A 144179-nucleotide genomic window follows, 5' to 3' on the forward strand; every position below is an offset into this window, starting at 1 on the left:
TTGCAAAGCCACAGCTAGGGAGCACTGTGGAGAGTAGGTGCTGCAGGAAGTAACACTAGCTCCCTTGGGTGGGTCAGTGTCCTGTGGTCCTCTGATTGGCCAACCACCCTATTTAACCCTGGTATGTTTAGGCAGCCATACAGAATTTGGCTGGTTGTGTCTCCAGACTTTGCCTTGTCTCTTCTCCGGTCTCTGATCCCAGCTGACTCTGACCTGGTACTATCTCTGATTTCCAGTCTCAGTCTCTGGCCTGACTCTGACCCTTATTTATGCCTCCTGATTCCAGCCTGGTACTCCCTCTGGTCTCTGACCTCAGCCTGACTCTGACCTTGACTCTTGCTTATTGAACTTGGCTCTTGCAATTCCTCCAACACCTGCTCAGTGACTACTGCCCCAGGCAGACCCCAGCCCAAATGTGACTGCTAGGCCAGAACGCCTATGCCCTGGTCCCCTCAGCTGCCTACCTCTAATTATACTGTATCAACCTCATATCTACTAAAGCAAGCATACATAAGCCCAATCCTATGTAGGGTTCTATTAGCATTGGCCTCCACACACATGAAACATCCAACTGAGAAAAATAAGGACTTGTCCACACAAACATTTAGTCTGTGGCAATCTGGGATATGAATCCACACTCACTAGCCTGCTACACACTAACTGTCCATGTGGACCCTGCTGGTGTGCATTAACAGTTCATTAGTGCACTTTGACCTAGTCCTTTTTCAAACTAAGTATTTATGTAGACGAGCCCTGAGACTATACAGATGCAGGGCGCAGTTCTAGTGGATCCTAATTCGCACCTAACAGCTCAGGCCCAACAGACAAGATAGATGGGGCAATGCCTAATTTGAGAATCCCACTGAGGCTTTGGCAAGAGATGAGGCATCTGGGCACTGGTCTGAGGCAGCAGTGCATGGGCCCAGTAGCAGAAACTTAGGTGCCTACAGGATTTATACAGCAAAAATGTAGGGGCTTAGGAAACTTAGGCAGTGGCTGAGCAGGGGTTTTGTGAATGCCAGGGCACCTAAATGTTGGGTTTAGGCACTTAAGTCCCTTCGTGAATCTGACCTATATGTATCATTAATGAAAACTGTCAAGTATGGATTTTGTTTTAAATGTTTTGTTTCAGTGAATTTGAATATACAAATTCAGAAAGTAAATATAAACCTTATGAATACATTTGAATAATAATTATTTAAAATTTGAATGAATATTTTGAAAAATTCACTATTTGCTCAGCTGCAACTGTTCATAACTGGAACTTCAGTTGTTTCCCCCCTCACTGTAGTAGTGTTAGCTGGGAGAAAATTGCTGTATTTTTTGTATCAAGAAATGGAAGTAGGGTTTGCAGCCATAGCTAAACATGTCTATCATGCAGAATAGCTCTTTAAGTAACTCTTAAATGCAGACCCTATGCACACATAAAATAAATTACATTGGTGAAAGTCTCCATTTATACACATAGAAGGATATCCTGCAAGTTTCTACCAGGAATTTTGCTTCACTGCAGTTCATGCTGCTTTCTCTTGTTTACCAAAGCATCTACATAATTTCAGTGCAGTTCTGAAGGGTATTAATAGACTGGCAGTTTTTAAACATACCTTATTATAATCAGCACAAACTATTAGTTGAATCTATTCAATAACATAACACTGACAGATGGAATGCAATGACCCTCAATAATAACTGATACACTCTCATTGTATAAAGTTATACTAAGACACGATTGTGTTGTCTTGAGTTATGACTTAGACTGATTGCAATATGGCATGCTTTTGCTTTTTCAAAAAATTAAGCTTACTGACATTGAGATAGTACAGGATCTAAATTGCACTCCAAAACTTTCAGTAATGAAAAACAAAGAGTAAATGGTACCTGTAGATGAATGAGAAAAAAAATGCTTAAATACTAATTTTATGTTGCTGAGTGTTTAGTGAGCAAGGATATAATTTCTATTAAAGTCATATCCCATCAAAGAGTCCAGATCCTCAGCTGGTACAAAATGACCAGTGGCTTCATTGACGGTAGTAGAGATAAGCATTTGACACCAGTTGAGGATCTGTCCAAGTGTGCCATACACCATCAGTGGGTGTACTGCAGTTTGAACAACTGTGTTGTAACAACAAAGAAAATGATAGCAATATCCAGTGTGCTCAGCATCAGGGTGATAAGAGAGATTACTATAAAATGGAATCTGTGCTGTCTGCGGGAAGAACTTCCACACTGGTCTCTACATTTGAACACAGTCATGAATATAGCTCTTAATCTATTAGGACAAATGAAGCAGATTACTGGATGAGCAGCTGATCTCTTTCCCCCTCATTCTTAGCAGCCCTGTAGAATGAAAGGTTTTCCTAAGCAGGGAATTCAGGTTTGAATACACAGTGGTGAAGATTGGGAGTTTCAACGAGCCAAAGTGTGGGATTTTCAGAAGAGCCTAAGTGAGTTAAAAACACAAGTCCCAATGACTTTTAATAGGACTCATGTTTTCAGTACTACTTAAAATCCCAGGCAGGCACCAAGATCTAATGTTTGTGTGCAGGGGACTTCACTGCATGAAAACTCTAATCTCTAACAACAACAAAGAGATAGTCCACTCCCCAAAGATTTTACAAGCTAAGTATAAGACAAGAGATAACTGAGGGATAGAGACAGATGGGTGCATGCAAGGAAATAATGAGACAATATTGCTCAGCACAATAGGACATGGTGTTAGCACACTAGCGGCCTCCCCGTTGACAAGTTTTTTGTAGGCATTGTGGCAAAGGAGAGTGTTAAGGAGGGATCTGAAGGAGGACAAGGTGTTACTTTTGCAGATGTTTATGAGGCGCTCCTCCCAAATGAGAGGGGCAGCCTGGGGGAAAAAGTACAAGGTTGCTTGTTTGAAAATTTTACAAGTGGGCAATGGAGGCTGGCATCGTGGGCCAGTTAAAGTTGGGAGTTGACATTTTGATAATGAATGAGAGATGATAGGCAGCTTATGTTTGATGTGAGAGAGAAGGGAGGGATGCAAAAAGGGGTGACATGGTGAAAGTGACAGGCTAGGAAAATGATCTTTGCAGCAGCATTCGGAATGAATATGAGTAGGGCAAGACTGCATTTGCCAAAGTAGGCTGTTGTAGTAATCAAGATGTGAGATGAGACCCTGGATGAGAGCTTTAACTGTGTGGATGGATAAGAAAGGCTCTATCTCCGAGATGTTATGCAGAAAGAATCTGCAAGACTAGGACATACCGTGGATGTGAAGACTTAGACAGAGGTCCAAGTCAAAGATGATGCCCAAGTTATGGGCCTGAGTGACAGGCAGGATGGTGGTATTGGCCACAGGGGTGGAGAAAGGAGGTAGTGTGGAGAGCTTGTGTGGGGTGGGGGGATTAAGAGCTTTATTTAGCCATGCTGGGCTTTAGCTGACAGCTAGATATCCACAAGGAGATGTCAGAGGCAAGCTGAGATTTTAGTTTGAACAGAGGAGACAGGTCTGCAAGAGAGGTAGATCTGTGAGGCATCAGTGTAGAGTGCTCCAAATCCCAGAGTATGGTAGGGCACTTGAAGTTATGCTGCGGTGGGAGCAAAGGCAGGAGCAGAACAGCTTCCTGCAGCTCCTCATAATATTTTGGCTTAGGTATAAGGCAACCCATGGGTGAGCTCCTTGAGGATTCCTGGAGGAATCAGCGATGTTGAGCCTGGTGGGAATATGAGCTGGAGTTGCAGTGCTAGGCAAGTTATTTTGCTAACTAATGAGAAATTTACAGAATCTCTACATCATTCTGAGGTAGCTAAAGAGAAGACAAAACTAACAGGTTTTCAGGGATGACTATTCACAGAGTCATAGATATTTAGGTCAGAAGGGACCATTATGATCATCTAGTCTGACCTCCTGCATAACGCAGGCCACAGAATTTCACCCACCACTCCTGCAAAAAACCTCACACCTATATCTGTGCTATTGAAGTCCTCAAATCGTAGTTTAAAGACTTCAAGGAGCGGAGAATCCTCCAGCAAGTGACCCGTGCCCCATGCTACAGAGGAAGGTGAAAAACCTCCAGGGCCTTTTCCAATCTGCCCTGGAGGAAAATTCCTTCCCGACCCCAGATATGGCGATCAGCTAAACCCTGAGCATATGGGCAAGATTCAGAAAATTCAGAAAATTACAAACTAAGTTATAAACTACAGAAAATTCTTTCCTGGGTAACTCAGATCCCACCCCATGTAATATCCCATCACAGGCCATTGGGCCTATTTACCATGAATATTTAATTACCAAAATCATGTTATCCCATCATACCATCTCCTCCATAAACTTATCAAGTTTAATCTTAAATCCAGATAGATCTTTTGCCCCCACTGCTTTCCTTGGAAGGCTATTCCAAAACTTCACTCCTCTGATGGTTGTTTTGGTGAGCATGTGTGTTAGAGATCTCTCACTCACACACATTCTAGGGAGTGCTGCAATTTCATTGCATGCTCTGTCTACATTTTTCAGACACACAGCTCTGAGTTAAAAACAACTGCAAGGTGCAGACTGCTGCAAACTCCATGCACACTGTACCGTGCCTTCGCATAAATATTCTCTCTTACCTCTGAAGTTTTCCTCATCTCCTACAACAGTGCTAGGGGTCAGACACACAAAGGTGCTGTCCCCTGATTGCAGCAAACACCGCCATGTGTTGTATGTTTGATGAATTAAAAGGATGCTGCCAACTTAATTACACTGTAACCCTTCAATAAAGGAAGGGCAGAGCTGATTAACTAGTGAATAATTGGGGTCTGATTGATGGCTTTTTCCCTCACTGCTAAAGGCTGTATATATAATTATTTTGCCTGTGGGCCTAATTTTGCCACTGTTAGCTTCCACTGTTGTCATCAGCTGTAATTTATGGATAGGGCCTGAAGCCTTAAAAAAGTCTAGAAAATGAAATAGCCCTGAATCCCCAGATGTGTCACCTGCAAATGGCCAGCAGGCAGCCTGTAACATCAACATTTGCAGCCATTTAGCAGCATTAACACCTCTTGCTTAGCTGGAAAATAATATTCTCATGTGTCAACAACTCTCATCATATAGATTTTTGTCTGACATGTAATAATGGTGCATCATCCCCATCAATGATTTAATATATGTTTCAAATGCAAGATCAATTTATTGTAACTGAAGAGAACATTCTTCTAGAGAGGCACTTAAAAAAAAAATCCTGGCAAAGGAAGACCAAAGTATCCTCACTGCAATTGGCAGGTTGACGACAGCATTAGTCAGTACAGTGCCAGCCAAATAACATTTGAAGACTAATGATTTTGTGAATTTAATTTTTTTTAAATGCAGCATCTTTTTCAATAATAATCTGAATAACTCTTTCAACTTTGAAATCTTCAGTAGGGGGAGAAAAAACAACGATCTAGCCGATCACTAGTAAGATACTACCTACTATGCTTAAACTCTGGGCCAGATTCCCCAGCTACATGAAATCAGCACCGCTCCATTTCAATTGCTGGAGCTGTGCTGTGAGGATCTCACCCTACATGTTATAATTTAAAATATGTTCTCATATTTTGACAGGAAAACATAAACTTGCCATCAATCCAGCAAAATAATTGCAAAAGTAGATCTGTTTTAAAGGATTGAATTAATTTAGTAGCAAAGAACAGAGATGCCCCAAATAAGAGAAGCAATATTGAGAATATAAACCATTCTGATTATAGCTGCTCTGCTGCCATCTGCTAAGGAATACTGCCTATTTTATATTCCAGGAAGAATTGTTTAATAAAGTAATAACAACTTAGATTCACATTTTTTGTAACTCATATTTAAACATTGCAGAGGGAAAGCTTCTAATTTATAAGCCCAGATATACAAATCCTATCTCTCAAATTTCTTTTGTTGTTTTGGCCTCACAGAGAGCTCCCTTGCCTATGAATCACATGAAGATTTGAAGAACCTTTCACTCAAAGCTCAGTAGTGTGCCAGTGGGCACTGGCCAGGAAAAAAAAGATTGATATTTGCCCTCTCTTCTTATCTGCACTTGATTTATAAGTCAGTGTGAGTATGCAAGAGAAATAAAGGCAAAGACCTTGATGCCTCCCTGTGGAGAATATGCACCATTTGGATTGAAGGCATGAAAGAGGAGAAATTAATGGTAAGCTGTTCATCTGTCACTACTGCCAGCCTGATGGTTTTGCAGCGAAGGAGAGGACTCGATGACATGCCCTCCAGTCAAGGGCATGACTGCCCGCTGTTCTCATATTATAAACACAGTGCTTTGGGTTTCTAAGGGATTTACATTTAAATTATACTGTACTTTGGGTAGGCAAATCTTTACACAAGTTTATTTTCTTGACGTATTAACATGCAGGATTTTGCTGGCTTTCTGTAGAAGAAAAAAAAAGTTAAGTCTCCCTATTTGATAAAAATGTGTAGCATACTCTTAAAATGTCTCCATAATTTAAAGCAGTGTGTTATAATGTAATGAGATTTAAACTTATATATGCATTGAAGAGTTAGGCACATGCATAAACTGATAAGCTTTAGTTATTCCACTCTGTGGCACACAGGAAAAGATTAAAAAGTTCAAAGTCTGAGCTGATTGTGTTTATTAAAAGTGGTCTATACCAACACTGCCTCTATCTATAGCGATGCTAGGCACACGACTGGTAGGATAAAAAAAAAAACCCACAACATTTTTACATTGTGCTAAAGAATGAGAAGAATGTACTTCCTGGTAAATGAAGAGCTTGATGTGGTTTGAAAGATCCTGTGCATTGACAGAAGAAATTAAAGCCCTGAACCAACAAAACAGTTAAGCATGTGCTTAAGTTTAAGCACAAGTAGGTCCATTGACTTCAATGAGACTAAGTGCACATGTAAAGTTAAGCATATGCTTAAATGTTGTGCTGGACTGGGGCCTCAACTATTACATTTTAATTGAGGTTTTATAATACTTACACATCTATTACTAATATTTAATAACGGAGGGTGCAGTAGGCACAAAGTATAAACCTGCCTTCAGCTTTGATTTTAAAAAAGAAAGTACATTTCTAGCTCTTCTGCTTGTGGAGAAAAGCTTGAAAATAGGATGCGAATGCACCCTAAAAGCTCAGAAACCAGTAGGCAAACAAAGAAAGAACCTCACCTTTATTTATTTGTTTGTTTTTAAATACCATGATTTTAAAGTTAATCTGGTGATTTTGGGGGCCTGACTCATGACTTTTGATCTGTCAACGTTGGCAGTACTGTAGTTCTATAGATTTCAATAAAACTCTTCCCATTAGTAAGCCCTACAATAAGCAGTGTTCGCTCTTAGTGTGTCACAGAGTTAACAATTTGCACACCACTGCTGCGAGGTATAGATCATTTCATAAACCCTGCAAAGATCATAGAATCATAGAATATCAGGGTTGGAAGGGACCTCAGGAGGTCATCTAGTCCAACCCCCTGCTCAAAGCAGGACCAATCCCCAATTAAATCATCCCAGCCAGGGCTTTGTCAAGCCTGACCTTAAAAACTTCTAAGGAAGGAGATTCTACCACCTACCTAGGTAACACATTCCAGTGTTTCACCACCCTCCTAGTGAAAAAGTTTTTCCTAATATCCAACCTAAACCTCCCCCACTGCAACTTGAGACCACTACTCCTTGTCCTGTCCTCTTCTACCACTGAGAATAGTCTAGAACCATCCTCTCTGGAACCACCTCTCAGGTAGTTGAAAGCAGCTATCAAATCCCCCCTCATTCTTCTCTTCTGCAGACTAAACAATCCCAGTTCCCTCAGCCTCTCCTAAGTCATGTGTTCCAGACCCCTAATCATTTTTGTTGCCCTTCGCTGGACTCTCTCCAATTTATCCACATCCTTCTTGTAGTGTGGGGCCCAAAACTGGACACAGTACTCCAGATGAGGCCTCACCAATGTCGAATAGAGGGGGACGATCACGTCCCTCGATCTGCTGGCTATGCCCCTACTTATACATCCCAAAATGGCATTGGCCTTCTTGGCAACAAGGACACACTGCTGACTCATATCCAGCTTCTCGTCCACTGTCACCCCAGGTCCTTTTCCGCAGAACTGCTGCCTAGCCATTCGGTCCCTAGTCTGTAGCTGTGCACTGGGTTCTTCCGTCCTAAGTGCAGGACCCTGCACTTATCCTTATTGAACCTCATCAGATTTCTTTTGGCCCAATCCTGCAATTTGTCTAGATCCCTCTGTAACCTATCCCTGCCCTCCAGCGTATCTACCACTCCTCCTAGTTTAGTATCATCCGCAAATTTGCTGAGAGTGCAATCCACACCATCCTCCAGATCATTTATGAAGATATTGAACAAAACCGGCCCCAGGACCGACCCCTGGGGCACTCCACTTGACACCGGCTGCCAACTAGACATGGAGCCATTGATCACTACCTGTTGAGCCCAACAATCTAGCCAACTTTCTACCCACCTTATAGTGCTTTCATCCAGCCCATACTTCTTTAACTTGCTGACAAGAATACTGTGGGAGACCGTGTCAAAAGCTTTGCTAAAGTCAAGAAACAATACATCCACTGCTTTCTCTTCATCCACAGAACCAGTAATCTCATCATAGAAGGCGATTAGATTAGTCAGGCATGACCGTCCCTTGGTGAATCCATGCTGACTGTTCCTGATCACTTTCCTCTCATGTAAGTGCTTCAGGATTGATTCTTTGAGGACCTGCTCCATGATCAACTGTTTGTTTGTTTGCTTAAACTGCTATTGCAAAGAAACAAACCCATCCCGAATTCTATCCCTATTCTTCTGCCCCCATAGCCACCAGATTCTGTTGTGCTGGGAACAGGCTGTGTAGGGGGCTGTGGGACCTGTCTTCTGTGAAGGCTTCAAACCCTCACTGCTGACCATGCTACAAAACCCCTTTCCCTCTGTACTATCATGGAGAAAATCATAGAGGAAGCTCAGTTACTGGACACAGCATTTCCATTGCCTCCTCACCTGCATGCACACTCTTCCAAAGAGAGTCTTCAGTGCACAAACTATGTCACTTAGCAACATTTGTACCGAACCATTTTGTTAAGAAGCTCTAGCATCCTCTGTGCTTTAGAGCAAGGACTTGATATTTGGCAGGGAAGATATGTTGGGGTCAGGACTGTGCCTTTTTCTGTTCCTGCAGAAAACCTGCCCAAATCTGGCTAGATTTAAAAACAGTTTGCACATGCTCAGTAGATACTTGTAGAGAAAATCTATGAAGATTCCACCTAAACTGAGGATGCTCCATCTCCTCACAGCTCCCATGTGCTGATCAGTGTGTGTATATGCCAGCCGCACAAAGTGAATTAGCGTGGTCCAGCCCAATACCTTATTTTACTACACTCTATCCAAACCCTAAACTGAAGACAGAATTTTTTCCTCATCAGCTTTCCTATGGTGCTTTCATCATAGCATCTTAGTTCTGTACAAAGATTAAAGAACTTAGTTTCACAACACCCCTCTGAGGTGAGGTGGAAGTGGTATCCCCATAGGGATATTATACACATGGGGAACTGAGGCACAGCGATTAAAGTCAGAACTGTCAAAAGTGCCAATAAATTTTGGGTGCCAAATTTGGGGTGCCGAGGATTTGATGTTTCACATTATAGCACTCTGTATGTTCAGACCAGACCTCCCATTGTCCTCAGCTGCAATTATGAGTAGAGCTGGGGGGAATTTTTTGGCTGAAACCTTGTTCACTGAAAGATGCAGATTCAGGCTGACCAAAATATTTCACAAATTTGTGTCAAATTTGTTACTTTGTTTCAGTTGAAAAAACCTGACAGCAACAAATGATTCAAAGAAACTGAAATATTTCATTCTGACGTTTTTGAAATGAATTGTTTTGACTTTTCTATTTGAAACTGCTTTTCATTTTGAATTTTACTTCAATTTTATTGAGGGGGAAATGATTTAAATGAAAACAAAAACTTCATTTTGCCAAAACAATTTTTTTTCTGTTTTGACCAGTGAACCAAAAGATCAGTTATTGGCAGAGCTCTAGTTGTGAATACTCAGCATTTTTTACAAATCAGATACCACGTGTCTCAAGCTGGGTACTAAGAAAGTGAGGTGCACACAGTGGGCACCTGTGAAAATGTTACGTGACTTGCCTAGCATCACGTAGGAATTCTGTGACAAAAGCAGGGAGAGAATCCAATTTTCCAGAATGGCAGTTAACTGCCTTAATCACAAGACTATCCTTGCTCTTCCTGAAGTCCCCTGCTCATTCACTCAGCTTGATGTCCCCCCCTGGATCCCTCGTTATTAACCTTTGACCTCACTCCTGAGCCTGTTTTCTCTTTTGTTGTCCCCAGAAATCAATAGTAACCTGGGCTCAATTTTTCTGCACTCTTAGCTGAGGCCGTGGGACTTACATCCACCTGCTCCAGTACTACTAATAGTACATACCTTCCAACTGCCTATGAGGCTACAGTCGTAACCATAGGCACCGGAATTAGAAGTGCAGGGGGGACTGCAGCACCCTCAGGTTTTACGTGGGGTCTCGGCTGCTGGCCCCAAACCCAGGGATCCCCCACCTGGGACTCTGCTCCTAGCCCCATGCCCACCCCCAGCTGTGGTCCCCAGCCTTGGCCCGCTTACCCCTGACTGAGTCCCGCCCCCCTTCTGGAGACACAGCCCTGCTCCCAGCCCCAGCTCTGGGGTGGGGCGGACAGGGGTAAGGAGGCTGGCTTTTAGCACCCCCACTATTGAAAGTGTTCCAGCACCACTGGTCGTAGCAATCAACAGCCTAATTAACTACACCTGATTCATTCCCAGAGCACAGTCTGTTCTGCACATTAAATGAGGCTGGGGTTCCCTAGAAAAAATACGATGTGATAATTTAATTAAAGACTGTATCATAATGCATACCCACAAGAGTTGGGTTGCACAAGTTGCACAAGCAACTTTAATTCTGGCATTTCCTAGCCTTTGAGTGCTTGAGTTTGCAACCTTAATGTGTAGAGTTTTGTTGGGGTTTGACTGTTGTTTTGGTGTAGGACTGTGTGTTATAAATGTATATATCAATATTATAGTAAATGCTGAGCCTTCCATTCACAGGGATTCTTCTGCCTGAAATAGCTGGTGAATTTGAGGCTACTGATGAGTCATAATCATAGAATATCAGGGTTGGAAGGGACCTCAACAGGTCATCTAGTCCAACCCCCTGCTCAAAGCAGGACCCATCCCCAACTAAATCATCCCAGCCAGGGCTTTGTCAAGCCTGACCTTAAAAACTTCTAAGGAAGGAGATTGCACCACCTCCCTAGGCAACGCATTCCAGTGTTTCACATAATGGCTATATATGACTTGTGAATTTACAACCCACAGTCCACCTGATTGGTGTGTATGTTAACAGGGTATTAATGGGTAGGGAGGGGAGAGTAAAACTGCTACTGGTATAGAGGGTGTTCATATATAGAGGGTGTTCATAAAACAGGAACACTGGATCAAATTCAAATTGGGTGAAAATGTGCACTTCCTCAAAGTTGAATGAAGTTGCTAGTATGAATTTAGCTCATTGGGAGTGAGCACAGATACTGATATTAGGTTTGATAACTAATTAGGGACTGTAACCCAAGAATCCCTCAATGCCAAAGGAGTTACAAGAATATCCTGATTCTGGAATGTACATTTTGGTTCACAAAAGAATGTCCTGTGAGGTCTTAAATGAAAGCTAGGATCATTAATATTATTGTGAAATGTATGTACTGATACTATTTAAGGAGCTATGTATGTACACTGAAAATATGTTCTTAGATTCTGTATCATAGCAGAGATGGAGAAACAGTTTTCCAGTCAGACAAAATATGTTTACACAATGGAAAATACTTTTTTACATATGAACTCAACTGAGATATGTGAAGTTGATAGGGAAGAGACAGGAAAACAAGTGATGTGAGGTTATACTGTCTGAGTACAGACAATGAACTTTGGAGATATAAGTAGAAGGCAAGGAAGACAAGTCCTTATCCTGCACGTAGGAAGTAAACAGGCAGTGCTTTTACGTTCATGAAAACAGGATCACAACCAGCTTTGGTGAAGATGCTGCCAAATCCTTTGGGTGAGATAAAGTTTATTAGACAGGAGGTTAGCCTCTTAAATTAAGTTTAATCTCTAGAAAGAGTGTTAGGATTTGTGTTATATGTAACCATTTGTTTCCATTATCCTTACTCACTATGTCTTGAATCTTTGATAATAAATGTATTTTTGTTTTCACTATAAATATATCTCAGTGCTGTGGTATTAAGCAAGGTGCTGATCCTGAGCTGACGTATACAAGCTGCTGTGTACACTGTTCCTTTGGGGACAGCAGAGTTGGTATTTCTGTGAGTGTTCAGTGAAGAACAGCTGGACATTACAGGGGGTACACCATGTTTCAAGGTGGGTCAGGGAGTGGGGGGCCCCTATTGCTAACCTGCAAGACACAGAGGCAAGTGCTTGGGTGGCTAACAGTCTGGTGTACCCCAAGAACCATCACAAGGACATTATTAAAAGCTATGTCCTGTTGATTTTTACCCTAAAGAGCTGTGGTGAACAGCTTTATTTCATGATCTAATTTGGCAATGTTACCTGTCCTTTCTGAAAAACCATCAATAAAAAATAAAATGTAAAACTGAAAAAGGAATGCATTCTCTACTATACTTTGTCAAAGGTAAAGCTTGGCTAATTATGGGAAATGTATATGTTAAATGAATACATTTTAAAACTGATCAGAAAATGTTTGGGGGTTTTTCCCCAAAGAAAATGTCGATTTTTCATTGAAAAAGAAAAAATGGAGAATTTTCATCTGAAAATTTAACATTTTTGGGGTTTGAGTTTTTGCATGTTTAGTCAAAAAGCTGAAATTTTCTGTGGAAAACAAAGTTTCTGTGGAAATTTTCATTTTGTAAAAAATCCAGTTGTCTGTCAAACACCAATTTAGACAGAAAATTTTCAACCAGCCCTAATATTGTATTTGAAACATTTCACAAAGTTCTTCCAATAAATTAATGACAATGTATTCACCTACATTCATAAGCAGGGATACATATAAAAGAATCATCAGATAATAGCTTGCTTATGTTTGGCAGTGAGCTCTGACTAGCATCATTTTCAGTCATTGTCACCAACTGACTGCATGTAGGAACCTGGGGGTTTATCATTACACCATCCAGTCTTAGAAGTATGTTTTAGACAAGATCTGCTCTACTTTCATATAGTTTAACCATCTACTTCAATGGGAGCAGGATTGTGCTTAAAATGTAACATTTCAGAGTTAATCACAAAAGGAATTGTTAATATTTTCTATAATTATTTTTCAATATCCGGATTGCATTGCATAATGTGTAGCTGCTTATTTTCATATCAGTTTACCTGGGCACTTGATAATTAAAACTTATTAAATAAATTCATTTTTATTTTTTTTATCTCCTAAATATGATTATAAATGACCTTTGATAAAGAGTTAACAGAGAATATGTCAGGAAACAGCTCAGAAAGAAAAGATTAAAAGTAAACAGTCTAGAGAGGTGTTTAATTTCAGTTTTCTTTGTGATATAAGAAATCTGTAAATTTTAAAGCCATCATGCCATAGTTACTTTTATCAGTAGGGCTCTTTTGTTTTGTTCTGCCACCTAATTCTTTTGATGACAATGAGTCCACAGTTTTCCAGTGACTGATTTCGATTTGCATGTTATTGTCAGTCTTTTATATTTTATCATATCTCCACTTTGTTTTTTATGCAGATCCTCACATCAAAACGCAAGGGCAGCTTCAGCTAAACAGCTGGCTGGATTTGCATGAAAATGGACTGCCCTTTTTCATTTGTTTGTTCTTTGGAAATTACAGTAGGTGAGTATCTGACTCAAATTTTCCAAACAAATAAAGATAAAACTTCACAGATATTAAACTGTGGAGCATTAAACTGTGTCATTTTACATATAAAAAGAAAAGGATTAGATAGTATTAGACTGTAGAGCTGACTAATGAGAAACAATGCAAGTGACTGAAAATGAAAGATACAAAAGAAACACAGCAACTTCTGAAAGTTGAAATATTTCCTTTTTTAAAATTCAAATGATAAATAATGGTATAAGTATTTTCCCCACAAACCTATAACATTTTCATCAGTAGAAAACCATAATCTAGTATAAGCAATCATATATTTAATGGCATTAAAATACCTTCCATGGTCATATGCTTACAGGACTGCCCCCCAAAGTTGGGTATCTACTTACTTCACACTCTGTTCTGTGGTATATCCAGAACCATGTGAAAATGTGACCAGAGGGAGATGACACTGAAATGCTACAAATGTTTTACACAGATATTCAGAAAGGGTGGACATAAAGGTATCTAGACATGGCCTGGGAATGGAATCTTTCATTTGTCATAAACCTGCACAGCCTTCCTATTTGCTTCTGGGTCTAATTCAAGGTGTGTTCACCTGACTTAAATCCTGGCAACTCACAGAGCACCTCTCTCCCTGTGTAAAGCCATGGCAGCTGAAGTCAGATGGAGTATTTGAACCAACACCAACAGGCTTAAATACCTGGGGTCACCAGCTGGGCATTCTTGATAGAGGGCTCTTGACTCTGAATTTACTTCCCCATTAGCCTGAAAGAGAAGGGATCTATTGGCCTTGCACCATGTCATAAAGGACCATTGTTATCTCAGGGGTTGTGTAGAAAGAGAAATAGTGCTTAAATAGAATATCTTCAGCTGGTGTGAATCAGCATATTTCCATTGTTGAGCTATGCAAATTTACACCAGTTGAGGACCTGGCATGTTATGTGGGTCTGATTAACAACAGAGCTCCTAAATTTTGCAGCATATGTTATTTGGATTCTATTTAAAAACATATTTTTTACATTGACCTCTTACAGTAGCTTCCTGTATAAATCCATGGACATAGACAACAGTAATTATAACTGCTGTGCTCTTAGTCTCAGCTATTGTGATGATCATTTAATATCTATTGTCATTCACTGGGAACCATCATTTTATTCCACTGTGTACAAACCATAGAGACATGGTCCCTGCCCCAAGAAACATGCAGTTCAGGGGTTAGATTATAGCTTTAACACCCACTGCAACGTTAAGCAGTGTCAGAGGTGTACAACACCAATGATGTGACCTAAGCATTCTTACTGCAGGGACCAGAAGGAAGACTGGGTGAGTGAATACAGTAATTCACCAGCTCTGGACCACCAAACATTTTTGAAGGGGGCAGAGCCATGGCCAAGTCTGTCTACTATAGCTCCTTCAACTCATTTTTAGCACTGAGATTCTATCAACCCCCTGTGCAGGTGCAGCCTAACCCCCATCTTGAGCATGCCCTGAAGAGCAGCCAGAATCTGGCTGTAGCTTAGGGTTGTAGAACAGCTTGGCTAATTGACACACCTAACAATGATCCCCTTTCAAAGTCACGTAGGCATCACTTTGTGCCTGTCTGCCTGTGAGCTGGGGGAAATAGCTGTGTTATATATTACTTTGCTTAGTTTGTTGAAAGAAGCGTATCAGTGAGGTTGGATATGGTATGGCTATTACAATAATATTTAGCAAATGCAAATGTCACAATCTAGTTTTTCCTCACAGTATGGCAAACTATTGATAAAAGAACGATCTCAATGAACCCTGGCCCTCTAAGCAGTTGGATTGCATTTGTTTATATGACAGTGTTTTGTTTTTTAAACCTGTCGTAATACTGAGAGGACATCTTAAATTTCAACCAAGAAAAACAAATGTGGCTCTTTTATGTAAATATTTTATGTCTCAGTAGGTTTTGTGTTAAACTCCTGTACAGAGTTGCTGTGTGTTATTGATAACATGGAACTGGACTTGGTGGATTTTAATGTCCTTTTTCATGTTTATAGGGAACATTTTGAAGCAGCAATTAAAATAATTAAGGAGGGTGAAGAAATCTTTAGCATGCAACAAAGATTTGTGCAGAATGTTAATTTCTGTCAAATAAGTGAATATATGCACAGATGCCTCCTGACAGAGGCTGTGATTTCTGAGTGCTTTGCATGCCAAATAACTTGTTTACCCCCTCAATGTTTGCCAAGTTTACTGTCAATTTACAAATAATTTCCATTTTGCTGTTTATTCTGCTGCCTTTTGATGGATATGTCTTCCAGACTTTTATCTTGCATGTAGACAAACTAATTAATATTTTCCCTTCAGGCAAATATTTTTTTCTTAGATCTAAATGTGGGTTAGATTCTTCTTCGTTTCCATATGCTTTGTTCTGTCAATCATTTCTGTTCTATGTTACTAAAAATGTACCTCAGTGGATGTCATTTCTCATGTTTTACATTTACAGATCCATTTCACCTACGTGTGTGTGTGTGTGTGTGTGTGTGTGTGTGTGTATTTAGAGAGATACAGACAGAGTCTGCATACTAAAGAAAAAATACCAATTTAAAATAAGATTAGATTTGGGATTTAAGCCTTTAAAATCTAGTATGTTCCGTCTTCCTATTTGCTACAGTGTCCTTAGCTTGACCTCATTGTTCCTAGACATTATTGTACATGTGGCACATAAGATGAACCACCGAGACGCGCTCATATAAGGTCTTATATACTTCAATATCTAGATACTTTTAAAGATATGTGAAAGATAAATTTTAAAAAATATTCAGGCAGTAAAACATAAATGTAGATTTAACTATAACACCCCCCACAGGTTATATAGGTTCCATGAAACCTTTAACAGACGGGAAGAGAATGTGATTTTTTTCAGTTGGTTGTTTTAGGTACTATACCTCTTTTATACAATAACCCTGTATATTAACTTCATGTCACTAAAAAAACCAAAACAAAACAAAAAAACCCACAAGTGTCAATTAGATAAATTGAGTCAAATAGTTAAGTGAGTAAATTTTCAAAACTTATTACAGTCATAGACATGTCTCTGCAAAATAACTTTGTTCCAAGCTACTCTATTTACAGAATGCTTGGAATTTCCTGTATCTGGAAGTATTCTAATTGTTACTCCATATACTGCAGTATGAAGAATATAAGTCTGGCCTAACTTCTTCAAAAGTTTTTGCAGGTTATGGTATGCTTTGTGGACAAGTCCTAAGATCCTTAGGTTTTATTTACCAGTTCTGTGTATGCTTATCTTTATCCATGAGTGTCTCATTGACTTTGCAGGATTGGGATGGTGGGAGTGAGACTTTGCAGGAATTGAGGCAAAACTCCCAAAGAAGTCAATGGGAGTTTTGCCAGAGTAAGAAATGAGCAAGGATCTCATTGTTTTGTCCATGACTCTCTTTTAATGTATCAATATCATTTTCTGTGTTTCTGCTGTATTTTTAGCACATTAACCTGTGGGGCAAAAGTGTTTAAAAATAAAATTAAATTCTATTAACCTCCCCAGCATCCCCAAATGTACAGAGAGTTGGAGTAATACCAATAAATAACTCCCTAACCTATCATTGTTGCACATACCTGAAGTGAAGTTGCGTCTTCTGAACCACCTTATTTACCAGTTAAGTACTTGACTGTCACTGTCAGCTAGATTTCTTTGGCAAAAGAGTGGCATTTTGAAAACTACCAATTCACTGTTTGCATAAGTTAACGAGGTCCTTCAGCAATGTTCAGTGATAGTGTAAACGCATCATACCGCAGTGCCACAAACTATAAATGGGATGTCCAGACAGGAAATCATCCACTATTAGAAATTTGCCATATACTGCAAGAAAAATAGTCCACTAATAAGCAGAAAATCCATTCCAAGCTGCTCCAGACTGATGGGTATCTTATACCTATAACAACGGTACAGATTGTTTAGAAGTGTTGTATAGAGCCTGTCAGTAATAACCAACAGTGGCATGATGAGAACTCAGAAAGGTGAGTTGAGGTAGCTCCTCACATATCCCTTGGTTCCCTCTGTTAAGGATTTGTGGACTCTCAGCTCTCTCCCTTTCATTTGTGTCTGTAAGGTTAGATAACGTTTGATGTACGGTAACTGCTGTGGACTTAAAGGGACACGTTTTTAAAATGTGGCCTTCGTTTTTGTGTGTACAACTTTGCATATTTTAGGCCTTTTTTCATTTGTGTGTGTAGTCGACAACATTTACATAAACCAAACTCATTAGGAGACATAGAACTTACACATGCAAAACCATCATAGAAACGTAGGGTTGGAAAGTACCTTGAGAAGTCAAGTCCAGCCCCATGCACTGTGGCAGGATGAAGTAAACCTAAACTATCCCTGACAAGTGTTTGACCAACTTGTTCTTAAAAGCCTCCAATGATGGGTATTCCACACCTCTGGAAGCCTATTTCAGAGCTTAACTACCCTTGTTATTAGAACATTTTTTCTAATATCTAACCTAAATCTCAGAAATATCTAACCTAAATCTGCAGATCAAGCCCATTACTTCTTCCTGCCCTCCGTGGACGTGGAGAACAATTGATCACAATCCTCTTAATAGCAGCCCTTAATATATCTGAAGACTGTTATGTCCCCTCTCAGTCTTCTTCTTTCAAGACTAAACATCCCAAGTTTTTTTAACCTTTCCTCAGAGGTCAAATTTTCTAAACCTTTTATCATTTTTGTTGCTATCTTCTGGACTCATTTTCCAATTTATCCATAGCTTTCCTAAAGCGTGGTGCCCAGAATTGGACACAGTACTACAACTGAGAACATAAGAATGGCCATACTGGGTCAGACCAAAGGTCCATCTAGTCCAGTATCCTGTCTTCTAACAATGGCCAATGCCAGGTGCCCCAAAGTGAATGAACAGAACAGGTAATCATCAAGTAATCCATCCCCTGTCACCCATTCCCATCCTCTGGCAAACAGAGGCTAGGGACATCATCCCTGCCCATCCTGGCTAATAGCCATTGATGGACCTGTCCTCCGTGAACTTATCTAATTCTTTTTTTGAACCCTGTTATAGTCTCGGCCTTTGCAACATCCTCTGGCAAACAACTCCACAAGTTGACTGTGCATTGTGTGAAGAAATACTTCCTTTTGTTTAGTATCAGAGGGGTAGCCGTGTTAGTCTGGATCTGTAAAAGCATCAAAGAGTCCTGTAAAAAGAAAAGGAGTACTTGTGGCACCTTAGAGACTAACCAATTTATTTGAGCATGAGCTTTCGTGAGCTACAGCTCACTTCCGAAGAAGTGAGCTGTAGCTCACGAAAGCTCATGCTCAAATAAATTGGTTAGTCTCTAAGGTGCCACAAGTACTCCTTTTCTTTTTGCGAATACAGACTAACACGGCTGTTACTCTGAAAAGAGTCCTGTGGCACCTTACAGACTAACAGACGTATTGGCACATAAGCTTTCATGGGTGAATACCCACTTCGTCGGATGTATGTATTACACAAAATACTACATGTATTCACCCACGAAAACTTATGCTCCAAAATGGCTGTTAGTCTATAAGGTGCCACAGGACTCTTTGTTCCTTTTGTTTGTTTTAAATTAGCTGCCTATTAATTTCATTTGGTGACCTCTAGTTCTTGTGTTATGAGACAGAATAAATAACACTTCCTTATTTACTTTCTCCACAGTCATGATTTTATAGAACTCTATCATATCCTCTCTTAGTCGTCTCTTTTCCAAGCTGAAAAGTCCCAATCTTATTAATCTCTCTTCATACAGAAGCTGTTCCATATCCCTAACGATTTTTGTTGCCCTTTTCTGAATCTTTTCCAATTCCAGTTCCAATTTCCTCACCAGTGTCAAGTAGATGTGACAATTACCTTCCATGTCTTATATAAGACACTCCTGTTAGTACACCGCAGAATGATATTAGCCTTTTTCATAGCTGCATCACATGGTTGACTCATACTCAATTTGTGATCTTCTATAACCACCAAGTGCTTTTCAACAGTACTACCACCTCGCCAGTTATTCTACCTTTTGTAGGTGTGCATTTGATTTTTTTCCCTTCCTAAGTAAAGTACTTAGCACTTGTTTTTACTGAATTTAATCTTGTTGAATTCAGACCATTCTCCAATTTGTCAAGGTTGTTTTGAATTCTAATTCTGTCCTCCAAAGTGCCTCCAGTCCCTCCCCCCCTTGGTGTCATGTGCAAATTTTATAAGCCTACTCTCCACTCCATTATCCAAGCTATTAATGAAAATATTGAATAGTACTGGACCCAGGAATGAACCCTGCATGACCCCACTAGATATCCCTCCCAGCTTGCACTGAACCATTCATGACTACTCTCTGAGTGATGTCTTTTACCCAGTTGTGCATCCACCTTAGAGTAATTTCATCTAGACCATATTTCCCTAGCTTACTTATGAGAATATCATGTAGGACTGTATCAAAAGCCTTACTAAAATCAAAATACAGCACATATAATGCTTCCCCGATCTCCTAGGCCAGTAATACTGCCAAAGAAGGAAATTAGGTTGGTTTGGTATGATTTGTTCTTGACAAATCCATACTGGCTAGTCCTTATAACCCTATTATTCTCCAGGTGCTCACAAATTGATTGTTTAATAATTGGTTCCAGTATCTATCTAGGTATCATTTAGGCTTACTGCTCTATAATTCCTAGATTCCTGTTTGTTCCCCCTTTTTAAAAAAAAGGTAGTATATTTGCCCTTCTCCAGTCTTCTGGAACCTTACCTGCCCTCCAGGAGATCATTTAAATGATTCTGAGATTGCTTCAGCTAGTTCCTTAAATACCCTAGTATGAATTTCATTGGGTCCTTCTGATTAAAGTTAAATGTATTTTCTAAATATTCTTTAAGCTGTTCTTTCCCTATTATGGCTTGCATTCTTTCCTCCTTGTTGTTAATATTAATTGTGTTGAGTTTCTGGTCACCATAAATGTTTTTAGTGAAGATTGAAACAAACACCTCAGCTTTCTTGATGCTATCAGTTATTAGCGCTCCTTCTCTGCTAAGTAGACGACTTGCACTTCCCTTCATCTTTCTCTTGCTCCTAATGTATTCAGAAAACCACTTCTTATCGCCTTTTATGTTCCTTGTTAGGTGTAACTCATTTTGTGCCTCAGCCTTTCTGAATTTTTCCTACATACTTGTGCTATTCTTTTGTATTCCTCCTTACCAATTTGTCCATGTTTCCCCTTAGTAGGATTTCTTTTTGATTTTTTCAGGTCATAAAAGAGCACCAGATGGAGCCATATTGCCTCTTATTATTCTTCCTATATTTCCATTGCATCCATCAGGATAGTTTAATATTATCTCCTTGAGAAACTGCCAGCTCTCCTGAACTCCTTTTTCTCTTAGATATTCTCCCCATGGGACCTTACCTGCCAGTTCTTTGAGATTGTTAAAGTCTGCTTTTTTGAAGTCCATTGTCCTTATTCTGCTTATTCTCACTCCTTCCTTTCCTTAGAACCGTGAAATCTATCACTTGCTAATCACTTTCACCCAAACTGCCTTCTACCTTCAGATTCACTACCAAATCCTCCTTGTTGGACAGAATCAAGTGTAAAATGGCTGTCCCTGAGTTACTTCCTCCACTTTCTGGAACAAAAAGTTGTCCCCAATACATTCCAAAAGCTTACTGAATATTTTGTGTTTGCCATATTGCTTTTCGAACAGATGTCTGGGTAGTTAAAGTCCCCCATTACTACTAGATCTTGTGTTTTGGATATTTTCGTTCTAGAAATGCCTCATCCACCCCCTGTTCCTGATTTGATGGTCTATAGTAGCCTCCTACCATGACATCAGTTCCGCCTTTTATCTTTGCCCAGAGATTCTCAAACGGTCTGCCTCCCACCTCCTTCGGAACCTCAGGACAAGCGTATATATTCTTGTTGTATAATGGAACACCTCATAGACTCATAGACTTTAAGGTTTGTCCTTCCCAAACAAGATATACCTCTCTATACCAATATTACAGTCGTGATGCTTATTCCATCAAGTCTATATAATGCCAATTAAGTCACCATTTTGTTTATGTACTAATACTTACAGGTCTTCCTGTTTATTCCTCATACTCCTTGCATTTGTGCATAGACATCTAAAATGTTGACCAGACTCCCCCACGGATTTCCCTCTCATTGATTCATAGATTCATAGATTCATAGATATTTAGGCCAGAAGGGACCATTATGATCATCTAGTCTGACCTCCTGCACAATGCAGGCCACAGAATTTCACCCACCACTCCTAAAAAAGACCTCACATCTATATCTGTGCTATTGAAGTCCCCAAATTGTAGTTTGAAGACCTCAAGGAGCAGAGAATCCTCCAGCAAGTGACCCGTGCCCCATGCTACAGAGGAAGGCGAAAAACCTCCAGGGCCTTCCAATCTGCCCTGGAGGAAAATTCCTTCCCGACCCCAAATATGGCGATCAGCTAAACCCTGAGCATATGGGCAAGATTCATCAGCCAGATACTACAGAAAATTCCTTCCCGGGTAACTTGGATCTTACCCCATCTAAAAACCCATCACAGGCCATTGGGCCTATTTACCATGAATATTTAATTACCAAAACCATGTTATCCCATCATACCATCTCCTCCATAAACTTATCGAGTTTAATCTTAAAGCAAGATAGATCTTTTGTCCCCACTACTTCCCTCGGAAGGCTATTCCAAAACTTCACTCCTCTGATGGTTAGAAACCTTCGTCTAATTTCTAATCTAAATTTCCTAGTGGCCAGTTTATATCCATTTGTTCTTGTGTCCACATTGGTACTGAGTTTAAATAATTCCTCTCCCTCTCTGGTATTTATCCCTCTGATATATTTATAGAGAGCAATCATATCTCCCCTCAACCTTCTTTTAGTTAGGCTAAACAAGCCAAGCTCCCTGAGTCTCCTTTCATAAGACAAGTTTTCCATTCCTCGGATCATCCTAGTAGCCCTTCTCTGTACCTGTTCCAGTTTGAATTCATCCTTCTTAAACATGGGAGACCAGAACTGCACACAGTATTCCAGGTGAGGTCTCACCAGTGCCTTATATAATGGTACTAAAACCTCCTTATCCCTACTGGAAATACCTCTCCTGATGCATCCCAAGATGACATTAGCTTTTTTCACAGCCATATCACATTGGCAGCTCATAGTCATCCTATGATCAACCAATACTCCAAGGTCCTTTTCCTCCTCCGTTACTTCTAGTTGATGCGTCCCTAGCTTATAACTAAAATTCTTGTTATTAATCCCTAAATGCATGACCTTACACTTCTCACTATTAAATTTCATCCTATTCCTATTACTCCAGTTTACAAGGTCATCCAGATCCTCCTGTAGGGTATCCCTGTCCTTCTCTAAATTAGCAATACCTCCCAGCTTTGTATCATCTGCAAACTTTATTAGCACATTCCCACTTTTTGTGCCCAGGTCAGTAATAAAAAGATTAAATAAGATTGGTCCCAAAACCGATCCTTGAGGAACTCCACTGGTAACCTCCCTCCAACTTGACAGTTCACCTTTCAGTAGGACCCGTTGTAGTCTCCCCTTTAACCAATTCCCTATCCACCTTTCAATTTTCCTATTGATGCCCATCTTATCCAATTTAACTAATAATTCCCCATGTGGCACAGTATCAAACGCCTTACTAAAATCTAAGTAAATTAGATCCACTGCGTTTCCTTTATCTAAAAAATCTGTTACTCTCTCAAAGAAGGAGATCAGGTTGGTTTGGCACGATCTACCTTTTGTAAAACCATGTTGTAATTTGTCCCATTTACCATTGACTTCAATGTCCTTAACTACCTTCTCCTTCAAAATTTTTTCCAAGACCTTGCATACTACAGATGTCAAACTAACAGGCCTATAATTACTTGGATCACTTTTTTTCCCTTTCTTAAAAATAGGAACTATGTTAGCAATTCTCCAATCATACGGTACAACCCCTGAGTTTACAGATTCATTAAAAATTCTTGCTAATGGGCTTGCAATTTCTTGTGCCAATTCTTTTAATATTCTTGGATGAAGATTATCTGGGCCCCCCGATTTAGTCCCATTAAGCTGTTTGAGTTTCGCTTCTACCTCAGATATGGTGATGTCTACCTCCATATCCTCATTCCCATTTATCATGCTACCATTATCCCTAAGATCCTCTTTAGTCTTATTAAAGACTGAGGCAAAGTATTTGTTTAGATATTGGGCCATGCCTAGATTATCCTTGACCTCCACTCCATCCTCAGTTTTTAGCGGTCCCACTTCTTCTTTCTTTGTTTTCTTCCTATTTATATGACTATAGAACCTTTTACTATTAGTTTTAATTCCCTTTGCAAGGTCCAACTCTACTTGACTTTTAGCCTGTCTCACTTTATCCCTACATATTCTGACCTCAATAAGGTAGCTTTCCTTACTGATCCCTCCCTTCTTCCACTCCCTATATGCTTTCTGCTTTTTCTTAATTACCTCTCTAAGATGCTTGCTCATCCAGCTTGGTCTACAACTCCTGCCTATGAATTTTTTCCCCTTTCTTGGGATGCAGGCTTCCGATAGCTTCTGCAGCTTTAATTTAAAATAATCCCAGGCCTCCTCTACCTTTAAACCCATAAATTCTTCAGTCCAATCCACTTCCCTAACTAATTTCCTTAATTTTTGAAAGTCAGCCCTTTTGAAATCAAAAACCCTAGTTGCAGATTTATTTTTGTTAATCCTTCCATTCAGTTTGAACTGAATTAGCTCATGATCACTTGAGCCAAGATTATCCCCTACAACCATTTCCTCTATGAGGTCCTCATTACTCACCAAGACCAAATCTAAAATGGCATCCCATTGATCATGGAAGTAATAGAAAATGTGCAAAAAAAATGCACACAACTGAGACTGGTTTGAAGCCCTTTGAACATATCCGTCACAGGGGGCTATTCTGGTTGTACTGGCAACTTACACCATGAGAAAACTGAGTCCAAAATGCTGATTTTTCTCTACACAGAGATATTATCTAAAAAAAACCCACACTATTTTTTTTCTAGCTGGAAAATGTCATGCTTTATAACAGAATGCAGGGTGCACCTGGTAAATCTGATGCTACTTATGGTATGGAGTCTGAATCCTTGATAGAGTTCTTCATCCAGCTGATTCTCCTGCAGGGGCAATCAAAGACCCGTGGGCATCCATTTTGGATATAAAGAAGTCCTCACAGACTGCAGGGACTTCCCACGTGAGATGTAGTCTTTTAATTATTTAACCAAATTATTTAACCATCAGCACTATATTTCTGTCCAAGATCAGTCATTAAACTTCATATTGGCAGGATTGTTTAATATGCTTCATACTCATATGTTTCTCATGGGTCAATATGAGTTCAATAACCTCCAGCCATATTGGCCCAGTAATATTTTTTATTCTGTATCAGTGGTAGCTATAGCCGCTTATATTACATCAGAGGATAAAACGCAAAATGGATATGTTAAGTCGATCACCTCAAGATGAACACATAGAATCATAGAATCATAGAATATCAGGGTTGGAAGGGACCCCAGAAGGTCATCTAGTCCAACCCCCTGCTCGAAGCAGGACCAATTCCCAGTTAAATCATCCCAGCCAGGGCTTTGTCAAGCCTGACCTTAAAAACCTCTAAGGAAGGAGATTCTACCACCTCCCTAGGTAACGCATTCCAGTGTTTCACCACCCTCCTAGTGAAAAAGTTTTTCCTAATATCCAACCTAAACCTCCCCCACTGCAACTTGAGACCATTACTCCTCGTTCTGTCATCTGCTACCATTGAGAACAGTCTAGAGCCATCCTCTTTGGAACCCCCTTTCAGGTAGTTGAAAGCAGCTATCAAATCCCCCCTCATTCTTCTCTTCTGCAGACTAAACAATCCCAGTTCCCTCAGCCTCTCCTCATAAGTCATGTGTTCCAGACCCCTAATCATTTTTGTTGCCCTTCGCTGGACTCTCTCCAATTTATCCACATCCTTCTTGTAGTGTGGGGCCCAAAACTGGACACAGTACTCCAGATGAGGCCTCACCAATGTCGAATAGAGGGGGACGATCACGTCCCTCGATCTGCTCGCTATGCCCCTACTTATACATCCCAAAATGCCATTGGCCTTCTTGGCAACAAGGGCACACTGCTGACTCATATCCAGCTTCTCATCCACTGTCACCCCTAGGTCCTTTTCCGCAGAACTGCTGCCTAACCATTCGGCCCCTAGTCTGTAGCGGTGCATTGGATTCTTCCGTCCTAAGTGCAGGACCCTGCACTTATCCTTATTGAACCTCATCAGATTTAATACATGACCTTATTGTAACCAAGAAGATCACTAGTTTGCAGAGTGAATGGTAATAACAAATTAATATCATTTACAGACCCACTTGGATGCTAAATCTGTAAATAAAACAGAGCTGCTTGGTGTGGAAAATGCTCTGATCCATTCCACTATATCTATTATACATAGCCCTGATCCAAAGCCAATTTAAGTCGACGGAAAGACTCCCTTTGGATCAGGCCCTAAAAGATCACTATGATGAGTACCTATTATTGAATAATTATGCCTATTATGAAGACACAGGTCAGCAGGACCAACATGGGATCGTGACGAGCTGAATTTCAAATGCTGCAACTTCTGGTATAACAGCATTCCCATCAGCATTTTCTTGAATAGTATCTTAGGTTTCATGTATGGTGGCATGAAGTGCAACTAAATATTTATCCCTGAAAACAAGGCCAAATATGTTTTAACGGTGCTGGAATTTACTTTTGCAGCTACTCACTTGTAGGCTGCCCACAAGGGATTAATTCTGGGCTGATTTACATCCCATTGAAATTACTGGGTCAAATGCATTCCTTCTCTAACTCCTCTTACGTCATTGATCTTACACCAGGTATGAATTAGACTCATTGATTTCGCAAGGTACAGTGCAACACAGTAAGGTCTATTGGTTATGAAGCAAGCAAACTCTTTCCCAGGTTGTAAACATGAACAACAGTGGTGTCTGGAACATATGTAAGAATCATTGGTCTCAAATAGAAGATACTAGTTCTTGAAGGATGGCATCATCAAAGACAAAAATAGCAACCCTTGAAAAGCCATTATTCAGCATGGTATTTTGAATGTCTTGGTGCCATGCAAAAACCAATAGGCATTGACTGGTTTTACAGAAGGTGTCAAAGTGCTGTTTGTCCACTGCCTGCCATCAATATTGCTCTAGCACCTTTCATTTCATTATGGAAACTAGGTCTAAACAAAACCGCAGTCTTTTTGGGGATGTTCACAAAGTTTTGATCACAGAAGCATGATATATTCGAGGCAGAGAACATATCTGTAGGTGCCCAGTTCTACTCAATTTATACTACTGTAACAGAAAGCATAATATGGTAAATACAGGTTTGTTTCATATACAGATCCAGCTTCATTGTCTTTCCCAGCTGCTTTTGCAGTTCTTTCTATCAGGTTGGTCGCCTGGCCTTCCTGCGGTATCCTCTGTCCTCTCTCATAATCCATCCTCTAAAAGAAAAGGAGTACTTGTAGCACCTTAGAGACTAACCAATTTATTTGAGCATGAGCTTTCGTGAGCTACAGCTCACTTCATCAGATGTATACCGTGGAAACTGCAGCAGACTTTATATACACACAGAGATCATGAAACAATACCTCCTCCTACCCCACTGTCCTGCTGGTAATAGCTTATCTAAAGTGATCATCAGGTGGGCCATTTCCAGCACAAATCCAGGTTTTCTCACCCTCCACCCCCCCACACAAATTCACTCTCCTGCTGGTGCTAGCCCATCCAAAGTGACAACTCTTTACATAATCAAGTCGGGCTATTTCCTGCATAAATCCAGGTTTAAACTTGGAGAGTGGTCAGTTTAGATGAGCTATTACCAGCAGGAGAGTGAGTTTGTGTGTGTATGGGGGTGGGGAGGATGTGAGAAAACCTGGATTTATGCAGGAAATAGCCCGACTTGATTATGTAAAGAGTTGTCACTTTGGATGGGCTAGCACCAGCAGGAGAGTGAATTTGTGTGGGGGGGTGGAGGGTGAGAAAACCTGGATTTGTGCTGGAAATGGCCCACCTGATGATCACTTTAGATAAGCTATTACCAGCAGGACAGTGGGGTGGGAGGAGGTATTGTTTCATGATCTCTGTGTGTATATAAAGTCTGCTGCAGTTTCCACGGTATACATCTGATGAAGTGAGTTGTAGCTCACGAAAGCTCATGCTCAAATAAATTGGTTAGTCTCTAAGGTGCTACAAGTACTCCTTTTCTTTTTGCGAATACAGACTAACACGGCTGTTACTCTGAAATCCATCCTCTGGAATTCTTTAATCCCTTCTGATGCCTTTTCCATCCCTCTAAAAAACTCTCCACCTTGTAAACCCATTGAAAGCTGCCAGGCCATCCAGCTGCTCGTAAGCATCCTCTGACAATCCGCAGCTCTTCTGACCCCCGCAATACTCTTTCCCTTTCCTCTACTTCAACTACCTCCTCAGCTCTTTTCCCCTTGCCCTATCCAACATTCCCCTGTCCCTGGTAGCCTTCTTCACCGCTCCTCAGAACCACTCACAGCTCCTGTTAAAGTCCATATAATGATCCCCAAAGGGATCTCAGACTTCAGATGCTGAAGCTAAAGTGCACCTTGTCTAATGCACTGTGGACTGTAAGAGATGAAACAGTTAGATGCTTTTGTTCCTTTGGCCCACTACTCAAATGCCAATCTGATAATTATGAACAATAAATTAAAATGTGTTTAGTATATATCATCGTATGGAAAAAATCTTATGGAAACATTAAGCAGCCTGTTATTCTAAAGCTCTTGTAAACACTGTTTTGTAGGAACAACCTATCTGAGATTATGTAAACTCAATATTGATATTAACAAGATATACTATGCTGTTCCCAGCTAACTGAGTGGAAAGTACATTTTAAATGACAAAGAATTTGCATTTTATGTGAGCCAGTTTTCTGATTTATATACTTTCTCTTAAGTCCTGTTTTTGTTCAACATTTCACAAAACTTTGTGCTTTCAAAATGTAATCAAATCTTGTCAGATTCTACCCACCCATGTTTGGCTGAATGGGAATATTAATATCAGCTATTGATATCTTTATGTTAAAATTTGATTTATTGAGCAAGCGGCACATAATCTGTGGGGGAAATACCTAGAGATAACACCTTGAGATGATTAATTGTGTTTACAATGCATTCCTGTAATTATTTACAAGAACATTTATGCATGAGTTGCTGCCCTGGTTCAAAAGAATAACTCATCAGATTGTCAAGCTTTCTGCTCTTGAGTATTCTAGTTAATTGCTATCTCTGCTAGTTGGGTCTCATAAAAACCTTCCTCCACAGAGCTGAAAGCAGAATTTCTAGATCTTAGTTCTACATGCAAAGATAACCCTGTTCATCAGTGGGAATGTCAGTTTCCCCATTCAAGAGGGAAAGCCAAAATATTTTTGGGAGCGTGAAACCTACAATAGATGGGTGTGATGTCACCAATGGAGCTTGCTGGTATCATCAGGTATAGCTTTTTTAATGGGCTAAAATGATAATGTACTAACAAACTCCATGTCAGGTACACTGCAGTTAATTTTATTGATATCAAATAACTGATCAGCCATGTGAATTTCCTACATTTAAAAAAGAATAAATAAATCCCCTCTTACATTAGTGTGTACTTTCGCATTGCATTTTCACTTGTAAGCTAGCTATCAAATGGAATGATAGTTTGGGGAATGTGTTCCTCACAACTATCTGTGTTTATTACCAAGCTAGTAATAATTGTATAATTCAACCTTTTGGAATTAAATTTTCCCTTACAGATTCTCACACATAGACATATGCACACACAATTGCACAACCTGGTGCATTTTTTTGTTTGTTTGTTCCGTTGCCAATTTTAAGATTTAGTTAGTTCATAACTGAGTTTACTGTAGTTACAGAAGTAATATCCTGCCAGGAAATAGTTGACAATGTTTAATAATTCCTGGGGTTATTTCTGTTCCAATCCACAATCATAATTTTACAAATGTTTCTGGTGGTATTTTGCAGTACAAATCCTTCTTTGCAATTTTTTTCTTCATGTTGACAGTATATTGGTCAGAATACAAGGGAAACCAACCTATTTGCTAGTTTAATTAAAGATGCCAATAAAATCCTTAAGGTTTGCCTGGGAAGGAGCAGATTTACTTGCTGCCTTTATGCACACTGTGGGATTTAACATTTTGAGAATTGCTTTGGTGATTTTTCCCAGGAGATAAAGGAATGGATTAAGTGAAGTAGTTTCTGACTATAATTGGTCTGGTTTAGACACTTAAAAATAACTTTAAGGAATAAGAAAACACAAAACAAGTTTTGAAGTAAGGATTTAACATTTTTTTCCCTGGCTGTGTTTATTTCAGCTTTGGTATCTCGTTGTGAACTGTCAAAGTGTGTTGTACACAAGGTAGTTTATATGTACTTTAGCTGCTCTGAACAGTGATCCAGGCGAAGAGGACAGATGTCTGACGGAGAAGAAACAAAAGGCCTAAATCTGAAAAAACAGTGGGGGAACAAGAAAGGGAGACAAGTGAAAAAAGGTTTTCAGTCTTTTGATGAGTTATTTGTTCTTTTCAAACAAACTAAGCCGCATGTGATTGTAAACTTTCCCAATATTTTTGACCACCCTTAATAAGCTGAGATATTCCAAAGAAAAGGCTCACACCACCTGTTGCTTAGGTGTTTCTGGCACAATACCTTTGTGGCTGGCACATTTATGCTGCTCCTTTTAGTTGGTAAATTCAATCAGTAATACACATGGGGGATTACAGAAAAGCTGTTCTGCGTATTTTCTAGTCAAACACATGGGATCTCTTTTTGCCTCTCTTTGTTTTAGGATATGATGGGCCAGCCAGTTGCGAGGAATTGCAGCCAAATGATTCATGTCATACTCATTTAACAAGACAAAGGTAGTTTTGGCACAGATCAAAACCATTAGTCGCCAAGACCAAATCTAACACCATAACCTCCTAACGCTGTCAGCTCTTATCATGCAGAGCTTATTGGGAGAAGCCATGAACAGGCATTATCTAATTCTTCATAAAAATGTAGCAGACATCTTAATAGCTCTGCCAGCTTCTGGCTAAAGAAGTTAAATCTTAACCATTAGTAAGGTGGCACATAGGTGCCTCAAAAGTTACCTCTGGGGGAAACTATAAAGACCAGAGAAGAAAGGAATTCTTACAAATAATTTTTGCTCAGAAATATATCCAGTAACATCACAAATGAAGTGTCATCAGCAATAATAAAAACTGGACTCCAATCAAATAAAATCTATCTATACACCTATATATACATCTAACATGAAACAGTAGCATATTGACAGACTTTTTATTTAAATTCTTTTTGTCTAGAAGAAGCGGGGCTAGGATGTTGGTTCCTCTGGGCCATAATTACAAAGGTATTCAGGCAGAATTCCCTAGTGGGAATTATAGAAGTGCCTAAGCAGGTTATGTGACTAAATCACATGGAAAATAAATGAGAGTGGGAGTTAGGTGTCTAAACTACTTAGACACTTTCATCAATCTCACTAGATGCCTATCTATAGCTTTGGGTGCCTAAATACTTCTGTGAATCTGGCCCTTTGTGTTTTCCACAGTCTCTTTAAGAAAGCTTCTGAATGGACAGAAAGGTAGCAAAGAGTAAAAGCAAGAATGATCAGTATTCAGATTCAGAACCATGATGATGTGTGGCAAACTTCCTTGCCTTCCAAACTCTGTCCTCTGACACCCCAGGACAATCACTTTTGACAATGAGATAGTGGTGCAGTAGTTTTCCAAATGGCATTTGAATTTTCAGGTGTCTGGATATGTAATAAGGAGAGTTGTGCACAGACAGGTAATTCAATTTCACAGGGGATTTAGATATTCTGCAGTTTTGTTTAGTTCCTCTGAGGAACAAAAAAAGAAAAAAATATAAAATTCTCCACAAAAGATAATGTAGCCTCTGCTCCAGGACAGTCTGTCTGGCAGTCCCAGAGCAATAGATCCTGGAAGCCTTGGGGTTCTCTGGGTTCAGGGGCAGTCCGCGTGGCTGCTGGCTGCCCTGGAGCTGCAGAACCTGGACTGCCGAGGAGTTGGGTAGGTGAGCTGTCAAGAAATCAGATAGGTTTCTAATGGAAACCTGCCTGGTAGGCAGGGTTCTATTGGAATGTTGATGAAATGGAGACATCTACACTAAACTTTCTGATTTCACTGAGCTGGCAAATTCTGACACAACAATGTTTCATCTGAATTTTTCCAACCAGCTCTGGTGGTAAGGCAAAAATTAAGTGGAATCATTCCCACGTACACCTAACAAAAAACCTAGACAAACTGATGCCCCAATAGAAAGACTTTTAGGATTTAAATGGACTTGTTCTCATTTATACCAGATTTGAATCTAACCCATAACCGTCCATTTTATTATTTATTTTAGTTGTGTAGTGTATATTTTTTATTTTATAAAAGTGCCTAGAGCATGTATATTAAACAAACACTTAAATAAATTAATCTGTGTAAGTAGTGATAACATTTTTAATATGAGATCCTCACAATTAGAAACATATTTAAGAAGACATGTTAAAAGGTCCTGAAATGTTCTTGAAGAAATGCCACATGTTGCTGGGGGCAATCATGAAACATTTCCATATAAAATACTGTGTAAACACATACAAAATATACATATATGCAAGCAGAGTGTTGAGTGTGTGAGTGATACAGTAGTGGGGATTATTGGCAAGTGTTAATATTATTGAACTTAAAGGTTATCTCTTGGCCTTGACTCTTGGATCTGATATAGAAATAGTGATATCTCGATCTCTATATCTCCAGAATAGTAAAAATGGATATGCAGTCTATACATTTCAAAGACTGTAGGGGTTATTTACATGCAGCACTTGATAATTATTTGCAGTAGAATTCCATTACTAGTTACAGCTGAACTGCTGGTTTAAAATATAACAATGTGAAATAAATATACATTTCCTTAATCATACTGTATTTATTCATTTCCATATAGAAAACTGAGGAGAAAAATTCAAAAATATGAAATTTGCAGTCAATATCAGTGCTATCTCATAAGAACATAAACATCTAATTTGTGTATGCATCTATCTACCAGATACCTCTTGTGTATTTGTCCATCTAATGTCTATAAATGTCTGTTTTTATAAGTATCTGTCTGTCTACCTAAGCATCTCTTACTAAAATGCCCCCATAAAATCTCCATGGACAGTACACAATATCATCAAAGATACAAGCCTATATAGATACAATTCTGGGGTAAAGTACTCTGTTTCTGGTTTGGAAATATGATAAAAGTCGGCCATTAATTGAGGGCCTGAACTAAAGTCCATTAAAGTTAATGGAAATACTCTCACTAAATTCATGGGCTTTGGATCAGGCTTTAAATGAAAAGTTGGACTAATCTCTCAAAATTAGAAGAAGCATGGCAAAACTGCACGGTCAAGAGAATAAACTGCCACACCAATAGAGATGGTTGATTTTTGTTGTTCAAAATGTCAATGGCTTTATTTCTAAAATTAATTTTTTGCATATTTTTTCTTAATGTATTTTGATTATTTTAGCAACAAACCAAATACTTTATGGTTTTTCTTTATTTTTTCCCTTTATCTTCCTTTGAACAGTAGAAGGGAGAGTGGAAAAAAAGGGAAAGAACAATTATCCATTTTGAGTTCTGTGTAAGGACAGAGGCGCTTACCATTTTCCAACCAGGTCTTAAAAACAGTAGCTGAACTCTGAAGTGACAAATCATTTTTGAAGCTTGATTCTGAATGGTTCTGAGCTATATGATGAAGTCATCTCTTACGTGAGTAGTTACAACGAAGTTATTCCAGTAATTGTATGAACAGAAAGAGTTAACTTATATAGAAGTCAAGGGCCTGACCCTGAGTGATGGTGAACACTTGCGATTCCCACTGGGAAATATGACTTTTAAGTAAATTGGAATAGGAGGTGCTCAAAACTTTACAGGATCAAACACTTGAACTCTCTATTCTGCATTTACTGGACCAAAGCATTTATAACCATTCTGGCAAGGGAGACTAGGTAGTGCTCTCATTCACTGGATCAGGCTTCCTCCTCTTGCATAGTAAAGTTATTTGAATCACAAGCAAAATATTTTTGATCTTAATCTAGCTAATAATGGACATTTGTCCACACCATACAACTACATCACCCTTTTCTCCCAAATAAGGTGAAGAATAAGTAAATTGTATCAAGCAAGCTTTCATGTTGCCTACTTGCATTATGTTCTCGCTGAGTGACATCAGGGTGTAACTTTCACTACAGATTCACAATCCAAAGTCCATTGATATCAGTGGAGAAACTCCCATTGTAAGGCCCCCCAGTCTAGAACCCCAGCCTGCCAGACAGCTGGCACCTCCAGGCTGCCATGCAGCAGCAGCCGTAACCAGCTTGTGCTCCACTGCTCATGACCCACTGTGGACACAGACTCTGAGAAATCCCGCCTCAAGGGGTTTGACAGGCAGCAGCCTTATGACTCCCTGTCCTACATAAATGCAAGGGGTGTTCCAGGAAATGTCCAGGCAACAGTGCAGATTTCCTGTAGCTGGCATAACCATTCCTGCTCTCGAACTCCTGGCTTTGACCTTGGCTTGATTTGAACTTCACTCCTCATCTGGACCCTGAAACCTGACTCACTCTGACCCTTGGCATCAACCCTGGCCTGGAACCTGACTATGAACTCCACTGCTACTCCCAGCCTCAGGGTTGACCCTGCTCTGAGCCTTGGTCCCGACCGTCCTTGTTAGAATCCTGACACCCATTGATTTCAAGGAGTTTTGGATTAGATCCCAAGTGCCTACATTTTTTGCGTGTGTCTGTGTGTGAAAAAGGAGGCTAGTGCTGGACAGGTCTGTACAGCATATACAAGATAAACTAGTGCTAATTCATATCTGATGAGCCGTGTGGTGTTCTCTCTTCACCCATTTGATGTATCTGTGCTGACTGCAAGATAGCCATTGGTATATACTGTACTGGGTATTTACACATGGGCTTGGCAGACATATAAACCCGGGGCTTAGAATCAAAAGGGTACTTCTGCAGTAGCGCTGTCAAAAACCATGGCCCTCAAGCTGTCTGCAGATTCCATAATATGAAAAACAGTCAGGAGAAATGAATCTATGTTGACAGTATTGTTTGATCTAAATTTCAAAGGGAAAATTGAAACCATGCTTGGGGTGCATGGAGGGTCTGTAAACAAAATTATCCACACCATGCCATCTTCCTCCAGATCCCCTCCTCTTGCTGCCATTTGAGATTATGAAGCAATGCAGTAAATTAGACGACTCAGTAAACGAGTTATCTAATTTAAAATATGAATGAGTTTCTTGAGGGGGAGGGGAGGGAGAACAATTGGAAATCAGGGACTGTGGCCACCCTATCTGTTGTCCAAAGTGGGAGTCCCAATATCACGCTAATCCTTGCTTGTAGGAAGCAGTAGAGGAGTGTGGCTTCTTTAAAGCTAATGGTCACAGTAAAGAGACAGAATAATTCTCTCTCTCTGATACAGCAGCCAAATACTTGCAGACTAACCACAATGTACAAGCACAGGAAGGCCATGTATTCTGTAAAGAGAAGAGGAGGAGGACAGCATATCTGTGATGCTCTACAGTTAGCATTTTACTTAGGGTGACCAGATAGCAAGTGTGAAAAATCGGGACGGGGGAGAGAGGTAATATGTTACAATGTAAGAAAAAGTTCTAAAAATCAGGACTGTCCCTATAAAACTGGGACATCTGGTCACCCTAATTTTACTAAATGTAGTGTGTGCTCAAATTCTGTTACTGGCATATGAAAAGACTGAGCATGCAAAAAGCTATGTGCAAATTTGGAGCCAGATTTTGAAAAAATGGCCCACTATGTATCATATACATCATTGTGCATATTGAAGCTGCCAGCCCCTTCCTTGGGAAAACCATCTCCAGAAGACAGCAGCAAATGAGAGCTTCCCCTTCACTCATATTCACTTAAATGAAGTATGAACTTCCAAAATTAAACTTTCTTCATTTCAGCAGGTGTGAATACCCAGTCATCCCAGCAAGGTGTTAACTTCCACAAGTTAAGCCTGGGAGCTGCTTCAGTGTGTACCCCCTTCCCTCCTCACAATCCTCTGGCTACAGCCCAGGTAATTTTGAAAGCCCTGTGTACTCTGCATATTTTTGAACCAGTGTAGGTACATCAATGCTATCTAATGCGTTACTTAATTTTAAAAAATGAATGTGTTCCTGGCCGGGGGTGGAGGGGAGAGAGAACAAGTGGAAACAAGAGACTGTTGCCACCCTAGCTGTTGTCCAAAGTGGAAGTGCCAAAATCATGCTGATACTTGCTTGTAAGAAGCAATAGAGGAGCTTGGTATGTAGCTACCCCAGCACAGCAAATTGCTATGGAAATGAGCTGCAGCAGTAAGATGGGGTTTGAACCAGCACAGCTTCCTTCAAGAAGTTTCAGGACAGGTCACGCCAGTGCAGTGTGTCTATGTTAAGTGTTTGCACCAGCTAACCACATTGATGTACTTACACCAGTGCAAATCTCCTTCATCTAGATGACCTCTAATTCACTCCACAGAGTATAAAGAGAAGTTGTCTTTAAACTGGTTCACCACATTTTTTTAAGTTTGCCCATTGTGGAAAAACCTGCAAATACCAGGCAAATAAATATAGTGGATTCACTTTCTGGTATATAAATGGAATTTTTTTTCAAGGAAACAAGCTCATTTGTTTGAATCAGCCACCTGCTATGTCTTGCCTTTGGGATGGGGAATGTCATTTATTGTATGTTTGTATGGCCCCCAACATAACAGGGCCCCAAACTGTCTGAGGCCTCCAGGTGCTACCACAGCAGTGGTGGGCAACCTGCGGCCCACGGGACACACGGGGTCCAGCAGGGTAATCTGCTGGCGGGCTACCAGACAGTTTGTTTACATTTGCACAGCCGCCCACAGCTCCCAGTGGCCATGGTTCACCGTTCCCGACAATGGGAGCAGTGGGAAGCAGTACGGGCTGGAGGGATGTGCTGGCCACCACTTCCCACAGCTCCCATTGTCCAGAAACGGCGAACCGCAGCCACTGGGAGCTGCAGGCAGCCATGCAAATGTAAACAAACTGTCTGGCGGTCTGCCAGCAGATTACCCTGACTGCCCACACGCAGCCTGTGGGCCACAGGTTGCCCACTACTGTACCACAGTATAAATTCAAAAAAAACCTGAAGTTTATGGCATGCTTTTGTAACCAATTAAAATTGCTAACCCAGTTTGTCAAATGATTCACTGCTACTTTTACACATCAGCTAAAGTGAGGACAGGCCTCTCCACATAACTTCAAACTAATGTACCTCAGTAGTAGGAGGGGCCTTGCTCATATGGATGTGAGGCCAGCATGCTCTATAAAGAGTAGAACGGCATGCAAATTGGAATTTCCACCCTCTAGAAAATTCCAGTATTTCAAAATTTGTTTCTGCCCCAAATTGGGATGAAAAGTTGAAGTATCAAAATTTTTCCCGGAATGTAAAGTTCAGAAAAATTTCCATCAGGAAATGTCAAAACATTTTGTTTTGGAACTCCTGAATCTAGACATTTTGTTTCACTGCCTTGAACTGAACCAAATGTTTTGTTTCAAGTCAGTTTGACAAACTGCCCAAGATGCCTCGCTATGTAGTCAGAGGGGACACCACAATGTATTACGGAGGATATCGTGTGATCCAGGAGCCTGGCCCGCGGGGGAGAATTGGGGCATGAATCACCTGACCTACAACCCCCATGGCAACATAAGCTGATGCAGTTTAATGTCAAAACAAAACACTTCATTTTGATTTTCCCAATGGGAAATTGGAAAATGTTGGTGACACTGATGTTTTTCCGCACAGAAAATTTTGGTTTTACGTAAACTGCGTTTTCCATTGAAAAAACATTTTCGTAGAAAATTCCCAACCAGCTCTTATAAAGAGCTCTAGAGCTCCTGAATGACAGCTCGTTGCTCTTTGGCAGAACATGTACTTGTGCTAAAACAGTTTATTAATAGCACCTCATCAAAATTAGCAACATTTAAATAACTAAAACTGACAAAGTTTTGTCAGCTCAAACAGCATGCATGAGAAAACATGCGGTTGATATTGTGACAGTTATTGAAAGGCTGCAATCAGTATCAATGGCAAAGGGATACAGTGATGTTCCTTGTGTTGCAATATGTCTAGTAATGTGAGGTTTCTGTATCATATTGACATGGAGAGAGAGGGGCGGGAAGAGCTGCCAGTGAACTTATCCTTCAGTGTCTCCAGCCATGAGTCCTTATCACCTGCCATCAATTCCCTTCACCTCCAATCTGCTAGTATTCTGTCCTCGGATCCCTAAAAAGCTATATTGACCAAACTGAGACTAAATATGTATGTTGGGTGTTTGTTTTTATATTCATTCCCCTAATGCTTTGTTCCATTTGTTAATGAAGAAAGTCAACTTATCACTGGTCACAAGCTCCCAAATGGAAGAAATCCAGTTGGACTCTGCAGAGTGATAACAGTTGCTGTATACCGGCAGTGACACTAAGTCCTGGGCTAAGAGTGGAAGAATTGTGTGATTTCCCCCTAGAGACAGGCAAGGGCAAGAGGCCTGACACCTGAGGGAGTGCAGTCAGATGGACCAAAAAGGGGAGTAGATGTGCTGCAAGCCCTGTAACCATGACAGCTTCCATAACGGTGAAATGCACCCCAGTGAAGAGGGCCTGCATATGAGTTAAATCCTTTAAGCCATCACTGTTGGTCATTAAGGAAGTATGATATCTTATGTGGACCCTCTCCACCCAAAATGAGGTGAAATCCTGGCCCCATTGAAGTCAATGGCAAAACTCCCATTGACTTCAGTGGGGCCAGGATTTCACCTTTTAACTTCAAATGGTGGAGAATCAAAGCTTCTGGTTGTTCATCTTATCACTGTGCCATCTTGTTGGTGCTGGGGAGTCTCTCTATATATTTTGTTTATGTTCAGCTGACATCAGCTGAGCACAACATACAGAAATTACAAAAACATGCTGTGTATCCAATAACTTCCTATAATTTTAAAGCCTATCTGGTCACCTTGGCTTTACAGATGACATTATCTGGCTTCAGCACAATGCACTCAGCTGTTTGAAACTCATTCCACGGGCCAAATGACTTATCTATCAGTACAGCAGAGATGAAATAGACATTACCTCCCTGTAAACACAACAAGAATAAAGAGATGTTTTAAGACTAATGGGAGGCTACTTTTGTTTTTTCACTGTACGCGAAGACTGTTGCACTTACAATATCACCAGTCTATATTTTTTTCATATTTATTGACTTGAGACTCTCCTATCTGTACTATCATTGAACTTAGTGAGACTACTTGCATGTATAATGTTATTGATGTGCCTAAGTGTTTGATAGATTGAGGCCATAGTGCAGACTGCAGCCAGCTGCTGCTGTCAGGGCCATTGACTCTGGTGGCTATCGTGGTTCTTGATGATAATTATAAAGATTATTAACTATCTATATTGCAGTAGCACCTAGAGGCCTCATTCAGGTCAGGGACCCATTGTGGTAGGCACTCTCTATATATAGTGAATTATAGTCCCTAACCCAATGCGACTATAATCCATAATCCAATCTATTACAAAATGGTAGTTAATTTTTCTACAGTAAGTCACCAGTGAAAACATTTCCGAAACTTTAAAAGTCTCATAAAGATGAATACACAGGCAAAGGGCCTTGTACTGCTCTCAATTCATGTGTAAACTCTCTTTGATATTTATTGAAGTTCCTCAACATATCAAATTACTTTCAACTACCTGAGAGGTGGTTCCATAGAGGATGGTTCTAGATTATTCTCAGTGGTAGAAGAGGACAGGACAAGGAGTAATGGTCTAAAGTTGCAGTGGGGGAGGTTTAGGTTGGATATTAGGAAAAACTTTTTCACTAGGAGGGTGGTGAAACACTGGAATGCGTTGCCTAGGGAGGTGATGGAATCTCCTTCCTTAGAAGTTTTTAAGGTCAGGCTTGACAAAGCCCTGGCTGGGATGATTTAATTGGGGATGGGTCCTGCTTTTGAGCAGGGGGTTGGACTAGATGACCTCCTGAGGTCCCTTCCAACCCTGATATTCTATGATTCTATGAAAGGCATATCATCTGGCCCTGTGTGGTGATTTCCGTTGTTGTTGTTTTATGGCAGGGCTGTATTGCTGTAAATCAAGGTCACAGCCTTCGAGTCATAAACACTAGAAAGCAATACATTGAACCACCCCTAGAGGCAACATTTTTAATTAGGTGCAAAGCAAAGCAGGAACCAGCCCACACAGAATTTAAGGCCAAAAGAGACCACTAGCTCATCTAGTCTGACTTCTTGGGTATCACAGGCCACTTCTCCACATGTTTGTGGTTACATGAACATATAAGTAAAATAAATTGCAAGAATTCCTGATTTTTTTGCCAGTCTAATGTGTAACACAATAGCTAACCTCAAGGAAGCCCCTACATTGAAAGGGAGAAAGAAGCACTATGGCAAAACACCAAGTTCCACAAGTGCTGCACTGACATAAAATGTCGGAGAACTAACCTAAATAACAGCTAGGCAAAATGAGTCATGAGCTATGAAAACATTCCCGAGGCTCCAACAATGAGAAGGAATTTTGGATGGGTAGCATGGCTCAGTCAAACAGTTAACCTTTGCCAGATCAATTTATTGCAGGTTAGACAAACACCTGTCAGGGGTAGTCTAGATCAGTGGTGGGCAACCTGCGGACTGCAGACCACTCACGACCCGTCACAGTAATCTACTGATGGGCCGCCAGACAGTTTGTTTACATTTGCACAGCTGCCTGGAGCTCCCAGTGGCCGCGATTTGCCAATCCCAGCCAATGGGACCTGCAGGAAGCGGCATGGGCCTATATAATACTTAGTTACATTGGTCTAGATAATACTTAGTTCTGCCATGAGTGCAGGGGACTGGACTAGATGACCTCTCGTGGTCCCTTACAGTTCCATGATTCCATTTTGGTGAGTCTCGGAATTGGCAGCAGAAAATACCCCTATGGAGAATCTTTGATTTTGAAATGCAAAGAACCATTTAGGCCTTGTTTACACTTGTTGCAGCGTGTGGGGTACGTATAGCTACATGCTGCAGTGAAAACCTGTGGTATGATGCTACATGCATCAGTGAAAGGCACATGGAGCTGCTGGAGCCTTTCCCCACTGCATCTCCCTGCCAGAGCCATTCCCTGCTGCCAGAGCCTTTCTCTGAAGGCAGCAGAACACTACATTGCTAAAAATAGCAGTGTAGACATGGGAGGTTCTGCTTGGGTATGTAGAGAGCTGTGTAGGGTATATACACTAAGGCTCTGAGATGTCTTTACTCACATAAGATGTGCCTCGCCCTCTGCACTGCTACTTATACCCATGCTAGTGGGGCCATGCAATGTATATACTCTACGCGGCTCCATAAGTGTAGACTTAGTCATGAAGTATGTATAGTGTAACAACATGGAGGAATGAACCTGGGGAGAGAAGGTGGTCCTGTGATTGAAGCACAAGATTGAGACACGTGAAATGTGTTCTATTACAGCTATACCACATCCGTGTGTGATCTTGGACCTGTCACTTCACCCTTCTAGGCCTCGTCTGTGAAGCTGGAACAATAAAAGAGGGATGTTGTGAGGCTTTACTCACTGATATTTGTAAGGTGCTTTGAGAAGTGCCATGTCTGTATTTAAATATCCTTTTATATTTGCTGAATATTAGTACCGACAATAGCAAAACAAAGTGCACTGACAGACCATGTCTTACATTCAAAGAGAATGGGGGTGATCATCTCAGTGAAGGTTAATTTAAATCTCCTCTCAGAGGGGAGTCAGAGCCCCTAAGATCTGATTTAGAAGCCTCAGACCTTGAGCCCATGGCATCCTTTAAACAGTCAATTATAAGAACTGTCAATATCTACACAATGAAAGAATTTAGAAAAACCCAGAATGAATTTTTTGAAGATCTTACTTACAAAAGGTCAGATTTAGAACATCCAAAGAGACTAAAGAGCGTGCAGTATTTTTAAGAAAAGGCGTCTTAGACACAAAGAACTTAGTGGTGTCAGAGACACCTTTTAAATCTCCAGTTAACATGAAAATGAATCTTTATCATTGTTCTCTTTGTGGCCTAATGGAATTTGAATATGCAGGTTAAGAGATGCACATGTGCTCTCTAACATTCAGCCCTAAGTGAGTAATGAATAGTTTGATTTTCAGAAGTAGATTTGTTAGTCCTATTAGGCAATTCAGACTAAAATCTTATCAGATTACAGTAGCAAAAAGGATAAAACCACATTAGAGAGACAAGGTGGTAAAGAATGAGACTGACACAGACTCTTGAAGGACTGGCTCTGCTTCTCTTGATGGAATTGCCCATTCCACTCACTGTAGTGCACATAGGAGGCATGAATAGGAAACATGGAATAGGTTTGGGGCATCCCTATGTCCTGACGATCCCAGATACCAGAATGGCCCTTTGGGGTCATATGCAGCAAGTACAACCAAGAACAGCCCTTAGGCTGCTTTAATTTGTACCACGAGGAATGACCTGGTGCTAATCAGCCCATGATCTTGGGAGCACAAATGTGGTTTAAGTTGCACTACGTTTTCTTTGATTAAATCTCAGGCTCTGTGTCTTAGACTTTCATAGAATCATAGAATCATAGAATATAAGGGTTGGAAGGGACCCCAGAAGGTCATCTAGTCCAACCCCCTGCTCGAAGCAGGACCAATTCCCAGTTAAATCATCCCAGCCAGGGCTTTGTCAAGCCTGACCTTAAAAACCTCTAAGGAAGGAGATTCTACCACCTCCCTAGGTAACGCATTCCAGTGTTTCACCACCCTCTTAGTGAAAAAGTTTTTCCTAATATCCAATCTAAACCTCCCCCACTGCAGCTTGAGACCATTACTCCTCGTTCTGTCCTCTTCTACCACTGAGAACAGTCTAGAGCCATCCTCTTTGGAACCCCCTTTCAGGTAGTTGAAAGCAGCTATCAAATCCCCCCTCATTCTTCTCTTCTGCAGGCTAAACAATCCCAGCTCCCTCAGCCTCTCCTCATAAGTCATGTGTTCCAGACCCCTAATCATTTTTGTTGCCCTTCGCTGGACTCTCTCCAATTTATCCACATCCTTCTTGAAGTGTGGGGCCCAAAACTGGACACAGTACTCCAGATGAGGCCTCACCAATGTCGAATAGAGGGGAACGATCACGTCCCTCGATCTGCTCGCTATGCCCCTACTTATACATCCCAAAATGCCATTGGACTTCTTGGCAACAAGGGCACACTGCTGACTCATATCCAGCTTCTCGTCCACTGTCACCCCTAGGTCCTTTTCCGCAGAACTGCTGCCTAGCCATTCGGTCCCTAGTCTGTAGCGGTGCATTGGATTCTTCCATCCTAAGTGTAGGACCCTGCACTTATCCTTATTGAACCTCATCAGATTTCTTTTGGCCCAATCCTCCAATTTGTCTAGGTCCTTCTGTATCCTATCCCTCCCCTCCAGCGTATCTACCACTCCTCCCAGTTTAGTATCATCCGCAAATTTGCTGAGAGTGCAATCCACACCATCCTCCAGATCATTTATGAAGATATTGAACAAAACCGGCCCCAGGACCGACCCTTGGGGCACTCCACTTGATACCGGCTGCCAACTAGACATGGAGCCATTGATCACTACCCGTTGAGCCCGACAATCTAGCCAGCTTTCTACCCACCTTATAGTGCATTCTTCCAGCCCATACTTCCTTAACTTGCTGACAAGAATACTGTGGGAGACCGTGTCAAAAGCTTTGCTAAAGTCAAGAAACAATACATCCACTGCTTTCCCTTCATCCACAGAACCAGTAATCTCATCATAAAAGGCGATTAGATTAGACTTTAGTCTCAACTCTGCCACAGAGTTCAGGTGTGAGCTCTACAAGTTATTTAGGTCAAGACACCTAAATCCATACTAGACACCTAAAGCAGTGGCTTGGTTTTTCAAAGGTGTTGGGCAATCAGACATCAGTATGTGCTGTTCGTGCCCAACAGCTTGAAAAATCAAGCTACTGATACGAATTCCTAAATACCAAATTAGATGCTTAATTTTGAACACCCACGTATCAATATTCTTTGCTTGTTTCCTCATTTCTAAAGTGGACTTGATAATGGGCCTATCTCATAGCAGTGGGTGATTTTCAATTCCTTAATATATGTACTGTGTTTTTAGGTGCTATAGAAGTGCAAATTATAATAATTATTGACAGTGGCTACACACCATGTTCTTTTTGTTTATGTAAAATAATTGTGTGTAGCAGTGATCCTTCCCGCCCCTCAGTCTGCCCTCTCTCCGTCTGGCTACTGTTTGGTTAACTAGCAAATACTAGCTGAGACACCTGTGTACCACATAAAGACAGCTGCATTGTATGTATGTGCCAGTGCTGATCTATCACATGATGTTGGTTAGGGTTACCTGAGCTGTGTAGGGGGACTCTATTGGAGACATAATCCATCACACAGTTAAAAGAACATTTATGTTCTTTTGAATTTATTCCTTTGACCTCATCTCCTTTTGTTTCCATATTATTTTTTTTCTGTCCCGCTGCAGCAGTGCTGCTGAGTGAAAATAAGAGACAGCTTGGTGCAGTCCAAAGTAATCAGTTTCATGTTAAGATACAGATGACCCGAAACTGATTTGTGTATGGTGTTGGGGTGTAGAGGGAGGTACCCAAGTGAGCTGTACACTAATTTCCCAGCAAAGGCTGGATTGCAATCTGTCTAGGATGGAACATAATAAATCCTGCATCTTGGCAGGGGGTTAGACCTTGCGGCCCCTACTAACCCTGTGTTTCTATGATTCTAGATCATCCAGTCTATCTTGCTAGGGCAAGTTTGTTTCCTCTTGAATATTTATTAGTGTTTTTAAAGTCTACTTTTAATTATTCTAGGTGATGAAACTTTCCTTACACTCCAAAAGATCTCACTTGTTGTGGAGTTTTTCCTTTTATTCACCAGACATTTTCCCTTATTGAATTTAATTCCATTATTTGTAATTTTATCTCATTTTTCTATCTTAAATCATTCCTCTCCCTTCTTTGTATTATATACAAGTGTTTCAAGTATTTGTAACATCTACTTTCATCACTTAGACAATTAATACATACTTAAGTAATTTGTTTTTTCCTCAAAAATCAATACTCCAGCCCCCAAATCATGTTTCTTGTTTCCTGGTAAGCTTCCTACAATTTCTCACTATTTGTCTGGTAATTAGATGTCTAGAACTAAACAATATATTCCAGGTGCTGTTTTATCAGACCTTTATAGAGAAGGATTATTTCCTCTCTACTTTGTGATATGATGCTTCTGTGTACGCAGCCAAAAATTGTTTTTGTCTTTTTTGTTGCCACATTTAATTGCTAATTTACCATGTGTGATTTATGAGCTTTCCTTTCTTTGACATTACTGCTTTCCAGTAATGTTCCAATGAATTCCTGGTAAGGAATGCCAGTGCATGAAGCAATCAAACCTATTTTCAAATATTTCTGGTGGGCATGTTGTAGAATTTTCTCTACATACACTACATGATATTGCTGTGCTCATCAATGTGTTTCTACTACCTTTACCCAGAACAGCCCACAAGTTGTTCACATCCCTGCAGCACACACAAAGAGGGAAATTTCCGAGTTGCCTAGCTCTGTGGCTCTTCCTTCAGCAGCACCTCTGTGCTGAACAAAGAAACAACACTTTAAAGGAGTGACCTCCTTCTATTACATGGCAAAAAAGAATAAATTTACCCTCCTACAGAGAGACAAGAATAGGTGATTTACAGGATACGCCTACTGGAGAGAATCAAGATGAGATTTTAATCTGTTGTATTGGCAAATAGCATAACTACTTTAAAAATATTATTTATGAACATCTGAACCCTCTGACCTTTAAGTGCCTTCTGGTTAGTATGCCAAATTATATCTTCCTGAAGTACCAACTCTTACTGTGGCCTCAACAGTGTGTGTACAGAACCAGAACATCACAGCTGCCCTCCTTTCCTGTGTTTCTTCTCTCGTCCAGGTCTGTTCTCTTCACTAGTCTTCAAACAAGTGTCCAGAGTATCAACAGACTGAGCTTTATAGCATTAACCTGAAAGCTGAAGAAATCTTATACCATAATATGAGTGGGACTATTTGCTGGTGCCTGATACAAAGCTCATTCAAATAAATGGGAGTCTATCCACTGACTTCAGTAAGTTTGGATCAGTATCTAAAAGAGCAAAGACTTGTTCCTAACAATGACACTTGAACCGGGATGTAAACCTATTAACCAAACTCTCTTGGTAATTTTATGTATAGTATCTAATTTATCAGTACACATAGTGCCTTGGTGCTTAAAGAAGATAACTTCATAACTGAAGACTCTATAAGGACAATGAATTATTGTTGTCATACCTAATACTTATTGTTAATGTGTGTTAAAATGCTATAAATGCAGCTAATTTATTTAATGTCAGTGCAAACACCTGGAGAAGTCCTATGAGTATTGGCTGTAATAGTCTGCCAAGAGAAACAAGCCTCCTGCCAGGTAAAAGAGAGATGGTGTCCTGAATGCAAGAAAAGGCACTAAGACCAAGTAGGGCATCTGGAGTGGAATGTGGTGAGGTGGGCTTAGAAGACACTTAGTGGTGGGAATGTGAGAGGCAGAAAGACTTTCATTTAATTCCACCTAACAAAAATCTGGCAAATCTCTAGCATTTAAAAAAAATCTAAATTGATGGTTTTTACTAATTTTACCAGTTATCTAATTCAAAATTTCCACCAGTTTTAGTTTTTCACATCAGAATCCAGATTGACAGGCAGAACCAGGATTTGAAGTTGAAGTTGTCTTGAAATACAGGAAACGTTATTTTCCCTGGGAAATAGCAAGTTGTCATCAATCAGCAAAACTACTTGCTGTGGATTGACTCAGCCATACAAGTTTGCAGTATAAGCCTTCAGATGGAACTGAGTGCTGTCTCAGGACAAGGGTCCAAATTGTAGGAACAGGGCTTAAACTGCCGATTTATGTCTTCTCTAATAAAATTTTTTCATCTGCTATGGACAGGATGAAATATTCCTTTTTATCTTATTTTTAATATGATTTAAATTCTATAAAGACAACAGGAATTTGCTGAAAGGTTACTTTTTTAAAAGTCTGATTAAAATGTGTTTGTTTAATCATCTTGATGTCTGTTCAAACAAGCATCAGCATGGTGACAAACATGATTATTCATAAACATTTTAGAGTTGTCTATTTCTGTTTTCCTTTTCTTCCAGTCAGGTTGGTTTGTTTGATATCCTGTATGGTTATTCTGTAAACTTTGGGTATTTCTACCTTTGCATATGGAGATTTGATTTTTCTATGTGTGATTTTGTTTTGGAAGTTGTCACTAAAAATTCCTATTTAAAAAAAACAAATTGCACCAATTTTATAATTGACTTTTATTTGAAGAAAATACCATTTCAAGTGTTTAAATATTAAAGTATCCAATAACAAGGAATTTCCCCTCAGGCATGACACAACCCTGCTGAAACAATTGTCTTTGGAAAATGAATTGACTTTAAAATAATATGAACTGTACTTACAAAATTGTCCTCTGTTCAGTAAGTCACTGTTTTCCAGTCTCACTGATCATTTTATTTAAAAGCCCATACAGAATTGACCAGGTGAACACTCATCACTAATTTTTGGGCCTGTCTCTCTTTTGGCTTCCCCGGGTTTGGATGAGGCCCCAAAACAATAAGATTGTTGCAGTCAATGTAAATACTACAGTTTTCCCTAATTGCCAACATCAGTTTTGTTTGGCTTGTTTGTAATTTGCAAAAGAACTTGTGAGACCAAAACTTCAAATCCTAGGCTATATATTACCCCACTACTGATGGTGTCAGATAAGAAATTATACAAATCCAAAGCTGTGGATGGTCAGCCATTCAGATACAGTACTTCTTCTGTTCCCCTCCCATTCCATGTTGTCTCTCTCTCTCTGCTCTACTCCATTGCATTCTGTTCTGTGTGTGGGTCCTGCCAGGTGAAGCTGACTCTGACACTAGTTGCTAGTTCACAAGAGACCTGGATTCCAGCAATAGGTGTGTGCAAAAAGTTTGCAGCTAATCTCTTTGCCACATGAAAATTGGCCTGGTTTCGGGTTCTGCTGCATACCTGAAATATAGCAGGAACAATGAAAAAAGTTTGCTAAAGGTTTGCAGACATTTAGCGAAAATGTGGGCTCATTTTCAAATAAACAAGGGCCTGAGTCTGAACAAAATTGGGCACCTCTATGGCTTTCCAGAATGCAGAATTCTATTGAATGCAGAATGTAATCAGATCCTCAAGTAATAAATAAAAGAATATATCAGCTGCAAGTCTGCAACAAATTTGTTTATTACAATTTCTTCAGCAGAGAGATTTACCTAGGAGAAAAACAACATAAGTGGCTATATTTTTCAGTCAAAAAAAATGTAGTCTCAGAATCTCTAAAAGTTCATAAGCATTGTAAGTTAGGTTGTAGTGTCAACTCTCACTGATGATTATGTATCCCAAAATCTCAAATTTTAAAAGGAGTGTAGTGTGTCATTGGTAAATGTGATTTTAATATATGATTAAGAGCAAAGTACTGTAACATATCTGGGCAAGTGTCTAATTAGACATCTGTTACGCAGTTTTGGACAATGCTTCAGCTAAACCAGCTGAGCTAGGTGTGACTGAATATCATGATGAGCAAACTATTAATTCTTCCAGCATAATTACTGAGGCAGATCTAAAGCCAAACATTGGGGATGGTCACATGTTTTTCTTGGTCAAAGAAGCCAGAAAGTAGGCTGTAGTGTGAAAGTTATACAAAGACTTAGGAAATACACATTGATTATTAACTGCATACTCTGGTCTTAATCAATACAGCTAATGGAGTTCTTGCATATCATTTCAAAATGATGATGAATGTTGTAAAATTAGATCTTTCGGACCTTGGTTCTTCTGTCTTAAAGATGCTATTTTGGTTCAAATCTTGGTGATGATTTTGTGAGAAAGTGGTTTTATGGTTAAAGGTATTTTCTGGAACATACAATGGATATATTGAGAGCTTCTTACCAATAAGATTTTATGAGTATACCCAAGATTTGGTTGTGTTGGAATAAGATGAATGTTGATGGATAAATATACCAGTACGCCATAGTTAAATAAAGGTCTAGATATAAAAGCACCTTCCTTATCTCTAGCTCACTAGATATGTATGGTATGTCAGTGTTCAGCAATTCTCTTCAGGAAGGAAGACGAGGGTTGGACTGTTGGATTTCTCATTGTATGGGCTAGATCATTACTAGCTCCATATGCCTGTGCAATGGGGTGGAGGGCACACTTTGTACAGGCTCCCTGTACCATGGGTTGAAGTGGGGAAGGGGAAGAAGACTGCAAAGCTGCTACTCTCCTGCCCTTGCACAGATGGGGGGCAGGGGAGGGCAACATAGTTGCACCAGTTACACCATGGGATGTGAGCTGCCCTGGGCACAGGCCCAGCACAATTTGCTTCCTCCCCACAGCAACAGGGAGATCAGGAGGAAGATAGATTCTGAATCAATCTGCTTCCCGTGCTGTGCTGGAGCAGGACATCAATGTTCTGCCCCAGCTCAAGTCAGATTGCAAAAGGACAACTGAGCCCTAATGGTTTAGCCTACAAAGGCTAAACTGGTGTCAATCTGGTCAAACCGGTTTTTATGCTACCTGCCGAATCCAAACATTATTTTCTTGATCTAATCAACTTGTTTTAGGATTTACTATGTGATTTTTTTTAACAGTAACAGTCTTTATCACACAAAAACACTTGATCTTTTCTGTGCTTGGCTTCCCCCCCACCCCCCCGTACTGGTATATTTTCAAACCAATCATTTTGTGGATTATTTTCTAACATTATAGCTTCCTCTTCCCCCCTTTCCCCCCCCCCCCAAAAAAAAGATGCCATTTACATTAGTTGGAGAACAGTGCTGCCTACAAGAATGTGAAAATAGATTTCATTTAATTAATGATCTGGAAACAGGGAGACATTACATAGTAAATGAGGTTTATATATGATAATGTTGGATTTGTCATGTAAAAGATTGCTTCTTTTCAGCTCTCTGAAAGGACTAAATTTTGCTTTTGTACAGCTTGTACAATGCTAATAAAAAGAGAACACTCTATGGAAAGTATAACAATAAATGAAATCTATAATTCTAATGAGCGGAAAGAGATGGTGTTGTTTTAATATAAACGTAGATTAGAACTAGAAAAAAGCTTTAAAAACCAAGGGGCTCAATCATGGCTTTCCCACAGGCTCCACATATAGGGCATTAGTTCAATAACTTACGCGGTATACATAGCATGCTAGCTAGTGCAGTCATGCTGGCTGTTGCATTTAGGGATGGAGCCAAGACTTCCCACATTTCTCACCTCCTATCTGCCCACTTCCATCCACATGTAATGAGGTCCAGCATAATTTATTTCCCCTACAGAGAGGCCCCTGAAAAAGCTGCTTCCCTCCTCCCATCCCGGCATAGGCAGCTACCACAGTATGGGTAGGTGGTGAGGGTGAAGAAGGCAGAGCTTTACACTTCCTTACTCCACTGTGCAAGAGTGCAGCATGGACCCTGGTCTGGCCTAGGGAAGGAAGAGATTGAGGGGAAATGGTCTGAATTATTTCACTGCAGAGGTATTGTATTTCTTTTTATTGTGACAATTAAAAATATGGAAAACAAATTTTAAAATTTGCTGTCTTTATCTTTATGTGTATCTAATCATGGTCAAATCTTGTGATTTTTAATCACAAATCTCCTAATATTTTGTTGTTTTTTTTCCTTAAAGCCCCTTTTTTTCCTTGTTGGATGCAAGAGATTGCATTTTTAAGCTCTTCTCTGCAACTAGGAGGGCTAGAAACTTTTTTTTTTAAAACCAAAGGTGAAATTCTTAGGCAATCTGAGTGTACCACAAAAACTCAGAAGCCAAATAAAAATAATCTAAAATGTATTTTTAAAAAGGTCTCATGATTTTTAAGTCAATACTGCTCTCTACCTACCTGGGTATTCTATGTCTCTCATCACCAGGGTATCTGAGTACATTCCAAAATTACAAAGAGTTCATGTAAATAGATATTAGTTCTATCTTCCTCTAAGCCTGTAGGCCCTGGACTTTTATTTTTTTATGTCCAGCATGGCTCCATCTACTGTCTGAGGACAATGATTGAAACAATATCAGTGTGATCCTGCCCCATGTGCAAGGTGGGACAGCAGGATTCTATAATAGACTGTATCAACAGCTGTGCAGAGCAGTATGAATATGGCTTTTGATACCCAAGAAGAAATCATGTACCGTGTACCAGCACTGTCCCTTTTCCTGAACCAAACCCTGATTTTATCTAGATGGAGTTTTAGGTGACCCTTGAGGAATTTCTCAGCCAGCTGAAAAGGCTAGATACAGGGTGGTGGTTGGAGAAATTTGTAGCATCAGGTATTGAAATTGGTAGTGTAACTGGACTATGACATGATTAGGAGGGTAGTAGATTTCCTTCCTCAGAAAAGGTATTATCTTAGTTAGTAGGGGTGCCAGTCCCAGGTGCCCTTGACTCTTTCACTGGTCAGGAATGATGGATCAGACTCACAGGGTATAACTTGGGTTTCCTGCAGTACTTCTAGGACTTCCTGTTGCGTGAAGGAAGGTATTTAGAGAATGAGGGTACCATATTCTTGGATTATCGATCTGTTGTGTTACTCCTGGTATTACAAGAGGATGTCTTGGATGCAGGTGATTTCTCTGAGGAGTAGGCTGATAGTTCTTCCCAGTAAGAGGTGTTGTGTTCTGGGACTGAGCAGGGGCATTCTGTGTTAACAAAGCAATTTATAGTCTAACGTAGCTCAGTGCGGTATGACCTGGTGGAAAAGAGGTGGGGTTTCTCTACTTTCTCCATGGCCACATACACAGGCAATTCCTGCCAGCCTATTTTTTGATGAACATAGAACTCTTTTGTTGCCATTTTCTTCTTATGACAATGATCTTCAATTCGCCAGGCATTTGTTTTCTATTGCATTTTATTTTGAGACATCTCTTGAGCTTTTTCGTCCCTTAGTGAAGGAATCCACACAGATGGGGGTATCTTTGATTACAAAGTAGAGTTTACAACCAGTAGAGCCACTGTGGATTTACCACTCCTTCATCTTCCTCCAATCAGAGTTTAGAAACAGTAGGTCTGAAGGAATTACAAGAACCTCATAGTGCAGTCAATGATGTAGAGCAGATAAAGAGGGAGAGCTCCCTCTCCTAGTAAAACCTACTAACACACAGGTACTGAGGCTGTGCTCTTTGGAAAGGATTTGCCCTTAGTGGAGGGAAGCACACAGTTCTTTATTCAATGCATTTATTTTTTCAAGAAGCAATTTCTGAGATGTGGCATCTCATGCCTGTTCTTAACCTACAGAACTATTCCCAGACAAAGAGAGGGTATCTTCCAGCTGTCTAGCTGCCTCTCATATTTGCAAATATATTTCTATCCAAGAAAAAAAAGAGCAATTAATACAGAACAATAAGGTTATTAAAGCAGACAATCATAGAAAAGGTAAAATGCCTTATCATTAGGAAAGGGTTTTATGTGTGTCAAATTAAAGCTTTGAAGCTCATATTATTAGTGGTTTTGACCTTAACAATTGCCACGTCTTTTCTGATGAATGTTGCTATCATGATTTTGTAATATTTTTAAAGTACCATGTTTTTAAAAGATTCTTAGCAAAATGATGTATTCCTTTAACAGATTATTCCAACCATACTTCAATTCGGAGCAATAATTTAAATATTTTTTCATGTTAAGTTCAAGGATCAAATCAAATGCACTTCAAGATTCAGAACAAGCCTGTTTTAATAGTCAGTCTTGATCTGCCCAGACTATTTATAATGGGTATAGTTTAGAGAGGTTTCTGTTGCCCTGCTAAATATATTTTGGTTTAGTACAAAGAAAATGCATTAATTTAACAGACTTACAGTATTCTGATCAATATTGTCAGATCAAATTTCCACTTTTGTGTGTGTGTGTGTGCTATAGAAATATATTCCTTTAACAACTTAAATTATTTATGGTGTATTAATTTAATTTAAAGTAACTTTGTTGTTTATATACAGTATGCTTCACTGTATAGCTGTGCTATAGTTTGGTCCATGAAAAATGGAAATGCATTCTTTATACGGGTTTATTTCATTGGGCTATAATATATTACTGTTTTATTAATCAATCAAGACAAGGATTTTCTCACTGGTAGAAAGTTCATTTCTTTAACTTTTCTAAACTGTATATGCACCTTTAAAAAATGTAATCTGCAGCTCACTCTGCAAACTCATTAACATATACCCATTTCTTTGCAAACTGTCACATATTCAGCTTTCCACTGCAGATTTACTGATGTAAATTCATCTTTTCACTGCATATTTGCCATCATAAAATTATTTCTCCTCTGCAGAGCTGGTATGTAGCCAGCTCACTGCACACTGGAATTCATTTTCCATTGTCTTCCATCTTGTGTAACTCATTTACACATGTGGCAGATGAGTACAAGGTGGGTGAAACAAAACTGACAAAAAACCCTTACTATTCTGATCTGTAGCATTCGACATCCCCTGTGAACTCTTTGGGCCTGATTCACCAATGTGTTTTTCAGCTTTATGCCAGTGTAACTCTAGAGTACAATGATATAAAACTGGAATAACAGCGGTGAACTGGGCCCTTGGTGTCCAGGTATAAATGACAAGTTGCAAGGCACTGAAGAATTAGATCCTCTGATTCCTGTCCTTTTCTCAGCAGACTCATTGGTACATATTCTATTCTCATCTATATTCTCTCTAGTTCTCTGCAGACTAGCTAATACATAATCAGATATGTACTCTCCACAGACTTTCTGATGTCCAACCAGTTCGCCATAGGTTTGCTGATTCATGATTTGTCAGTTCAATTGCCAGTGCGTATCCTGTTGTTGACCAAATTTTTAACACAAATTCATTTTGCAGCAGAGGCTCTGTCACATAACCATTAATTAGGTTTGGAAAAATAGAATAATAACTTATTTTTAATGAATTTTCTTCAACAGTACTCTGTGCACTAGCTTTTGAACAGGACTATATGCATGAGAACTTCAAAATTTTGATACCAAGCCATTTGAGTTCTCTCCCTGTGACCCATAATAGTTTAGCTTCCTGAGGACTCTAATACCTTGGTCTAATTTCAGTTTTTGGATTTAGTGTGTGGGTGCTGGGTGGTGTCAGTGACCTATGATATACAGGAGGTTAGAGTGGATGATCTGGTGATCACTCCTGACCTTAAATTCTGTTTATCTGATTCCCACATTATGAAATACATTTTGCAAAAATAAGAAACATTTTATTTTTGCTACTGTACATCTATGGCTAGGCTGATTTGCTTAAACTTTGATAAAATATTATTCTGGTAATGAGATAAGAAGGCTTTCCAAACCAAAAGGTGTTATCTTATAGTTAAAAAGCTCACAAATAAAAGTTGGAGTGGAAGCCAGGAGCCATGCTCCATTATACGGTTTTCTTCATCTTCGTAGATGATCAGTAGGAAATGGATTTGAGTGCCTTAAATTATTCCCCATCATTTACTGGTAATCTACCCAGCAGGTACTGTATGTACCCTAAGTGCTGATTTTTTTTAAAGCATAAGAGGGAGAGCAAAGGAACTTTTTATTCTAAGTCATTCTGTAATTTACACATTTTTGTATCAGCCCACTTACTAGTGCCATACATAAGTGTTTCCTCTGAACAGATTTAATTTTTAATTTTCCTGAATCAGTGTTAACCAGGAAAAAGGTAATTGTTGTCAAGAGTATTCAAACTGTCAGAATATCATTCAATCTAAAAGCTGTTAGAATCTGTGCAAAAGTAATTACTGAAACTCTATTCAACTGTAATAATAACCTGCCACTGATGACAGCAATTACTGGGAAAGTGTAATAGAAATCAAAGGCGCATTTTTCTCTGACAAGTACATTTCTAACTAAGGTTTACATTGGTTGAATAGTGTTGACAATGATGATGTGCTGTATCACTCTTAATCACGGTTGGCATGATGTTACAGTTTGAACTGTTCACTGTTAGAGGGAGACTAATTGCGTGTTTCATCTGACACTGTCCATGCTTTCTATACATAAGAATATATATTAGAGATGAGCAGAGCTCAAGTGTTGTGCTTCATTGCCTAGCTCACATCCTTTTTAAGTGTAAGATATAAGTACTTTTGTACTTAAAATAGAGGCTTCTAAATAGAGTTGGAATGAACCGAGGTGAGGTCAACTTTTAGTACTTTCAAAACACAGAGCTCTGGATAAGGTATAGCATGGGGGCAAAAGTCAGCCCATTTTACACATTCAGGCTAATGAAAGTCATCATCTGAAATGTCTTCATTTCTGATCAAATCAGCTTGAGAGGGTGGACCAGCGCTGAGAGGGAATGGGACTCAAAACCTGTGATCCTGACGTCGTCTTCCCGTGAGAGCTGAGTACCAGCGCTTCTCCTGAAGTACAATAAATAAGGGCCAGAACCTCCACTGGTGTAAATTAGCATAACTCCTTCGACTTTGATGGAGTTACATTGTTCTATGCTAGCTGAGGCTCTGTCCCTAAGTATCTAATTAAGTGAGCTAGAACAAGAAGGGTCTGAGCAGCCCTATCCCTGCAGCACTCACTCCTTCTTTAATGATTCCATCTCAGAGCTACTTGAGGAGTTTCCCCCACAATTTTCTTCCCGGTTTGAGCATTTGCTATAGTACTGCCTTGTAAAGGTGTCCCCTTAGATGTTCCTCATACAGGTCTCCCCATAAGGCTTCCTGTTCAGAAGGGAAGCTAATAAAAATTGTAGTTTGGGAGAGATCTGTGGGCAGTTGCCCAAAGGGTCAAATATGTTGGCCCTGTCCAATCGTTACCAAACATGACAAAATATCACATGGGAAGCTATTAACAACAAAATGAGCATATTAAAATTAGAGACTAAGGCAGTGAAAACTAACTAGAGCAGAACAATGCTAGCTTTAGGGGTTGCATACACAAAAGACGACATACACAGTTCTACAGCTAAGCCAACTGAAAAGATTTTTTGACTAAGATGATGGTCAAGTTCTCATGCAAGAAATTAAGTCCATTGACTACATGTGGAAGAAATGAAGACAATGATCAACTGGATAACATTGTGTAGTTAACGATGTTCCCAGTGTGAGAATTGTTTTGTCCTTGATACCTTCCTATACCTAATGGGATTTTATGTACATTATGCACATTATTACTGCATGACAGAGCCAGAACGCCTTACCCCCTGATTCTCAATGAAAACTCATTGTAGATGTGACCCAGGAGGAAAATAGATGAAAGCATGAGTAAACAATCCTTTTAATCCACAAAACTGGCCATATCCATTAAAGGCAGGCCAAACTACCTACAGAGAATTCATGCTCCATGAGCAGGGATTTCTGAAAGACCTACCGGTGCTACCATATTAAAACAAACCCACTGATATATTTGAGCATTCCTGAAATTCCATTTTCTCCTACAGTTTCATTTTTACCAAGAACCCTCTTCAGTGAATGAATGCCCTGCTATAGTGAAAAATCTCTGCACATCTTGGGTTAATTTTAATGGTCATCACACTGCTAAAAAAAACCCCACCAGCTATTTCACCCTCTAATCATAAATGCTGTCGCCCCTTCTCCCCAAATTCACAACTGCACCAAAGAAGAGTAAGATCTATATAACTGAAATGCATGGATACTGTACGCTCCACTTTCAATTCACCATGCCTCTGTTAGGGTGCTGCCACAACTGTCATCCTTACAGATGTGAAACCTGCCGCTGGGAGAGCAATCTGAATCCCTTTCAAATGCTGACTCTGCCCTGTGGTAACAGAAATGGAACCATCAAAGCAAATCTCTTTCCCGCCTCCTTTCCCGGGAAAAGCAGCTGGTCAGGGAACTGTGCACATACATTAAAACATCAAAAAAGGCAGCTTTAGGCCAACAGTTCTTGGATAAAAAAGATTAGATGCCAAAGTTAGCAGCTTAGTGGAGAGGGCAAAGGGATTAAAACAGGAGCTGAGAGAGGCTGAGCATTTGAGACAGACAGACAAAGACAGTACTGGCCCGTCCAAGGAGAACAGTGCCTGGGGCCCCCAAGCAATGCCTGCATGCACAGAGCAGTCAGACCAGCTCCATTCCAGCTGATAGCAATGGGCCATGCATGTCCCACAATGGCATTGAAAGGCCCCCCCATTTCAGGGGACAGGCTGATTGCTACAGAAATAGCATGGATACTGGCAGGTTGCTAAATCATATCGGACAGAGGAAAATGAGCCCTAAATTACATAGATTTCACTCTCTTGCCAAGGGATGTTGTGATGTCCAAATATATAACTGGGTTCAAAAAAGAACCAGAGAAGTTCATGGAGTATAGGTCCATCAATGGCTCTTAGCCAAGATGCTCAGGGACACACCCCTATGCTTCTGTCTCCCAGAAGCTGGGAGGGGCAGCTGGGGGGTCAATCACTCCAAAATTGCCCTGTGCTGTACACTGCCCCTGAAGCTTTGGTACTGGCTATTGTCAGAGCCAGAATATAGGGCTAGATGGACCACTGTCTGACCCAGTATGGCAGCTCTTAGGTCCTTAACCACCTTTCTCCTTGGTTCATCTTACTCATCACCAGAGCCTCCCCTGCCCCACGCTGGGAGGAGCTGGCTCTGATTTGCTCCATCAAGCTATCATGCTGCTTTTTGTTTAGCATACTTGAAGGTGTCACCTGGAATGGCTCATCACATCCACCTGGCATGCATTATTAACAAATCCTTGCTCTCTTATCATTCATTGAAGTCAAAAGTAGCTTTGCCTGGTTAAAGAGTGATTAAAAGGGGAAAGACGATTTGGCCCGTTTAAGTCACCCCCCATGGCACTGTGCATTCACATCAGTCTTTAGGAGTAAAACCCATTTCCTGCCCAGAACTGTTTACATTCTAAGGGAGACGAGACTAATAATCATAGGTCAAGATGTGGGGCCAAAGCTCAGGAAAGGGCAGACATGGAAATGGATGATGGGAAGGCTCCCTGGAAGAAGTGTAGTTTTAGGAGAGATTTGAAGACAGAGAAAAATAAATGCTTCAGCAGCAGAGCTAGTACTTGGTGATCCAGGGACTGATGGGCAGGACCAATTTGTAAATGTATCTGCAAATTAGTTGCCCCTTTGTGGATGGCAGCATGGGACAGAGGGGCTAGTATCTGTCATCAAGGAATATTGGCTAAGGAGCTATAAGTCACATTTCTAGTTACAAAGAGACATTGAATGGATCCCAGTTCTTCCACCATTGTCCTCTAAATCCCTGCCTACCTATATCTTCTCCTTGTTTCCTAGACTTCTCCAGGGTGAGTTGCCTTGGGCTGTGTTTCAATACACACACACACACGTGTGTGTAGCATCAGAACAAAGGAGGCGAGACAAGTAGATGGAGGTGCAGGAGATAGTGGTGAGATCTTTGCAACATCTTTTTGAGTGAAGATAGAAATTTGGCATATAGACTTTCATAGATGGCTGTGGAGGTGACACAGCTATTTGCACCTCAAATGTCTCCAATAAACATCTGTCTTTGAGGTCCTGGCTCTCTCACAAAGCAGTCAATTACACCTTCAGGCCCCCTTTTTGTTCTGTATTTAAATGATCAATTCTACAAGCAAGCCACAAATTCGCCATTTTAACTCAAAGGTCACATGGCCCCCCAGCTAAATGTCTTGTATTAAGAAAAAGGAAATGATGTTCTTTATGAAGGGGAGTTTGTCCATCAAAGGTAGCAAGCAAGAATGGGCCAGTGGCTAAGGAGCTAGCCTGGGACTTGGAAGAACTGGTGTCTATTCTCTGCTCTGCTACAGACTTTTTGCATGACCTTGGGCAAGTCACTTTGTGCCACAGTTCCTCATCTGTAAAATGGGAGTAGTGTTTCTCTACATCACTGGGGGGTTGTGTATATGTAAAGACTGTGAGGTGCTCAGACACTGTGGTACTGGAGGTTATATAAGTATGATAGATGATAGGAATAAAGGGATGATTAACCAACTCAAATTCCTATTATGCTGACTTGTCTTGCAGACTTCGTGGCTTTCTCCTAGGGGAATATATGATCATGATGGTTTCCTTTGACCTGAGCAGGCAAATGGGCTATTTTGCCATTCAGACCTATATCGCATGCATCCTGACTAGTTTTGTCCTGGGTTTCCTTCTGGATCAGAAGAGACCCCCCACACCAGTCATGACGTCTCTGGATAAGGCAGATGGTACTGTAGCTCCAGCACTTGTTGTCTCATTAGAGGTGTGTTTAGCTAGCCAGTGAGGGACATTTTCAAAAGCAACTAAGTGACTCAGCAGGCCTATTGAAAGTCAATGGGACTTAGACTACTGAGGCATATGGGCCAGATCCTCATAGGCATTTAGGCATCCAATTTCCACTGATTTCAATGGGAGTCAGGTGCTTAAATACCTTTGAGGATTTGGGTCTGTTTTTGAAAATGTTATCCAGTGTTTAGGATGCTAGGTCCTCTCACTTGCAATGATCTGCCCCCAAAACAAGAAAGAGCTGGGATTGCTGTTCTGCTTGAGGTGGCCAGTGGGAAATCTGCAGAGCATGGTGAGCCTCTGCACATTAGCCTGAGAGAAACCCTGGCATTTGTTCTCGACCAAGCCGCTGACAGTGTGATACATACACACTCTTGATGGGATGTGCTAGATTACTTTAGCAGGCTGTGCCTGTTGCATCACTCCACCAGCCATGGCCTTCCTGCCACATAGATGATTATGTATCTAACAGCAGCTTCCCAAGAGTGCAGTTCTAAGTGGTCCTATGGGTGGGAAGATCCTCTTTAGTGTACCGGGTAGAGCTGTACTTTTTAGCTGCTGGGGCCCTGCTCTGACACTGGGCTCTGATAAGAGGTTGAGGCACACATGAATGCAGGTGTGCATGCTCACACACACACAAGTGCGTGAGAACAGAAAGGTGAGAACCCTGTTCACTGTCTAGGTTTGCTCACCATGCTTCGTTGTCTGCTTAACATGATGATACTAAACTGGGAGGAGTGGTAGATACGCTGGAGGGCAGGAATAGGATACAGAGGGACCTAGACAAATTGGAGGATTGGGCCAAAAGAAATCTGATGAGGTTCAATAAGGATAAGTGCAGGGTCCTGCACTTAGAACGGAAGAACCCAATTCACAGCTACAGACTAGGGACCGAATGGCTAGGCAGCAGTTCTGCGGAAAAGGACCTAGGGGTGACAGAGGACGAGAAGCTGGATATGAGTCAGCAGTGTGCCCTTGTTGCCAAGAAGGCCAATGCCATTTTGGGATGTATAAGTAGGGGCATAGCGAGCAGATCGAGGGACGTGATCGTCCCCATCTATTCGACATTGGTGAGGCCTCATCTGGAGTACTGTGTCCAGTTTTGGGCCCCACACTACAAGAAGGATGTGGATAAATTGGAGAGAGTCCAGCGAAGGGCAACAAAAATGATTAGGGGTCTGGAACACATGACTTATGAGGAGAGGCTGAGGGAACTGGGATTGTTTAGTCTGCAGAAGAGAAGAATGAGGGGGGATTTGATAGCTGCTTTCAACTACCTGAGAGGTGGTTCCAGAGAGGATGGTTCTAGACTATTCTCAGTGGTAGAAGAGGACAGGACAAGGAGTAATGGTCTCAAGTTGCAGTGGGGGAGGTTTAGGTTGGATATTAGGAAAAACTTTTTCACTAGGAGGGTGGTGAAATACTGGAATGCGTTACCTAGGGAGGTGGTGGAATCTCCTTCCTTAGAAGTTTTTAAGGTCAGGCTTGACAAAGCCCTGGCTGGGATGATTTAATTGGGGATTGGTCCTGCTTTGAGCAGGGGGTTGGACTAGATGACCTCCTGAGGTCCCTTCCAACCCTGATATTCTATGATTCTATGAAGCATATTTTGACCCTTTTGTTATGATCCAGAGTGATCTCCATTTACTATCCCATAATATCTTCCCTAGATGGTGACTCTCCCTTGGTCTAGCAGGGGGGAAAATTTAGCAGTCTAACAGGTCTTCACCACCTCTGCCTCCTCTGATCCCATTTCCAGCATCTTAACTATTTATATTCTGCAGTATGCTATGCATCTTGTGTTTTCTTCCGCTCCCCACCCCCCTGGCTTTCCCCTGAATTGTTGATAACAGCATCAGGCCTGCAAGATCTCCTCTGACAATAGAGATGCATTCATCATTGGACAGGCCTAATCGGATGCTCTCACAATCACTGCAATGTCACCCCTCACCGCCAAACCCCAAAACAATAATAAATAAAATAATAATAATAATTAATAATAATTCCATGGTGACCAACTGAAAAGCAAAGGGAGGAGTGGAGAGTTTAAAGTCAATTTCAATGGAGGTAGAGTTCAATTGCATTCTAAGCATCCAAAAGAATAAATGACAACAGGCAGTGTGTTCTGCATGGCTGGGAAGAGCATTGCTGCCTTGAAATACCTTCCAAAGGCAGGCTTCCACAACTGGATTTACCCATGGTGGGGGCTTTCCCTTTGGTATGCTGAACTTCAGGCTGTCAAGAGTAATGTATAACATCCCTGTTATATTTCATAAAAATAATCCCAAATATATTTAAAAAGAGAGTCCGCCTACATTACTTTCGGTGGTATTTGAAAAATCTTCTGTCATATCCCAAAAGCCAATGCAAACACAATAAGAAAATATTAGGTTGAATTCTACCCACAATTATATCTTACGCAAACTCAGCGGGGTGGAAGGGATAGAAGCAAGGGTAATTTTGTTTTAGCAATAAAGAAGCAGGGTATGCAGAGTGCCCACTCCAGAAACCTCTGTATCGTGCAGCACACTGGATGATTTCACACTACTGACTATTGAAACTGTCTTCAGAGAAAGCAACTTCCACATTTGATCTCTGTGACTGGGCTACAGGATGCCACCTCTCAGATGTAGCCCCATTTAATAGTTTGATCCAAACCCCTTTAAAGTCAGAGGAAAGACATCCACTAACTCACTGGGTTTTGGATTGGGCCCTAACTGCAAATTAAACCTGGGTATCAATTCATTGATGTCAGTGGAGTTACATGAGTTTAGCTCTTGGTGTTCTATGCCTTAACTTTCACCTGCAAGAAATACACTGTTGTCTTGTCCAGGCAATTCTCATTTATCACAGGCTTAGCCAGGAATCTCATCACTGATCCTCCACTGCCCATGGCCTATAGGGGTCCAGCCTGGACCCACTGTGGGCATTAGGGGGTACTCCATCAGCTAGAAAAACTTCATGGTTACCACATGTTAGACACATATCTGGTGGTCATCACCAAGACGGATGGAGCTGCTGAAAGTGGTGCCTTTTTTTTATATATCATGTAATGTTTAAACGTTACTGGGCATCCAAGCTGAAGAAATCATAAACTCACAAAAAGAGCCATAATTCATAGAAACAGTTAAATTTTCACCAAAATTGGAAGCAAATTTCTAAATACAATTGATAATGTAACTATGTACTCAAAACAGTACTATTCTGGAAAGTCTGGGAAAAGGTTAGGTGAGATAGTTTATGCATTTTCCCAAACTTTTTTTGCCTTTGGTTAAAGAAAAATCAGTAATCACATGACAGTATGAGCTTGTTTGTACCACATATTATATCAAAATATGTCATTATTTGTAGAATGGATTGATTTGAGAAAAGTTTTTCTGTCTGCTATTCTTATTAAGTTATGCAGATAAGACCCCAACCGCCTAATTATAAAACTCACCTTTTTGATGTTATCTGCTTGGCCAGAGACATCAATCGAAAGCACACATGGTACAACTGTAATTATCTTCTTACTATCACTAAATACATTGACAATATATGTAAACTACTTATATAATGCTTAGTAGAAGGACTGTAGAATGCCTTGTATGAATACATCATTTGAATAACAAAGTACAACCATGTACTTTATGTAATCTCTACATATAACTATGAGCTACTCAGTGTCTAACGCAACACCCTTTTGAGCTACATTTACTCATAAAATAGTCCCAGTAATTTGCAGATAGTTGAAACACTTCTATTCCCCCTTCAAATCTGTCTGATGTGATTGATATTCTCTTGCTACGCTCATCACTGTCACAGCTGCATGTGTCACAGCACACCAAATCTTCCCTGTGGCATTTGCATCGCCTTGTTGCACAGGTATTCTCACAGCCACAATGCACAAAGGTGAGGATGGCTTCTGGAGCAGGTGGCAGCACCATCATTTTAGGAACAAGATGTCCCGTGCTAACTATCACCCATCCATTGTTGACAGGGGACACTTGAAGATACTGAATTGTGTGATTCCATGTGTATGACTGTTAGTGGTCACATTTCAGATGCTGCCCGAAGGAGGCGATTGTTGGTGGCAGTTTCTCACTTGTTTTGTTCTTCTTAACAAACAATGCATAGTGCATACATATTATGCAGAGATGCTTGCTTCTTATCACAGCACAGTCAAGATACCAATGAGATGTACACTGCTGCAGCTGGAAAAGGTGTAGGGGGGTTGGACTGCAGTTTCCTACCTTCAAATCTTGCTAGTGATACTGAGTAAGGACTACCTTAAGCTGGGTTCTTCATTAACTCTCTGTTTCGGTCAGGTCTGTCCATGCCATGAATTCAAAGTAATGGTCCTAATTTATAAAGTCATCAACAGGCCGAGATGTAGCTACCTCCCAGAATGTTGTATTGTCTTTCATGTGTGACCGTGCCTCAGTGTCTCTCTTTGCCCTCAAAACTGCTCACGCTGTGGGTAATGGGAGAAGGCTTATAAATGACAGCATGCAGTTTGGTTGCTGGCACACCACAGCTGATATTTCATGCTAGTTTTTGAGATGGGAAGAAATCAGTTTTCTTTTGCACAAAGGTAGGGGGAAAATGAGCAGTATTCACATAGAACGTATCTCATTAGCCTGATCTTGAGCTGACCAACACACAGCTTCAAAACCCAATAATTCAAGCTCTGTGAGACTTTCACTTTGATTCTACAAAGTGGTGCCACTATGAGCAAGACATGGAATGCCAACAGGTGCAAGTGACGTACAAAGGATACAGTGGCATTTTTGTTTAAAGGTAAACTTTTGAAGTCCTCTAAAGTTCATAGACAAGTCAGATTTTCTTGGAAATTTGTATGCTTTGAGAAGGCCTTGGATATCATTTGTGGAGCAAATTTTGGGATCATGGTCAAGGAGCTCCTGAAATACAGCTCCCTTCCCCTTTCAGCAAATGACCTGTGGTTAATTTTAAAGTATTCACAAATGCAGAACCAGATTGGTTTGAACACTGGTATGCCAGATGAAGACCCAAAATTGCATTTGGGGCACAAGTGTGGGGTCTTTGGTGACTAGACCCTCCCCTTTCCTCTGATCTGATTTATCAATGGGGCAAACTACCCAGGGCACTCCAGCAAAGTTTTAGGTGAAGGTACAGCCAGCATTGATGCAGAAGGCATGTGGTGCTGAGCAGGGGGATTGTCTGGAGAATGAGTGTGCTCGGTACATGCCACAGGCCCACACCACAGCATTCAGGGGAACTAAGAATGGGCATACTCAGTCCACACTATGGGCACACAAATCCAGTCCACAGAGGAACTTCAGGGTTTGGCAGATCAAAGTGGTGCCTAAAAATGGGGCTTAGACACCACTGTGATCTGCCAAACCCCTGCTCAGTTGCCACCCAACCCTAGTAGGCACCTAAGCTTGCTTGGCACCTAAGCTTTTATTCTAAAAGTTCACTAGGTCCCTATGTTTCTGCATCTGAGCATGTGTGCTACTACCTGGCTCTAGGTAGGTCAGATTCACAGACTGACATTTGCTTCATGAAATGTCAGAATTCTCCTTGACAATGACCAAAGAACAGAACGCAGAACAGCCCTTATTGCCAAAACACTGAAGAGATATAACATAGACATCCCTGCTCTCAGTGAAGCCAGACTCACTGATGAGTCCCTCCTTGAGGAGGTGGGAGCAGGCTACACTTACTTCTGGATTGGCAAGGTCAAGGATGAGCCGAGACAGTAGGGGGTAGGGTTCTCCATATGGTCTGACATTGCCGAAAGCTTGACTCTCTCTCCCAGGGAGTCAATGATCAACTTATGGTGCTCCACATAATCTTGTCCAGAGACCAGTATGCCACTATACTCAGAGCCTACGCACAGAAAATGACTCATGCAGTCGAGGTCAAGAAGGCATTTTATGAAGATCTCAGCAGGGCCATCAGAGGGGAGCCACACCAAGACAAACTCATTCTTCACTGAATGCATCCGATGAAGTGAGCTGTAGCTCACAAAACCTTATGCTCAAATAAATTTGTTAGTCTTTAAGGTGCCACAAGTACTCCTTTTCTTTTTGCAAATACAGACTAACACAGCTGCTACTCTGAAACCTGTCATTCTCCGTGGAGACTTTATTGCTTGTTTCAGATTGTGACATGTGGAGCCGGGTGCTAGGTGATCATGGCATTAGGTCAAACTCCAATAGCTAACTACTTCTCTCTTCCAACAGGTGAGCAAATATAAGACAACCTGGATGCATCCCAGGTCAAAACAGTGGCATGTGTTGGCCATGTAATTGTACAGCCTAGAGATATTAAAGATGAGCATGAGGCACCAAATGCTGGTCTTACGACTTGTGAGAAGCTTGTAAGGTAGCTCGATGAGAACGACCCTGAAATACACCAGATACTGGAGACCATGCACACCACACACAAGTCCTACATCTTGGACAAGAAAACAGCAAAGAAAGAGACCAGGTACCATGAGGCCAAACATACACTACAAATCTGATTAAGGCTAATGAAGAACCACTGATGGGAGCGGAAGTTCTGCAGAACTGCAGAAAGCAGCTGACAAGCATGATATGAAAGCATTCTATGAAGGTGCTGTGTTTGGCCCAAAATACAGTGATACAGCCTGTCTTTACAGTAGATGGTAACTGACTGCTTACAAAGGCAATACTCTCTCTTGCTGGGTACAGCACTTTAAGAGTCTCCTGAACTGTCAATCCCCGAGATCTGTCAAAGCCATGGACTCACTCCCACAGCATCCTGCCCTGAAGCAGCTGTCTGTGGATCCTTCTTTAAACAAAAGTTACTAAGTCCATCAAGCAGCTGTCCACAGGCAAATCACCAGGCCCAATGGTATTCCACCTGAGAGTACAAATCTGGAGGTGTCCCCCTGGACAGATATCTCGCCAGCCTTTTCAAGACTATATGGAAACAAGGTACTGTACCCCAAGTGTATAAGGATACTTTCATAGTTCATCTATACAAAAGAAAGGGAATCATATCTACCTGTGACACATATTGCAGAATCTCACTGCTATCTATAGTAGGGAAGATCCTTGCATGGGTTGTCCTCAACAGGCTCGTCGCTCACCTAGTGGACTCACTATATCCAGAGTAGCTTTTGTGCTGTCTGTGGTACCATGGACATGATTTTTGCAGACTGGCAAATATAAGAGAAGGCTCATGAACAGAACAAGGACTTGTACATGGTGTTTGTTGACCTGACCAAGGCCTTCAACACGGTAAATTGTGAGGGCCTATGGGAACTCTTTCATAAATTTGGCTGCGAAGAGAAGATGATTGCGGTCATCTGCTTATTTCATGATAGCATGATGGACAGGGTGATGCATCAGAAGCCTTCCCTGTCACCAGTGGCACCAAACAAGAATGCGTAACAGCTCAAGTCCTTTTTGCCATTGTTTTTTCAGCCATGCTCTTGTTTGTATTCCAGGACTTTGACAGAGGAGTGCAAAGTAGGATGCCAATATCTGGTTGCTGTCATGATGAAATGCTCACAGTTGGTGAATTTGCTATTACGGTCAAGGCTGAGCATGCACTCCTCACTCAGGAAAAACTACCATCCCAGGAGTGAAGAACAGGACCATATTTATCACTGTTTATTAACATTTGCTTATGTGAGCCCAGAACCTTAGCTGGTGTAAATTGGGGTAGCTTTGTTGACTTCAGTAAAGCTATACCATTTAATATCAGCTGAGGATCTGCTCAAAAATCTGAAGTAGCAGAGATTCATATTTAGAAGTTTTCTTTAGAGGTTTCATTGGTTTGATGCTAGAGACTGAAGAGGAATAAGAGAAGAAAGAATTACATTGATTGACATACCTTTGGTACATATGATTAAGCTTCCAGTGATCGAGCATAAACTATATATCGTGGAAATTAGATACAATGCTGTTATGCTATAGCTCAAGCAATATCAACAACACATTTTCTCCTCCTAAACTTTTCACTTATTCTGTTGATCTAGGCAGCCTAGAGCTTTAGTTTATCTTTTCCTGGAGTAACTCCATCACTGATTTCTTTGCTTTTATACTCACTTTACATTTGAAAACATAATAAGTAGCAGAACCTGGCTTATAAATGCATCGTTACCATTTTTTCCTGGTGTGATCATCTCAAATGGACTATCATACAGAAAATGGTATATAAAGGCCAGTATGAGATTTCAGTGTGTGGCAGCAAGGACAACATCTGCCTTGCATATTTGTACTTGCCTACATAATCATGCATAGCTTTCTATTGTTCCACGAGTTGCTCAAGCATATAATAGAGTTCCAGTGAGTTCAAACCTCCTGTTTTAGATGATGTTTTAGTGAGTTGTTCTGTCACAGTGTGGAAGATATTTTTTGAGCTTAGTCAGACTGAGGAAAGCATAGAGGTTATGAGCGAGTATGAAGCAAATTATTTCCCTGAACTGTAACTGCTAAGCATATTATAGTATCACAATTAATATTCTATGAGAAGTAAAAATAAGACGTGAGATAAAGACAGGTAAGGAACTGGTTAAAAGGGAGACTACAACAGACATGGTGAAAGATGAACTGTCAGGCGTGGGGGAGGTTACTAGTGGAGTTCCTCAGGGATCAGTCTTAATCTTAGTTAATGACCTTGGCACAAAAAGTGGTAACGTGCTAATAGCATTTGCAGATGACATAAAGTTGGGAGGTATTGCTAATATCTAGGAGGACCAGAATATCACACAAGAAGATTTGGACAACCTTGGAAACAAGTAATAGAAATGGGATGAAATTTAATAGTGAAAGTCATTCACTTAGGGACAAACAACAAGAATTTTTGCTATAAGCTGTGGAACGTATCAGTTGGAAGCAACAGAGGAGGAGAAAGTCCTGGGTGTATTGGTCAATCACAGGATGATTATGAGCTGCCAGTGTGATGCCGCCATGAAAAAAGCTAATGCAATCCTAGGATGCATCAGGGGAGGTATTTTCAGTAGCGATAAGGAAGTGTTATTACTGTTATACAAGGCACTGGTGAGACCTCATCTGGAATACTGTGTGCAATTTGGTTTTCCCACGTTGAAGAAAGATTAATTCAAACTGGAACAGGTGCAGAGAAGAGCTACTAGATTGATTATAAGGAATGGGGAACCTACCTTATGACAGGAGATGTAAGGAGCATGGCTTGTTTAGCTTAACAAAATGGAGGCTGAGGGGAGATATGATTGGCCTCTATAAATACATCAGAGGGATAAATACCAGGGATGGAGAGGAGTTATTTAGGTTAAGGGCCAATGTTGGCAAAAAACAAATGGATATAAATTGGCCATCAACAAGTTTAGGCTTGAAATTAAATGAATGTTTCTCACCATCAGAGGAATGAAGTTCTGGAAAAGCCTGTTGGGGAGGGGTGGGAAGTCTATCTTGTTTCAAGACTGAGCTTGATAAATTGAAAGAGGGGATGATATGATGAGATTGCCTACCTTGGAATACGGCCCATCTGCAACTGCTATCAGCAAATATCTCCAGCAGCCAGAGATGGGCCACTAGATGGAGAAAGCTATGAGTTACTACAGCAAATTCTTTCCCAGGTGTCTGGCTGGTGGGTCTCACCCACATGCTCAGCATCTAACTGATCACCATATTTGGGATCAGGGAGGAATGTTCCTGCAGGTCACATAGGCAGAAACTTTGGGAGTTTTTCAGCTTCTTCCACAACATGGGGCACAGGACACTTCCTGGTTTGAACTAGAGTAAATGGTGGATTCTCTGTAACCTGAAGTCTTTAAGTCAACATTTGACAACTTCAGTATCTCAGCCAGAGGTCATGGGCCCACTATTATAGGAGTGGGTGGGTGAGGTTCTGTGGCTTGTGATGTGCAGGATAGCAGACTAGATGATCATGATGATCTCTTCTGGCCTTGAAGTCGATGAGTCTACAAGGTAAGTAGGTGGCTTACACCCTGAAGTAAAACTCAGTGTGATTGGTCTGTAATTCCCAGGATCACTCTGAGTACATTTTTTAAAGATAAAGATATTGACTACCCTTCAGTCCTCCAACAGAATAGCTGATTTTAGTGAGACTGCATATTTTTTTTGACAGGAGCTCAGCTACTTCATTCTTACATTTCTTCACAACACTTGGGAGAATATTCTCATGTCCCAGTAACTAGCAGCTTCCAGCACCTCTGTATAAGTTACAGCACCTCCTCTCATAACATGTCGGTCTCTCCAAGTTGGAAAGCCCATGAGGAAAACAAATAAAACAAAACAAACAAACCTCTGAAATGGAAATTGCCAAATTTCCCCCAGCTGAGTCAAGGGTCTTTTTTTTTTTTCACACCATAAAACACAAAACCATCTATTTAGTTAGAAAACTAGGTTTTATTGCTTTCAGAGTAATTTCCATAAAGACTAAACCATAATAATCAGTGAATCAGTGAAATAACCCCAACTGTTTGAGTACCATTAGGCACAGGAAGCTAAATTCAGAGATTCAACATTTACAGTTGTTGCTACTTCTTGAAACGATTTCACTGCCATCATCCTCTGATATTTTGGTTGATTAATTCTCTAATTTTTGCAATGTGAAGCATTTTATGTGTGGATTGTTAAATTAAATGAATAGTTTAATGAAACTGGTTGGAGCTAATCAATTGATTCAAATTGGAGGGAGGCTGTGTATTTAAGCCACGGCACTTATGATAGGCTAAGAGCTACAGCTGCTACACCTATGTAACAATATAATTCAGGAACAGCTACTTCATGAGCAACTTGGACATAGACATCACAGTTTTGTAGATAGGAATGGACTGGCCCTCAGCAGATAATGTTGTCAGCAATCAGCCAGAACTATACAGACTCTAAAAAGGGAGCAATTTCTACCCAGTCCCTGCTTGGGTGCATAGGTGGGGAGGGCACAAGGAGCCTGTGCAGGGGATTGCCAGAATTTTCATCGGCATGCAATCCCTGCTTCTTCTCAGTAGGTGCCTCAGAGGGGGAATGGAGACACGGGGAGAGAGGAGCTGAGCAAGGGCAGGTCTATGGCCTCTTTCCCAACTCCAGCACGCTAGCCAGTGCGTAAGGGTGAATATGCTGTATTCTCTTTATGAGTGGTGTACACTGTCCGGCAGCTGCCAGGAGGAAATCTTGCTGAGTCAGCTAGAATTTCTTATGGGCACTCCAGCTGCAGAGTACACTCTCCACTATGTCCAATAGTGTCTAGGGCACAATCTACCTCAAAAGTTACTAGTGTAATGAGAAACGCTAGCTGTCACATTCCTGTGCATATGGGAAGTGGAATTAATCTGTCATTTTAAAACATGCACACTCCTTAACATTTCGTTTCATGTCATAAGCCAAATGGTACTAACAGTTTTGAAGCAAAACTCCCTGTTGGTTTCAATAGGGAGTACTGCTTCATAGTCAATAGCACAATATGCTCCTTACCCTTTTTAAAGCCCCATTAGCCTTTTTAAATGCAGCTTTGGTTGACAGCTACATAGAAGGAGATGAGACCAAATCCTATTCCCCTTGAAATTATTAAGAATTTGCCATCTCATTCTCTTGCTGGTTTTCAGTTTAAAAAACAAAAAAAGAAATTAGGCACCCTTAATGCCATGGACTACCTCTGTCAACTTTTTAGCTATCTTTACTCAGAAAGGCACTTTAAGCTCATCCTTTAATCTAAAGGTACATTGTACTAGTGAAGACAGTGGGTTTGTTTGTGTGAGTTACTGCCCACCAGCATGTGTAAGGGTTTCGCAATTGCACTCTTAAATTCTTTAAGATAGGTTAAGCAGTTTAGGTAGCTTATTACTAGAAGCATTAAATGCTAAACTATTTAAAATCTTACAGCTGCCATGAAACTACCCACAGAGTACAAGAAGCTTAAGTGTTTAAGCCATTTTTAATTTTTTAGGAGAACTCAGTGGTGACCTTAATAAATTTAAAAGCTAAGGGTGCTCATTCCTTAAAGCTGCCATTATGATATTTTAAGAATTTGTGTCAGTTTAGGCTATTTTAATCCTTTAATTCAAATTAGAAGTGACTTCAGGTCCTGAGCTGCTTTAAACCATTAGCATGATCGAGACTACTCAGCACTTAAGTCTGCCACTAGCTCACTTCTTTAAAGATCAAGGCTGACATTTTCAAAGGAGCTTTAGTGAGTTAAGTACTCAGAGCCCTTTGGAATCCCAAGGGAGTTGGACACCTTTGAAAATTCTAGTCCAAGATCTTAATAAGGTAGGAGTACCTCAAAGCTAAAACAAAGTCTGCATGCAACCCATGTTCAAAACAATTTCACCTCAGGTATCCTCAGAGAGATTTCTTGTACAGTTGCTGTATAATTAGATAATTTTCATTAATAATTTTGGGCCCCAGTTCTTCAGAGCACATGCTTACCTTTAAGCATATAACTAATCCAATTCCTATCCAGCAAAACACTTGAGCACATGCTTAAATCCCATGAACACCAATGGAAATTAAGTGAGTGCTTACATGCTTTCCTGAATTGGGGGGAGATTACTTATATGCCTAAAATTAAAGTGTTAAAATACTTTGCTGAATCAGGGCCTTAGAGAATAACAGATGAGTATTTCCTGGTTAAGGATTGTAAAAGAGCTACATTAACACCATTGAGATAGTATAAGATGCGAGTGGCTGTCCTAGAAGGTGCAGAATGAATTAGAAAATTTGGGGTTTTGCTTTCATTTTCAAACACAGGAAAAAGGAATCTCATCTTTTCCCTCAGGTACGTAGATGGAGGGACTGTTCTTAAAACCACTGCACATAAATTTCAATTCCTCTCTGTATTTTGGGCACTCGGGCCAAAAATATGCAGATCTGGCAGGCAGATGTGCTTTGAGGGCTTTTCTGTGCTCCTTCACACAGAAAAGGTTTAAAAATAAATGAGTAATAGAATTCACAATACTTCACAGATCATAATGAAACAAAGTTTTGGATAATATAATAATGGCTAATAAATTCCACCTTAATAACAGGTACATTTTTGTTGTGCAATCAGGATTATTTATTAATACAAGTAAATACCAATACTTAAAATAAGAAAAACCTATTGCCTTTGTCTAATAATCCCCTCATTTAAAGAGAATGCCACTACTGCTACAGTATTAGTTATGTTTAATGCAACAAGGAAATGACTCCTTTAAAAAATAACCCTTCAGTGGTACTCTGTGCATTTTTATTTTAGAATATTAAGTTCCAGTTTTTATAGTCTTAGCTCAATCTATGGCTTCATAAAACATCATAAATTAGATCTAAGCTTCAGTAGCATGTGAGATGATTTGATCAGCATGGGATTGCCCCTACCTCATAAAACCATGTCTCCTGTGTCACCATCCAATAATACTGAGTTATGACATGGGTGCAGTAGCCAACCAAAAGATATAAGCAATTCCATGAAATTAGCTTTTACTTCTTGATTTTTCAAGGGAGAAAGAAGTTCTTTTATCCAGGTATCCCCTTTCCAATCTTACCATTCTAGCAGAGTCAGCTAAGTGCAACCTCTTATCAGCACACTCATTACCTGTAATTTACATGCAAGAAGCAACTGAAACTTTTAGGATGTAATGAATGTAAAATCAGAAACCTTGTCTGTGCCATCATCTAGCCCTGCAAGTACAGTAGCTATGTCAGTGACTGTATTAAGGGCTATTAAAATGGCTTTGATGTATTGCTGTTTTTGGTGTGATTTTCTGGGTTTTATTATTCCTCTGATTATCATTTACTATTTTAAAATGTGATATACTATTACGGAATATGACTATCCTGTCCTTCAGAGGAGACATCATACCACATCCCTTCTGTTCATCATCAGTGGCTGTACGGGTGGAAGTATTGTATCCTATGGTATTTTAGTGTCCTAGCCAATATTTAGATATTATTTATCATCAAAGAAGGTTCTAATATTTAAGGTTGTGTGTGTGAGGCAGAGCTGCATACATAATGTCTGCACAGTCATAGCGCTACTAGTATTTAACTTGGCGAAGTGTGTTTAAAATACTGCAAATTAATCATGAATGGCAATGTATAAAACTGCATTTTATTTTCCTCATACTCTGTGTGTTTACAAATAAGGTCTGGCACAAATTCTGTGACCAGGAACCTTTTATTTAATCAAGGACAAGTTATGACTACATGATTCTTCAATGTGCCTTTGCTGTCTAGCCTAGTGATTTATTTCGTTGCAGCTTAGTTTCTCTTTGAAACTAGAAGAAAACTCCACACCGTCTTTTTCCCCCACACATCATTTCTAACACCCAGCCTGCTAAGATTTCTGTTAGACCTAATATCAAGCTGTGTTTATCGTAGTAGGTGGAAATTCTTTCCCTTAAAAATTAATAGGGATCGCTAGCTAACGTCACCTCCTGCCCCTGAAAGGCACTGTTGGCAATTTTCATGTTCGTACTGTGCCGTTGGTTGTTGCTTGCCCAGCTATCCATTTTGCATGTGTACATTCAGATTTTGCTTGCATAAAATGGATTCCAAACCGCCTTTGCAGGAGCAATCACAAACATGTGGAGGAGCAAAAGACTTCTTGATGCTGGAAATTTGGTTCATGGTAGTCACAAACAGCTTTTGGAACATATTGAATGTATTGCACTTGCTATGATATTAAAATCATAGCTAGCCCTTTCCAAGGGTTACAGACATCAGTAACACTTCCCTCAGAACTCACCAGTTTACTGACATTTGCTTAGCAGCTTAGATCATTCTTCATCTTAGACCTGTAATTACCCATTGCTCTTGTGAGGAATTGAGCAAGGCTGAACAAGCTGCCAGGACTGCATGACCAAGCTACTGGCAAATTCAAATGACTACGAAGTGAAGGAACAAGTAGAGGGTGATATTCCAGATGTGCTCACTATATTGCAATCTTGTTTTGCGTGCAGTTTTGTGGGGAGTGTAAGACTAGCTAGCCCATGGCCTGTCCTGGATGGTACGTGTCAGTGAAAAAGAATGAGAGAACTGAAGAGGTAGACTCCAATAAACAGCAGAACTGTTATTATTTAAACAATTATTAACTTACTCCAATTTAATGTGAGCTACATGAAAACTCAGTGGTTTTGCCACCCAGGCATTAGTTTGTGCAATCCTTTATTTAAAGACATAGTCTCATCCTAAGATCTATTTTGCTTCAGGTTCAAATGAACCCACAAATAAAGTAAAATACAGCCCAAACTGCTAAATTTTGCCTGGTTTCACTCATACTGAGAACTGCAAAGTTTCTAGCCAAAACACTAAACTGGTCTAGGGTGTGCTCCCAGCTGTGCCTTGCTCACCTGATTTGAGGTTTATTGTGCAAGTTTCACACTGCTCTGCTTTTAAGTTATATCTACTTTCTCCACATGAAACCATGAAAGAGTCACTAAAGGAATGTTTACACTACAATAAAACACCCATGGCTGGCCCATGTCAGCTGACCTGAGCTGGCAGGGCTCAGGATGCAGGGCTATAAAATTTCAGGGCTGGAGCCTGACCTTTGGGACCCTTAGAGCCCAAATATCCACTCTGCAATATTGCAGCCTAAGCCAGTGGGCCATCCTCGGGAGTTTTATTGCAGTGTAGACATATCCTAAGGACCCAATCTTGTGAGGAGCTAAATAACTGCAGGAGGTGCTGAGGATGGATGTAGGACTGAGCTCAAAGAGAGGAAGGAAGTGAGCGTGAATTTAGCCTAAAACAACAGCAGCTACAAATTCATAACCCACTCTGTTAAACGTGTTTCAATAAAGGCTTCTCTTTCCCATTGAGTTAGGGCATGGCCAATGGGAGCTGCGGAGCTGGTTCTCGGGTCAGGACAGCACATGGAGCCCCCATGGGCACCCCTTTGCCTAGGAGCTGGAGGGACATGCCAGCCGCTTCCAGAGCCATGTGGAGGCGGACAGGGAGCCCGCCAACTGGACTTTTAAAGGCCCAGTAAGCAGTGCTGACTGAAGCCACCAGGGTCCCTTTTCCAAGGGGTGTTCCGGTCGAAAACTGGACACCTGGCAACCCTAACAGAACCCCAAAGAGCAGACAGGCTCACAAGCACAGCTGCACATGATGAGTTCCAGGATCAGGACCACAGTCCTATATTCACAAACATTTTAGTGTTTTGTATCATTCTTGTCCCCAAAATAACACTAATTGCTTTCTCCCATTACTTTAACTTCTCCTTAAACTCAGGAGACTGGCCAATTTTGGATTTTTTTAAAAACACACAATTAACAAACAGAGCAAGCTTGCTCAGCCAGCCAATCACACCTGTTGCAAGAGCAAATGCATCTGCATCCAGTTTTATTATTTATTTGGCTTTTATATCCTTCGCTTCACCACTGACATGATGCTGCAAAAAGATGTCTGGCCAAACTGCTGGTTTTCCTTATAGCTGAGTTATCCAATGTATTGCTGGGGGAATATATAAGTTGGAAGTCAAGCTTCCAAAAAACCAAACAGCTCTTCTGATTAGTATCTCATATTGTGATCCTTCCTGCTTCATTTGTTTTCCAGATGGGCGAAATAAAGGTCAACAACCCTAGGGCAACAATCTGATTTGAAAGAAATGTGATTTCTGAAAGGGAAATTTGCAAAAATAGTCATAACCTAGAAATGAGAAACCTTTTAAGAAACTGACAGTTCAGACTAATCTTCCATGTAGTTTATCTTCCTGAATTGTCAATATTTTCTTTTCCACTCATGCACATGGCTAAGCCAGTTCTAGGCCTTTCTGGTATTATTTTTTATTATTATAATTTTTATTATTATCACTATCATCACAAACAAGAAGATAAAAAGGGATTACCATAAATTTAGTTTTAAAAAAATCCCTAACTTAATATGAATACCTGGAGTCCAAGGAATGAGAGCTGCAAGACCAGTTTTAGGATACTTCACCCATAGTTTAGTAGGGATAGGTATTTATTAGATTCTGAGGCAGACAGACACACCCTGTAGGCGTAGTAAGAACCAGAATAATTCTGTTCCAACGGGTTACAAGGTTTTGGCAAAAAGGGATAGACCTGTTAAATCTTCCATAGTGTCCAGACACTCCTGGTTTTGGCTGCTGTCTACATTGATCCTGCCTAGGATCATGTGTGCATCTTCACCCCACTTTGTAATACCCTTAAGCCTAGGGATAGACGCACTGTGCTCAGAGCCAGGAGACCCTGAGTTCTGTACCCACTACTTCTACCAACTGGCATTTTTGACTGTGCAGTTCACAATGCTTTTTACTGACCAAGGTCTCACCCTTTCTCTAGGTAGGCAAGTATCATTTACTCACTTTACAAATAAAGTTATCTGCAAGTTGCACAAGATCATTTTAGGGAGAGCTGTGAATAGCTCCCAGGCCTCAAAGACAGACCCACCTCTAATTCACTCAGTCATACCGCTTTTCAGAATTAATATGCCATGCCAGGAATACAAGCTAGGAAGCTTAACAGTCAACGGCCCACCACTGTCTCACAAAATGCTTGTAACCCACTGGCAAACTGCATGTCATGTCTCTCTCTAGGGAAAACTAACAAAGGATAACAACCTGCTTCTGCTAGAAGATGTTACTTTAGCTTGAGCAAGAAATCTGCATTGTAGGTCTAAAGGTTGTAGGTGCTTCACCTCATCCTGCTGCTCCCCATCATGCTGCCATCCCCAGCTTGGACAGAAGTGATGCTGCTCCTGGAAGGGAGGTATACAAGGGGGAGAAAGTGCATGTGAGCATAAACGCACTGCAGATTTGGGATTGGTTCCACTCCCTGCAGCCCTACTTGGGGCGGATGCAGGGAGCTGATTGACTCCTTGCTCTCATAGAGGGAGTGTAACACGGCTGCCTTGGTCCTGCCTCTGTCTCTATCCACAGATTCCCCAGAGACCCTTTTGCTGGTTCAACACCCTGGGCAGTTTATTTACAGTTGCATCCTACCACTTTCACAGCATACAGATGACCTGTCCCAAGCAGAGCCATTGCTCTCTTCCTGCCTGTTTTCCCCCTGTGCCTTTTCCTTCCTGTGCCTATTTGTGGGCTCTTGGCTAATGGCTTAATTGGCCTTTCCGCCCTGCCCCACCCCAGCCCACCCATTAATTAGGCACAGCCTTCCATAGTCAGCTCCAATCTTCGTCTGTTTGGCAAAGTGCTGACTCAGGCCTTTGTACCTAGCATTCTGTCACTGGGGGGATTATATAAGGACCCCAAGCACAGGCAGCCTTGTCTGGTGCTTGAACATGCTGCCTCTCTGCCCCTGCCTTGCTCCCTTAGGTATGTGTGCGGGATCTGCTGCTAAGCTGGCCACCTTTCTTGGGGTCTAGAAGAGCTTTTTTTTCCCACCCAGCAAAACTGGCAAACAGCTTTATGGGTTTTTTACCTTCTTCTTGGCACCCAGGTTGTCTGGCTGGAGGCTACAGATAGTTATTGCAAAGAGAGCTGAGTTTTCAGAGTGGCATTTCTAGGTAATATAGGGCAATTGTGGACCCTTAAACCCATTTGTGGGGGGCTTTGCAGGCACTGGCTTGGTATCTGGAGACGGCAGCCTCTGTGTCTTGCACAGCCTGGGGTTCCCACAACTGAACACCTTGTTTCAGCAGAGAAAGGAGCATGTCACTGACCATTTTTAAATCAAGATTGGATGTTTTCCTCAAAGATCTGCTCTAAACATTATTACAGGGAAGTTCTAAGGCCTGTGCTTTACAGCAGGTCAGGTCAGACTAAATTATCAGAATGGTCCCTTCTGGCCTTGTAATCTCCAGATCAGTCCTTTAGCTGGTAGTTATGGGAGGAGACACTATGAGCCTCCTCCTTTTTGAGTCTGCGACACTGGTGGCTACTGTGAAAAGTGGAAATCTGCCCTGGAACTCTCCTCTCTAGGTAGCAATAGAGAACACTCTGCCAGTGAGCTCCCTCTCCTTTAAACCAAGGGGGGTGCAGCCTGAGTACTCTGCTGAGCACAACTGTGTCAGCATCCTGGGGAAGAGAGGTCATCTGTCATGCAGGCAGGTCTCAAGCCAAATAGAGCAAAAGAAAATCTATCCGATGTTTAGGGTTTTAATCCAACTTTGTTATTGAAAGAAAAGAGAAAACCCAAATTGAAGAACTGAGGGATTTTTTTGAACTCTACATAGTCCCTAAATATTTAATGGTCAGATTTTCAATTCAATTTGCAAGTCAATAATGACAACTTTTTGGTGCATTTTATGGATGTCTTTCCCCAGACTATTTATTATTTTCCATAATTAAAATATCAAATGTACTAGGAGTTTGTTTAGTGGCAAGCGGCACTGTTTATCACTATGTACCACCATCTTCCAACTGATACTGATTTATAAATAAAAATTATCCCAGTTCATTGGTCAACAAATAAGTGATTTGAAAAAAAATAGAATATAAATCACATCCAAATACAAAGTACAACATCCACAGGAGGACAGAGTGGTATTACATAAAGTGTTATATTAAAATTGACAAGCACTATATACTAGTGGAATTAACTGGCTGCTTTTGTGTTTAGATTTCTAGTTAACTTAGCACACAACTCTGACAGAACAAACAGTATGACATTTTTTATCTAGTTGCTTTGCGGGCCTTGGAGATATCTCCCAGGGGAGCAATGGGGGGCTTGTCTATCAAAGTCATTGTTTACTTTGAAATGATCTCCCCTTGCCACTGATAATTATTATCTTTTTTTAAGTATAGTTTGTTTAGTCAGCATAACTAAGGATCTCCATAAAGATCCAGCAGCAGGTTCACCTGCAAATAATGTAAATAATATTATTGTAAAACAATAAAGGAGTCAAAAACACTTGGGACTGAATCCTTTCTCACTTACTGTAGTGTAAATCAGGAGTAGCCCCTGAATACACAGCACAGGTGTAATTTTTTATGGAAATTAAATATTAAGAAGCTTTGGCTCTCATAGGATAACTCAATTGATCCTAATGGTGTAAATGTAGTATAAGTCAGATCAGAAGCAGATCCTAAAGTTATTTTAATTACTCCTTGCTTATTTACATCAACCTCAATTCAGCAAAGCACAAAAGCTAAAATGAAGCCTGTGCTTAAGTGTTTTGTTAATCAGGGCCTGAATATATATGATTATGAGTGACTATAACAAAAACTAGCAACATAAACAGGAAGGAAAGCTAAAATTGTGTGAAAAAATACCAGACAGGGCTTGGATTAGCCTACTCATGTACATGTGTTTGCAGAATCAGATTCTTGGATTACAAGGTTACGGTCTAGAGAAGATCTTTTCTTCCTGTAAGCTTTTTGGGGCAGGGACTATAACTTATTATGTGTTTGTCCAGCACAATGGAGTCCAATCTGTCAGTGGCCTTTCAGAGCTATCAAAAATAATATTTTAAATATAATGATAGTGAGAAATTATGATACTATGTACATATGTAATATAAACATTAGTTTTAGAATAAAAATTACTTTGTGTTGGGAAATTTTCTACTCCACCTCTTGAATTTTAAAGTATCCAAATAAATTGACAACATACATGCTGGCATGAGATGAATATTTCCACTCCAATGAGAATAATATTTTCAATGTATTTCAAGTTAATCCACTACCACTAGCTGTTTGCTATTCTAGAAAGCGCAAGTGGTGAAATAAAAATATTAGCAATGATCTTTAAAAAGTTTTTTAAAATTATTCTTTATAAATTCTTTGGCAATGGCAATATAAATGCCATTCATCACTATGGATTCACACCCCTGAGTTAATATGCACTCCATTTCTTAAACATTGAAATACCAACTGCTTGTTTTTATTAATAGTTGTTATTTGGCTTACAGGTACCAGTGCAGTAGAAAGGACTAGTTTGTGTTTTTACTTTTACAATTTGATAATAAGTCTAAGGTTTCATTCACAGAGGTAAGTGAAATCCAAACAAAATGTGTAAAGTTTACTTCTATTTCATCATCAATCCCCATACATTCTTTCCTTTTCAAAAATCTTCCAGTATCCTTTGTAACCAAACATAAATACTACTGCCATAAATGTACTTGCCAGGTGAACAAAATATATTTTTGCAAGTTAGACGTAATTCCAAACAGCATAGGTTTATTAGTATACAAAAGAAAAATATATATAAAAAGCCAAGAAATCAGTTCGTTTTTCTCCAGTTTTATTACTTCATAATATATAATTAATACAATAATTATGATATGATTATCAGAATTACCATTCTTTGATGGATGAGGAGCTTACAGTTTAAAGCTTTCAATTATCTTTGCATCAGAATTTGCAGTTTTAATCCCATCAAATATAACCCGTACAAAAGGCACTACAAAAACCACCCTAACTCTTGTATGTGTGGACCAAAGGCCCAGCTAGCCTACCCAGAGGTATAAGGCATGCTCTTACTCCCTCAGGCCCCTCTGTGGGTGCTCAACATGGGTCAGAATTTAGCCCTAATTGATTAGATCTGATGTTCCAAATCCCAACAGGCACCAAAGAGCTATTCTCCAACTATCCTAAAAAACTTGGACTGTCAGTGAAAAGCTCTTTTTTTTTTTTTTTTTGGTAACAACAAATGCCTAACAAACCTAATTGTCTAAATAATAAATGAGCCCATAGCCTCATATAATGCCATATTATAACTGATCCAAACCACCAAAGAGTTGAATTAAATGACTCTCCAGCTGATTTGATCTAGAGTTTATGGATTGGGATGAAGATCATGTCCCCCCAAATCTCAAGAATTCTGATCCTCCCTCCCTGTGTGAATATGGGGGAAAAAAAAGCGCCTCACCCTTTTCCTTGCTGCAGGGGCCTTAAAATGCATTTCACAATCTTTATTACATTTGTATTTGAATGGAAACCTGATAACTCCCCTTTCGGAGCCCTCAGGTTTTCCCCAAAATTTATGTTTATTTCACAAACAAGTGAGATTTTACAGCCAAGCAGAGAACATTTAGCTGCTAGAGGGCAAGAAGAACTCGGCTTTTTAAAAAAAGCAGCCAACAAGACAAGAACATGTTGAAACACTGTTTGATAGCAACAGTGGTGGTATTATAGTGCTAATTATATAATTCACATCCAGGCTATATCTAAATCTTACCAATTCTTTCGCATAACATCTCTTATCCATCCAAACATCTAAATCACTTGTCCAAGCTCTCATCATCTTGCATCTCAATTATTGCAACATTCTTCTCTCTGGTCATGAAAAATGCACTCTTGCCCCACTCATATCCATTCAGAACACTGCTGCAAAAGTCATTTTCCTAGACTGTCGCTTTGACCATGCCACCCCTCTCTTTGCATCCCTCCATTGTCTCCCACTTCTCTATTGCATCAAACATAAAACTGCTTGTCTTCAGTTTCTAAACTCTTCACAGTCAATCCCCATTCTACCTATCATCTCCAATTCGTTACTGAGCTGTTGATGCTCGCCTCCATAAGAGACTTGGGTAGTACGGCCACAACTGGAATGTTAAAAAAAAATGCTGAATGCTGCACCATTTTTAAGGAGTATCTTGCCTTTCGTAATTCTCTTTTAGTGCAGGGCTGAAGTCCCAAGTCCCCAGTAATAAAGGTGCTATTTAAAAAGTAGAAAATGCTGATTGTTGTTTTACCATTTTATCTAATGGCAACTTTAGAATTTAACACCTGTGGCTTTTTATGAATTATTCTCCAGGACTGCTTTAATGTGATCAATAATTCTGGTTTTAATAGACCATGAATATTGGCTTTTGACTTGGTGCTATTTCTTGATGATGTAATCCTAGAAATAATGATCTGCCATTAGAAGTTGGCAAATGAGAACAACAATGAGCTTCACATTCCTCACATTTCTATGGCAACAGAATTCCTGAAACTTAAAGAAGGTGGGCTAAGTCCAAGTATCTCTGATTTCATTTTGTGGCTGCTGTGGGTGCTCTCTCAGACTTTCTGCTGATCAGGCTAGTGCAATTTTACAAAGAATTTATGCATAATGGACATAAATCTCTCTATACGAGCCATCTGAGAGGCAAGAAAAATGGCCTCTGTCAAGGATCTACATACAGAAATGCATTAAACAACAGCTCTCTGTAGATCAGGGGCCTCAGTTTTGAATGTATGTTTTGGGAAATAATGAAGAATAAAAGTAAAACTTTGGCAATGTATTAAAACTTTTGGGGGTCGGGGGGTAGCTGGCATATTTTTATAGCCTTAAAGGATAAATGGTAATGATAATACATTTCTCCAACTTTTAAGCTCATCTTCCAAAGCAAAATGCAAAAAAGCTTTTTCTATGCACTACTGTACAATAGAAGTAGTTATTCATCTGGGACTTCACACCACTACTGTAACTTCCAGTTAGCAAAACATACATTAAAAGCTGCTGTATACCACTATGGGAGGCCTATTGATGACTGTGATTAATGGCTGTGCATCTAGCACTATTGCTTACATTTCTGCACACAGGTCTTAATGGTGCTATTTGTGAATTATCAACACACACTTATGCAACAGGAGGGTATCAATCAGTGGAGTATGCATTTTAGCTTGTGACTGTGTTTGTTAATTACACCATGTCTTCTGTTTTACTAGTACGTGGACAATATTTTTCAGTGACTGACAATTGCCAAATGTTGATAAAGCTAATTTAAAAACAAAATCATAAAATGAAAGTATACTCATTCCTTTCAGTGTGTTAGTTATTACAAAGAGAAGCATGATGTTATTACAGAGTGGAGGAGCTTCTTTCCCTTCACATTTCTGTGATTCTTACTTTGTTAGACAGATCCTCATAAATTATTTTGTTGCTATAGCAATACTTTTCTGTGGGCCTGATTCTCATTTACATTAGGGTTCCTTGGCATAGTTCTAGAAGTGCAAGGAGGCCTTAAAAGAGACAAAGTATATTTATTCTCACTTTAAGACCCCTTTACACTGCCAGAGTGTGTAAAGTGGCTTTAGTGTAACTGAGAATGAGGCCCTGTATGTTTAAATGAAATCTCGACTAAGGAAATCAATTTCTTCCCTCCAAAATCTCCTACATCAGGTAGTAGGTTTCAGTGTGAAGTCTCATCAGTATACAGCTTTGATCCCAGTTGGAGCTTTTGGGTGCTATCTAGATTAGGACCTTTGGGTGCCAACACTATCTATAGAATACGATTCTAGGAATGTCACTCTGGTGTGTCACTCTGAAGTCTAAAATATCACATCCCCCTGCCAAGCTTTACATGTTTAAATTTTTTAATCTTTCCCCTTAAAAAGTGTGAAGTGATGAAAACAGCTACAAGCATGGCTGAAAGCTCTTTGTTTAGAATATGACCAGGTTGAATCATCACTGGATTTAACAGTCTGTCACCATCCAATTATTAAATTCTCAGCCATTTTAACTTTATGAATTACACACATGCAGTGCACAGCTACAGTAAGGCTATGCCAAGAGTCCTAGATGACTGTGGTATCAGAGGTTATTCAACCAGTCACCATCCTTACTCTGCAGCTAATTTGCATACAACAATGTCATTGATTGTATGAGGGAGATTGCAAAGATGATGGATTACTTGACCCAACTGCCACCTGCTCAATCCACACAAATCTCCCACCAGAAATTTCCCAGACAAAAATCAACACAACCACCCCCACAAAACCACCACCAGAATGCACAATATCCCCAAACACACACAGTCACCACACACCCCTCATTCACCACCTTCAGTAATCCCCCAGCACAACCCACACATAAATCAACACAAATCTCCCAGCACACACATTTGCCCATCCTTCCTCATATTTCTCATAAAAGTAAACTTGGATAGCAAAGCTGCTGGTCCCTCACTAGCTGATAAATTAAATAAATAAATAGAATTTTTAGTCTGGGGAAATCATACATTTTGTGAAATGAACCTTAATTGCAATCAACCATGATCAATACATTCCATAAAAGTCCACTCTTTAGGAGGGAAGGCAGACAGGGGGAAATCATATGATTGGTAACTAAGTATGTTTACATAATAATTTTAAAGAAACCTGAATTGCATTTACTTACAGGCTCAACTTAATCTTACATTTCACATCACTGAAAACAATCCTTTCAGTGAAGAAGAATGCTTTAATTGCCAAATTATATATCTAATTATCCTTTTATATAATTCATAGAATCCAGGAGTTGGTCATCTGGTCTGACTCCCTGGATTGTTCTGTTAACTGGTGTTAATTGTTCCTTATTTTCTTGTGTTTCTCCAGTTGAGTTTTAAATAAGCCAAGTGATGGACCTTCCACCATTTCCTTGGGAACTTTTTCACATGCTAACAAATCTCACTATCAGGAAGCTTTTTCCTGATAATCAACCAGAATTTTCTCTTTCTTAATTTCATCCATTACTCTAGTTATACACCATTACCAATGTGCTAATCATCTTCTCACACTTTTTGGTGTTTACACTTTTCAAATATTTTTAGCCTGTTATCACATCCCCCTGCCAAGCTTTACATGTTTAATTTTTTTAATCTTTCCCCTTAATTCATTCCCTCAAGGCTCCTTTGTTGCTCTCCTCTGAACACTCTCCAATCTGTCAATATCTTCTTCGTCATGAGGTACACAGAAGTGAATGCAGTCTTCCAACTGTAGTCATGCCAGAGCTACAAGAACCAATACTTCTGTCCCATGACATGAGGCCAGTGTGTATGCAAAACAAACTTTCACTGGCTTTTTTCCCCCCTGCTATATCACATGGCGTATTCATACCTCATTCGTTCCTTAATATATCTCACATGTACCGTAGGAGATACAGATGATAGTCCCAAGACACTGTGAAGGGCCAGAACCCAGCCTGATTCTTCCCAGCTGGGAATTCCCCAGTGTAAGGAGGTTTCCCTGAGCATCTTAGCTGATCATATGCAGCACTTCAAACCCAGTATAGGTATGTGACAAGAGTGGGAGAGAGTGTGGTCAAAGCTGTCTGCATTCCATAGGCAATTGAGGATAGTGGCCATAAATTAGGTCAACCCAGAGATTGCTGTACACTTACATTAGGAACCAGATAGGGCCTTACACAGGCCCAGGATTTTTCAAGGTAGAAATGTGGCTTAAAGGCTTTTCTCCATCCTCCCTATGTGGGCAGTGCCTCTTAAACTGCACCACTCAGGAGGTGCAGCTCAGAGGTGGGGCTGGTAAGCATAACAGAACTCAATCATCTTTATTTTTAGTATTCTAAACAATATGGGTCATGTTATAGTTAATGATGAAAATTATACACACCGGACTCCAAGCATACTCATCTAGTGCATGTAGTTAAAATACACTCTAAACTCTGTAAATGGACAGAGGTTTGGTTGAGGCATAGCCCATGCATCTATAATCAGCTCAGAATCTCTGGCCACAAACCTCACGGTGGTGATGGAGTACTTCATAGAAGGTTGAAGTCATTATGGGCTGTCGCAGCAGATGCTATGAATGATTTCACAAATACCCTGAGACTTGTATCTTGGGTTGGAGGTCAAGTACAATGTTGGTCCGTCCCTCAAGCAAAATGCTTTTATACAGGATTTGCATAGGGCCCCAGTATTTGGCCTTAAATTTCAAAAGAAATAAGAATTAAGCCTTATAATTCAAAATACAAAAATGGAGAACATTATATGTCATAAAAGATCAAATGAGGCTTTAGGGACAGTGTGACATCAAACACACCATTTGAAAAGTTGCTGTCTGAGGTAATTTCTGTGCCTTAACTGACAGACTCAATATATTAAGAACTTATAGCTTCTAAAGGGCCAGGTAATGTAGAAATTCTCTCTTATAATGACCATCATCCATGTTTATTAATTAGTTCTTCACCCCTGCCAGGTTGTCCTTTAAAATTATTCTGATTCATATGAATGTAAATTTTCCAAAAGAAACAATGCTGCTGCAATGTAAAAGACCATTTCCTTTGCTCACATTGCATTGTATCATCACAGCAGAAATAGTATCACAAGTGCCCTCTCCTGGTAAGATGAGACTTGATGTGTTTTTTTTACCAGCTGAGATGTAAAGAATAAGAATGAACAAACTGAGTCCCACTGCTAAAATATTCTCTTTTATTTTCAGGGAAGGGGTTCCTAACTAACTACACTGGCAAAGTGAAATCATCTGATCATTTTTAAGCAAAATTTTCTTTTAACTGCCTGTTGTTAAGATTTTTTCCGTAGGCTTGAAAACGATCTAAAAATATTATGTGTGTATTCCTGAGATTCTCAAGGGGGATTTCTTGTCCAGCAGTTAGCATCAGTTTAAGCTTCCAGCAAACCTTTAGTCCTGGCACATTTGTTACCCTTACTTTGCTCCCCACTCCCAAATTCAGCTTTATAGTCATCGATCTTTTAGCATCCTTAATTTTAATCACTAAAGTTGCCATTTGTTTGCTTGTGTATCTTATTTTAATTCTACTGCCCGCTGCTCAGACTGAGAAATAAAAATAGGATACTTGCAGGCATTGGCTAGGGAAGAATTACTGAAGAGATTATGTGCATGGCAAAGAGTGAGCTTTGCAAAATGACTTTGATCAGACCTGGCATTGACTGCTCTCTTATGTATCTCCTTGCAATTGTTTTAACCCTAGATTTCATTTTTTGCATCAATTTTCTTGTTCAAGTGAAAAGTAAAAGAAGACCTTGTGTTCCTCTACAGGAGCTCCTGCTCACTGTGCACATGCCAACTTTGCCATCTTCATGTTTTTTCAATTTCTCATATGCCTCATAATGCAATGTCTGAAAAAATATTCCTCATGGGGGCCTGATCCAAACCCCACTGACGTCAATTGAACGTTTCCCTTTGGCTTGAATGGGCCTAAAATCAGGCCCCAGGACAAAGAAACACAGGAGTTGCTATTTTATCCTTGAAGGATTAACAAAAAAAACAAAAAAAAAGCATGTTGTAGTCTGACAGCCAGGCAGTTATTCACATTATCAATTGCAAGTCATCCAAGTCCTCTCAAGCACATAACTGGTTTGAGCCTTGGGTCTGGACAGTTTTGGCTATGGTACCTATTCCCAGCCCACAATATTGTAAGTGAGGAGTGCAGCATTGTTGACAGTTTTATCAGCTAAAGCCAGAAGTGGTTTGGGATGCCCACAAAATGGCAAAGACCCTTCAGCATTTTCATGCATGACAGATTTGGGGCTCATGGAGCAATCTATCATTCCAAGGACAAGGAATCTGTTGGGCTGGTCTGTCCCACAGAGGGCACACAGAAGTTTATAATGACAAGGGTGAGTGGAGACTCCTCTCCTTCTGCCTAGTTGCCATGTTCTCTCTCTGGTAGCTGCTTACATAAACTGATCCAAGCAGACCCTCTACTATGGGGAAAATGGTGGAGAGTGGGACCAATGTCCCACTCAGAACCAGAGACTCCACATTACCTTATATATTCTGTGAGTTTTTGCACCATACTTGGTCAACATATCAGCTGTGGTTTCAAGTGTCCACTGTTCACTATCCAGTTCTGCATGGCATTCTAGGTGAGCACCCATGATATGGGGGCTGAAGTAGGTACATGCCTGGTATGCTGCAGCTCAAGGATTTACACTTAAAATGGAGATAGTAGGAAATCCCCCCTTAGGCTGGGTCTACATGAAGAACTTGTGTTGGAATAGCTACATCGCTCAGGGATATGGAAAATCCACACCCCTGAGAAATGTAGTTATGCCAACTTAACCCCCAATGTCAATGGGAGAGCTTCTCCTATTGACATAGCTACTGCCTCTCAGGAAGAGGCTGATAGGAGAAGCTCTCCTGTTGTCACAGGTAGAATTTCACTCAGCGCTGCAGCTGCACCACTGTATGTTTACACAAGCCCTTATTTGTCAAGAATTGACCTAAGGGCTAAGGGCTTGGTTGACATCCTATAGCAGTGCTAAAGCAAGCCTGCATGTCTGGTTACAGTGGTTGAAAGTTATCTCCCAGTATGCCCCGGTGGCAGGGGTATGTTGTACCTCCCACTTACTCATTACTAACCCTTATCAATCCTCCACAGATCTGTCACCTGGCAAATGGAGTTACACCAGGAAGGACAAAATTGCAATCTGACAAGAGACAGTGGTAGTTGTATGTATTCATATCAGGTATATCAGCACATTCCAAAGTAAAGGAATTAACTCATTTCTTTATTTTGCATAGAGTAATATTTCTTTCATAATGTTCTCTAACATTAATTCTAGGATGGAGGAACTTAGGAGCAGGACCAGCTTGTGGATGATCTTTCCCTAATGCCCTAGAACAGTGGTTTTCAACCAAGGGTACCCAGAGTTATTCCGGGGGTACATCAGCTTATCTAGATATTTGCCTAGTTTTACAACAGGCTACATAAAAAGCATTAGTGAAGTCAGAACAAACTAAAATTTCATACAGACTATGACTTGTTTATACTGCTCTATATACTATACATTGAAATGTAAGAACAATATTTATATTCCAATTGATTTATTTTATAATTATATGGTAAAAATGAGAAAGTAAGCAATTATTCAGTAATAGTGTGCAGTGACGCTTGTGTATTTTTATGTCTGATTTTGTAAGCATGTAGTTTTTAAGTGAGGTGAAACTTGGGTGTATGCAAAACAAATCAGACTCCTGAAATGGGTACAGTAGTCTGGAAAGGTTGAGAGCCACTGCCCTAGAACAATAATTACAATACCAGATAAAGTGCTGAAAGATTGCAGAAGCAATAATTATAAATTGTTAATAAATAGAATTCAAGTTTGTGAAGCTGAGGAAGACTTTGACTTTAATTGGTTACTAAGGGCTAGATTCAGATACCATTAAGGTGCTAATCAACATGTTTAAGGGTATCAGAACCCTGTCCCTACAAAACATCTTTCCTTTCAACAGGATGACCGTTTTCAGAAGCAAATTATCTGAAAGGCAGATTTCTCCTGTGATATCATGAAGCCATGTGAAGTTGGGGACAAAGCATGGTCCCACTGAAGATAATGGAAGTTTTGCCACTGACCTCCTTCACACTAGGATTTGGCTGAAGGAGAATTTCTAATATAGAAATACAGTACAATTTACAGTTTGTTGTGGAACATGTGTTGGGACCCTTCCATACTATGGTCAAAAAAGTAGTTACTCTGCTGCGGTTTTGAAATCACAAAACAATACGTAGCCATATATTTTGTCACTGTACATGAGGATATTGTGCAAACAATGCAGCAACAAGGAGCAAACAACCCAAACAAAAGTGAAAATGAATTAATAGAAATAGCAGCAATTTTCCTGTCAAAGTTTTCACCTGGACTACTTAGTGTCCATCCGTCCTACTCTGTGAATTTTGTACAGATAGTTGCATCACAGCTACATGATTGTTTTCATGGCAGGACTAATTATATTGCTGACATTCATTGAAACATTGAGCTGAGTTTATGCAGTACCCAGCAGAAGCAAGGCAGTCCGTCAGAATGCAGTGAGGTCTCTACTATCTACCCTATGTACACCAACAGCTTATAAAAATTCTTTAAATCCAGTGGTGAATATATTACATAGCTCTTTAAATTCAGACAGAATGTCCTCAGTCAGTGGCAAGAGGTGACTATCAACCACAGCAGCTTTGTTAGGATCACACAAATTAGCATACATTTGAATTCCAGCCAATTTATTCATGGTATCTCCTATAGGCAAATCTATTCAGATGCATCAACTCTTTCAACTATTCCCATTTGGATAAAAGCTTCCAGCTCCTTTGCATCTGCTTTCCTAACTGACAGAGGCAGGTGTCTTAGTTTCTGCTGTATTGTTTTAACATCTTTATATATTTTTACTTTATGCATAAAGCTGCTGATAGAACCAAATTAAGTACTGATGTCTCCCCTTTAGAAACCTGCAGGTGACTATATGCTGGGGTGACTATATGCTGGGCTGGTTGGTGGCCACAGTATATTGTAGATGAATGACAGCCTCAGTCATTCTATGTAATATCTCAAGGTATTAAAGGAAAAGTAGAGATGAGATCCATATTTAGGAGTTTTTCTCCTGCAGTCTTATACATGCAACTCTATCACTTTAAGGATAGATGTGCACATTTATTGATGGAAGAACAGCCTCATAAAATGGGCCATGGAGCTACACCAATTTACACCAGCTAAGGATCTGGCTTACAGAGATCAGACTGCTTTTTATCTGGTCATCATGAACATACATGAATTTTCCATACAAATATTTACAAATCTCATTCATACCTTGTATTTGTCACCTTTGAAAGACCCATTTCTGTTTGGTCAAACTTTTATCATTGCCTGTGTATTAATTATGTTCACATTCAAAAAATGGTAATTATAAATGATAAAATCTACTTGCTCCCAATATAAACTGTCTGTCATTTTCTCCATTGAAGGGATCTCTTATTTATTTCTCCATGACTCTGATGTTGGGGGGAGGCTGAATCTGTTGTTTTCCAAAAATGAGCTATCATACATCTGGCTGCTAGTAGTAGCTGTGTTATCAATGGGTCTTTTCCCAAGTCAATAACCTCCTTTGGACTGTGACCTAATGGAATCCTCAGGGGTTCTGTGGTTAGCCTAATCTTAATTATCTTGAAAAATCTATTTGTTATTTTTCTCCAAAAACTATTATCTTAGGGCATTCCTACCACACAAACACAAAGGTTCCTATTGTAATAATTTTCCTTAATGGTTACACAAACAGAGGAGATTTTGGTCTCTCTCTAGATATCTTCCTTTTGTTCCAAATAATATCTGGTTTTAGATCCTTTTCCCATTTTTCCATAATAGGAGTCTTATTTTCTAGATCAAGCAGTAACAATTGGTTATACCATACGGAAATCAGGCCCTTTCACGTGGTTTTCCTATAACTAGTGTTTCTATCCTTGTTAATGGTCTCCTGAAACTTGGCCTTCCTTTGTAGCATTTGACAAAATGCTTAAGTTACAAAAAAGTCCAAATTGGTATATTAGTATTCCCCATGATTTCTTTGATGGTATTAATTCCAATAATTTTATCATTATGGGCCAGCTGGCTGATGGATGGATGTCCTTTTTTCCTCCCATAGGTTATATACTCAATTAGATAACCCCTACTGAAATTCTGCCACCATGTCAGGGCTGATTCCCCACTCTGGCACAATTAATACTTGCCACTCCTGGATTGTATTAAACTCCCAAGGTTACAGCTTTTCTCTGACCTTGGATTGGTAGATAGTGCCACCACCCAAGTGCAATACTCCTTTGGGAACCCAGGAAGGTACACTTGGGAATTCCTTCCTGTGGGGTACTCTCAATCCCTTTCACCCCCCGTCTCCGGAGAAGAGCTGAGAAAGAAAGAAAAAAAATCAGCTGTTGCCATCAGCTAATTAAACATGTGCATAAACCTCTTAAGACACAAAAATCCGATTCTGTTCTTTAAAAAGGTAAATAGCTCTCTTGAGGTCCAGTTTAAAGGTTACAAGCAAAACAAAAGCACCTGAGGTTAGCACAGAGGAATCCACAAGCCATAAAGAAATAAAAGAGATTAGGTTTATCTTGTCTTCTAGATATTTCCTGATCTACTTACATATCTGGGGTTTTAGCTGAGTAGTTTCTAGGTATGATACTGATGATTTTTCATACCTGGCCCAAGCTTCTCACAGCATAACTGCTCCCTGTCTGCCTCTCCCCGAGAACAACCGCAGACAGACAAAAGGGAAGTCTTGTTTCCATTTTAAAAAGTTCTAGCCTTCCCATTGGCTCTTTTGGCCAGGTGCCCACTTACTTCCTTTTACCTATGCACAGCAGTGAGACTTTTTAACCCTTTACAGGTAGAGCAATTAGAGAACAGCTACTAAGAGGGATTTTATAGCTATTGGCTGGCTGGGTGTCCAAAAAAGGGAGCTATCCTGCACCCCTTCATTTATCACAAGGAGAGATACTGACTCCTTAGTTACTTCATTTATTTGGACCACACAATTCAAATGAATCTTGCAGCTGTTTAATCATAGCTTCCTCCAGCCCTATATTTAATAGTTGAGATTTTGTATAATTAATTTTATAGCCTGACATATCACTAATCATTAATTTCTTTCAGAATGTAAGTCATAGATTGTACTGGATTGATAACCATGAGTATCATGTTGTCTGCACACAGCACAAAATTTCTGTTCCATGTTATCAATTGTAACCCCTATTATGCTACTATTCTGACTTTTTGTGTGTGCCAGAAATTCAAGAGGGTAAACATGTCGATAGAGAACAACTTCGTTTGGTTCCTCTTTATTGGTGTATACCCCAAAGAATTTCAACTGGCCAAGTACATAACTGTGAATCATAGAGATGTATCAGGCCAAGTATAATCTAAGCATTAATCTGAGCTCTCATCATCTCTGAGTACTGAAAGACAGTAGTTATATTGCACAGTCTATTCTCTTCTTTTTAGTCTTAGTCCCATCTATATGGGGTTGGCTCTTCAAGTCCTTCTTGTCCATTCCAGTCTGTCTTGAAGCAGTTCCTCAGAAATTCCACAGCCAATTAAATCCCTTTGTATGACATTTAACCATCTAGTTTTGGATTTTCCAACTCTTCTCCTATGCTCTACTTCTAAATTTAACATCCTGTTTCCTATGTGTTCTTCTGATCTTCTTTTCACATGCTCAAACCATCTAAGCCTGGACTCCCTAATATTTGCTATATTAACTGCTGCCACCTTCATACTGCCCCTAATTCATTCATTCTAAACATGGTCCGTCCTTGTAACCGCAAGCATCCGTCTTAACATCTTCATTTCCACTGTATGTAAAATCTGCTCCTGTCTCTTTCTCAGTGCCCAACATTTGGCGCCATACACAAATGCAGGCCTGATTACCATCGTTTCAATGTGATAGGCAGTCTCCACACGGTGCTCACGTCTCTCCAGTTAGCCCATGTCTTTTCTGTTCTGCTGATGAGTTTGTCATTGAATTTCACCATTTTCCTGTACTATCAAACCTACGCACTTGAACTTCAGTTCCTTTGGTAGTGGTTGCCCACCCGCCCCAGATTTACAGTCTCATTGTCTTCCTGCAGGGTATCATCAAATCTAAACCATATACTTTGTTTTATTCCTGTTGATTTTCATGCCATTTCTTTCAAGTTCACCTCTCTAAGTCTTCTTCCACGTCCTCTTTTCCTCTCCCACATAAGCACGACATCATCGCAAAAAGCATGCCCCAGGTGCTACTCCCTGGATGTTTTCTGCAAGTGCATCAAGAAACAACATGAACAAAAGGGGGCTTAGAGCTGAGCCTGAGGTACTCTGACTCTTACTTCATTGCACTGTCTACTCTCCACAGGTAAAATGTATACCAGCTTTCCTGTGTGAATAAGCCACTTCATCCACCAGACAAGATATACAGCAGAGTGATTCTACCAAATGCCTCATTGTACTACATAGTCACCAATGGCAAAGCAGGTTTAGATACTACAAGTTTTCATGAGACCAACAGCAAAAAACAATGCCTGCTTTTCACCTTCTTTCCTTTTCCTGGGGCTTAAAAATTTCCTTCTTGTTTCTGTGGCTGTATCATTATGATGGCAGAGCTTGGCTCTTATGGTGTTATATCCTGTACAATGCTTCAGTCTTTTTTTGCAGCTGCCTTAACTTCACTTTTGCAGGTCTCTGTTTGTCATGAGAGTGGAACAGTTTCTCCCCAGGTAAAAATCAGTCTCAGTCAACACTCAGACTTAAATACAAGAGGGGAATGCTTGTTCCACAGTCAGGGTCCCAATCAGCTGGTCACTGAAGTCATACAATACAACATACTCTCAAAGCACTAACATCATTTTCAAGCAGCTTAGCAGTGCATTGTGCACACTGTCTAAATTGGAACTGTGCACACAGCCACCACATTGGCTTAAAGAGAAAGTTCTTGTCCAGGGCAGTAATACAATATTGTACTTTCTAGTCCCATCTGGTAATGCTAAAATTTGTAATGGAGTAAATCTACTGTCCCTATAGGCCTTAGCAGGACACTAAGCATGTCACAGATGACACTAAGCTGCGGGGAGAGGTAGATACACTGAAAGATAGGGATAGGGTCCAGAGTGACCTAGACAAATTGGAGGATTGGGCCAAAAGAAATCTGATGAGGTTCAACAAGGACAAGTGCAGAGTCCTGCATTTAGGATGAAAGAATCCCATGCACTGCTACAGACTAAGGACCGAGTGGCTAGGCAGCAGTTCTGCAGAAAAGGACCTGGGGATTACAGTGGACAAAAAGCTGGATATGAGTCAAGAATGCGTCCTTGTTGCCAAGAAGGCTAACGGCATATTGGGCTGCATTAGTAGGAGCACTGCCAGCAGGTCGAGAGAAGTGGTTATTCCCATCTATTTGGCACTGGTGAGGCCGCCACATCTGGAGTACTGTGTCCAGTTTTGGGCCCCCCGCTACAGAAAGGATGTGGACAAATTGGAAAGAGTCCAGCGGAGGGCAACAAAAATGATTTGGAGATTTGGGGCACAACTTATGAGGAGAGGCTGAGGGAACTGGGCTTACTTAGTCTACAGAAGAGAAGAGTGAGGGGGGGATTTGAGAACAGCCTTCAACTACCTGAAGGGGGATTCAAAAGAGGATGGAGCTCAGCTGTTCTCAGTGGTGGCAGAAGACAGCACAAGGAGCAATGGTCTCAAGTTGCAGTGGGGGAGGTCTAGGTTGGATATTAGGAAAAACTATTTCACTAGGAGGGTGGTGAAGCACTGGAATGGGTTACCTAGGAAGGTGGTAACCTTAGAGGTATCTAAGGGCTTGACAAAGCCCTGGCTGGGATGATTTAGTTGGGGTTGGTCCTGCTTTGAGCAGGGGATTGGACTAGATGGCCTCCAGAGGTCTCAACCAACCCTAATCTTCTGTGATTCTAAGCAGGAATTCCCATCTTCTTGCACCTCAAACATGTCTCCTGTAATTGCCGTGAAATAAATTCCAAACAAGTGCAGACAAGCCATAAATGTTATTTTTTACCCTATAGTAGCTCTGAGAAGAAGTAAAGCAATGGGACGGACTTAGAAGATTAGTAGCAAGCCTATCTGTGAATTGGAAGTAAGGAAATCTATACTGTAAAGCAGATGATGATACATTAAGAAAACAACGGACCTAAATCTCTACTTCTCTACACAATTTTATATCTGTGACTCCACTGAAATAATGGTGTCACAATGCTGTAAAACAGATGTAACAAAGTAGAGATTCAGCATTATTATAGCATTAATTTCTCACCATTATCCTACTGAATCCTGTTGCTTCAACTCCCTTTGCCCTTCTTCCTATTCCCACCCCCTAGTGTTTAATACCACAGTCCCTATACATTTCCACATTTGGGTAAATCTTTCAAATATATATATATATATATATAGCCTTCGCTTGATTCATTTTTATATATAATTTCAAACCAATCATCAATATTATGTTTAAGTATTTTTATCTATTTAAATTTTCACGTGTGCAAAATTATAGATTTTAAGCTCTTTTAAATTTTATTTATTTCAATTCTCACAGTTGCAGGAAATTATGAGGGGTTAAACAATTATTTAATAACAGTAGATGTTCAGATTCAAAATGTACAAAGTATATATCCTTAAATCAAACTCTAGGTCTCAAACAGTATATTTCTTATTTTACCTATCTGCACATTTCAATTATTATCAATGGGCATGTTTCTGTGTGTGTGTGTTTGTGTGTGGTGAAATCAACGTTTACTGACATTCACTGACAAAAATCTAATCCTTCTAAGCCTACAGAGAGAGAGAGAGAGCCTCCTAAAGATAACGAGGAGTCTGCTGGCACCTTAAAGACTAATAGAATTATTTGAGCATAAGCTTTCCTGGGTTAAAAAAACCCCACTTCTCCACGCATCTGAAGAAGTGGGGATTTTTAACCCATGAAAGCTTATGCCCAAATGAATCTGTTAGTCATTAAGGTGCCACTGGACTCCTCCCTGTTTTTGTAGATACAGACTAACATGGCTACCCCTCTGATACTTGGCTCCTAAAGATAATGATTTTACAGCACATTTATATTAACACCTTGCATCCCAATGAATCCAAAACCTTTTGAAATCCTAACCTTATAGACATTCTATGGCCCTGATCTTGAATCAAGATCTGCTACTATGGAGCCTGCGTGGATTCCCCTGATATCACACACTGGCAGAAGAACACATTCTACTGAAGCACAGAGATCTCCTCTAGTGGATGTGGTCATACACTGACACCTACATACTATGGGGATACATGCAGTATAAATGCCTAATTGAAATGGATCAGGTCATTACCAGTGAATTACAACCAACTCTGGGGTGAGGAGCAGTAACTATTTAACTTGACACAGCAACACCACATTAACAGCTTTGTGCTAGAACTGAAAAATACAACATATGGTTAAAACAGGGAATTTAGGGAAGCAGAGTTATTAATCCCCATTGTTCAAAGCAAATTCCAGAATCAAGTAACATCTCTCTTCTTATGAGCTAAGATTTTACACTAAAACGCTTCTTCTGCTCTTGCTTGCTTATGCTGAGCTATTGACTTTTCTTTGGTCCCAATCAGATGTTATTGCTTTCTCTTTGTTTGGTTTTATAGCGATTTAATGAATATTCTTCCTAAAGGAAGAAACAAATCCTGAGAATTTAAAGAGCTAGAAAAACTTATCTGTGGTTGGGACCTAGTGGTAGGCCTTTATCTTTGGTGGGTCTGGGTACCAAAATGAAGTAGATCATTCAATCAGACAAAGATCACTCTGATGCAGAATCACGTCCAGATATCTCTCTAATTTTGCAGGACATTGAACCGTGGATAGTCACTAAGTTTCAGCTCTTTGCTTCATAAGTTCTCAGAGTGGAGAATCAGACAAAAGGATGTAGGGAAAAAAATCATTCCAACTGCAAGTGATACCAACCTGTATAAGTGACAAGTCTGATCATTAGAGTTTAGGGTCAGAAAGTACCAAGGCTCTTCACTTCCATTGACTCCAAACATAAGCAGTTTATTTCAGTGGAAATTAGGAGCCTAAATATCTCTGAGGATCTGGGCCTAAATATTTCACTGTTTGTATCTCAGGAGAATGTTAAGTTGGAAAAGGAAATTGTATACTATGGAAAACCAAATTAACAGTAGAAATCTAAGGACACACTGGATAAAAGAAGGTGTGGAAGTAATTGAAACTGTGTAGAGTAGGAGAGATCTGCTTGAAATAGTGATAAGATTCTAAGGGCCCGATCCTCCAGTAGGATCCAGGTGGGCAGACCCCTACACTCATACATGACTCCATGAAGTCAATGGGGTTCTGCATGAGAGTGTTCCAACTGCAGGACAAAGGCCTATGTTTGAATCATCTTTGCTAGAGAACCAGTTTATCATGTATCTGGCAAGACTCCTGGGATTGCTAACTTAAACCAAGGTGGTAAAGCCTCCCAAGAGAGACCCATTTGTTTTATAGCAATCATTTATTTTACATGCATTTGAAATCAAGACTAGATTTCAGTAAAAATCAAGGTTAACAAAACCACTTTTTAAATTCATTTTCATCAGCTAGGGAACAAGATGCTGAATGTTATTCTGTGGAATCCTGCATCATTTTAGTGAGTCAAACGTATTGTTCTGATTACAATGAAGTTAAGTTTTTTGAATTCTGAATGAACTCTTCCTCAAAATTTAGCTAAAGATCAGCTTCAGAACATATACAATAATTAAAATTCTTCTTTGCCAGATTTTAATGCAATATTGACATCATATAATTAATTGAATAATATCACAGGGAAAGCAGAATAAATTATCTTTTGCTGATTAGTGTCGTGTTCCTTACTTTTGGTGGGACGTTGAAATGCAACAATGTTGACAGCATTAGATTTTTATTTTATTCAGTTTTATGTGGTTTTGAAAATTTTCCCTCTCTTTTACATTTGAGCACTGTGCGGAACCCTGAAAAATAGCTGCAACGTTTATATTTAAATCGATAATGTCCGAGTTCTGAACTTTGCAAAGATGCTTCGCCTACTCTTGCTGTCATTAAAATCTAAAACGTAAACATTTATAAATCATTGTGGGCCAGATTCTGCCTCTCTTATCCCATGATTCCAATGGAGCCATTCAGGGAATATGGTACAGCTCAATGTGAATATGCGTGACAAGATCTCAATAAGGGCTAAACTGTGGCATTTAGGTATAGCCTGAAGTAAGGGGTGGTGTGCAGGTGCATTGCACAGGGACAGCACCAGAAGACATTGTGCCTCAGAGATACTGCTCAGAAGAACAATTCCTCCTGGATTCCACTGGGGAGGGACTAACTTACAACATCCACTGTATGGAATGGAACATACTCTTCCCCACTCAGCCAGCCAGCTTCACTGTGACCTGGTGTCATGGATCTGCCTACCACTTGAACCTCCCTACCCATTTGCAGTGGGGGGAGTGTGCAGCTGCTGCACAGAAACTGCACATCTCAGAGTGCCTGGAGCTGTGATCTTGGTAGCCCCACTGGAGCTATGCAAGGCAGGGGAATCCTTATCTACCACAATCCCTATTATTCCCCTGAACAGACACATTAATGTTACAGATTAAAAAATGTTTTTGGAAGACTAATCCATTTTAAAATACATACACTATAATTTCTATGAAGTAAATTCTGAGTATTAACTATCTTTTTTCATTATTGCTTTACTACTTATGTCAATAGTGACTGGAAAGCTAACATCTCTAAGTCATTTGTATTTACCAAATTAATACCTGATAAGATCTCTCTCTGTAGTTGCAAGTGTTTTTAACAGACCTGATACTAGCTTTTTCCCTTTTTTCCCTGTAAATGGTGTCATTGGACATTAATAAAATCTCTGTTTTTGTGGAAGCTGCTCCTATGTTTTTTGTTGGTTCTTTGAATTAGAATGGCTGTTATGAATTTGACAACGGTTATCAAATCTCCCCTGCAGCAGACTGTCAAGGATATGATGGTCAAATGTTTCACATATTGCAATCAAACCATTTGTGTTTAGTTTGAAGAATTCCAAAAGAAAGCTGTCAGCTAAGAAATGAAGTCGAAGTAGCCTGAAGCTTTTGGAGCATGTTGATCCAATTATGATGATCCACTCATATCCTTCAGCTTTTTTTCAAAATCAATTTTCATTTTAGCTCAGGGGGCTTTTTTTTTTTTTTTGTAATGCAGAGAAACATCTGTAAGGGTATTTCAGATGTGTTGTTTCAGGAAATTTATTTTTGGTGCAAGAAAGCATTGAACTCTACAGATATTTTGTAAGTGTCATTTGTCTGCAATATACATATTGGCAATACATAATACTCTGGATCTGAATTCTAGATTTGTTTAAATGTGTTCAGTCCAGCTGCTTCACCCTCAAGCAAAAGACCACAGCACACTCAGAATGGGTTAAATGGCCATCACATATGGATGGAAAGATACCTACAATGTCAGTGTTGATGGTTATGTGCCAGATTCTCAGCTGGTGTACATCCGTTGTCTTCAACAGAGCTATTCCAATGTACACCAGCTACAGAGCCAACACTACATATTTAATGTAAACTCACCACAAAAAAAAATGGTCAGGCATTTATTTTCCTTTCTTTAATTTAAAGATCAAATTTGAAAGTGCCTAAATATCACTGTTGTTCAGTTGTAAGAGGGCTGTGACTGGAATGCCTTGACCTGCTACTAACTATGGTAGACTGAGAACAGAATGATACCACATTTTGGGTGGTAATAACACAAATGAGCTACATCCTTCTCTCCTCACTCACATCAGTAGCCACGTTGACTTTAATCAAGCAATGGAATATGCACAAGTTAGAACAGGGTCATTGCACATTATTCTCACACCAGATAATATGCTATCACCATGCTGTTTTCATACGTGATATATGCCAAATATGTCATAAATGTAATTAAATGAGGAAACTTGCAAAACATCTGGATACAGAGTAAAAGCTTAGAAGCTGGATTCTAAACTTTGGAGACTACTCTTGGAAATGCAAAATCTCCAGTGCCCAACAGACACAAGCAAAAATCCTCTACAAGTGGAAAAATTTGGGACTCTACCCATTCCGTTATCTTTGCCCATATCTTCTGCTTGATCCAGTTCTGCTTATTGTGCCACAGACATCTAAAAAACCCCAACTCTATAATACTTGGGATTTGATTCTCTTCTGATCTGCATCAGTGTAAATCTGGAGTAACTCTATTGAAGTTGGTGGATTTGCAAAGGTGAAAAAAAAGTGCAAACTTCAGGAGATTCAGGGTGTCAGAGTTAATTATCTATCAAAATATCATGGACACACTCACTGCTAACTAAACCTGTATTATGAACAAACTTAAAGCCAATGCTGCCTAGTGAAAACCCCATAAACTATTTGGTGGCTATCAGAATCAAACCATTCAAACTGGCAATAATCTCAGAAATAATCTACACACTGAGCAAACTGCCATTCTTTTGCCCCTTAGTTATAAATAAACAGATAATGAAACTGTTCAGACAACACCTGTAGAAGGACACAAATCTCTTAGATCAGCAGTAAGACAGTAAATAAAGTTCTAGGGAGAAGTGAAGTTTCACAATATACACTATTATCCCACTTTTGATTTACTAAAGACCATGATGGTTCATTCCACGTGGCACTGGTTAGCTTTCTCTACAGCTTGTCTTCAAGATACGTTCAAAGCAAAATTCTGCTGCCTAAGGGTTCTCGTGAGGGAAGACGACAGGAAGTTTCCTCTCTCCATGTATTGGCAAGATAGGATTTCAAACCTAGTTCTTAGGAAGAACCCACTACAGCCTAGGCAAGTGCATTATGACCGAAGGGTCTGCTATCTGGATCAGGTGCCCAACCACCCATGCATATACTGTGGTCAACTGGAGATACTAAGAGAGGGGAGCATGTTGCTCCTTTAGGAATGAGTTAGGAATATTTCTGAGCCCATTCATTCCCTGAGCCATCCTACTGTGTTCTGGCAGAAAAATTTAGACTCCCCTGTCTTACCATAATGCACCCAGGCCTAGGAACTTATAGGACACTCATCATTGTGATATGTGAACACGCAAAGTTCCAAATTTTTCAGCAGCAGGCTTGGTTAAATCAAGATATTGATGTCAATAAAGTTGTTCTAGATTTCCTGTGGTATAACATAGAACAGAATCTGGTATAATATAGAACAGACACTTAGATACCATCACACTTTGCAATACTTAGACCTTGTCTGCACAGGAGGGGTTGGTACACACTAACTGGGGGTTGTGTGCATTGAAATGCTCTGCATATACATGGCACAAAACCCTTAAAGTGTAGCCATGCCACAGTTAAAGCATAATCTGTACTACACTTTGGAAGTGAACATGCTTAGCTTTGTGCAGACATGCACGTCTGTTGACTCCACTGTTTGCAGGATCGGGGGACAAAGTGCAAGGAGTCTGGAAAAATTACAAAACTGCAAATAGTACAACCAAGAGGAAGGGTGACAAATCTGAAGGGTACGTATATTCTTTAATATGTATGCCATGCTTTGAAAATAGAGAGCACTATGAGCTCAATTGCACCATAATAAGAGAGGGTTGTGGTACCACACTACCTCAGCAGAAGCACTGGGCATGCCCACTGCTTCATTCTTGCCTCTTCCCTACTCTTCCTGGCCCTTTAGAAGTAGGGAGTTAGTAGCAGCAAGGAGTCCTTGCACTCCCAGAACGTAACATCTACAACTCTGAGAGGTCTTTAAACGAACTGTGCAAGTGAGGCAATGTTCCTCACAGAGCAGAGTATAAAGATTGATGAGATGGTGTTCAGGAAAGTTAGAGAAGTCTCTTAGATGGAACAGAAATGCCTCGTAGCTGAAGTTGCCTACCTTACATCAACTCCCCTCCAGTGAAGACCAAGGCTAAGAGTATGAATTAGTAATTACTCTAGTCAAAAGAGCCATCCTTATTAAGGCAAAACTCCTATTAACTTGCCTGAGAGTCTTGAGTGTTCTCTAAGGGTCTTGATCCTGCAAACACATGTGCAGATACGATCCTCTGATTTGGCACCACATTTTTGCTCCTTCAGCAATTGGTGTAATGAAGCAGTTTTATACCATTTAGATGCACAACTAGCCAACTGTGCTAGTAAATCAAGTACTTAGGTATTCAGGTGATATAAAATGCACTTGCCATTGTTTGCAGACTGGTGCAAAACAGTAGTCACAAAACCAGAGGGTAAGTGATGGGTCTTTTGAAAATCAGGATCCAAATGTTTTCAATCTATCAGAAGAAAGTGAAACTAATGAGGCTGATTGTTGGGATAGTTTTAAAATAAGGTGATTGTTATGGTAACCTCTTGTTGATGGTCCTACCATATCTGCCCTGCTGAGCTGTTTCTGTCCATGAACATTGCATTGGAAGGAACAGTACATCAAGGAGAACCAGACAAATCCATCAGCATCTATCTAGATGTACCTGTAACATTCAAGAGCAGTCAGACAATTGAGTAAAAGGCTCAAAACGAACCACATTGAGGGGTCTTCCTTAAAATACTGTAAGAGGTGTTAACACTATCAGAAAGTGCTATAAACTGACAATCCGAGAGCCTGAAAGTCCCTATTTAGTCTCTAAACATTCTTATGCAGTGACAGCTTTAAGCTTACCTCATCTTGTTCAGCAAATGCATCTCTCAGTGTGAACCCTGTTCTTAATAGGCCACTCTCAGTGTCAGAAGGTTGCTCGTTTCCTATGCACCTTCTGAAAGTGTCAACTAATCTAAATTGTACCGGGGGATTCCATGTTAGGGGGACGTATCCAGTAAGAACTGGACTGAGACCACCAACTCATTTGAAAAAGGCCTCTAACCTTTTGTTGGGTGATAACTTTCAGGCACTCCTGACCTGGCCTAGGTTCATACCAGTGACAAAGAGGTAGAGGACTCTATATCTCATCAATAACCCCCAAGTTATCCTGTCCTCCCAATGGACTTCAGTGTTAATAAAAATCATAGAAAACATTTCATACACAAAATAGGTGAAGAGCGATATCGGTGGAACTCAGGGTCTGATGTTCCCTTAAGGGAGACTTTATATCACTTGGTTGCTGAATAAAATAAAAACAATGCCCAGATATTTCAGACATATGTAGCGCATTGTCAGCATGGAAGAAACAGGTCCAGTCTCTCTAGACACTAACATTTTACAAGGGGTAAATGAGGCAAAATGAATACAGATTATGATCTTGAACTGAGAAAAATACCAGCCAAAAATTCCAGCTGCCAATATGTTATGTCAGGTAAGATAAAACCTACTGAATTTAAATTAAAACCCTATGTTAGCAATTACTGATTCATTTGAAAAACGATGACATGTAGTAGGAAAACTTCAGCAAAGTGACAATGATTTCTATCAGCTGAGGATCTGGCTCTAAGCTTTGTGTTTTAAATTTGAGCAGGGAATAACTGAAGTAACATTTTGAGTATGTATGTTTCTATCTTTTTAAAGGGAAGAAAAAAGATTTCTAGTCTCTTACCCTGCCATGATCCTTCAAGTTTTCTGCTTTGCGCACAAACCTTGTATCAAATTTATGCATTAAAAAAACTAATTTTTTTAGAATTGTGTTCAGTTGTTTAAATTTCAGACTTGAGTATATGAAAGGCCTTTTTTTTTTTTACTAGATCTGTTGCTCAGGGGCAAATACATAAAGATGATACATTTCAAAACTGATGCTTCTGACTTAAAGTTTAGCAGAGCCATCACTCATGTCATACATGCCAAGTCTGGTGGAATTTGGCATAGCTGTTTAAATTTTAACAAGGGATAAATTAAATGAACCTTTACCTAAGATGTGCTGCTGAGGACAGAATGCCTAGGGTTAGGGTACAGATGCTAATGTATCAAGAACTGTTAAACTCTCAGCTTCACATTAAAATACCAGTGTCACATAGGATCAGTCCCTACAAATCTGCCAAGAATGATACCATTTGGATCAAACAATAACATTTTAGTTGGGCTGCACAGATACTGTTTGACTCTCATGTACTTTCCTGGATGAATTACAAAAGCAGGATTTAGAGATTCTTTCGGGAATTAAATGCTCAGAACTATTGGCTGTCAAGCTTGAAAATATGTTAGATCTGCATCTCTCTACAATTGTCTTAACTTTCTTGGAACTGAGCCCAGCTATTAGCAGGAGGTAAATAAGACAAAAATTGACAACACTGTACATTGTGGGGCAAAGTGTTGAAGGATGAGTTTTAGATGTAAACAGCTAATGGATTTCTTAGAATTTCCATATTTGATTTGAAGCATAGAACATTTTTGAAGCAGGTTCACCTCACTTGCTCTCTCAAAATTCAAAAGACGTTTTGTTCATTTCAGTTTTTCAGGAACCGGGCATAGTGTTTGTTGCAAATGTGCTTTTAATGTACAGTATTATAATAGCTTGAGATTGGTGGAATTCAGTTCAGCTCTTGGCATGAGTTGTCACCAATGAAATGTAAACTCCTCAGTGTTACACAAGTTTAAATCTCCATTATAATTTCAAAGTACATTCACATTATTTTCTCAGCTTTTGCTCTGGAATCCAATACATATTATGTCAGTCTTAAGGAGTTGAAACAAACAAGAAGTCAAAACAAAGAAACTGTTGTGGTTCTGGCTAGCTATGAATATGTTTGGGGGTTTTGTTTTGTTTTTGCTTATTTATTTACAAGCTTGTTTGGGTAGTTTGCTTCTGTTCTATTTCCCCACCTATCCTTTTCAAAACTATACCCCGGTCTCCTGTGCTATTCCTTTACTTATTAGGATTAAGGAGCCCAGAGGCATAATGATGGTTTCAGCAAAGAATCTGAAGTTTCTGAACTTGCAACTCATATTGCAGTTAATGTATTGTATATCTGCCATATAACTGGCTTTAAAATGCTCATTTGGGTATTTATGATGAAGCGCAACACAAGACAAAGTAACGTCACCTAATCTAATACAAATTAAAGCCCCTGTTCCACAATGCACTTAAAACACAATCCTAACTTCAACCATGTGAGTAGTCCCCATCTAAGTGAATGGGAATTTTCACATCCTTGAAAAGTTAAGTATGTGTTTCAATACCTTGCTAAATCAAAGGCGTAACAGTATAAACAAAGACTGAAATAACATTATTCCTAAGTCTCTATTTTATCATTTAAGCAGATGCACTCTGTCTTTATCTCCCCTTTCTTGGTGATAAAAATGGTATTTTTCCTGTAGGCTATGGATTTGCCTCTATATGCTGGAAGCACAGCGGAGTTTGCCAGCCCTTTCCACCTCCAGTGCAACCTGATTATCTCTTCAGAGGATTTGAGCTGAGTTTTTTGTGAACCCTGATCTGATTTTTTATTTTTGCATTGAAATCATGCAAAAATTGCTTTCTCACGCAGTGTCAACATCAAACCAGGAGAAAGCTGGTGGTTTTCAATGAATTTCACTTGGGGGTTTGGAGTTTGTGTCTTAAATTCAAATTAAACTTGGGGTCGGTGGTGGTGCTAACCTATATATATGGAATCTAAATACAGTATTCACAAGGCCCCCCACTGAATTTCACTCAGCTGTGAGGTCAGTTTTCAAATTCTCCCTCATTCTGTCACTAGTAAACTAATCACTGTGTAGTAATAAGCAAACAGGTCTGAGTTTCTGCCTAGTTTCCTTAAACTATATAAATTCATCCTCATTTCCTTAGGATGTAAGAGAGGAATCTGTATATTATACATACAATATACTGCATTGTGCCGACCAGAAACTGTTTGTGCGCATACATGATTGACAGGGTCTCATTATCATGATCCGCAACTGAAAAAAACGTATAAAGTAATTCATCAAGGCTCCTAATTCAGCACGATACTTAAGCACATACCTGATTATAAGCATGTGAGCTGTCCTGTTGAAGCCAGCAGAACTGCTCATGTATACAATTAAGTACGTTGCTAAGTCAGAACCTAAATACATGACTTATGATGACCCACAGACTGTCTTTGATGTTCTACTGAAAGAGCACCCACATGGGGCTTAGGACTGGCAGTAAATATTAGTTATTTCAGGAAAGTTACAATATCATTAGTCCATTGAGTTAAAGAAAATAATGCTAAATGAAACCTCTTAACACATACCACAAAGTAGCACTAAGCCAAGGAAATGGGCAGTTTTACATACAGCTTGTCCAGGCTCACCAAGGTCACGTAACAGACCTGTTTACAAGTACACACTGATCATTCTTCTCTGCCACATGTGTATAAAAGAGCAATTTAAAGTTTCAGGAATGTCATATCTGAGCTCTGATTCCATCAATTCTCTTTGGCTCTAGGTTTCCCTTCAGTGGTTGGAATGTAAGTTATGGAAACCTAAGGAGAAAGTTGTAAATTTTCAGGCTCTGTCAACTTCAAAATCTCCAGCTGATGGATCCCTGATTTGACACCAATCTGGTTGTCAGTCACTCTTGCAAAATTGTAACACACTAGATTATCAAATGTGTTGGTGAAATCTTACAGGATGGAATGTTTTGAAAGTACAGATGTGCAAAGGGCTCGTTCAAGATTACCATCCATTCACATTGCAAAGCATCTGCTAAAAGACAGTGATCATCCTCCAAAACTTTCCAGTTTTGCCTTTGATAGTGTAAATATTGCGGTAATTCTGCTATTATCTGGATATTCCCTACTAAACTAGGTCTATTTGGTAATATAGGGCTATTGGCAAATTTTTAAGGTGACCTCCACTTTCTCTCAGTACAATCACAGTTTCTGCTTATTGTCAGTGAGAGCTGAGTATGCTCAGCATTACTGAAAGTCAGGCTGCATTTGTTAGGACACTGAAAGATAAATTTATGGCGAGTGAACAACATTAAGCACCCAACTTTGAAAATTTTGGGCAATGGATTAACATTAATTCATTTAACTGAAAATAAATTAACTGAAAATCAGTAAACCAAACGTTGTAGCGTAGTTCCAGCCTAAACTGAGTCTCATTTGAATTGATTCAGGAAGTCTGAGTTCATCTGAAAGACTACTAACAACCATCTAGTTTATACTTCTTTTGTTTTCCCAGGTGAGCTTATTAACTGCAATATGGAACTTACTGTTTTCTCACACATTTACTTTTAGTCAACGTAAAGTTTCTATTACCCAGTAACCAGCTTTTGAAAGCAGTAGCCTCTTCTGTGAGTACACAGAGAATATTTTCTTCATTTCAGTTTATTCAAATAATTTAGTTCCATTACTAGTTCATTCAAAATTAAGAAACCAGTAGGGAGTTCAAGAAGCAGAAAATTTGTTTTCCTCTTCTAGTCTATGAATTAAACCTAGGTGAGAGGATGATCTACTAGTTCTAAAGTCTTGAAGGCCATGGTGACCAGAACCAATCAGATAATACTTGTTTGTTTAATAAATCATTTTAAAATGCAAAACATGTTTTGATGAACTTTTTTTATATGTATCCAATATATTTAAGGTATTAAATTAAAGTAAATGCTGTTTTTGTACATTTTAATTGAATTTGAATTTCCATCCAGATAGAGCTTTACACAAATCACAAGTGAAATATTAATCAACATCAATTAAAATGGTAAGCTATATAATTGATAAAATAAATATGTATAGATATAAGGTATCCTCCTGGTTAGCAAGAAGAAGTGCCAAATTTAGCATAAAGGGTCTATTTAGTTGCAACTCAACATGTTTCAATACCTACCAACCAGTGAGAATCAACCTTTCTTTAGGAAAATAACTAAAAAAGTGCAAGTGCAAAACTAAAATCAATTACTTAAATCAAGGTTTACTGCTTGCTGATTTAAAGTTTGATTAAAATCGGTGGTTGAAGTCAACCCACACTGACAAAAAGGCATTGAAGAGATTCAAGGCGTAAGGTAGGATAAGTTCATGTGAGAGAGGGTGGGAGGTTACAGGGGGACAATAACATGGCAGAAAGCATGTCATACATAGATTGTTATAGCTGCTGAATATTGACTAGATTGCACAGTTGAGAAGGGAAAGGTAGGAAAGCCTAAAAACAGACTAGAATAGCCTACACAAGGCAAAATGGAAGTGGTGGGATGGAGAAGAAGGAGCAGATACAAATGGTATAGCGAGAGAAGCAATTTGATTTGGTAGGAGCCTAGATATGACAAAAGAAGGAAAGAGTTAAAGATTAACTGTGAGGGTGCATGAAGACTGCAAGTGATTGGTAGGAGAGCACTGTTGTCAGTGGTGAAAAGGAGGGAAGGATGAGAAGCACAGCTTTTGACATTTCATCTGAGAAGATAGAGAGACTTGAAGTGAGGTGGGCCTGAAGTGAAGGAGAGCAGGAGAGGTAGTTTTGAGACTCTTCAGTGAAGAGGTAGCATCAGATCACGAGAACGGAGAAGAGAGTAGTGGGAGAAAAGGACAGAGCCTGAGGAATTCCAATAGAGAAGGGAAGAAAGAAGAGGACATCGTGAAGAGGCAGCCAAGTTTAAAGGCTAGTAACAGAGTTTGGGCTGGACAAGGAATTTCCCTTGCTTCTCGCCTATAAGTAAATGAGTTGCTCTCTCTCCCTTCTCAAAATAGAAATGAGAATTACAAGAGTATTTTACTGGCAATTATGAAAGGGAATCCTCTCTGGCAGTGACAGCAAACAATAAAAAGGCACACTCAATATGGGCATCCAGCATCTCTAGTCATGGAAGATACAGTAGTAACTTGGCTTGAAAATATCAAGTAATGAAAGTGCCTGTCCTTAATAAGCATTTAGTTTAATTGCCCCCATTATAGCCTTTATCAGCAGCAGAAAGAAGAAAGGACTGATCTGTCAAGCAAAGTGAGAATATCAGGGCAGTAAGAAATGCTGTCTGCTGAGCTGCACTGAATGCCTAATGAAATTGCCTGCAAGCACTACGGGGAACTTCTGCATTTATTCTACAAGGACACTCTCTAGAAATCCCTGCAGCCTCTCAATATATAGTTATATAGATCCTACATAAACTAATCTGTCTGCAAAGTGGATTAAATAAACCCTGAACATTGACTGGAAAGCTTCTTGAGATACCTGAAGACTATTGGTGTGAGCTTGTTGTAAATGAGATATCAATAAACTATCAGAGTTAATTGCTTTGTGTGTAATTCTAAAAAACTTTATGGGGTCATAATTTTAAGCACAAAATTTTGTCTTTACAAATGACACTGAGCAGTAACCCATTTCTATGTACTGTGGCTCATAGACTCATAGATATTAAGGTCAGAAGGGACCATTATGATCATCTAGTCTGACCTCCTGCACAATGCAGGCCACAGAATCTCACCCATCCACTCCTGAAATAAACCTTTCACCTATGTCTGAGCTATTGAAGTCCTCAAATCATGGTTTAAAGACTTCAAGGTGCAGAGAATCCTCCAGCAAAATGCCCCAGGCTACAGAGGAAGGCGAAAATCCCCCAGGGCCTCTTCCAATCTGCCCTGGAGGAAAATTCCTTCCTGACCCCAAATATGGCGATCATGATTCAAAAACTGCACATTTGGGTAGGATATGAAATGATGTAAAAGAAAAAAAATTAAAAAATCACAAGTACACAAGTACAAACAACTACAGAACCAAATGTAAACTCATCTCCCATGTAAAATATACAAGTAAATGCTTATTTTATAGTGTGTGTTAGTTTTTGCTGTTCCAGCCACAACCCATTAGTAAGATTAAAGTTTTACACAGGAGTTGTTATCAAAAACTTTACTTACTGCTAATATTTAAAATTAAAGAATAATAAAAGGGTGTTTAAAAAAAATAGCCTGATCAGGTTTTCTCTGCCTGTTCTCACTCAGGCAAAACTCTGCACTGATTTCAATTATCTGTAGATTGTGTTGAGCTGAATAGGGAGTTTTGGCTGAGTAAAGACTGAAGGTTTGGGTCCACGGAATGCAAAGGCTGTTCTGATCAGAAAAATGACTATTTGAAAATGGCATCTTCTTACTAAACAATTCTGCCTGTGCACTCTGAGTCATATCTTCTTACTTTAATGACAAAAGTCAGGTTTTGCCATTTTTTACTCAAGACCTTCAGAGCCAATACGACTCTGGGAGAGAACATTGATGCATCAGCAGCAGAATTTTAACTAAATTACAGTTGCAGAACCTTTATTACTGGTGATGGTACCTGAGCCAGAGCGAACACAGAGTCACTTTCATCCTGGTTGCGTTTGCAGGGTTTGCACTTAGAAGAAAATAATCTTTTTATTTATAAGCTAAGAAAATGTAATACAGAGACAGTAAGATAGGACAAACAAGGAACTTTGCCTCCCCCCCCCCCCGCTTTTTTTTTTTTTTACCACAGGTGGCCATTTTTACAGAACTATTTTTCAGAGAATAATCTCACTTAAAGGAGAGAACATTTGGAAAGAATGTGCTACTATTTCACACACAGTTTAAATTTATTGACACTGCAAAACTCTTCTTTTCTACTTACGTTCTTATTCTAAACCCATCACTATGGGATCTGAGCACCTGAATTTCTGACAGAAGATTTGGCATCTTTAAACACAGGAGTCATGTTGTCCACTTTCACCTCTGTGGAGAGCAGATATGCCCTTCCACAGAGGGCGAACTTTAAAAAAAAAAAAACCTCACCACACCTTAGAACTTGTAGAGTTCTCTTTCAGTTCCTTCCTGGAAAGCAGTTATTGGCAGTGGGGAGGAGAATGACAGAACTTAGCCTCTGCATTCAATAGATGGATCTGCAGGAAATTCAGATAAGATTCCTGTAGCTCCCACTCATTTGCCTCTGCTCAACTGCCTGGCTCACCCTCCATTTCTTCCGCTAGTTGCACTGCTCTCATGTACCTGCTCCCCTTAGGCCTACATGATAGAAACATCAGAGGGGAATCTGGGAGTTAACTCCTGTATGGATTTTTGAGGGGAGTTTTCCAAGGAGAATGCCAGTTCCCCCAAACTCATGAAGCCTTATACACAGAAAGGAGGGATGTCTGAGGTGGAAAAAACTGGAAGCATGCCATATTGGTTCCACTCTCCAATTCCATAAAAGCATGGCAGTCTCACTTCTTGTTCCTATCTGGCCCTCATGACAAGAGTCTCCTATACCTTTTGGGGTACACCAGCAAAATGTCATTCCTGCAACTTGCATTCAATGATTACATTATCTGCTGGTGGTGTAACACTGTTCCAGAGAGCCTACTCCCAGGTATTGCACCACAAAGGAGCTAGCCTGTGGTTAGTTTGGGAACACTTACAAGTTAATGAGGGGAAAGGGCATTTAACACCCGCCTAGCTCTAGTTTTCATAATCCCATAGGAATACTTTGATCTTAGCTCCAAGGAGCCGAGAAGCGATATCTACTAGAGACTTCTCAGGCAGTTATTCGTTTATGTTTGCAACAGGATTTAGGCATTCGGTTTCCTTCTTTCACCCAACCACAAATAAAGGGGCATGTCAAGAGGGAGTTAGGATAAGAACTGTTACAATCCTTCCATTTGGGTCTTTACTTTTTTCCCTATCATATTAAATGGTGTCCTTGTTTTGTGCCTTAGCAGCAACAGTAGCAGTGATTGCAATGCAGCACATCCCTTTGGAAAACAAGATCTACAGTCTCCTTTCATGCTTATCATGCCCTTTTGAGTCTGATGTGTAGCTCTTAGGAAACCTCTAACAATTTGACCCTCCCTTCCCCCGCCAGAGGCTGACAGCATCAGCTTGATGATGCTCCTAGCCCCAAGTAACCAAAGTGTGAGACCCAAGGTTGTGCCCAAACCCCATTCTCTATATGCAATTAATCATACTATCTTTACCCCCAGTGGGCTGGTCCAGCCAGAGATGCTCTCTGTTTGACATACCTCTGGTTTATTGGATTTGTAAAGGTGACCTTAAATATTTTAATGGTAATAATTCTTTCAAGGGTTTGAATCAGTAAATGTGCTATGTTCATATTTTGGCCTTATATACTGTAGGCAATTTAATCCGTATAAGTAGTTTCAGTGATATTAACACTGTAGGCAAACTGGTACTAAAGTTTAAATGTCAGAGAGCGTTTTCCTATTAGATCTAGTGCAAACAGAGTATTTTTTTATGGAGTACTGAGGCATAAAATACCAGTAGACAGTAAAGACAGAGTGCCAATGAATCTGAAATAAACAAGAGGTGAAATTTATAGCATTTTCAAACATGTTTCCTATCCAAGGACTACTGCAGCTGCACAAAACTATAAAATTAAAGATAAGAGAAAAACCTTGTAGCACTACACAATAAATGAACTGTGTTATCTATCTGGATTTCTGTAACTTCCCAGAGATTTGCTATTTCACCTAGGATTTATTACACCATTGTGCATATTCTGGGTATCATTTTATATTTCCTCCATTACCCTAGTCGTTATCTAATAGACGGGCCAGGTTATAATCACTGCCACAGGAATCCTCCCCAATGCAATAACCCTCACCTCTTGAAAGAGGTAAAGTTGGAGGATGCTTATATGAGCATGTCAATACTTAACCAAACGCTTTGTACAGATCACAGTAATCTATGCTCTTGCAGTGGGTGTGAGTCTCCAAGGGGCCATGTGGATTCTCAGATAAGGACCCTGCAATCCTCTACACTGGAATTTTTTTCCTAATTGAACAAAGTATGTCCTATATAAACCAAGGCTGGATCTGGAACTGTGGGCATTGCAACCTGTGCTGTAAGTCATCTGCTAGAAACAACTCTGCAGAGAGAGAGTGATTTTCATGATGCAATACACTCCATGCCATTTAATGCAGGTTTGCAGTAGTCCACAAAGCCTACTGCAGAGCCTGAACTATAGGGTGAGTTTCAACTCAGCGACAGGAATAGTCCTGTAATGCTTAACCTTGAAACCTGCCAGTGTGTAACAGCAGCCACCAAAATGTGTGACAAAATGTCACAGATGCTGTAAACCACAGATTATAATATTTTTAACCTCTTTGTAAAAAGTCTTCCCCCTTTTAAATCCAATTAGGCCAGTTGGAGGTGGGGAGAGGTTGGGTGGTCCCTGCACAATCTACATGGGAGCTGCAGGGAAACGGTCCCTGCACCAGCTTCTTTTGAGCTGCCTTGGGGTTGTTCTTCCCAGGCTCTTCTAGTTCAGACAATGAAGCTCCCATCCCATGCTATGCATCCAACTAAAGTCTCCTGCAAAGTAGCAGTGCATCGTTTGTATGTTGACCCCAGATCTCCTCAGGCAGATTTCGTCTTCACCCACACCTGCCCTTAATTACCCTCACTACCTTAGCTCAATGCATAACTGGTCCGGGACTCAGTAACTTGTTTGTCTCTATGAACCAATACAATCAATCAGTCACAATTTTCCAAACTGTAGTAATACAAGTTCTTGATCTCATGCTTGGTAATGAAGATGCCACTTAATGAAGTTTGGGTGCTTAGTGTAAATGCTGCTTCGTAATCAACCTATATTGTATGCTGTATATTATGCTCCTTTCTTCAACACTTTGCCAATCACTATTATGCCACTCAACACAATTGTTAATCTGATTTTTACGAAGTGTGCTGAAGCTTGCAAGCTGTTTGATTCAGAAAAGATATGGGTAATGGCGTAGAGTAAATGGGTTTAGGGGATTGCCGCTAAAGGACTGAATATTGACAATTTGCAAATAATTTCTTCACGTGACAAAAGTGAAGAGAGGCCATGAAATCAAGGTAGGAATAACCACAAAGTGCTTCATATGTGGGAGATAATGACAACAGGAAAAAAGAAAGAAACAGCAAAGTAGGAATACAAATGTATGAATAGTGTTTCTTTCCCTTTGGATTTTGTTCCATCTATCCTACAAATAATGTTTTCCTTCTGATGCTCTAACAGAACTTGCAGTTACATCATCATCATTATTACTGAGAATGACCTTACTTATATACAGCACCTTGCATCAAAAAGTGCTTTAAATGCTATGGGCCAGTTTGCACCTAACTACTCCAGGACTGTTCAAAGGGGAGCAAAGAATGCAAGCCCTTACATTCTGTGCCCCCATGCAGCAGCAAGCTATAATCACCTGGGGCATGAGAATCCCAAAGGGGGACGACAAAGGCAGGTAGAAGGTGGAACCATGGCCCAGACTCCCACTGGGGGGGTGGCTTCACAGGCATGGCCTTGTGTTGGGAAAGCTATAAGCCACGAAAGATCTCATAGTCCTCAGATGCACATGTGATGCACACTGAGTTGAGTGTAGTTGTACATTTGTACAGGGAGGCAACCTCTGATCCTGAGAGATATAGAGGAATCACTTCAGTTATGTTGTGCCATTTAAAGCTACCCGGAGAATTTAGGTAGCCAAAAGGCAATTATTGGAAAATGGAATTGAGCATGGATTCTAGGAAATGCTTAATCACATAAATGGACATGGGATTTAGGGCCTGATGCTGCTAACATTCCAGTGGAAGTTTTGCCTGAGAAATAACTGCAGGATCAGGGCCTTAATCGTTGTTAATACCTTCCTTATTCGTGGATCAATTCAATCATGATTAAAAATGTGAGTAAGCTTTGACTATGGCACTTGTAATATAACTTCCACCACATAAGAAGCAGCAGCAAAAAATATTGTTTCTCCATGGGTCCTACCTAACTTTAAGGGATAATTTTTTAAATGAAGGAGTATTTTTTAAAAGAAAAATAGTTACTTTAGAATATAGTTACACTTCGCAATTATGCTGGGGACATTTTTTGATAATTGTAATGACCACAGGTTCGTTTACACATGGAAAGTTAACTTCATGATTGAGACTTCATAGTGATACACTGGATTCTAAAACTACAGGTATTAAGTATGAAACTACATTAATAAATAAAATAATAATAAATTATTCCGTCATATAGTTAAACTTCTACTTATATTATTAGTGATCATAAATGATCAAAAACATAATCACAGTATATTAATTGTATTAACAGTGTAATTAGAGTCATAGACTTTAAGGTCAGGAGGGACCATTATGATAGTCTAGTCTGACCTCCTGCACAACGCAGGCCACAGAATCTCACCCACCCACTCCTGAAAAACCCCTAACCTATGTCTGAGCTATTGAAGTTCTCAAATCACGGTTTAAAGGTGCAGAGAATCCTCCAGCAAGTGACCTGTGCCCCATGCTGCAGAGGAAGGCGAAAAAAACCCAGGGCCTCTGCCAATCTGCTCTGGAGAGAAATTCCTTCCCGACCCCAAATATGGCGATCAGCTAAACCCTGAGCATGTGGGCAAGACTCACCAGCCAAACACCCAGGAAAGAATTCTCTGTAGTAACTCGGATCTCATCCCATCTGACATCCCATCACAGGCTGTGACAGGTTTCAATCGGTCCACCGAGCCTCTAGGGGGCGATGGAGAGCTACTGTCCCACTGGCAGCCCTTAGTCACACCTTTCGGTCACTGGGGAATTAGCGGAGAAGGTGTGCCGGCCCCAGCCTGCCGCGCGCCCCTCCGGCCGGGGAGGGCCGGGCCCAGCCTGCCGCATTCGGGATTCTGCTACCCGAGGCGGGCTGGCCGGGGTAGGGGGAACACAGGCCCACCCAACTCCACTGCGTTCCAGCCCAGGGCCCTGACAGCGGCGGGAGGAGAGGGTCCCGCCGCTGGGTCAGCGGGGAACCATCCGCGCCCGCTGACCAAACACACCCACCCCACGGTGCAGTTCTGCCCCTGGGCTACTTCCTACCCGGTCTCTCAAGCGGGTCTCTCCGGTCCCTCCAGCTCGTCCGGGTATTCAGCTGCTGGCAGCTCCAGCTCCCCCGTCTGTGTCAGGCTCACGCTGGTCCGGGTTACAGCCTGGCCCCTCCAGGTCCTCCGGGTACTCAGCGGCTGGCAGTCCTGGTCGCCTCAGTCCTTCATCCAGGTCAGGTTTCTCCTGGCCCAGGGCTTCCCCTGGGTCGGCAGCAGGGTCTGGAGGGAGCAGCCAGCAGCCTCTCTCTGTCTCCCTCCCTGGTGCTACCCTCACTGGGCAAAGGGCCCCGCCCTTTGTACTTCCTGTTCTACCCCTCCCCTTCCAGGGACTGGCGTAACCTTGGTCTGGCCCCACCCACTCAGGCTGAGAGGGTGGCTCTTTACCGTCTGGTTCGGAGGGAAGCCACCCTGGCTCCCTACACAGGCCATTGGGCATATTTACCGCTAATAGTCAAAGATCAATTAATTGCCAAAATTAGGCTATCCCATCATACCATCCCCTCCATAAACTTATCAAGCTTAGTCTTGAAGCCAGATATGTCTTTTGCCCCCACTGCTCCCCTTGGAAGACTGTTCCAGAATTTCACTCATCTAATGGTTAGAAACCTTTGTCTAATTTAAAGTCTAAACTTCCTGATGGCCAGTTTATAACGATTTGTTCTTGTGTCCACATTGGTACTGAGCTTAAATAATTCTTCTCCCTCCCTAGTATTTATCCCTCTGATATATTTATAGAGAGCAATCATATCTTCCCTCAGCCTTCTTTTGGTTAGGCTAAACAAGCCAAGCTCTTTGAATCTCCTTTCATAAAACAGGTTTTCCATTCCTCAGATCATTCTAGTAGCCCTTCTCTGTACCTGTTCCAGTTTGAATTCATCCTTCTTAAACATGGGAGACCAGAACAGCACACACTATTCCAGATGAGGTCTCACCAGTGCCGTGTATAATGGTACTAACACCTCCTTATCTCTACTGGAAATACCTTGCCTGATGCATCCCAAGACCGTATTAGCTTTTTTCATGGCCATATCACACTGGCAGCTCATAGTCATCCTGTGATCAACCAATACTCCGAGGTCCTTCTCCTCCTCCTCCTCTGTTACTTCCAACTGATGAGTCCCCTGCTTATAACAAAAATTCTTGTTATTAATCCCTAAATGCATGACCTTGCACTTTTCACTATTAAATTTCATCCTATTACTATTACTCCAGTTTACAAGGTCATCCAGATCTTCCTTTTTGACATCCCAGTCCTACTCTGTAATGGCAATACCTTCCAGCTTTGTGTCATCATCATTTTAGTAGAGTTCAACCTAAAACAGAGAACATTCTTCACAAGATTATATCATTTTAGGACTGGGCACAATTTGAACTTTAGTTCTTTGTCAATGTCTTTCAAAGCTGACACTCTATGAAAGCAAAGTACTCAGAGGTGAAAGTAATCCTTTATGGTCCGGTATGGCATACCAGCAAGAGCCGGTGCGCCGGACCGGACCGGCTTCCCCAGGCCGGTGATTTAAAGGGCCTGGGGCTCCTGGCAGCAGGCAGAGCCAAGGGCCCTTAAATTGCCACCAGAGCCCCGCTGCCGGAGCCCCTGGGTAGCGGAGGTGGCTGGGAGCCCTGGGGCTCGGGCGGCAATTTAAAGGGCCCGGGGCTCCCAGCGCCGCTACCACAGCGGACCCCAGGACCTTTAAATCTCCACCAGAGCCCCGAAACCCAGGGTAGCAGCAGGAGCTGGGAGCCCCCAGGGCTCCATCAGCAATTTAAAAGGCCCGGGGCTCCCAGCTGCCGCTACCGCAACTGGAGCCCCGGGGATTTAAAGGCCCCGCCTCTTCCGGTTGAGGCCACGCTCCTTCCAGTTGAGGTCCCCCCGCTCAGGACTCGGGCATACCAGTAAGTTCCTTAAATTACTTTCACCCCTGAAAGTACTGTATGAACATACAAGTGTTTTTCCAAGTGCCAGAGTAATTGGTGCTATAGAAGAGTCATTACAGAGAACTGGGAAGCTGTAGGGGAACAAAAATCACACTATTTCAGAGGTTGGCTATGTTTTCTGGGCCACACTTCCTGAACAAACATCCAAGCACTGATGATCATTAATCAACAGGAGTACACATCACAAAACACACAACAGTAATACTCATAATTTGTCTACTCAGGGGATATAGGGTTAAGCAAGTATGGAATCTGAACTATCTCCTCTATACAAGGCAAAGAGCTCTTCCATGAAACCTTTTGTGTTCCAAAAATACCTACAACTGAAGACAACCTGAACCAGCATTTATAAACTCCTGGCTACAGACATGAATCTCATCCACACGCAATCATTCTTTTGTCAGTGAGCATGTGAGTAGGCCCTTTGAAGTCAACAGGAAAATGTGGGTGCTTAAAAGTTAGGCATGTGCTTAAGTACCTTGTTAAACTAGAGCCCAGTTTAAAAAAAAATTCAAATTGCCAGTCAATAATTAAAGAAAGTCACAAAAAAAATCAACCAGGCTGTTTTTAACTAGCCAAATTCTGTCTTGTTTCTGGACACAGCAGAAGAGTTTACCCACTTATTTAATTTTAAATGGGAATGACACTCGAAGAACCCATTTAAATTGCATCTCTGCATACATCTTGTAGTTTAAAGCAATTTTTAGTGGTAGTATTCTTTTGTGAGAATCACCTGAATACTGGCAGAGTTTGTAGACATAAAACCACCCCTCACACATAGAGAAACTGTAAATAAGATGGTTTTTGGCTTATTTCTTGATAGAAGACAATATCATATTTAAAACACATACAAAATGGCTTGTGATAATTGCTATTACATATATAGATGATAAACCAATAAATTAAAGTAACAGTGCATAAAATGATGAATTCTGATTGACTTTAGGCAATATAAAATAATTGGAGTCTTTATTGCTCTTCTCATTTTTAATGAGATACTATGCAGTACATCCTTGTGACAGGGATGGAAAGGTAAATTAATCGTTGTGCATCATCATCAAGCAGTGTAAACATGGCCAAACTTAATTACAATATAATAGATTGTTAAGTGTCTTCCCCACAGAGGTGTGATAGCTCTCATACAAGTGATTACAACCAAGATGACTATCGCACAAGGTATTCTTTAAAGGCTTGTAGTAGCTCTTGCATGTATCAAACAATAAATCTGATTGCAAAAGCCATGCCAGTGAGGCAGCTTTCCACAATACCAGCTACCATGGAACTTTGTTCAAGAGATGAACACAAATTATGCTGCAGTGTTAACGAAACTTAGCTTGATTCAGTTGGTATTCAGGCAAAACTCCCATTTGACTTTAAAAAAAAAGGAGGGTGGAGGAGTTTTGCCTTTCCAGTCAGTGAAAGCTTTGCCTGAGTAAGGAATACCTGATCAGGCGCCTTCATTCCATTTTTCAACTTGACTTTAGTGCCCCTGTCCTGCATATAAAGCTGTGATTCTTACAGAGAATAGAGAATAATGAAGTCATATTTCCCCATGTAATTCAATAAAAAAGCATCTTAGTAAAATAGTATATTGTTGTTGAATAAAGGACTTCTGAAATTTTGTTTATAAATTATAATACGTTAAAGAGAAGTGCAAAAATTACTTTATATATCTATATATACTGTGACAAAGTTCTTCCTCTGCCTTGGTGGGTCCTGCGCTTATTGGCGGATTTTCTCACGTCAGAGGTTCACGGCAGCCCTCAGTTTGGCCACTTTCGTGGCTCAAATCTGCCGTTCACTCAGTTAGCCTCATCACTGGCCAGCATGGGGAAAGGAAGAACAATAATCCCCACAGTCTCTGCTGATCCACCTAGTGGACCGGGGAACAAGCCAGAGACCTTCCCCTCTGGTGGAACCCACAGTCCAATTCAACTCCTCCGATACCAAGTAGGGAGTTGGGGGGATGGAGGGAACCCAGGCCCACCCTCTAGTCCAGGTTCCAGCCCACGGCCCTGTGGATTGCAGCTGTCTACATGGCTCCTGTAACAGCTGTGTGACACTACAACTCCCTGGGCTACTTCCCCATGGCCTCCTCCCAACACCTTCTTTATTCTCACCACAGGACCTTCCTCCTGATGTCTGATAATGCTTGTACTTCTCAGTCTTCCAGTAGTATGCCTTCTCACTCTCAGCTTCTTGCGCCTCTTGCTCCCAGCTCCTCGCATGCACGCCACAAACTGAAGTGTGCTCCTTTTTAAAGCCAGGTGCCCTGATTAGCCTGCCTTAATTGATTCTAGCAGCTTCTTGATTGGCTGCAGGTGTTCTAATCAGCCTGTCTGTCTTAATTGTTTCCAAACAATCCACTGATTTTTCTGGAACCTTCCCTGTTACCTTACCCAGGGAAAAGGGACCTACTTAACCTGGGGCTAATATCTGCCTTCTACCACTCTCCTGTAGCCATCTGGCCCGACCCTGTCACAATACACTTTATAATGACGGGGGGGTGGGGAGGGGAACAAAAAGAATCCTGACAATGGTACTGGTCCATTACTAGATGGAAATGGTAGAAGTATCAATAATAATGCAGAACAGGCTGAAATTTTCAATAAATATTTCTGTTCTGTATTTGGCAGGAAAGCGTATAGACTCATCATATGTGATGATAACACTCTTTCCATTCCACTATTGTCTCTGGAGGATGTTAAATGGCAACTACTAAAGTCAGACATTTTTAAATCAGAAGGTATAGAACCTTGCATCTAAGAGTCTCAAAAGAGCTGGCTGACCATTAACATTGATTTTCAATAAATTTTGGAGAACTGGGAAGGTTCCAGAAGACTGGAAGAATGCTAATGTTATGCCAATTTTTTTTAAAAAGGTAAGCTGGATGCCCTGGATAATTATAGGCATTTCAGTCTGACATCGATCCTGGACAAGATAACGGAGTGGCTGATACGGGACTTGATTAAAGGAGGGCAATGTAATTAATGCAAATCAACACAGGTTTATGGAAAATATATCCTGTCAAACTAACCTGTTTTTTTTATGAGCTTATAAGTTTGGTTGATAAAGATAATAGAGTTGATATAATATATTTAGTTTTTTATAAGGCCTTTGACTTGGTACAACACAACATTCTGATTAAAAAACCAGAATGATATAAAATTAACGTGGCACACACTACATGGATTACAACTGACTGTCAGATCTCAAAATGAAATTGTAAATGGAGAATCATCAACTAGCAGGTATGTTTCCAGTGGGGTCCTGCAGGGATTGGTTCTTGGCTCAACACTATTTAACATTTTTATCAATGACCTGGGAGAAAACAAAATCATCACTAATAAAGTTTGCAGATGACACAAACATAGGGCGGAGTGGTAAATAATGAAGAGGACAGGTCACTGATACACAGTGATAAGGGGGGCACAAGCAAACAATATGTGTTTTCATATGACTAAATGTAAATGTCATACATCTAGGAACAAAGAATGTAGGCCATACTTACAGAATGGGGGACTCTATCGTGGGAATTGATGACTGAAAAAAAATTGGGAGCCATGGTGAATAATCAGCTGAACATGAATTCCCAGCATGATGCTATGGCCAAAAGAGCTAATGTGATAGTGGGATGCATAAACAAGGGAATCTCAAGTAGGAGTACAGAGGTTATTTTACCTCTGTATATGGCACTGGTGCAACTGAAGCTGGAATATCATGGCTGTTTCTGGTGCCCACAATTCAAGAAGGATGTTGATAAATTGGAGAGGGTACAGAGAACAGCCACTAGAATAATTAAATGATTAGGAAACGTATCTGATATGACAGACTCAAAGAGCTCAAACTATTTAGCTTAATAAAGAGAAGGTTAAGTGGTGACTTGATTACAGTCTAAAAGTATCTATATGTGGAATCAATATTTAACAACGGGCTCTTCAATCTAGCAGAGAAAGATATTACATGACCAGTGACTGGGAGTTGAAGCTAGACAAATTCAGACTGGAAATATGGGGAAAAAATTTAAGGATGAGAGTAATTAACCATTGGAACAATTTACCAAGGGCTATGTTGGATTCTCCGCCACTGGCAATTTTTAAATCAAGATTGGATGCTTTTCTAAAAGGTATCAGCTAAGGAGTATTTTGGGGAAGTTTTATGACCTGTGTTGTACGGCAGTCAGACTACACAATGGTCCTTTCTGGCCTTAGAATCTATGAATATCATACAATATTTTCAACTTCAGGTGCTCTTTTTACATTCTTTTGTTATTAGTAGCATTGTAAGTGACACTGAATACTTGTGTTTGATGGATCTACTCTACCATTACCTCTCAGCACATAACTTCAGTTTTTATGTCTTAAGTTTATATTTGCATAAGCCAGACACACAGTGCCCTTCAATGAAAATGTACTTTTGAAGACAACATACAGAAATTTTTTTCATGAGGACTTTGTTTACTAACAGAATGTAATGTAACAAAATATGCTTTAATGTTAGCCACACAAAGTAGCACTTTAGGATGGTGATAACAAATCTGTTTGTGGGAAATAATTGACAATCTGGATAAGAAACTATATTTTATTGAATAATGTACTATCCTTATGTCTGTGTGTAATTTGGATTTAAATTCTGCAGTGTGGATAATAAAAAAAATCAGACCAAGCAATATCTTTTAGACCTAAGAAGGCAAAGTTAGTTATGTTTGCTTTATAACTCCTATTGGTGGTCAGTCACCTCATATAGTGTTTGTTAGGACTGTTTTTTAATGGATGTCAATTCAGGACACTGACACTGATATGAATTGGTCAGATGTTTGCATTAGATAACACATCTTTAATGACTGTATAATACCAGGAGGTATAGCTCAATAACTATGCATTAACTATGCCTGCTGGGTGACCCATTGGGTGCAAGTCAATTCACCTCTCTGTGTCTTAGTTTTCACAGCTGTGAAATGGGGATAATAATACTGATTTCCTTTATAAAGTTCTTTGAGATCTACTGATGAAAAGCGCTGTGTCAGAGCTAAGTATTGTTATTAACCATAATCATGATAATGGATACTCTGTAACTTGAAGTTTTTAATTGATGCTGTGAGGACTTCAGTAATTCAGCCAGAGGTTAGGGGTCTATTACAGGAGTAGGTTGGCCAGGTTCTGTGGCTTGCGATGTGCAGGAGGTCAGACTAGATGATCATGATTGTCCTTAAAGTCTATGAGTCTATGATCCAGAATTACTTGCACATCCTAAACTCCTGTTGAGTTCAATGTGCTCATCATCATATTTATTTCCCAACAACTATATTCATTATGAATATCCGAGTTTAACTAAACCATTAACTAGAACACACTTCACATTGTAATGTAAACTTGATTCACATAAGGGTCCTTCCATTACTAATAGAACTGTCCTGCCAGATAATGAGACACTGGTTTTGGAACATGTGGGTCTACAACAGTAAACAACACTAATTATTGACACTATTATACTAGTGCTATATTAGAGATCAAAATGGGTTTACAATGAAAATGATACTCTTGTCCACTCCAGAGCATTCATGAGATCATATTCTGCGACCATGGATGATGGAGCAAGAAGAACATAGATGGACAGGAACCATTGTAAATCTCCATTTTACATTGCCACATGTGTAGGCTGCAGCTGAGAAGCCAGTGGAGCCCAAAGGGAAAGTAATGGAGCTTTCTGTCTCACTCTAATTCGCTAGTCATTTATTTATATGCCCTATTTTCTTGCACCACCTAAAACTGATCTTGTTTAAGCATAAAAAGACGTCAGAGCCCTCCATGAACAAGAAACACAGAGTGCATTCTGCATGTCGCTGCTCCATTTTCACTCCTTGGTAATGCCTTTTACAAATGGCATCCCATTTTAAATGCATAATTCTTTCTAATCCCTAAGAATGTACAATGATCCCCCCCACTGGAAAGGAAATGAAGTAGATCTGAATGATCCATATGTTGAAGTAGTATATTCTTATCATTTAAATGATACACTCTCCATCAAATATCTATAAAAGTACACTCATGACACCCATCCAATGATCTCTTGGCCAGAGGCACAGACATCGTTTTAATTTATTTTGGAGTAAAGGTGCTTTCCCTGCAGGGTTTGAATAATCTTACTATGAATTAAACAGATGTTCAATAAAAGAGAGACTTTACTAAATATGCCACGTAAACATAGGAAAAGGGGATGAAGAAGGGAAAATTGTGGAAAATATGGTTTCCTAGTTCATCATACAACATGTCACAATTTTAACCAAGGTCTTTTTTTATAGATGGAGCTATAATAAAACAGAGGGACACAGTAGTAACTTCTTCTACACTTCTCTCACATCCTAGCTACACTGGAATGAAACCTCTGTAACAATGCATGGTTTCCCCCTCCTTTGGAACAGTGTGATGCCCTGCAGGGATGCTAACATGGAGACTATTCATCTCTATCCTACAGCAGCCAATGGAATAGCTTTCTCCCAGTCCTGCTGCTGCCTTTTCACAGGCCCCTTAACTACCTCTAGAGCTGAGAAACCCCAAACCATTGTACAAAGATATTAGAGCAAAAGCAATAGGACCAGACAACTTTTCTATTGACTTTTACCAGTGTTATCAGCCAACACAGACAATAACCAAAGGAGGTGAAAGAGAATTGAATGCTTCCTTCCAAAGAATCTGGACAGGAGAAGGATGACCCACGAAGCTGCACTGCATTGCAGATTAGAGTAAACAAATGAAAGTCAGTGGGTAGCTTTGGTGCACCAGGGTTTAGGATAGGACCAATACACTCACTTCATTAACAGGAAGACTGCTTTCAGTGGACACTGCTAATGCCCTGTCTACACCAGCAAGTTTCTGCAGTAAAGCAGTTTTCTGCACTGCAACTCCCAAGGAGCACACACGGCCAAGCCACTTACTGCGCAGAAACTGCGAAGTTGCAGCGCTGTGAAAAAAGCACCCCAACAAGAGGCGTAGAGCTTTCTGCGCCGGGGCTACAGCGTACACACCGTGGTCGAGTACAGCGCTGCAATTGGTCTCCGGGAGGTGTCCCACAATGCCTGTTCTCGCGTCTGTGGTAATTGGTTTGAACTCTACTGCCCTGCCCTCAGGTGACCAACTGTCAGCCCTACCCCATAAATTCCTTTGCAAATTTGAAAGTCCCCTTCCTGTTTGCTCGGTGATGCACACAGTGGTCTCAGTGCATCTTTCCAGGTGGCCACGCCTGCTCCACACACCAGGCGAACCGCCACTTGGGGCAATGCCGAGCTGCTGGACCTCGTCAGCATTTGGGAAGAGGAGGCTGTGCAGTCCCAGCTGTGCTCCAGCCGTAGGAATTTTGATACCTATGGACAGATTTCATGACACATGACAGAAAGTGGCCATGACTGGGACACACTGCAGTGCAGGGTCAAAGTGAAGGAGTTGCGGAACGCCTACCAGGCGTGGGAGGCAACCCGCTGCTCCGGTGCTACGCCCATGAGCTGCCGGTTCTACAAAGAGCTGGACACGATACTCAGCAGCGACCCCACCTCCACTGCAAAGACCACTGTGGATACTTTGGTGGCTCATGTGCCAGTCCTCCTGGACCGAGCCAGGAGGAGAAAATCTTGGACAAGGATGTGTAGGAGGACCCCGAGGCAGAGGATGACTCAGAGGCCACAGATGCATGCGGCCAGGATCTCTTTTCTACCCTGGAGGAGCCTAGTCAGTCACAGCAGTCAGATCTTGGCGAAGCGCAAACAGGAGAGGAGGCCCCTGGTAAGTGGATCTGATTTTGGGAATTGCTGAAGTGAGTTGTTGGGGGCAGGAGGGTTGCAGAAAGCAGACTTGTCTCCCACCGCATGCCTAATCTGAGCCGTGGAACAGGCTGTTGATTGACTCCTTCATTTCACGGGAATCTCCCTCAGAGATCTCCAGGAAACTCTCGTGGAGATACTGGGCAATCCGCCACCACAGATTCTTCAGCAGAGCTGCTTTGTTTCTTGCCCCATTAATGGAAACTTTCCCACGCCACTGTGCCATCACGGTGAGGCAAGGAGGGACCATTGCTGCACACAGGCGAGCCGCATAGGGGCCAGGGTGGAAGCCACGGTTTTGGAGAAGACCCTCCCTTGATTCCCTGCTCACCCTCAGCAGCGAGATATCTTCCATAATGATCACATTCTGTGGAAACTGTGGGGACAGGAATGATTATCAGGTCCCCCCTGCAGTGCTGTCTCTCCCCAAGAGCCAAGTGCCCAGTGTACAGCAGGGTCCAGGAAGAGTGATTTACCCTGCCCCTGAGGCTACTCACCATTTTGGGGGTCTTGTGGCTCATTTGTGCTTGCCTGGGGTCAGTACTGGCTGTGTTTTAAGTCACCGAATCAGTGTTGTCTGTGTTGCGAATGATACTGCTTCTGTAAAATGTTGCATTTAAACTTCACAGAGATGACTTTGGGAGCACAGCCTCCCTCTTTGTTATCGGCAGCTGAATGGCTATGCAGAATTAGAAAGCGTCCAAGAAGATCTAAATAGGACTTTCTGCGTGATGTTATGATGCACTCCGCTGCTGAGAAACAGGAATTGAAGGAGTGGCAGGATAGCAAGAAGAGGGACTGAAAGGAGAATGCGGCATGCCAGAATTAAGCCACAGAGTGGCCCTTAAAGATTATGGAGCGCCAAGCAGACACGCTCCAGGCGATACTAGCTTTTCAAACCGAGCAGCTCTGCACCCGCCCTCCCCTGTAGCCGCTGTCGCAAAACTCTTTCCCATGCTCCCCACAGACACTGCCAACACACTCTTATCAACTTCCTGGCTCCAGTCTATACCCACAGCATTCCACTCCTCCCCGCTCACAGTCCAGCACTGCAGACTCCCACTACCCACTGCACTCAACACCCATCCCTCTGCAGTTTGGTCCTGCTGAAGTACAGTACCCACTGCATTATACTCCAAAGGAGAAGGTTAGATATGACCCCTGGACATACACAAATCTTTAGCCGTCCCAGGATCCCACCTCCTCCTGGGACCTTCCCTTCCCCTATCCCCCTCTGTGCTGATGTGTTGGGCTTTTTTTGTTTGACTCTCTTCTCCAGTTGTTTTTTAATAAAAGAATTGTGTTGGTTTGAAAGCAATCTTTATTCTATTAATTGAAAGCAAAAAGAGCCCTGCAAAGCAATATACAATTATGTTAAACCCACATATTGCATCGTCTGCACCAATCACCTGTTAGCATTACAAGCACTGCACTCCCGAGCATAGCAACAAATAGTAGTGGCTTTCACCTTCAAATTGCTGCCTCAGGGCATCCCTGATCCTTATGGCCCTGTGCTGCACCCCTCTAATAGCCCTGGTCTCTGGCCGTTCAAACTCAGCATCCAGGCGCTAAGCTTCTGTGGTCCAGCCCTGAGTGAAGCTTCCACACTTCCTTTCACAAATATTATGGAGCATACAGGATGCAGCTATAAGCATAGGAATATTGTCATCAGCCAGGTCCAGCTTCCCATAGAAGCAGCGCCAGCAGGCTTTTAAATGGCCAAAAGCACACACAACAGTCATTCTGCACTTGCTCAGTCTGTTGTTGAACAGTTCCTTGCTACTGTCAAGTTGCCCAGTGTATGGCTTTATAAGCCACGGCATTAAGGAGTAGGCGGGGTCTCCCAGGATCACAGTGGGTATTTCGATTTCCCTTTTGGTGATCTTCTGGTCCGGGAAGAAAGTCCCTGCTTGCAGCTTCCTGAACAGGCCAGTGTTCCGAAAGATGCGTGAGTCATGCACCTCTCCGGACCAGCCGACATTGATGTCTGTGAAACGTCCGCAGTGATCCACAAGTGCCTGGAGAACCATTGAGAAATACCCCTTACGATTAATGTACTCAGTGGCTAAGTGGTCTGGTGCCAGAATTGGAATATGCATCCCATCTATCGCCCCTCCACAGTTAGGGAAGCCATTTGTGCAGAGCCAGCCACAATGTCGTGCCCGTTACCCAGAGTCATGGTCTTTTGGCACAGGATGCAATTAATGGCCCTGCAGACTTCCATCAACATGAGTCCAACAGTAGACTTTCCCACTCTGAACTGATTAGCAACCGATCAGTAGCAGTCTGGAGTAGCCAGCTTCCACAGTGCAATTGCCACGCACTTCTCCAATGGCAGGGCAGTTCTCATTCCCATGTCCTTGTGCCACAGGGCTGGGGCGAGCTCATCACACTGTCCCATGAATGTGGCTTTCCTCATGTGAAAGTTCTGCAGCCATTGCTCATCATCCCAGATGTGCATCACGATGTGATCCCACCAGTCAGTGCTTGTTTCCCAAGCCCAAAAGCGGCATTCCACTGTGGTCAGCACCTCCGTGAATGCCACAAGTGATCTCACGTCATAGCTAGTACGTGTGACAAGATCAATGTCGCACTCCTCTTGCCTTTGTAGTTTAAGGAATAACTCCACTGCCACTCATGACGTGTTGGTCAGAGCGAGCAGCATACTGGTCAACAGTTCGGGATCCATTCCTGCAGACCGAAGAGACAGAGCACGCAGTATGCACACCATTGAAAGATGGTGCCAAATGTGGACGGAAGCACAGGGATTGCTGGGATGCAAAGCAATGCACCACGGGGCATTGTGACAGGACCCAGGATTCCCTGTGACCCCCTCCGCCTTCCCACAACTCTTAGTGGAAGAAGAGGAAGAGGTGCTCTGTGGGATAGCTGCCCAGACTGCACCGCTTCGAATACCACTGCAAGTGCCACAAATGTAAACACGCTATTGTGCAGGCAGCTGACAGTGTGTACACACAACAGCGGTTTCCTTTCAATGCTCTCTGTGTGGTGCTGTAACTCCCGGCACTGTGACTCTGCCAGTGTAGACATCCCCTAAGTGAGAGTAGGAAGGCCAGTCAAGTTAGGAATCAACATATAGGGTACTGTTTCTCAGCTGGTAGGTTGTGACCCCCAAGGATGTAATAAAAGACAATCAAGGGGATACAAGGGCTTGAAAAAATTATTTCATTCTAGTACAATGAAAATCTCGCTCCTCAGCTCACCACACAATCGTACCCTTCATGGTCAAGTATTTTCTGTCAATAACACTGCACACATCGTCTCAAAACACACACACCACACTTACACTCACACAACTACACTCTATAGACTTATCAATGGACTATTTTAACTCTTATTTTTATAGTAAATTTATGGGGGTCGTGACATTTTTTGACTTTGAAAGGTTGAAAAACACTGCTCTAGGGCATCCTTGGTAGTGACAGTCCAGAGGGCAAAGTCTTTCTTACAAGTCCCAAACGCTGCATCTCCTAAGACTCCCTATGCAGGAAAATCACAAAACAGGCAATATTTCAAGAGCCATCAACAGGTTCAGTGATGCTAATGTCTCCTGTGTTGCTACGGGAGATGGGGGGGGAAGAGAGGTATTATGACAGCTCCCCAGAAGACAATAGTGCAGGGACTTTCTTTTAAGAGGACTCTCCTTTGTTTTCAGTGTGTTTTGCTGGGGACTGCCCCCAAAGAAGATAGTGTAGGAAAGGTCTTCCAGTCCTCTCCCATGGACTGCTAGAACCACCAAGGGGAAAAGATAGAGGGGCTGGGAGGAAAGGGAAGGAAGAACAAACAATCCTACTCAGGGTTTATACAGTGAGCATAGCCTTTAGAGACACCATCTGAACCTTTGGATATTTATCTCAACTAAGTCTAGACTCCTGGCTTTTTCATGAGCACCCATCTCTGACATTCTCTCTGGCTTTTTTGGCAATCTATTATGCAGCTGAACTCAGCCACAGCAAGGCCAGTATGTTTATGATCTGCCCAAGCTTTCCTGACAGATAATTAGACTGTAAGTTGGATCACAGAGAATTTTAAGAGCCAAATGAAAAATTCCTTATTTGCAAATGTTCACAGCTATGAATCCCAGGGCTGATTTGTTAAGGAAGATTTATTGTATTTTTAAGGATAGCAATTTGCCATGCTTGCACAAGGGACACTGTGTAAGTATCTGCGCCTCACTCTACCTGGCTGTACTAATGTATCAAAGCGGTAAAATCTAGAAATATTTCTAATATATTTATGGTATGTATTTTGGTAAAATCTGATGACACAGAAGGTTGAGAGTGACTTCTACAAATGCTACAATCAATGCTCACCACCCGCATTAGTTAGTACTTTCAATATCCATCCAATAGTAATAACACTTGGAATGCAGTCTGAACTCTCAGGGTTGAAACAGTCTACACAAATGTCTTTAGCTGCAGAGGATTTCCACAGGAGAATAACAGAATGAGCTTATGCTGAAGACCAATAAAACTTGTACATTCAATCTTCATTTGTGTTTGCATGCAAATGTGCTTCAGTTTTTTGTTTGGAAAAGGTTGGTGTAGTAATTTGGAAAGTGCTGGATCTACGACTATTCAGACATTATTGGTAGCTCTTAAGTGCTGGTGCTTTTCAAACCATCATGACTCACAGAATAGCACATGCAAGCCAGGCATGTGATTTTTCTCTGTATATGAGAGAGAAAAAAGATGTGGCATACACAAGATGCAGACATTATTTCTCATTATATGGTTTAAGTGGATTAATTTATTAGGGAACAAATCCTGTGCCCTCCCCCACCATACTCAGCCAGATCAGCCCTTTAGGCTGGTGATGCTTGGCTGCCTTGGGCAGCTACGACTAAATTGGAGCAGCCCTGAGGGCGCTCTCTGTTGCACCAGTGCCTGAAGCAGCACCAGGATCAGGGCACTGCAAAAATGGCATAAAGATACCTTTACCCCATTGCCCATATCCCCAGGTCCTACACCGAGTACAGTTCAGCTGAACTAAACCCAAAATATTTCTTCTTTGCCACTGCTATAGCCTTTGGTACACCTGCACTCTAACTCAGAAGAAACATGTGGCCATTCTGGAGCTCCATTGCTCTGTTCCTGTGCACTACTCTCCTTGTCATTTCCCAGAGTTCAGCCAAAAACTGCTTTAAGCATAAGAAGTGGTAAAGACATATAAGTCTTTTAGGGTCAAGCACTGTGTGTAAGGGCAAGAACCACTAGCTGTATCTCACCCCACCCCACTGAAGGGTAGGGTGTGTTGTTCTCAGAAATTCCTAAAATCAGTTTGGATCCAGAAGTCACTGATGGGGAAAAAAATCACTGCCGATTATAATGCTTGGTTGATTATATTTTGGTTGCCCTGACTTCAAAGAGGCTCTAATCTAACTGTCCCAATTACAGTCTGAAGGGCTCAAAAAGTAAGAGAACTGTTTAAATATCTTTAGTTTTATTAGCCACCTAGCTGCTCTGTCCCTGAAGTCCTCCATCCCATCCCATCTGCCATCTACCAACAGTAGTCTCTCTGTTGAGTTCAGTGGGAGCTGTGTTGGGCCCTTTGTGATGATTGTGATTCCAGTTGCCTATTCAAGGAAAAGAGAACTTGAATGACTGAAGGAAGTCCCTAATGAGACTGAAATTAGTAGTTGTATATTTTAACAGTTTGAATAGTGCTCCTAAGATTGAGTGATAAGATGAAAAGCCTGGAGAGTGAAGGAATCAAGAACTCTCAAACTAGAGACTGATTTGCAAGTGTTAGCAGTTACTAGGGAATTTGGGTGGGTCCTACACATCTTTATCTTTTTCAGCATTTTGTCGAACCACAAAAACTCAAATATTCTTTCCGCTCTGACTGCACAACCTATTTGTCACCTAACACCCTACCCTGGAACCTATACAGATATCGTTAAACAATTACAACCCACACTCGATGGGGACCACATCCTGAAAGAATTCTTTCCTGAACCCCCTCTTCTGGCCTTCAAACAACCCCCCAACCTCACCAAGTTCATCATCAGAAGCAAGTTTCCCACAGACCAGGACCAACCAACTCAAAACGACACCAAACCCAACCATAATAACAGATGTAAAACCTGCAGACATATCTCTACTGCTACAGTGATCAATTCCCCACCCCCACAACACACCTTTCAAGATCCATCAGTTCTACCATGCCTATCACAACATGTGGTGTACCTCACCCAGTGCACTAAATGCCCCCATAACACCTATGTGGATGAAACCAGACAACCACCACACTCTTGAGTGAACTCACACAAAAAATGATAAAAGACAAAAGCACACTATCACCCATGGATGAACACTTTCACAAAATGATTACTTCATATCTGCACCTTCTCTGCGATCTTGAACCTTCAAAAGACAAGCCTGGAAGCGTAAATTCAGAACTTTGCTAGGCACTAAAAATCATGGTCTTAATAAAGACACTAGATATATTACAATCTGTAACCTACTAACCCCCACCCGTTTTTGTCCTATGACTACAGAGGTGTTAACAGGCCACTTCACCTTGAATGGTCCCTTAGATGTGATGCATCCGATGAAGTGAGCTGTAGTTCACGAAAGGTTATGCTCAAATAAATTTGTGAGTCTCTAAGGTGCCACAAGTACTCCTTTTCTTTTTGCGAATACAGACTAACACAGCTGCTACTCTGAAACCTGATTTGCCTTGTATTTAGCCGTGATACATTTGAGTCCTTTCCCAGACCTGAAGAAGAGCTCTGTGTAGCTCTAAAACTTGTCTCTTTCACCAACAGCCAAAGTCTGGCAAAGGGCCTTTTTGAATTTATGTGAATGAAGACTATTAGTGATTTTAAACATCAGTGTTTAAAAAGAAAAAAGTCAGTCAGTAATGTCTACGTTCAGTAGCAATTAACTGTATCCTTTCAGCCTCTGTGGCCCAATTATTCTGCTGCACAGGAGTTGGGTTCTGATTCAGATTCAAAGCATTATTATTAATGATAGTTTGAGGTAAATGTCATCAAATTTTATACCGCAAATGGGTACACACAGCCAGTTAAAATAACAGAGCTTGTGTCAGCAAAATTCTCAGTAACAACAGGAAAATTTCCTCTCCCAGAAGCAGAATAGTCTGAGCCTTTTTGAACATCCTTAACACCTCTTACACTCTTTTAATTAATATAAGTGAGGTTTCTGTCTGCCAGTGCCAATCCCAGTTTTTATGGCTAGCTTTGTATGTGTGAGAAAGACTAAGGTCATTTTTCAAAAGCCTCCTTTCTGGCACCTGCAAAATTTGTATCCTCATTCTTGCACTTGCAAAATGGATTGTAAGTGCAAACTTGGGCATGTGCTGCTCTGACCTGTTAAACTGCAGGTGCAAAAATTCAGACTGATATTTTGAAGGGGCAAATTGCACCAACAAAAGGAAGGTCACCCTTTTGAAAGTCCTGCCCTAAATGTATCCGCTTTTTTCATCCTCCCCTTATATAGAGCCCACTTTCTGCTTCAACAGTGCCTGGCTCCAGGGTCAGACTGAGTAGATGAGCAGCTCAGAAGCACTCAAAGACAATGATTTTTACTGCTGCCACCCCAATTCAGACACACAGTACAGGAATATTCAGGAATACACGAGGCACTTCTACTCGCTGCCAACAAGTGTATGGGCTTTCAGTCACAGAGAAAATTTGTGAGTTGTTGTCACATGGGAGCATGAAGCAGTAGATAATGTATGTAGCAACTTCCAAAATGTGCCCTCAGGATAGACTTCAAGTCCAAAACAGAAAGAGGCTTGGTTTACATTATCAATTTATGTTGGTATAACTACGTGACACTGTGTATGGAAAATCCACACACCCCTGAGCAACATAGTTATATCGACCAACGCCCCCGGTGTCAACAGCATTATGTTGATGGGAGGGCTTCTCCTGTAGACACAGCTACCACCTCTCAGGGAGATGGAGTACCTACGCAGACAGGAGAAGCTCTTCCGTCAGCATCGGGAACATCTTCACTAACCACTACCGTGGTGCCTCTGCAGCTCTGTATGTCCAGACAAACCCTAAGACAAGGTGCATCTCTTCCTCAGAGAAACAACCATGATTTCTTACTCAGTTCCCCCTCCTCCTAGAATGATCCTGCGGAATTTATCCTGTAGCTCTGATACTCTAATCTTCTGACCACTGACTGTATATGAATTAATTCAGTACTTTTCAGTGATTAAACTGGAGCCAAAGTTTTCTGAAAGATAGGGCCCTGCTTAATGGAGAACTCAGCCAACGTGCAGCATGTTACGAACAGCTTTCCCTCTCAGTTTTGGTTCTCAGGTATCATTTGGAACACCAGGTAAGAGGAACGTAAATAATCTGATCAAAGCCTGATAACAAAAGTGGAGCTGAATTAGTATATAAGGCACCAAGCGAGGGTTGGGGCTCACGCTGGCAAACTTGCAAAAAGACAGCCAGTACAAACCAATGTGACTGATATTTGAGATTAGAGATGATATTTACTGTCAGGCCAGCTCCGTGCTAAGGAAAAATATAATGATATACATAGCTCATAAAAAATGAAAATCTGAAGAGGTCAGCTTTCACCATACTCTGAATGTGCTGGCATGAAAAACGAAAGGGCAAGTGAATATGGGTGAAACCCAAATGTTTAGGGGACTAGAAAGGCTTAAGAGATAAATACCAGCTTTACCCTGAAGGTCAGTGGTTCAAAGTAAGAGTTAATCAACCAAAGTCTTAACAAACAAACAAACAGCTTCAAAATAAAGTCCTGCTAATGTTGGCAGCCAGTGAGAGGATTTGAATGGCAAGATGATAATAGCTGACTGCTGAGGAGAGTCAGCTCAAAGGACAGCCTAGAGAAGGTGGCAAAAATTAAAAGGCGGAATGAGAGGAAAAAAAAGAAAGGGACAGATTCTTATTTACACTAAGGTCCCTTTGAGCAAGAATGTATTTACTGTCAGTTTAAGACCTGTTTACACTGTCAGAACAGTACAATTTAAGGCCCCATTACACTGCCTCCAGCAGTAGAAAGAGGCCTTAGTGTAAATGGGAATTGGACCCAAAATGTACACAAACAAATAACGTTTAAAATAAAAAAAAATGTAGCTGAATTTATCGAATACCCTACAGTGGGAGATGATGACAGGCAGCAAGCTAGACACTGTAGTAAGTTAGGCATCAGAAATCTTCTGGTGTTGGGCTGAAATCCCTTGATGAAAGCACAGAGGCAAATGAGACAAAGAGCCTGATTCTGAACTCAGATTGACATCAAGCAGGGATAGCGACATGGGAGTCAATGGAGTGAGTTCATAATCCGGCCTAAAGATTTACTAAAGGGCTTCAGTATGTAAAATTAAATGTGTAAATAATCTGGTGCAGAATTGTGTCTTTTTTAACCTGCTGAGCAGTTGGGGTCTTTCTGTTTGTTTTTGGTCCAGGGGAGGTTTCCCCTTGTATAGATGGCATTTGCGTGTTTAAGAGGCATCTACCAGTTTCACAACCAGAACTTTCAGCCCATAACTTCTGTGTATGAGAACAGCTGGGATGTGAGCCATGGCACCATCAGCTCTGCTCAACATGTCTGAACTCAACACACAAGCCCAGATCCAAACACCTGCAAATCTTTGGGAAGATTGGATGTGGATTCAGATCCAGGTTGGGCACCTTGGCCCGGCTCTAATTTCCTAAGTACCAGTGCAGTTTCTCTCTGCCAACATAATTCATTGATAGTTATGAGTGTTCCTCTGAAAGGTTTGATAGATTGTGAAGGAGGAAGCCACTGACGCGCTGACCCAGTAAATTGTAAAACTATATTATGCTGCATAACAAAGGAGTTTAATCCCTGTTTTAAATGAAAAACTTAACTCACCCTCAACTCTTGGAGATGTTGATCACAACTCCAAATATACAACATCTTAATATTTTGCATTATGAAATCAGTTATCGTGTCTTGTTCTCAAAGGAGGGTGGTGAAGCACTGGAATGGGTTACCTAGGGAGGTGGTGGAATCTCCATCCTTAGAGGTTTATAAGGCTCTGCTTGACAAAGCCCTCGATGAGATGATTTAGTTGGAATTGGTCCTGCTTTGAGCAGGGGGTTGGACTAGATGACCTCCAGAGGTCTCTTCCAACCCTAATCTTCTATGATTCTATAATTCTATGAATACCAACACAATATTTATATCCAGATCATGAACATGAGCTATGCACCTTCCAATACTTTCTATTGAATTAGTATGAATTGCAACCCTTCTCATGTAAACAATGGCACATATAGGCCTATTTCATCATATGTACATTTACAAAGTACTTACAGTCAAGAAGGCCTCATCTACTATATTGACTGATAGATTAAAATGTAATATACAGATTTAAAAAGACTGAAGCCAGATCTATTTTTTGAAAAAGGTATGTTCACAATTTCAGCAATTCCAGAAACAAATAAAATGAGCCCTTAATGACTGTGGTCTATTATAAATAACCTGCGTGAAAGTAGCTTTTAATATCCATTCAACTCTTTTTTTCAAATCAGTTTTAGACCTTCAAGAGGTTTCAAAAGAAGCCTAAAACAATAAAACAGTTTGATTTAATTTTGCTGGATGTTTGATATAAAACATCGGACATTAAAGGATACAAAACCAGCAACAAGTGCAAATAATTTAAATCAAATTACAGAGCCCCTTGAAAATAATGAAATTAAAACCCTTTTCTTCATATTGGTATTCATCTGCTCTTCATTGCTGTTTGCAGCAGCAATTTGTTTTTATCTTCTTCACTTTGAAGAACAAACTTTCTCCAAGATAAAAGCTTTTGATTTTAATCAGTAACTGAAATGTCATTCTATCGGGATGCAGATTCTAAAGGCCAATCAGGAAGGAAAACGCCATCAGTCTAAACCAGCATGACAATCATGTAAATATATGGCGTTTGATGATAAAGCTCTGTGATACAACACCAGATATCAGACTACTTTATGCCCTATTATAATGATCCTCACTAACACTCCCTCATGCCGTATAATGTTCAAAGCAAAGATGTTCTAGAGTTGTTGTATACAAGCTCTTACAGCTTCACCTCTACAAATCTGATCTTTAGAATCTTTGTGGATGAACAAACTAAATGGATACTTGATTTCTAATCCAGTGAGCTGTTCAAGAACAGGTTTCCCCCCTAATCAGCCAATTTTGGCTGTGATTCATGAAAGCCTCCTTAATAGGATGTAAGCAAGTGCATAAGTGCTGTCTTGAATAGAGATGGACTTCATTTAAGATCCGGCTTAACAGTTTTTCTTTCCTGAATCAGGGCCAGAATCAGGTGTAACTCCAACACAGTTAAACTGGTGTGAAATCAGAATGTGCCTACCCTATGTAAACATTTAGCATTATTTGTGTCTTATTCTATATTATTGATGTAGTGCAGTTGATGTGCATGTTGCTATTCCCTGACAAATAAGAAGAAATGGTCCCTGTGCAAAAAAGTTCCCACCCACTCTGTTATTTATCTTTTCCCTCCCACTCTGCTATTTTCTCTCTCTCTCTTCATCACTATTCTCCTGCTCGCTTTACATCACCTCTGTGCTTTTATTTTACCTGTACGGTGTCCCAGGACCAACACCCCACATCTGCTATGCCTCCTTTGAAATGACTGAGCACTTTGGGAAGCGCTACTTTATAGTGGGTGGAGTTCCATGAGCTTTAGATGGGAGGGACCGTTTGGCAACTACTCAAATGTACCTTTAAACAGTGGGCCTGCCAAAGCCAGGAAATTGCAGAGCGCTGAGAAAATTGTTGAGTCGAATGCAAACTGCGGAATTCACCATTTCATTGCACCTGCAATTTTCTGATGGCAATGCTTATTACTGACAGCCTTTGAGTGAGGGAATGCTTTTAAGAGCGAGAGCTAAATCTGAGGCCACCAGTTCTGTTAAACAGAGTGTTTCCCACAGAAAAGGGGTGTCCAAAGCCCTTTACAATTCGTGTTCAAAAGTTAACTCCCATTCTAAAAGACAGCTTACAGTCACAGCACTCAAACTGGGATCAGAAAAAGGCAGCCGCTCTGCTCCGATCTGGGGGAGCAGCACAGCAGTTAGATAGAAAGAAATATCCTCATTTGGGATAATATGAGAGTTAATTGTTATGAAAATTATTCTGATTTTCTTCACACTACACATAAGCAAACCAACGTTGCACCCTTTATTGCCGGCGAGTCTTCATTTCAAACAATGCAGCGGAGTGAGAAAAATCAGGATGATTTGACTGCCTATTTTAATAAAATCTTTAAAATAATTTTTTCTGTGCGCTGCTGTTGCTGCTCCTTCATTAAAGGAAGAGGAAAGCTGCTTGAGATTGTCCGGTGCCTAGTATTTATGAGGAACCTGCATAAACAAATCATTTGCTGGACCAAAAAACAAACTATCACTACTCACCATTCCTTAAGTTTGGTGAAATATCCAATCAGTCTCAGTGGGTGGGGGGTTTCAGGAAGAAGAATAAAAAAACCAAAACAAAACACACCATACACATTCCCATAATGAAGGGTCTAAAAATGCCCTACTCATTGATGCAAAATTACAGTTATTGTTTATCCTCCTTCTACTTCACGCAGCTTTATACAAAACGCACCACGAAAAATACAACCAAACAACCGACACATTAGTTAAGAGACCTTCCATTTTACTTTGACAGTTCACGATAATGGAATTTAATTGTGGAAAAAGCTGAATAATTTTAGCTGAATGTCATTTGGTTCATTCAAACTGGGAATCAGGGACATTTTTAACAAAGGTTTTCAAACTTCTTTTGAAATCAGGAAGCTGCTGTGCACAGATAAGGGGAGAGGTTTGAGGATTCTCTATCAGAAATTTCAAGGTTTTTTCCATCTGCTTTTTCACATTAACTGGTAATTATCCAGAAAGGCACATAATAGTGCAGAAATGACAGAAGCTGACAAAGGTTTTCCTAAGATATGTAAATTGTCAGTGATAGGCAAGGTGCAACAGAAAGGCTTTCTACAGCACAATTATTTATGCCAGTTTCATTTGCTTTTAGGTAGCAATGATGGCATGCTACACGGCAGCTTCTTATCATATGCACTGCACATTAGCTTCAGTACCAGGCACTAAGAAAATATGGCAAAAAATGTAGCTTTAAGGTTGGTGGCCTCCTCTGGCTTGGGTTTTTTTATTTCTGAGATCGCTCATTTATTTTTAAGAATTCTCAACTTAATTTCTCATACTGCAATAATAAATAAATAACTTTCTATTGAAAACTGTCACACATTTATTAAATTTTGCAGATGAATATACATTCCTGAAATATGGATTATTTTAGGTATGATGGCTTCAAAGAAGCACTCAGCTGTTTGTGCATGATCTTCATTAGCCATTTTCACTGACTGCATATTTTCTGCAAATAGGAGGGTCCATGAGAGATGCTAGGATGACAGACTACTCCAGTTGAAGAGCAAAGCCACCACTGCAAAATTCTCATCTGCTCTTCTGTATTCTGTTGGTTAAACACATGATGGAACATTTAGGATGAGCTGCTATTCTATCTCCTCTTAAAAATTTCACACACTTGAGGCCAGATTCTGACACCCTTTTCTCATGTTTAGAAGCACCTTTCTCCACAAATAGTCTCATTGGTACTATTCGGTGCAATATAATCAGAATCTAACCCTCAGTAAGTATGCTAACAATATAAGGCGATGCATAGCTTTTGAGTGGTACTTTGTACATGGGTTACGTAATGACTCATCTGCCTGTATCAAGCTGAGTTGAGGGGGAGAGCATGAAGGCTGGACAAATAGCCCCCTCCCCCTTTTAAAATGAGGTTTTGAGTTTGTTGGGTTCTCTTGGGATTTATTTATTTATTTATTTATTTATCTAAGTAAAACACAGCAGAGAGCAACATCCTTTCCCTGGTGGCCTATAACTAAGGCCTTGCTTTAGGTGGGAAACATATAAATCACATAGCCATTGTGCAATGGTGTGCATGGAGAAAAATTCCTTCCTGACCCTTGCAGCAATCAGCTCATACCGAGAAGCACAGGGTTTAATTGCCTTTTACTGAGTATTCACTTACAAATATTATTAGAGTTTATAATGTGTGTGACAGCTGAGTCGCTATTATGTATTTATCTATGAATGCCGGTATATAACCATAGAATCACAGAACTGGAAGGGACCTCGAGAGGTCATCTAGTCCAGTCCCCTGCACACATGGCAGGACTAAGTATTATCTAGACCATCCTTGACAGGTGTGTGTCTAACCTGCTCTTAAAAATGATATGACTATTGTAAGTGTCCTGGGAAGTGAGGTAAAGTTACTGTAAAATTATGGTGGATTATTAATATTTCCTGAATGACTGTATTGATCTAACTTAGCAGGGGGCTGTGGGAAGAGTTAACAGGAAAGCAACACAACAGGATCCCAAGCACACACTTAAAAGATACTAGGGCTAGCTGTTAGCTTAAAGGATCCTGCATCCTTTCACCAAAATGAGGAGGCTGTAGATCAAAAGAACACTAAAGAGTTAAAAAGCCTTCTAAGGAGAAGACGAAGGGCACTTGCCGGAGAAGATGTCTAGGGAGACAGGCTGACAGACTCAGAGAGAGGCTCTGAGTAAGAGTCTATAGGGACCTACTACTACCAGCATCCCCATGGTAAAAATGGCTGAACAACCAGTAAGCTAGACATGTATGTGGTCTGTTTTATTGTTTTAGCATCTATTTTCCTCTTAAATGCTTTTGTTTTAAATAAATAATACACTGCTTTGAGGGAGGCTGTCGGGTCACTGATGATCACTGTACAGAGAATAGAACTGAAGGGATATAAGTCAGACTTGCTGAGATAAATCGGTATGCAGGGCACTGTAACCTAAGGCCTGGTCTAACAGTAAGAGAATCCACCCTGAGAGACAGCTAACAGTTAGAGGAGAGATCATAGGTGCGGTTCACCTGGAAACTGTGTCATATAATCTAGCCTTGTCTAAAAAAGCAGGATGTCCCTATGCTTGTATCACCTTTTTGATTATTAAGTTTCACCCTCTCTTCTCAAGTTTTACCTTCCTTTTCTCTTTCGCTTATGGACGGCTCTCTCTGTAAAGCATTGTGTGGAGGTGTATATGGAGAATGCAATATAAAATAAATTGCAGTTATCATCGTTCACGTAGGCCATTTGGAGAGTAATCAAAGAATTTCAGTTGCTGCTGAGCTGAGCGTCATAGCCCATTAGTAAAGTCCTGAACCATTTATCTTCCTTCTGGTGCTTCCTGTGTCACCTCCAGTACTTCCTCGGCGTTCTCACCCTTGTCCCTTGCAATCCTGGCACAGGCTGCGAACAATCTACTTGTAGTGTCGATGCTTCTTGTGTGTCTAAAACCCTGGCGACCAGGATGAGGTTAAAGTAAGTGACTCTATATACATCCCTGCAGGCATAGCATATATCCTGAGCTGCAGAGACATCACTCCCGTTGCCTGTTAAACTGATGACGCGATGCAGCCACATAAAAGCCACACACATACTTGTCTATTTTTCTAGCAAAGAGCAATTTCTATCATAAAATAAGTGTCTAACCAATGAATAGAGTGAAGTATAGGCACTCGCCGGCCAAGCAGCAAGACCCAGACATGAGCACAAACTTTCTGCAAAATTCCCTGAAAGCATTCACAACTGAACATATCAATCCTAAAGTAGCAGGACCCCTTCTCAGCACATACTCCTGAGATCTAATTGCTTCAATAGTGACCTGGAGAGACCAACTCTAGGGCTCAAAGAATACATCATTTTCCATGTCCATTCAGTCCTTGACCTCTGATCAAAAGGTTAGCCAGGTCTCCAGTTAGAAGCAGTTAGAGTAGTGTTTTCTGTGATATGCAGTAAAAAGGGATGAGACCATGAATATGTGTCCAGAAAGCCCTCAGATAGCCATGAGATGGTGGCAACTTTTGGTCACTATTGGCATAGGCTGGCTTCAAAAATGCTAAAGTCCTGGAAATACTAAACAAATCCAATTTACCACATATCAGTGGAAGCAATCTGAGGAGCAAATGGCAGGACAGAACTTGAATGAACCTCTGAATTCCTTGTAGCAAATCCTTACAACAAATACTGTTTTTTTGCAGGAAGAATTGACGTTAAACCTTGGACTAATTTTCTTTTAGTAACCATGTGGTATTTACTTAACTTCTTACATCCTTTTGCATTCAGAGAGATGTGTAGCTTGGCATATTATGAGCTAACAGCTAAAATGTTACCAAATATCCTCACCCTGGTCAACAAGGGCAACTAGACACATGTGCCTTGTTTTGCAAACTGACTGGACCTGTTGGTCAGGGTCTTTCTCGGTAAAATCTGCCAACCAGAAGATTTCACTGGAACTGTCAAGAAATCCATCATCACTTACCTCCCTCAGCAAAGGCACAAAAAAGTCTAATAGCTCTGCAGTCTCTGGACAGTCTCTAAAATAACACAGTGCCGTCCCTAGCCGTTGCAAGGTAGAATTTCAAGGCCAGACTCTCAGCTGGTATAAAGTGGCAGAGGCTCCTTTGAAGTCAATGGAAATATGCTGGTTTACACCAGCTAAGGATCTGGCTCCACACACATTATTCTTTAACTAGGCTCCAGGAGCAACAACTGGAGCTGCATAATTACCCTCAGAGCCACAAATTTCAAGGACTGGACATTATGTTTTCAGTAAAAAAGTATGAGCTGATTAAAAACCTTGTTATCGTTCCGGAGCCCTTTGAGGCAGTTACTTGGCAGGCCAGTTCAGGGAGCCAGATTCTAACCCATATGCAGTATTTATTCTCTCCCTTTGACTTAGCTGCCACCGCCTCTTGGCTGGATATCACTGGCTATCTTTAAACACGGTTTGTGATTAACGCTTCCACTGCTGGCAGTGGCGAGCTATTGTAGTACAATGGCTCAAGAAAAAAGGCCAAAGTCATCGTTTCTAAAATGCCTGTTAAAATGCAGGCGATTGCTTAAAACAAAAAAATCCTAGCCTTCCTGTGTGTGGGAAATGCGAGATTATCAATGTAACTTGCCAGAAAATAAATAAGGTAAATCAGAGAAGGAAGATCAAAGAGATAAAGCAATAATATAATACTTTGTACTTCTCTAGTGCTGTCCATCACTGAAGCTCAAGGCATTTTACAACCAATGAAATAGACTTCACCACATCCCTGTGATGTAGGTAAGTTTGGTTGGCCACATTTTACACGTGAGGAATTGGCACACAGAGAAGTTATATGACTTGCCCAATGTCAAGCAGCAGCTGAGACAGGAATCAAACCCATGTCTCTCAATTCCCAGTCTGATCTATAGGCTTTGCATTCTCTGTGATAGTTCAGTAAGCAGGAAAACAAAAAAGAGAGACAGCTGAATCTCAAAACCTTCTATATTTGCCTTTCACCTACATTCTCTGACTGTTCCACTGAAAATATCCAAGGGGCACCTTATCTTCAGGATTAAGACAGTAGTAAAAGCACTCAGAAAATTATTTTAGCCCATAACAAAGTGAAAGTGCAGAAGAGCCAACTTTGCCCATAACTCTGCCCAAAATGTCAGCAAACCACCACTTTTAAGACTGCTATTTTTACACAAAGAGCAACACTTTGTGGGGGCAAGTCTGCTGGCATAATGAAATTCCTCAGCATTACCTCAATGGACACATGAGTTCAGTTGGACTTAAAGCATGCCCCTTCTGAAATTGGTGCTTTGTGGCTGAGGTTTGGTCAATATGGAAGTCATTGAGAGTCTTTCCACTGACTTCAATGGCTTTGGAACTTGGGTCAGGCTCTCACAGGCCTTGTCTACACTATGAAATTAGATCGAATTTATAGAAGTCGGTTTTGTAGAAAGCATTTTTATACAGTAGATTGTGTGTATCCCCACACAAATGCTCTAAGTGCATGTATTCGGCAGACTGCGCCCACAGTACAGAGCTATCCCACAGTAGCTATCCCACAGTTCCCGCAGTCTCCGCAGCCCATTTGAATTCTGGGTAGAAATCCCAATGCCTGATGGGGCTAAAACATTGTCGCGGGTGGTTCTGGGTACATATCGTCAGGCCCCCGTTCCCTCCCTCCCTCCATGAAAGCAGCAGCAGACAATTGTTTTGCGCCTTTTTTCCGGGTTACCCGTGCAGACGCAATACCACGGCAAGCATGGAGCCCGCTCAGATAACTGTCACTGCATGTCTCCTGGGTGCTGGCAGACGCAGTACTGCATTGCTACACAGCAGCAGCTTATTGCCTTTTGGCAGCAGACAGTGCAGTATGACTGGTAGACGTTGTCGACGTAGTCCAGGGTGCTCTTTTAACTGACCTCAGTGAGGTCAGCGGCACCTGGGCAAATATGGGAGTGACTCAGCCAGGTCATTACCCTTTTAAGTTTCGTCTCATGGCAATTCAGTCCTGCCGGCAGTCCTACTGCACCGTCTTTTAATGAGCAGCCAGGAGACGACGATGGCCAGCAGTCATACTGCACCGTCTTCTGCCGAGCACCCAGGAGATGATGATGGCTAGCGGTCGTACTGCACAGTCTACTGCCAGCAAGATGTATAAAGATAGATGAAGTGGATCAAAACAAGAAATAGACCAG

The sequence above is a fragment of the Caretta caretta genome, chromosome 9 (assembly GCF_965140235.1).
Source record: "Caretta caretta isolate rCarCar2 chromosome 9, rCarCar1.hap1, whole genome shotgun sequence".
NCBI classification, from domain to species: Eukaryota; Metazoa; Chordata; order Testudines; family Cheloniidae; genus Caretta; species Caretta caretta.